General features: G+C 41.3%; 1 protein-coding gene and 1 long non-coding RNA gene across 3 annotated transcripts; one reads left to right on the top strand and one right to left on the bottom strand.

The window, feature by feature from the left end:
• Positions 1-1,905: 1,905 nt before the first annotated feature.
• On the bottom strand, positions 1,906-19,640 carry LOC136363175 (uncharacterized). Its single transcript, XR_010743917.1, has 3 exons — positions 19,458-19,640; positions 2,408-2,538; positions 1,906-2,135 (listed from the first exon to the last, which is right to left on the bottom strand). It is a non-coding gene; the product is annotated as an uncharacterized lncRNA (long non-coding RNA).
• Positions 19,641-45,208: 25,568 nt separating this feature from the next.
• On the top strand, positions 45,209-121,115 carry PTPN5 (protein tyrosine phosphatase non-receptor type 5). Of its 2 annotated transcripts, XM_066320872.1 has the most exons (14): positions 45,209-45,333; positions 67,237-67,339; positions 87,754-87,935; positions 88,865-88,984; positions 90,775-90,858; positions 94,485-94,723; positions 97,315-97,504; positions 100,340-100,424; positions 102,782-102,861; positions 103,368-103,505; positions 106,816-106,926; positions 112,428-112,588; positions 115,256-115,369; positions 119,020-121,115. In XM_066320872.1, exons 2-14 carry the CDS (start codon positions 67,240-67,242, stop codon positions 119,111-119,113), a joined length of 1,698 nt encoding a protein of 565 aa, XP_066176969.1. In that variant the 5' UTR covers positions 45,209-45,333; positions 67,237-67,239; the 3' UTR covers positions 119,114-121,115. The 2 variants fall into 2 exon arrangements, with proteins under 2 accessions (XP_066176969.1, XP_066176968.1); XM_066320871.1 differs by lacking the exons at positions 45,209-45,333; positions 67,237-67,339; positions 103,368-103,505 and having other exon boundaries at positions 87,721-87,935; positions 119,020-121,112.
• The last annotated feature ends 7,850 nt before the right edge of the window (positions 121,116-128,965 follow it).

The following is a 128,965-nucleotide window of genomic DNA, read 5'->3' as shown; positions in this document are numbered from 1 at the left end:
CTCATCCCGCTCCAGGCACGGGTTTGGACATGTTTTATCCGTGTCATCAAAAGGGACGTGACATCATCAAACGCAATCACTTTTATAACCTTAACTTACTTCCCAGGCTCGGTGAAGTGTTCCACATTTCATTCATCTTGGATAAGGGAAAGGGGGAGGCAGGGACAGTTTACAGAGCATATCTTTAATTACGGAAACACTGGCAGTCCTCATTTTCTCAGAAGTTTTGAGCTCATATGTTTGTCATTTCCCTGTCTTTGCTGAGCCCTCAAAACATATGCATAGCATTACGGAAGCAACTATTTCCATGGGAGTTCATGGGAAAATTCACAAGAATAAGGACATTGGGGTTGTTCTCTGGAAAAGAGAACCTGCCTGGGAAACCGTATTAGAGCTTCTCAGTACTTCAAGGGAGCTTGTAAGAAAGATGGGGACAGGGACAGACTTTTTAGCATGACCCGTTGATATAGGACAAGAGGGAATTGTTCTAAAAGACGGTCGATTCCGACTAGAAATAAAGTAAATCACTGGAACAGGTTGCCCAGGGCAGTTGTAGATGTACCATCCCTGGAGATGTTAAAGGGCATGTTGGGCAGGGCTCTGAGCAACCTGATGGAGTTGGAGATGTTCCTGCTTATCACAGGGCAGCTGGACTAGGTCACCTTTAAACGCCCCTTCAAACCCATACTATTCTATCTTTCTGTAAGGGCACACACAAACCTTGTTTGGGAGGCTGAAACCTACAGCTGGGCTTAGACAATGTATAGGCATCACTTCATCTCAGTAGATATGTAGGAAATAGATAACTACTTCAGAAAAGGTGGATTTTTATGTTAGGGAGCACTGAAATGAGGTTATTTCATTCAGTGCAGAGCACCTGAGAATTTTTTTCCAGGTGAAGACTCCTGGTAAACCACACACCTGACAGAAGTCTCACTGCCTGCTGCGAAGTTGTTATGCTGACACAACTTCTGCAGATCAAACCCTGCCATTTGGAAATTACAGCTCTGACTCATGAAATAAATTCCCTGTTGCTGCTCCCTATGCCTGGGCAGACCCCAGTGGGTTTAAGTTGCCAAACTGCAGCTTCTGGCCAGACCGGGTTCCATTGTCTGGGCTGCACCTAAAGTGCCACAGCTGCACTTGAGCAAGCACACTTGGTCATCCTTGGCTCCAGCCCAGTGGGAACAGTGTGGCTTTTTTTAATTGCATACTTTTCCAGTACAAAAACCTGGTAACTAATCCAGTTGTCCTTGAAATTCAGTGGGAATCTCTTCATTGATGTCAGCAGTAATGGCAGCCAGCTCCAAAAGAGAAAATTAAATTAAAAAAAAAAATTAAAAATGCACCAAGGAAGCAAGAAGTGGGATTCTCACCTGTTATCTCCAAGTTGATGTTGCCATCTCCAGACTCTAAACATCCTTGGACTTTTAAGTGCACTCATTCTTCTTCATTGAAGAGGCCACAGAACTCAATTTAGAAGCAAAAGGCATTATATTTTTTAGGCTATGTTAATTCTTTGCTCCAGAGAGCCACTGAGCAGCTACATCACTATTGCAGGAAACTGAGCTCTTTTCACCACACCACATCTGTCTGGATCTGGTATAACTGGTGAGGATTTTCAAATACAGGACACATGGAATCTGTAATTATTTACTTTCTCATTAGCACTTGTGGCTGAGTGTACGTCATGATTCCTATGTCACATACCTGAACCAGGAGGCCTATGAAGTTCTAGGACACATTCTCATTTCTGGAGCATCCAAAATAGTAGAGAACTGCATTAAATTTGCTTGTATAGATCTCTAAGCAGAATATATCTAGGACTGTAGTAAAAAATTGCCTTTATGGCATATCTTTAATTACAACTATAACTAATGCCATCAATAGCATCAATATGCACAGCAGATTAAACTGGCACACAGAGAGCATGGGTTTGTTACTGTTCCAGGGTATCTCTCTGCCTGACTCTTACCAGACCTCAAGGAAACAACTGACTCCTTTCCAGAGACATTTCTGGGATGTTGGAAGTACCCAGGTTCCAACTATCAGGGGCTCTTGTCTGTGGGACAGAAGAGTGAACTATGAAGATTCATAAACATTTGGAAAGACTCAGATAGATATGCTGAAGGTGGCTACAAGAAAAGGAGAAAAAAGTGTCAAGAAACATCAGGCACTAAAAAGTGTCATTATTTTGTAACATAAAACAAAAGTGCAATTTCTGTTTGAATCACTGGAGGAAAAATAAAAAAGAAAACCACTGATAGCAATCAAACTTTTTTTCTTATGTACAGATTCTAGAGGAATATTTGTGTCCTCTACACTGCTTAAATTCTGGGAGGAGAGTTCCAAAAAAGCTTTTCTGATTAGATTTTAAGAGCTCCATGGAGAAGAATCACACATGTACCTGACTGCTTCCTTCGATCAATGCTCCTGCCCTTTATACCACACTCTGGTTCACTGCTACCCATGCACACCTCAGGGAAGAGATGCATCTCAAAGAACCATGATTCATGCCAGAACTGGAGCCTTCACATGCTGAAAATGGAAAAGAGAAATTAAAAGCCAAATTTTTTAAAGCTCTTCCAGGCGCAAATTGTTCAGCAGCAGTCACCAACACAACAAAAACAATTTCCTAGGAATAAGAGGCTCAAGGTTGCATTTCAGGCCACAGGCTCTTCACAGCTTGTTACTAATCTGCTGGAAATTTCCTGAATTACAACTGCTACTGCCTAATTGTTTCTATAAGTGAGTTTTGTTTATTCTACAGGCTCTTATTAAAGCTATATGTGTGGCAGGTTTATGAAACTGAGTAGGTGTTGCTTCTGGGCCAAAGCTTCTACTTTTTAACTCACTGGAAGTTAATTTGTGCATCTGAGTCATAAAACCTCTTCAAATGGAAGTGTCAGAAAGAAGTTACTCCACATCCTTATGATTGAGTTTCAAAAGAGACAGTTTTGAGTTATGTTGGGCCCCTGCACACAAATCCAGGAAGAATGTGCATATTACTTATGGGTGCTCTAGTTTACACCACAAGGAATACTACTAATAACTATGCAGAATTGGAAGGCTGCAAAAATATAGTGATCCAAAGCTGATCCAATTTGGAGCAGTTACTCTGTCTGGTAATACTTGTCTTTTACTGAGACTGCCTGTAGAATATGATTTTTAAAAGGAAAAAAATACAAGAATGGCCATATTTAACTGCATACCACAGCCAGCTTTAATCACAATAGTGTGTTCTCATTAGTTATTCCCAGTTTCATTCATCAGCTCAATGGGCAGTGTCAGCCAGAAGTATCCAATTGTTGAGCATAGTCAGGGAAGGAGTTGAGAACAATGCAGAGAACATGGGTTTGCCAATATGTAAAACCCAGGTGCACCCATGTCCTGACTGAGGCTTGTCACTGCTCTCAGCATTGCAAGAGGGACAGAATGGTCTGAGGGAAGGTACCAAGAAGAGCAGGTAAAGAAATGTGGTTGATGGTGCAGCTGTATTATCAAGGGAGCCTTAAAAAGCTGAGAGTTTTCAATCAGGAGAGGAGAAAGCTCCCTGGAAAGAAGATGAATGAAATCTTGTTCACTAACTCAAATTTACCAGTCATAATAAAGTGCTTTTGTACATGGCAGGCAATGAGCTTGTGAAATATGTAGTCACAGCAGGTTTTAAAGGCAAACAGTATGAGCAATTGCAAAACTTCATGGACACATTCATGGACAATATGTCTGTAAACAGAGCAAAGGCGGAGATGAGTCTGTGATGTTTGGATGCCAGGAATGGTAGTCAGGGAGCAGTCAGGTTTGTTTGTTCTTCCTGAACAGAATCTCCTAAAGCCACTGCTGGAGACAGGATACTGCATGGATTCATCACTGACTGGCCAAGTAGCACATTCTTTGGCTATTTGTTTGCAGCCCAAACAGTGCAAAGCACAAGGATACAGCATATATAAGAAACAAGTGTTATTAGCATGTGGCTTGCTACCTCAGCAAGATAGGTAACATGTAACAGGGTATGTTACTACTGTCATTCTCAAAGGAGGAAGCGCTTTCTGCTGTGATTTCAGACTGAGGTCCAAAATCTGCTCTGGCTGTGCAAGTCCCTTGCAAGTCCTCAGATTCAGGCATTATGGGACCCACACAGAATTCCAAATTAACTGTCCATCATTATCTATCTAGCTCAGTGCCCTGGAGCTACGGGAGCCCAAAGTGCTCTTTGTGGTTGACATTGCTCTGTCTCTTACACCACTTCAGACCTTTAAAGGGTCCTCCAGGCTTCCGTGTACCACTGAACCCAAAGATGAATCTTTTGGAAACAACTCTCAAGCAGAATCGCAAGTCCCTTTTACACTGCAACAGAGGAACACAACACTAACCTCAGCAGGAGCTTTGGTGAAGAAACAGTGAGAGGCTAAATGCCTCACCTGGTATTTACCCAGGGACATGATGGTCCTAGCATCATGAGAGATGCAGGAGGGTTTCAAATGTTGGATGGGGCTCTAACCTGATTTCTGCTGGTACAAGCCCTCCACAGCCTGTAGCTGCAGGGAGTACTGGCTGGGGACTGCTGGGTAGTATTTTAACTCCTAAACAGTACCTTTTTATTTTTTCATTACGAGGCATTAAAGGTGCATTGAGCTGCTAGCAGGGCCATCTTTCAGGAGAGTGAAACAGACGGTATTCAAAGAAAACATGGCACTTCTTACAATGAGAGGGAAGTTAACTTGAGTTCTGGTCCCAGGTTTGGGATGGTTTTATTTTGATTGAGGGGGAGAGGACAATTTTTGCTGTTGGGGCCTAAAAAAAAAAAAACCAGACCAACAACAACAACACCAAAAAACCTGAAAGAACTGTTTTTCTTTACACAAATTTGAAAAAGACTTTAAAGTGCCATAGCTAAAAATTACTTTTTGAAAGTTGCTAATGCTTTCAATCTCTTAAGTTCACTCAGTGGCCAGCTTCCTTTGTGTGGGAAGGCAGGTGAGTGGGAGGATATCTTTCACATAGCAATTGAAAGGAAAATATGCATTAAAAGCCCACAGACTAGCACGTTCCAAAGCATTGAGTCAGCTGCCCTGGCAGCCACAAGGGCCAGCCGTGTCCTGGGATGCCTCAGGCTCAGCATGAGCAGCCTGTCAGGGGAGGTGAGGTCAAGTGAGGTGTTTGTCCTGCTCTGCTCTGCACTGCTGTGGCCTCACCTCGAGGCCTGTGTGCAGTTTTGGGTGCTACAATAAAAGAAAGATATAAAGGTATTAGAAAGCATCTAAAGAAGGGCTCTGAAGATGGCAAAGGGCCTGGAGGAGAAGCTGAAGAGCAGCTGTGGTCACTTGGTCCATTCAGCCAGGAGGAGACTGAGGGGAATCCTCACTGCTGTTACAACTTCCTCATGAGGGCAAGAGGAGTGTCAGGCACTGAGCTCTTCTCTGTGGTCACCTGTGACAGGACCTGAGGGAATGGCCTGAAGTTGAGTTAGGGAAGGTTTAGGTTGAATATCAGGAAAAGGTTCTTCACCCAGAGGGTGTTTGGGCCGTCCATCCAGGCTCCTGATGGAGGTGATCACAGCAGCAAGCCTGAAAAGTTTGGACAATGCACGTGGTGTGATTTTGGGTGTTCCATTCAGGGCAAAGACCTGGATTTCTTGGGATCCATGTGGGTCCCTTCCAGCTCAGCATATGCACAATTCTACCGCACCTGAGCTACTTCTAACCCAACAGAACATTTTTGTAAGTGATTTGTGTTCAGACAGACACTAGCCTTTTAAACAGCAATTTACACAGGAGTGAATGGACTCTGTCCCAGTAGGAAGGAAGCGGTGGTTCTATAGCTTGTCTCACCAATACAAGTTCTCATGTAATCACTTGGTTTCAGCCAGGAGTAATGTCATGGGTTGCAAAGGGCTCTAGCACAATAAATATACATCAGAGTTTTACTCAGACTTGCAGAGAGGGCAAGAGGAAAGCCCTGCTCAGTATAGGCAGTCTCTGTCATATTACCAAAGGCCACAGCCATAGCTCAGCTGCCCCACACAGGAGCTGGAGCTCTGAGGTGGCATAGAAAGCCATGAAGCAGTGACTGGCAGAATTCTGGGAAATACCAGAAACTGGCAGAAACATTTCCCCTTCTCCACCTGCCAATTTTTTTGTCCTTCTCTCCAAGCTTACAAAAGAAAGGCATAAATTTTTCTCAGCAAATAAAGTTCCAGCAGAATCCCTTTCAACTACTATTTACGTCCCATAAATGACACCATATAATCCAAATGAAATAACACCAAGCTAAACTTGGTGCTACAAAACATTACAACAGCTGAGTCTGCCCTGATAATGAGGGAAATCACCTGCCTCCTGGAAACCAGCAGGTGTGTGCATGACTGGCAACCTCTGTCAAGGGCATTAGGAAAGGGAGTGGCTGGATACATTATGTTGTCCAGAGGCCCCATCTGCCATGATCTCCCACAACACACCCTGCCACCTTTAAGCAATGAAACCTTAAGAAACCTGTTAGAAAAATCATGGTCGTGACACCGCTTGCAAAAATACCGATGCTTAAACAGCACCAAGATTTCCCACATCAGAGGATTGTCATTCCAGAGTCACAGATGACCACTGAAATCCCAAGGTGACAGATATCCATTAAAGAAGGAAAAAGTTAAAAGGTTAAAAATTAAATCTACCTAAATTCTTTGACAAAATGAGTCAGCCTCCTTTTCCCTTTCTTCTGACATTACAAATTGTGGTGGAAGGGTGGAGGACAGTTTGAATGCTGAGCTTTTATAATGTTTTGCTTATTAGCAAAACCCTACCCCTACCCCTGCTTCTCCCAGTAAGTAATAATATGGAGAAATGATGCAGAAGTGCAGGTGTCTTCTAAGTGTGATGCATGTCAAATATATCAGTAACAGACTGCTTGTGGACATCCTAGGAGAGCAATTAGCATCTTCAGAGTAATTTAACTTTTGGTTCATTGCAGAGATTTCTCCTAAAACATAGGCACATCATCCTGTGCTCGTTTAACAGATGGTACTGAAGCATGAACTATTTTCATGGCAATGTACATTTGGCAATACCATAAAAGTGGGAGAAGCAGCTTTCTGAGCAATAAAACTACTGGCTGGAATGCGACTGACCTGTTTTACACATGACCAGTCTTCTTCTGCACAAATGCCTGCTTTAAGGTAAACATCTCCTTTTTAGAAAGGCGTGCAAAAAAATGACAGGAAGCAGAGAAGCAAAAAGAAAGGGAAGAGACTGAATCTCTTAAGTGCTTGTATCCATCACTACATCAGAAAGATATCTTAAGCCTTCTCTTATTGGATGTCAGGTCCTATTTAGTGTGCTCAAACCACTGTAGTTGAATTGGGATGGTTTCAAGCAGCTTGGCAGCAACCCTTAGCTTAAACAGCAAGATGGCGTGCAGGCTAAGAAGAAGTTTTCCTGGGAAGAAAACAAAAGTTGACATCATAAATTATCAGTTCACATCCCAGCTATCATGGTTGAGCTCTCTGGCTCTGAATTTGCATCCCTGCACATGCAATCCTAATGCCTGGTGATGTGCTCTGATCTTCATTCGTTTACTTGTCCTGTCTGACTGGAAATGGTGTTTTGGCAACAGTCTTCTATTTACTGTGGCACCACATCCCTAAACATCCTTTAATACATGCTGAGGCTTAGCTGGTCAAATCCTTTTGCTGCCCTTTCAACTGCCACTGAGAGCCAAGTGCCTAGTTTGATGCATCCTTTTCAAAAATCCCAGGTTCTAGGTTTTGGTAACATTTTAACTCCTTTCCATCTACCACTTGAACCCAGTCACTGCTGTACAGCCTTCTGATGCTACTTTTAAACTTTTAAAAAGTTTTTAAACAAATGTTCACTAAACTCTAGTAAGTGAAATAATAAACTACTCATCAAATACTGAACAATATAATGCTATTTCCCTGTATTCTTCTTGCATGAGAACAATGATGCACCAGCACACTGCTTTTAGGATCATTAGTTCGTGTGTGCAATGCTCCCACCTGTCATTCCTCAGTTAAACAGGTTGTTCTGAACAGTACTTCTGCTCCCCAGGAAAACAAGAGTCCAAAGGGCAAGGAAGCCACATCCACAACTAACAATCTCCATGGAAGGTACAGATCCTTTTAAAAACTGATGGGTTAGATTCAATCTACTTCAACAGGCACTCACCAGCACGAATCCAAATTAATTTTACAGCTGACAGCTTAAAGGTCAGGTGAATAATCTGTCCTCTTAAAAGGGAAAACTTCCCTTTTCTGAAAGATCCTGAACTTTCCAGAGAACATTTATAAGAAGTAAGCTGTTACAACAGCTTTACAGGCTATGAAAACAAGGAATCATTTGTTAATTTCTATACTTGTCCTCTTTACTATATGCTGCAGAGCAGAGTAACTCCAAAGCACACCTTGCAGAGGGTCAGTGGCTCCATGGACTATGTTCTCTGCCAGAGGCAATGTGGCTTTGCAGCCTTTTAGTCCCCATGAGTGCCTGGCTAAGGAGCTGTACCTCTCACCTCTGTTTCTAGTTGAGAGATTAAGCACATAACTCCTTTCAGGTAAATACTATTTGTGGTTCTGCAGCAGTATACTTTCTCAAATTAAATGTGCCACTGCAAAACCACTCCTTTTTGGGAAGAAACAGCAGTGGCCAGGGAGAATAGAAACAGGAAGAGAACAGGGTGAGGGGGAAACAGATATCAAGGGCATGGCAAAAAAATTACTTATTTCTCCACGGAACCCATACCGCCAGGTGACATCAAAGCAAGGAAATAAAGATTTAAAGCAGCTGATCAGGAATAAAACAGTCCAGAACATGAAATCAGGAGGTCAAAAGCAAGGAAATATTGAAACTAGGGAGTTTTATTGTTGAAGGAGCATTCCTGCTACTGCACTAAGCAGAGGTAGGACTCAGTCTGTGGCTGCAAGCACTGCAGGAGAGGCCATAAGCACATTGTATGGGTTTTCTGTCAGACTATGCTGTCATCTTGGATAAAGCAGACAGTGCTGAGGCCTGTCAGGAGCAGAGCAGACAGGACTGAGCTCTTCCCTCTCAGCCACTCTCACTGGCTTTTTTGTGTTCATGTACTCTGAGAGTGACACTTAATGAGAGATACAGGGGAAAAAAATCATTGTCATGGGAATACTCACCAGGCCCATCAACTAGAACGATGTGACCAGCCTTGCCTGGGTCCCAGGCAGGTGGGTGTAGTGTAGTTTCAAAGCAGTGTGTCCTTTTGAATGATTTCTAATCCCTGTAGCTGAGGAAAGCAGGAGATAATGGAAGATGTGCTTATGCTTCTTAGTGGTTATCAGAGGGAATTATAATGGAGCATTTTCAAAATTAATTCATTTCCTATATCCAGCATACTTAATTAATCTGGGGAATAAAACTGATTAAGTTTCTCTTCTAGAACGCATATTTCTTCTTCACCAGAACTTGAGCTTGCTTTTACTATTAATACATGGTTTGGTGAGATAACTACGACCCAATTTAAATTATTTGTTGCAGCATCAATCTTACCTAGGCTATAAGCCAGTTCTGATTCTATAAGGGATGTATATCTCCATCATGCAGTAAGTCTTTGTCTGAAGGTAGATGATTTAAAATTGAAGTTAAAACCATGAATACATTGACCTGAGTAGCCAAGAGATTCTGATTAATTATCAAAATTTTATTTGCTGCTCTCCTCTCAAGCAGTCCTCATGTTTTAACTTGCCTAGGTCTTAAGATTAATGTTGATTCCTGTCTGCATGCTCATTAGAAGTTTTGATTTTCCAAACAAGCCTTATAGATACAAGAAATAATTTAGGTTTTTCTTTAGAGGATTAAAGATTTGATGGAGTAACTCCTTCCCTTTCTTGTATGAACTGACCTTTCTGATATATGTCACTGGAGCTTGGTCCTGTATAAAAGCATGGGCTGAGGAGGAAGTTAAGACAGGCATAGGTAAAAGAAAAATAAGAGCTTTAGCAGAGAAACAGAAGAGATGAGGAATTTATTTAGCAGTCAGTGGTGATGCTATTCCTTTCTAGAGGGTTGCTGCCAAGAAGATTCCCTCATTTGCTTCCCCTTGTTTCTCAGCCCTCCTTCTCTGGACACAGAAGACTGCCGTCCATGTCCTGTTACTTCTACAACTCATTTTTCCACAAATGTGAGCCATGTTCCCTTTGGTATCCCACTAGCTACAGCACTTGCTTTGGCCATGTCAGCTTTACTGCTTCACCTAAGTTCTGGCATAAGAAGCTGGAAGAAAACTGTTAGCCCAGATAATCTTGCTCTCAGGAGGTCCTGCCAGTCCCCCTGCCCTCCTCAGACATCAGTAGGTAGCCACAATGCATTCTCTAAGAGACACCCATCGACTAGTAAAGCTAGTAAGGAAGTAGCAGAGGCCAAAATGCAGTGCAAAGTCTGCTCGTGCTGCCAGCCAACTATAAATAATTGCAGTCATCTCAATTTCTCTGATTTAATTTCACTTTGACTACAGCAGCACCACCTTTAACAGTGTGACTGCCAACTTCATGGCAGTGGTTTTTTTCTTTGCAGAAGGTCTTGCATTTGCGTCACAAGCGGGAAAGACTCCAAGCTTTTATTTTAAATGAAATATGGTCGGATCCTGAAAAATGAACCAAAAGCTCCCTAAAGGATCAGAACCCAGAAGGTGGTAGGGGTGGGGCAAAGAACACATGATTTCTAAGTTCTTCTCATGATCTTTGAACACCTGGCAGAGCCAGAAGGAAAGTCTGGGCTTTGAGGAGCTTTTGACACTCTAGCGGTCACAGATTTTCATTCAGTCCTTTGATATCTTTAACTCGAGTTGCAAATAGACATTCAAGATGCATGAGGTGAAGAAGGAACATCTTGAATTCTTGAGTTTGTGCCACTGTTAAAGCTGTTCAGTGCCTGAAATGCTGACCCTAAAAGCCTGGCCTGGCCAGACAGTGCTGTTTGGACAAGGAAAGTCTGCCCAGGTGCTTTGAATTACCAGGAAAGTAGTTTTCCAGAAATAGCTTGCTGGCTGTTAGCCAGATTTATTTCTTCCGACAGGAAAAGCAAAATGTAAACATCCAGCACTTCATAACAGACCACAGAAACCCCTGTCCAACCAGAGCAGGACTCTGGAAAGACTGTGCTATCTTCTTGTCTCCTAACCCTGGGCTACCTCCCAAGCAGAATTATCCCACACACCTTAGCAGCTTGCCATGGGGACATTGTGGGAGCTCCCTCACACTGCAGGAGACATTGCAGGAGTGTCTCTGAGGATCCACTGGGTCTCGGTAGAAATGCTGCTTGGGAGAGCAGATCAAACTGGGAGCTGCTGCCACGCAAATGTTTATAAAGCCCTTGGGTACTGCCAAAAGAGACCAGTCCCACTCAGCTGTCTCCCAGTGGCAAAACTGGGCCCACAAGAAACTGATTGAGAAGGAGGGGACTACTTTTTAGTTATGTGGCACCTTGCTTACAGGTGATACAGGTAGAGAAGCACCTCATGGTATCTTGTGTGTCACAACATCTCCAAAGGCAGCTCTTTAGGGAGTATTTCACTTTCCTTTACCTTGATCAGTGCCTGGGAATGCCTTATAGGTGGCAGACCCCTGGGAAAAGTCCTGATATCACCTGATAACTCTAAGCATATGGAGAGGCAACAAAGTGTATTTTCTGGGTTCTGTCACCTATGCACAACACTCTGGCAGGAAGAAGATGAGACAGAGAATGTTACAATGAATAAATAGAGCTTCACTCTTTGCAGTAGCTGCCAGGCAGCTCATGGCTCCAATTCTCCCTTTGCATCCCTGTTCCCTGCCGGCACAGCATCTGTGCTGAGTCTTTCAGCATTGAAAGTTCCCTGTTTCTGAAGTCTTTAGCCAAACTACATGACAGGAGATACATTCATATTAGTGCTCTAATTTCTAGTTTGGCAATTTTTGGAAGGCACCCAGAGGACATGTTAAAGGATGAGGAAATGGTGTGGTTGATTACTCAGATATTACTCTTAATTTCAGTGATGCCTTGGGATTAGCAGGAGCAAAGTTTCTTTGCTGTTTAAGTGCTACACAAATATGTAGGATAACATTTGCAATAAGGAACCAATGGACAGGAGAGGAGACACAGATAAGGGAAGTTGTTTAGGGATGGCACAGTGATTAAGGAGCTTGCCCAAGGTTGTAGAAAGAGATCGTGTGAGAGCCAGAAACTGAGATGATGCCTGCTGAGTCATAAAACACGAGTTTACTCATCTGAATTTTTTCCCACTGCATAACTACCAAGGAACTCGTCTGCGATACAACACACACAACTTGCTTAAATGCAACTGAACTCAGTAAACAGAGGGTGGTTTCATGAGCTTAAAGAAAGGACGACCTTCATCTTACAGAGGGTGGAAAATAAATTACTTCTTTGCAGGGAAGGCATTGGCAGGGCAGTGTCACTATTGTGCTTGGTTCCAACAGGGAGATGACTCAGTAGTGCTGACACTGATGCTGCTGTTGGTCTCCCTCACACATCTGACTTCCTTGCTTTGGGCATTTTTTGCAACTGCACCCATCCTCCACTGGGTCTCCAGCCCATTTAAAGTCTCCACAACCATCCCCATTCAAAATCTCCATAGCCACAGTCAGGTCAGGAGGGAGCTGTGTAAAAACACCCCTGTCTGCTACGTGTACAGTGCCAGGGGAGGCTTCCAGCTCAATGAAATCCTTGCAATTTACAGTAAAGGGAGGCTGGAAGAGGGAGTCAGGAGGGAATTTTGTTGCAGAGCACTGCAGATTGAATTGAGAATTTCTCCTCTGGAGACCTGTTGTGAAAAAAAAACAAAGGATGAACTTGCTTCCTCTTCACAAGAGGTCAGGCAAGGCAGAGAGTTGGCATCAGCCTCAGCCAGATGAATTTAGCAAGAATTAGCAAAAAAAACAGTGTCCATAAGTAACCTTTACCAAACTTAAGACCCTTATATGGTACCAAATAATGTAAAGGAGAGCTTCCCTATAGGACTTTCAAAACATCAACACTGTGCCATGGGCACAAGCAGCTAATTCAGTCACTAAAGAGGTATGATGCTTTCTGGGAAGGCTCTGGGAATTGAAGAGGTGGTGTGACACAGGATGGTAAAGAATGAATCAAAGCTGGATCAGAGGTTTCCAGTGTATAGAAATAAATCTTCAGTTGGCCAGAGTCTGACTGTTTGCCCTGTCAGCCTCTGATCTGGCAGAGTTTTCTCAGCTTTTTCTTTAACTTTTGCATCATTTAACCAATTCATTGAAGACCATGTGGCTGCATCTGAGCTTGAATATAAAACACAGACTAAGTGCTCTGCTGCACTGCTGTCTTGAAGTGCTTCCCAAAAATGCAAGATTGAGCCTCTCTGGCATTGCCTCCACTAGAGTTTTGCTAAACATTTCTCACTTCTCATTTCTGTCATGGAGAGGCAGCAGCAGTGTGGACTCCTGAGCAAAGCAGACTTTGCATTTGTATATTAAAAGTCTGAGTCCATGACAAAAGATTTTTAGAAGGCTTAAATGTATTAGAAGCTTAGCTAGCATTGGTTTGCCCATTCTAGAAAGAAAATCTGTACCTCAGAATCCATCTATAAGTTTCTAGAAAAGTAATTTGACTTTCAAAGTAGCATCTGTTCTCATCTCCAGAGGGACTTGCACACATCCAGAACTTATGAAAAAGTAATACATTCCTCTGTAGAAGACCAAACCTAAACATTTATTAACATAACATTAAACATCCACTTTGCAAGGTGTCAACCTTCCTTTAAAATATTATTTTCTTACTGATTTTTCTCATCATCTAGAAGTTGTTCAGGCAATGCCATTTAATAGGTTGGGTGTGAAAAAGGTCACACCCAAATTGTGAAATTCGGTGAATTCAGAGTAAGTTGAGTGTGAAAATGAAGACTATGTCAAAACACACCTCAAAAAAGAAAAATTATTGAAAATTTTGGTCTCTTTGGGTGGTTCCTGCAATTTGTCTTTTTGTAAAATGGCTTGTTGCCTGAGAAAAAAAATCAAACGCTCTTAGTTTTTGAATATTGTCCAATGAAAATTTCTGAAGGTTATTTTTTTCCATTTGAGAACAGAAACATGTCCGCTCCATGGTCCCCTGCCCACAGCTGTTAAAAGATACGTAAAAGCACAGAAAGGAGCCCAACCCTAAACAGTAGTTATTAAACTTCCCTCTTCCTCTTATTTTGCAATAACAGTTCAGAAACATGCACAGTTAACTTTTCATCATGAAAACTATTCTCATCTAAGTTGCTAATACACCCATTGAACTGATAAGCTAAGAATATTTCCTGATTTTTTATTATTTCCACTATTTATTTCCATGCCAAGCAGAAGCGTGTTCTCTGCCCACTTTGAAATTCATACTCAAAGGTACATTACCTGTGGAAAGACAGACTTTAGGAGGTTCTTTTTCTTCTCTATTTTTGTTATATCTAATGCTTTTACAGAAAGATGTTCAAGAATCTGATCACTCAGAGTGCTCTGAAAGGACTTTTATTAGTAACAGCCACGACTTAAAGGCCAAGGCAGTACATAAACAAGAAATTTCTTCTTTTAGCATCAGGATCCCTGAACAAAGGGATCTACTGATCTTCTGAACTATAATGCAGAGCACTCAGTTTTCTGTATGTTGCCCACAAAAGCTGCTCCAACTTCCCAACAGGAAAACGATGCCAGACTGACTTCATGAGGCACCCAAAAAACGGTTTGATCTCTTGTGAAAATTGGAAATTACATGGCTATTCTTATACTCTTATACTCTTATAAATATTACTAATACTCTCTTTTAATGGGCTGCTAAGAAAATTCTCGATTAACTTCTTGGGGTGGCTTTTACTGAAGCAGCATTCTGCAGGTCCTTTCTACATAAGCACACTTTGGTAGTGGCAGGAGGAGGATTTTGAACACAGACACACACATCACTTGTCAGAGGACCCTCAGAGGACCTCTGTGAGTGGGAGCTCTATTTCTGCTCAACTCTGCTGCTCTTGAGTCCCCCAGCTGACTCTCTGCATTTGAGCATGAGGTCACCCAGCCTTGCCATCCCAGGGATCGTGGTGTGCCACTTCAGGACTGTGTTACTTGGGATTTGACAAGTTTGGTAGGACTGGCCACACTGGGTCTCAACCAGGGGACAGCTCTGCTACCGTGGCAGGTGTTTGTGTTCTGCAGGAAGTGAGGCCTGAGAGATGGCATCAGATCTCCTGTTAGCCTGATATCCTCTAAGTGACAATCGCCAGCAGCAGCACCCTTGGGAAGAAAATGAAAAGGGAGTAACACCATCCTCAAGACATAGTAATTGTTTCCCAGAGTCTTGCCAGCAGCTTTTCTGCAGCATCCAAGCTGCAGCTCAGGGTTCTAGGGTGCAAAAATATAGGAGTATGTAGTGCATCTACATGGTTATATCCTGCCACTGACACTTTTCTGTGTGAAAGAACACAATTTAACAAGAAGCAAAATACAGATGTTTCTTTCTTCAAAAGTTAAATTAGACTTTTAAATACCAGAATCATTTGATGTAAGCCTGAGGAATTTTATGGAAAAAGAAAGTAAAGAGCAAGAAAGAGGGAACTTAGCAGCCTGCCCTGATCTCATATTCCCTTGTCCATGACCCACCCATTTGACACTGTTGAGCTGAATTGGTACCAATAATATGATAAACTGCCAACTGGGTGAGGTTATGCCAGTACTACAAGCAGTCATCCTGTCTTAGCAAAACCATTTTCAGAGGCACAAGAGGAAGGCCTAGGAAGACCTTTGTAAAGTGCACAAGTATATCATTTTATGGCTTGGTTACTGGAAACCCTACACGTGTCTCAGTTGATAAGGCTTTCATTCTCATCAGAATGAAAGAATATTTAATCTTTCCAGCATAAAGTCCCATGTGCTAAATTAAATTTCCTGCCAGCTCAGCAAACAGTTTTGCTACTTTGAACTACATTGTGCATGATTTCCTTTCATCGCAGGATGCATTCTGTCTTGAGCATCAACAGCCAAGAGGGTTGAGCAGCTCAGTTTGCTCCGGCACAAGCATGAACATGCTGTGGTGTTCAGAACCATCATCCACCAGCAGGCAGCTGGGGTGGGATACCAGTGACAAAGCAGAAGTACCTGTAATGGGGACAAGTCTGTCTGAATGAGTCACTGCAGGCTACTTTTCCATGAAGAAAAAAGGCTACTTGGTGGCACAGTGCAGCCCATCTGATGGAAGTGCCTGGCTATCCTAAAAGTGCCTCTTTCTCTGCATTGGTTTTCAAGGATGTGTGGAAAATTAGCTCAGGTGTAGACAGCCACATTGCAGATCTCTGTGATCAGGAGGGAAGCATCTGACTTCCAGTTTCCCCCCAGTTCTAGCTAATAGAAACCTTTGCCACAGTAAGTTTAGGGAGGCTTCTCTAGGTCCCCTCCTGCACCTCACTCATCTATGAGTATGTTTCAAAATGCTTCATGCTTATAGGCTAAATTTGGCCATTTCATTCCAGAGTTCCCTAAAAGCATAAAGCAGAGAAAGCTGGTCGTATTTTTCTTCCAAGGGAAGAGAAGGAAGAGGGGGAGGAACTAATGGCATTATTGCAAAAGCAGAGGCCTTTTTTTCACATCGTATACCCTCAACAAGTTCAAAACATTGCATCTTGGTAAAGTTCACCAAATGTTTGTGTTGGTTTTGTAAAAAAGTTTTATCTGGTTTAATTCTTCATTAAACTTTCCTTATTTGCATTTTCAGTATGTGAGGGTGGGTGACCTCACATAGTACTTGTGATTACAAAGATTTTCAACAAACAGAATGGATGCTACAGCACAAAGCAAAAGGGAGACTGGGGTCCCCCGTTGTTAAGGAACAGAAAATTAGTTGCCTTTTGGTTAACTCCATTCACAGTTTTGCCTCCTCAGCTTTTCTTGCATCATTTGGAGTTCATAGCATTTTAGAGATTTGCTGACACAGGTTCAAAAGTACAGGGATCTTGGCTATTAAAATCAAACTCAGAAACACACTTTTTCTCTGTTTGATCAGTGAAATGTGACGGGAAGATGAGTTGGACCTACAAACTTCAATTTCTCAGTATCTCAAACTCTAGTCTTACTTCACCAGAATAACTGAACATATCTGAAGAAGAAAAGCTTCATGTGGTATAAGAAGGAATTAAATGTGTATAAACAGACATTAGGTTTTGGCAGGCTATTCTCTTTCCTAATCCTCAGTATTTCCCCAATTACCATACAGCCCAATCATTCTACATAAGTTGTTTTTATTAACACTATAAGAGGCCATCTGTCTGCAAATACCCAGTCAAATAATAGAAACCAACAGAAGAATAATCAAATTCAGCTACTGACAGATCGAAAAGATTTGTGTGCAGAATAAATATTTACTTTTTTAGGCACTTCAATATCATTCTGGGAGTTTTCCCAGCATTTGTCATTTCAGGGTGGCAGGGAACGGTAACAATTCTTTCTCCACCCACTTCAAGAATTTTTATTTTCGATCACCAAAGATGATGCAACATGAGGCCTTTCCAATCTGGATCATGTTATCACACCCCCAAAATAATGAGCATACTGTGATTGTTCCAAGATAATAGGAAAAAAAACCCAGCACATTTTGAACCCCAAAATTTTGGCTCTCTTAGAGAAGTCTCATCCAAAAGATCAGAGTTTCTCTACGAAACTATGACTGCAAAAGTGGGCAGGTCCTCTGAATGGATCCCTTGAATCAATGTAGATGGATTTGGTTTAGCAATCAAAACTAAACAACTTGGATTAATTGAACAGTTTCTGTTGAGAACTCTCCCACCAGGCAGCTTTTTTCAACCACTCTGCCCTCAGCCTGCAGGGGGTTGTGACCCATATGACACAAGTTGCTTTGTTTTCTAGCAATGGCCAACAGGTGGTTCTATGCAGCATCCCTGTCTGTCTTTTTCTTCCTTGTTTTTGATGGAAATATTGAATACGACAAACAATGTTGATTTTATACCAAAGATCTTAAAGGAAGCTTCTATGCAAATTAGTGTTTTTAAAAAAACATAAATCAAAATCATTTATTCTCCCAGGGCACAGAGCAGGACAAGAGAAAATAGCCTAAAATTTTTCCAGAGGAGATTTAGATTGGATATTAGGAAAAAATTATTCACCAAAAATTCATCAAGCAATGGAACAGGCTGCCTAGGGAAGTGGTTGAGCCACCATCCCTGAAAATGTGTGGGATGCAGTGACTCATAAAAGGTGTGGTTGTGGCACTTAGTGGCGAACCACAGCTAGTTTAATGGTTGGGTTTATGATCTTAGAGGTCTTTTCCAACCTTGACAACCCCAATATTGTGTGATTTCACTGACTGACCTCAGAACTGAATTTGCCTCAGTGGTCAGAATTATTCTAACCTGTAATTGTGGGTTTTAAATAAAGTGTCAAAATGGATCAAGAGCAGCTCAGAACAATGAACGCCAATTAAATACAATGATGAAAGATCTAAACAGTTTTATGAAAATAGACTAGATTACCTCTTGAATGATTATCTCTGCTTGAATACAGAGATGCTTTAAATAAAACTTGTCTTTCGTAGAAAACATTGCCTTCAAAATAAATTTCTGGTTCTTAAGAAAATGAAATTACAGGAGGGATATCTTCTCATAACTATCTTACACTGTAGAGTTATGATGTACTGAGAACAATACCACAGTAACTAGAAAGGTACACACGTAGCGGGTTTGTGTAAAATATTACATAAATGTTTCCAGTATGGTCTGAAGTACTATCATTACTGCTTAGGGATCAAAACCTTTTCACCAGGGATAACTACAGCTGCCTAAAATGAACTATTATGTAATAACTGAGGGGGGGAAAAAGAGTGAAAGAGGGAGAAGAAAAAAAAATAACCACTCTGCATCTCCTCATGATCCCTGGAGTATCTATCCAGACCAGATGTTAGGAGGGAAGGATGTGCTTGTGCTGCCTGCTGCACAATAAACGATTATGCTCTTTGCAGTAGGGTAAGTAGAGAGGCGTCAGAAATGCTGGGGTACTCATTCTCATGGAAAGCAATGGGCAGGATAGAACCTTTTGTTCTTAATTGTAGGTCTCACCTTCAGAGGATGAGGGGCCAGTTCCTGGCTGAGATGTCTGGTAAACTGACTCCTCTCTTTTTGTGCCTTCACCACCTCTATGATGGCTTAAGCCAAATTGTAATTTTGCACTATGTGGAGTCATGTTAAAAATTGACTCATTAATTTTAAAATCACAACAGTCATATTAATAGATATTCGTTATACATTGCTGTACAATAAAACAGTTGATATAAACTACATTTGTATCTGCTTTGCAGATTAAATAAAAAAAAAACCAAAACAGAGCATTTGGAAGACAAATGTCATTTTCTCCAATGAAAAAAAATCCACTAATAAAACATATTCCACTTCCTGCTTAAGCTATACTGTTCTAAGGCACTTACCACCCACATAGCTTAGTAGAGAGAAGGCACTGAACTTCAGAGCTCAGGGAGGGACCAGCAATAAAAAATGCTCTTCGGCTGTTAAAGCCACACACCATTTTGCTGGGCCTGAGAAAAGGATGGACAAGTAGCAGGAGAGTTAATGTCAGGAAACAATAATAACACTAATACTTCACTAATTACTCTTTTCCTTCGCACTCGATCGAAAGTGAGATTAGGACTGCAGCTAACCAAAAAATAAACCCCCCAAATTTATGTTAAGAATAAGAGGATGCATCTGTTTCCTGCCTTAGCCAGATCTGCTCACTCCTGCCATCAGAATAGCTGCACCGAGACGCGAAGTTCCAGAGATTAAAGCTGAGGGCCACTATTTTTACTCCGACGAGCTCCAGAATATGCGTAAGAGCAGTTTATTATGTCATCTCTGCCTGTGACAATGCAGAAGTGCTGCCAAACGGGGAAACTCGTAATTGTGAAAAGCTCATTTGAGTGAATGCAAGTAAGAAATTAAGGAAATATCTGTCCCCAAAGAGTTCTTTACGCCATTTCTGGAAGTCAAAAAGATGAGCTTACCATGGATTTAAGTGAGCACAGCACTGACATTTGGCTTTAGCAGGACTTTGCCAGTCTGTCCAATGTGTCTCAGCTCCTACAGTGGAAAGCCTTTTCAGTATTTTAGATCTGTAAAAGAGACATTTTGAAAATGGACTCCTTCATTTAATTTTTCTTTTACATACTTCCAGTTTTGGCCTGTTGGCAAGATTTCCTAAAAGATGAAATTTGCTAGCAAAAACTATCAGAGTGGGAATACCTAGTCACACTGACAACTTATAACCATCTGTTACTGGTTACTCATGAGTGGCTGGAGTCCCCTTTGTACTAAGCACTTTATATATGCATAGCAAATGAGAAAGTGCCTGCCCCAAATAGCTCAGAACAGACAGAGCTAAGATTTGCCCAAGACTGCAAGATGTATATGGCAGAACTGGGAAATGAGCCCAAGTTCTCTCATCTCAAATCCAATTCCAATTCATCTTTCTAGCTGAAATGGATTGGAAACTGTCCTATGTCTGAAAAAAAAAAAGTTCTGCACCACTGAAAAATTCACACAGGGTTTTGCTAGTCTGTGTCTAAACGTGGGAGGATGTCCTGATGCTGCAAAGGAAAAGGCTAAATTACTGTTAAGCTGAATAAAGGTGGAGGCTACTGCCCATACTGTTCAATGTGACAGCAGCAGAAATAATCACTTTGTTTCACACAGGCTTCTCTCCCTGTGAAGCCTCCTATCCTAAAAGAAATAACATTGTGTGTTTTGTCATCCTTATACTCCCTTCCCTAATATACGCCCCATAACTCTGTCATTCTAGCAAATTTCTATCTTCAAAAAGCCTGAACCAGGATTCTACAAATCAGAAAACCTTTGGAAACCTTTTTAGCTGTCTTGTTAGGGTTTTGGTGGGGTTTTTGTCCAATATCCGAGAATCTGATTGGGCAGAGATCTGAGTAGAGAGTAAGAAAGGGAGAAAATATCCCTGCTCAAATAAACAGCCTGTCCCTGCTCCTCCTTGACCAAAAGAGCTGCTAATATCACAGCATCTTTGCTGTAGAAGATCTCTATAACATCATGAACCATTAATAAACAGTGCCTGGTGCAGTTGCACTCCTAACTCACAGATTCAGTCAGATGGAACAAATAATAGCCCAAGGACATTCCTGGGTTACTGGTATATAACCCCATACCTGGCAGTGTTCACGGCCAGCTTAGATGGAGCTCTAAGAAACCTGGTCTAGCAGGAGGTGTCCCTGCCCATGGTAGGGGCGTTGGAACAAGATGCTCTTGAAGGTCCCTTCCAACCCAAACCATTCTAAGATTCCACTGGGGCTTAGAGCTTGGGAGGTGCAGGAGGTTCAGAGAAGACATGTGCAGGAATTGCACGTATTCCTGCAGTGATTATTTCTGTAGCAAGCAAACAGCTGTCATGTGCCCAGTAAGACAGATCTGTGTCCTACTGACCTGCAACCAGGTTTTTCTCACAGTCAGTCCATACAGGAGCAGAGGAGGTCACAGTTACTAAGTGCAGGCCTGGAGCTGTGGCAGTGATCATGCAACTGCTCTATGCTAAGTCTGCCTTGACACTGTATTACCACCAATTCTGGAGCCCAGGCAGTCCTTACACGGAGTTCTTTTGCCCCAGCTTTGCAAGGAATTAGTTTTTGGAACCAGAAGGCACTTAATTATAATGTAAATGAAGAACCATGGAAGGTAGTGATTGGGTTTTTGACAGCGTGATTCACAGTGGTTACTTTTGTCCTTTCAGTGGAAGCGATGTAATTAGGAAAAGCACAGTCAGATCGAGCTGGCCTTGCAGGAGGAGACAGAACTACTGTGATGAAGTACATAGCACAGAAGTGGAAAATCAGCCCTCCTCCACAGTTCATGCAGCACTCACAGTGTCAGCTTTGAACTGTTATGCAGTATTTTTTGAATAACACATTACACATATGCCTGGAAAAAAGCATAGGAACCCTAACACTACATTGATTGGATTTTGTAAGTAGTTAACTCATAAATCCTCTTAATGAAACAAATGCATCCAGGCTGAAGATTGAGGTTGGGTTTTTTAGTTGTTTTTTTTTTTTTAAGTCTACTACTGCCAAATTTTAACTGTAAGGGAAGGTGTTACATGTGCCGTTTCTAATGTTACTGCTCAGCCTGCAATGAGATTGTGGTATTGTTAAAATGAAGGAATTCCTGTTCCGTGGTGTTGGTTTTGGCTGATCCTGTATTGTGAGTTAACTTTGTGTGATGTATTTTCTTTAGAACAAATTTCCTTCAATTCATCAGCAGAGGTTCGAGCTGCTCTGCTAAGAGTTTGTGACATTTTTTTGGAAGTAGTTATGAACTCACCAAGGCAAAGTTAACAGATGGCTGAGAACACTCCCTTGAGAATGACGTTTTTAATTTTTCTTTATTCTTTATCTTTTGTTTATATTCTTTTCCTTTCAAGACTATATCTTTTCATCTCAGAAAAACTGTTGTATGGAGCTTTTGACACAATCCTAGAGAGCTGCAGAAGAACCCAAAGCAAAGAAGAGCATTCTAATTATCTGCTAGAATGGAGGCCTTGAGCAACAGAGATTCAAGAGCAAACCTTCAGTCTGTTCCTGGCTTTCTCTCAGACTCATTGGATAATGATAGTAATTGATTACAGTGGGGTAATCAGACCAAACCATAAAAACAACCAATAAATTATCAAAAGGGTGATTGGTGCAGAACCAACAGGTCACCTGGAGCATTACCTGTCAACAAAAATAGGTTTGTGCTCCTATGCTTCACAAAGGGCAGAAGCAATGAACACACAGAGCAAAACTGGAATGAGCTCCTTAACAGAGTGTTCTGGATCATGACAAGAGCATGCCATTAAGAACTGAGTCAGGGGAAAGAGGTTATGTGATTGTAGGTAACATAGCTGAGTCATCAGTCTTGGTAACTAGAGGTAAGAAACCAGTGTGCTCAGTGGAGAAAGGAGGATTAAAATAATAATTAAAATAATATGGTGTCAATAAGAAAAAGAAGTGACAAATTCTTTTGTTTTCAAACTAAAGACTGCTTGCTCTTTATTTTGCTTTAAAGATCTTTATATTTTTTACAAATGGACTGTTTTGAAAATCTCTAATTGGCTTACTTCATACCAACGCCTGCCTAAGTCTGTTCAAATCTTTTGAGAAAGGAAGAGGGGACTAGAAAAATGAAAAAAAAAAAAAAACTAATGAAAACAGTCAATGAATGACCTTGTCATATTTAAACTGCTTAAACATACACTTTCCTTAACAAGTGCAGTAAGCTGCAGCTTTGTATTGGATATGGAAAGAAATATCCCCCCTGAAAAGTAAGGTTTTGCTCAGCTGTGAAAGCTGCTCTCTTTAATGTAGCAACAACAGGAATACAAGAGTTTCACATTCCCCTTTTATATGTTTAACCTTTGACAAAAAGGTTAAACACTTTCCTCACAACTGACTCACATCAGGAAACGCAGGAGCTCCACTCTCCAGATGAAGCCTGGCTAGCTGAAAATGCGATGTCAGCATCTAAGTGCATTAAGACAAGGATTCCTTGTGCAATTCTTTGTACTGCTACAGGGGCAGGAAGTGGGTCAGCAAGAGGGTCTTTTACAGACAGGAGGGAGATGAAATAGTGCCGGGAACAATAAGGAAGTTCAGGGTGGAGAGAGAATTAGCTCCAATTACAAACATCTCACTGAGATCTATTTTAAACACATTGATGTATTAAAATCCCCCTAGCAACATAGCAGGAAAGTTTACAAAACATTAAATGGAATATCTATGAAAACTTTCCCTGCTTTCCATTCTTTGTCTTACGGATATTTTAGGGTCGGATTCTCATCTGGTGTCAATATGCCTAATTCCCTTCACTTGGCTGATGAATGTGAGCTCAAGTTTGGCCGGATGTGTTAGTTTGTTCATTGGAAGACTGGTGGCCAAACTCCTGAACCGTAGCAGCTCCAAAGTCAATCAATTCAGCAAGTACTTAATACATCAAAAATTCAGGGCTGGGGATCAGATAGGGCCACTGATTCTTAGTGCCCTAACTGGCTAGAGACATCCAACAGAATAAATACAGGCCCTGCCAGGTGGGACAGAGTTGCCATTGGAGTGCTGAAGAATGAATGCTGGAGGAAATACAGAAGTGCTGGGCATGGACATCTCCGCAGGATAAATAAAGCACAAAGAAATAATTGGAGGTGAGTCCAAGGGTGACTCCTCACCTTATCTTAATATTTGGAGGGGTCACCTACACAGGTGAGAGTGTACCTGCACACCCAGGAGTGCAGTTCCTCTACAGAGGGTATGCTGGGGAATGGGAAGAGAAGAGAAAATGGCAGGAACATGGCAGTCAGCAGCTGGAAGTAAGGTCTGCGTGCATTCATGGACAGATCACGGCTGGTATGCCAGGCCAGGCAACAGAGGTTCTGCAAGGATCTTGGTAGGGGCAGATTGTGCTACTCCCCTTCCTCATATTCTGTGACAGAAAGGGGAATGGAGCATGTGAAGAGCTGAGCACAGTTTTCAGGAACAAATCTTCTCTGAAATGAGCCCGGAGCTTGCCATCTGCCTCAACTTAATCTCTCCCCTCTAGCCCCCACTGCTCTGTTCAACCTTCTTCCTTCTGTATCTTGATTTGACCCATTCTTCCCTGGCAGAGAAAAACCCACTAGAAAAAGTCATAGCACTCCAGGACTTTCTGCTCTTCCAGGCTTCTTAGCTGCTGCACCTTTCCCTGCTGCTCACAACCAGCCCACCCCTCTGTCCCGCTCACCTTCCTCATGACATCATATGGCTTCATGCAACAGCACACAGGGGCATATTTCTCCTGCCTGAAGCCTGAATTTTAGGGTGGAAGGGTGAGCTGGCACCTCTGCTTGGCCTAGGGCACAAAAGCTCTTGCAAACCACAGCACAATATAAGGAGCTTAGGAAATGGTCATGGCCAAGTTCCCGGTTCCCTTCTGCACAGTGAGGCAATTGTGAAAATCTGTAGCTCAGCACAGCATGGGATGGTGTCCCAGTGTTGTCCAAAAGTTCTCTCTCCAAGACAATGTGCAGAGAGGATGTGAAGAAGAGGCTATTCCAGGACTCACTTGACTCAGAAGGAACAGAATTGCTTGTCACAGCAGCACAGAACCCTTCAGCCAAGTTGGTGTGGATGAAGGATTCACAGCATATTAGGGCAGAGAAATGGAATCTTCTGGACTGAACCTACAAGGAGGTGATCCTAAGTCATGATCTAAAATGATAGAATAAAATCAGATCTCTAGGTATCATCTGCCCATCATATCTAGAGATTACAATGCTGTGCTGAAGGTCCATCTCCTGCAGCTCTCACTACATGTGCAATATAGCAAAGGGTAAATCCTAGCTCTGGAATTCTTTGAGACTTCTCACTCCAAGTGAAGCAGAAACTGGCTCTTGATAGGTGATTCAATGTCCCTCTGACACCAAAGCCATAGAAATGAAAAGGAAGAGTATTCAAAAAAAGAGGAGTTTTCTTGGACATTGGGGTGAATATGTGAAAAGATATTGCCAGAGCACTGACCTGCAGCACCCGTGGTATTGCACGGTGCTCAGAGGGGACACAGCCACCACCTCAGTGTCCCCCAGTAGACATACCCTGCAGTAAACTATAGGGTTATACTGGCTTCACAAATGGCACTGTGGTGGCAACCACCACATTCAAAAATCATCACACACCCAGGGTCCAGCTGTGCTCATCCTGTTCACCTCACAAGAAGTGTTTTGAGCCAAATATTTTACATGAAGTCCACAGCATCTGCCACAGAAATTGTCATAGTAACGCTGCGTTTCCTGCAGCTTGATATACGATGCAGCAGGCACCAGGTGGCGATATCATTACAAGATTAGCTGCGACATTACAAAATCGTGTTGTAGTAGAAGTGTTAAAATTGTTACCTAGACACCGTCATAGACCATTATTGATCCAAAATGAAAATTTTATCGCTCTCTAGCAACTGCCTGATTTGTCATGCACTGACTTTCTGATCCTCTGCAACAGGATAGGTTTCACTTTTATAAGACCAAAAGGCAGCTCACGTTGGTGTGGGATAAATGACAGCTTTCAGCAGGAATTTCTGAGACATACTCTGAGTGAGTTTGCTCGTGGTTTTGTGTGCACAACCACATGTGTGTTTCAAAGAGTCAGAATAACTCGTGAATGGGCAGAATGAACTCCTGCCCTGCTGGTGGAAATGGGAGGCACTGTGTACCACTGCACTTTGCAAAAATTCCCCACTGGGGTAGAAAGGGGGGGAAAGGAGTGGGTAGGACAGTCATGTAAGGCCTGGCTAAGTGAACAAATGCTCACTTAGTGGAACAAGCAGAAGAAAGTAATAAGACAGTAAGGAACATCCCATTTGCTGGCTGGAATAGCTGGCACCAAGCACTCAGACCTGCAGCACTAAGGGGCTCTCCAAGTTAGGATCAGGAGCAAACAGACCTCAAGTCTGTTTCTCCTCTCATCAGGACTAGCAGATTAAAGTCAGCAGAGCTATTCTAACATACATTCCCATGTCTGGATGCCAGATGGGAAATAAGTAACACATTTTTAAGAGTGAGAGTGACTAACCATTGGAACAGACCAGCAGGGGAAGCAGCAAATTCTCTGTTTCTGAGCCCAAAGTGGATGCCTGCTTAGTGCAGGCTGTGTTTTAGTGAGACACACAAAGCTCATTGTGAGGACAGCAGTCTAAGGTCTGTGATTAGAGAACATACTATTCAATCTGGCTCTGAATTTTATTAATCTGTAGCAGTCCAGAGCATATAAGATGAGAACTGGGCCCTGCATTGTTTCCCAAGCGGGTGCATGGTCAAAGCTTCTGGTGTACTCACAATGCAGGATTCAGAGTTTCTTTTTTCATAACTCATCTACTGCTATAATCATATAATTTGATACTCACATAAGTTCATCTGAACTGGTTATAACAGAAGTAAATTATCCTCCTACTTTTTGGACTGAGTACCTTTTCTCTGTGTTGTGATTTTGGATAAGCAGGATATAGCCCAACTCTTCTGTTTTACTATTGCACTTCTGCTGGTTAGTCCCACTTAAGATTCCAGACAAATTTCAGGAGATGGGTAAAGGTTGTTGAGGTAGAATTTGCCTTTCTCTGCAATAAAGTACAATTTTGAAAGTTCAAAATAAATAATAACAATATCAAAGATCTTTTTGCAAATCAGTTCTCACAGAGGGCAAAGCCTGGGAGGTAGTTAAAAAACATTTCATATCAAAAAGACATATAATTCTCTCCAAACAACTAATAAAGTTTGAAAATGTTTGTCTATGTGACCTCACATATATTTCCCTTTAATGAAGTGTGGTACAAAAATATCCAACAAAGATGGGTCCATGCTTCTGTAACTGGCTGGAAAACTGATTCAGGAAACTTCATCAGCTGAGTTTTGTAAAAAGTTCTGGATGAATCAGCTTTTGATAAATGAGATAAATTGTGCTTACACTTTCATTTCCTTTTAGCAGCAATGAACATGCCACCAACCATAACATTTTGCACTGGTCCAATTAATCCTGGAGGTCTGGTGAATGGAAAAGGTAAGATATAATATCTCTAAACTGTGGCATTTTATTCTTGGTGTTTCATTATTATTCATTCAGTATTCAGTGCAAGGCATCTCATCTTGATCAATGCAGTGGATATTCATGTGGATTTCCCTTTTCTTCAATTAAAACTGTGTTATAATTCACAACTGGCATAACTTATTGAAATAATGCTTCCTTTTTCAACCCCATAATCTATTCATTCAAAAGTATGTAGCAGTCTTATTGTCTGCTCATTAGGAAGTTGCATGAAAAGAATAGACCAAAACTCTGGTTCTTGAAATAAAAGAGATTAAAAGCTTATTTTCTTCTGCCTTTTAAATATATAGACAGATGTGAATATTTCTGAATTTCCCATTCACACATGTGCCCATCTCCATCTCTGAGCGTCACTGCACATAAAAAAAAGAAGTTCAGAAAAGAGTGATCCAGAGCAGTCCCAAGACACCTTACTGAACTGTATGCAGGAGAACACAGCACTTTGTGTCTGTCCATCCACAAGCTCCATTTCCAGTCACCACGACATTCTGCCCCTCATGTAAAACAACTGAAGCCATTTGGGATCTCAGCTGCCTTCCACCTTCAGCATAAAAGACAACTTCTTTACTGCTCCCAGGCAGAGAAGCCTCAATCCTCAAAGGTCTGACTGCAGTAGAGCAGGCCAAAATGTTTCTCTCTGCCCTCACAGTACCCAGCCTGTCACTACTGGTGTTCAGAAAAAGCTGACTCCTTCCAAAACCTCAGCTTTGGGTCCCAAGTGGTTTTTTTTCAAATTTTGATATCAGAAAAAGATCCATATAATTGATGTCATTTGGGGATTAAATCATGTGCCATGGTTGATCTGGTGAATGAGTGTACTTTTGGTCCCTATTTCACATAGTGCTGCAGAAAGTGGACTCTTCTGTTCTCAGAATTTCTACTCCTGCCTGCACATTTGCAGTCTCTCAAGTCACTGCCTCTTTTCTTGAACAGTGTGTATTTTTCTGCTTCAAACAATAAACTAAGCTAAGCACTTCCTCATAGTACTCTTCTAGTTTTACCATCTCCTTTCTTTACATTGAACAGGATTAAAAAACTTGGCTCCACACCCATTTTTGACACGCTGTTGCACTGCACCAAAGTTAAAAGGTCCAGTTTCTGGGGCAGGCAGATACTTAATTCTCCTTTCAGCTACTGTGTGCTTTGTAAAGCACAAACAACAGACAGCTATTTCAGCAGAGCCCAGATTAAACTATGTTTTCCTGGAAAAATATATTACCAAGCAGTAACAAACACAGCTGTTTGTTTTTTGTTTTGGGTCAGGTGGTAGGAGATCTGAAATTAATTCAATCTCTGAGATTCAAATCCTGAATGAACATAAATAATATGAAAATCTACCGCTTGGGAAATTATGGTATATGTTCATTTTTCACTGCCTCTCTTTTAGGAACAAATTCTACTTGCTATTACACCAATGTAAGTTCACAGCAATAGCACTGGTGGTGGTCTTGCATTGAAGCATAGCCTTGTATATCAAATTAGGGGATGGTTCTCCATCCAAAGGTGAAAGGCGTTGTATGAAAAATGCTGATTACTTATTAACAGTGGAGTGTTGCAGGGTCATTACCAGCTGAGCTAATATGTATTTTCAAATTCTTTGGGATCACTTGCTAACAAAACTTTTAAATATATTTTAAGATGCAAGTTAAAAAATGGAAATCCTGAAGAAAACGTGTTGGTTTTTAGTATTTCTCCCCACTACCCTGAGAAATTTCTTCAAAATCCAAGAGAAAAGCATTGTCTTGCTCTGCATTCCCCCCAGGAACATGGCTATGAGCTAGCCAGCTGTGTGATCTCTTGGACATACCTCTGGCCCAGGGATCCGAGCAGCCAGACCCTCCTGCCCCCCTGCCATGACCTCACTCCGTGGTCTCTCCATCCTGCCTCCTGTGCCTGACTGAAACATCAAGCCGGGAAAGTACCACTCTTTGGGGCAGTCTTGAAAATAAATCTAGTGAGGGACTGAGTGAAGCCTGTGTACACTGGCCTGGGGCTGGTGACTGTACACTTTTGGGGCATGGTCTGTAAGCCAGGGCAGATCCCCAGGAGCCATGGCCAAATCCTAGCTATGCTGGCAGAGCCCCTTAGATACCCATCATACAAGGACTAAACAAGTTTCTCTTCTTCTTGAGCTTCCCTTGAACACAACAGTCATCACTTACAGCTTTTCCCCACTGGTGTAGTAGAGATAAGCTGGGCTCAGAGCCCTAAGTAGGGCTTTGACTACCAGCATCCATGGACACCAGGACCACCAAGCAAAGGTGTGTGTGGTGGGACAGTGGCACAGCTAATGCACAGCCAAGCTCTCTCCAGTGCAGCAGCAGCTGTTTCTCTTCGGACTCAAATCTGAAATCTCTGGGTGCTGCTCTTTAGCTAACAAATCAATCTCTCATACAGATCGAGTTGTTTGTTAAAGAGGTTGCTTTATGCTACAGAAAGCTCATTTCAATACATAAATCCTCCTACTTGTTCTCTGTTCCCCTTCTACCTTGTCCTATCTTCACACCTTTGGCTCTTTATCTGAAATTGGCGCCTACGTTATTCTCTGTGAGGATGTAAGGAGGCCTTTTTTCTTCTGTACTTTATTTTTTTCCTTTTTGCAACTGCCCTTGCCATTTTGTAGACAAGTTCCCAGGTCCAAAAGAACAGTGCATGACTGCTGTGGGTGTTATGTGAATGGAAATTATGTGGTTTGGATTTTTACGTGAAAATTCCAGAAGGAGGCAAAACGTGGCAAATAACCTTCACAAATCATTTGAAACAAAGCTCAGGAAATGCCATCATAATTTAGCTCTCAGTATCTAAAAAAGAAGTTCACACTGTTTTAAGACTCCTGTTAAGCAAGTATGTTTGCTTAAGATGTAATTGAAAAAGTACCGCGTTGCTGCTTACATTTTCCATTTTGTATCTCCTGTCCAGGCACAGCTCACTGCTGGCAGCTTTTAATTTGCACTCTGCAGTATTTCGTCATCCAAAAACAGTCCCTTTGGGGCTACAGAGTAAATGGCTGAAGGGAGATAGGTACAAACGAAAACGTGTGGGGAAGGCTGGAGCGAAAAGCTGGTGACATCTATGGAGCTGTGGAGTTATTGCAGTTTCCTTTGCCCTCCCCTTTCCTCAGTCAGTCGGGATAGGAAACAATCCTTTACCCAGCATGGGATTCCACACTCAAAACGCCAGTCTGCTTATCTGTTGTCCTGTCCTGCCTCACACATTTATTTAAGTCGCTACAAAATCCTGCATAAGGAGATTACTCTTTTTTAAGGGATGCTCTTTACAGATGGAGCCAGACAGCAAAGAACCTGGTTTGTTTAGTCCAAACAGTGATGAGTACTGGTTAGGGAGGAGATACATTCTCTACTGTAAAATACCAGTTTTAGTAACCAACTTTAAGGAAACAAAATAAATTTCACAAACCTGAGATATAGTTTCAGGACAGCAGTAGATGTCTTGTTACATCCACTTTTGACATCCAAAGACAGGCTGAAATGAGATTTGAAAACAAAACCAACAACATTTAGAGCTCAAGAGTAAGGTTTAGGCATTTCTGATAATTTCCTCTATTGTTCTGCCACTAGGCTTAAAGGTAGGATAGTGGATGAGCTGGTTTTGAGCAGTTCCATGAGCATATGCAGTTATAAAATTCTTGCATCATTGGTTTCATATAAGGAAAATAGCTGTCTACAGTCAAGACTTCTTACTTGCATTTCTCTCAAGTAAGTTTTATACTGTTCAATAAAAGCTCACCTGTCTTCATAAAAAGATAAATTTTACTTATTTAGTATATAAAAGCCAAAACAGCACAACCTATGTTAATGCCAAGGTATGGGAAATAATTTAGTTACCTACTTACACCTAATTTTACATCTGTATTTCTTGTTTAGCTGCCCCAAGAGGGCTTGGGTTCCATTACATTCATTTAGTGAGAAATTACTTCAGTCTGGTGCTCCGATACAAGGCAGAGAAAAAAAAATATTATCATCCTTTTTTCTTACCAGAAGGAACTGAGGGACATGGTAATTTGCTCATACACTCAAAGGTCTGTGTCAGAGACGGAATTTTAATTTGAATCTCCCAAGTCTCTTGCAGTGCCATTTCTGGTGTCTCAGTGAAAGCAGCCTTGAATTTCAGTCACATTTCTGAAGGCAGAGGGCCTCACACAGGCTTCCTTCAGCTCCCATACAGGACTGCAATGCCTCCGAGGGTTGCTCTGAGTGACAGGAGGCACTTTCTTCCCCTGCTGGCAAGATAAGTGTGTTTATTATTTTTTCAACCTGCATTTTTGGAAGGTTACTTATGCAGGCTTAGACGTTCACATGTGACTCTTCTGTGCCAGTACTCAAGAGTCATGGTCCCTGCTGCTGAATATTTGCACTGCTCTTTTGATCCACAGCTTTGAAGAGAGATCTATCAGAGAAGAGGGGGAACTGCCACAGCTGTCTTTTCTATAAGTATTTATTTATGCTTATAAAGCGAGATGGGAAAGGTGCCCATCCTGTGCTCTAGGCACTCCTGATGACTATTTAAAAGCACAGCATAACAGAAAGACAAAACCAGTAGACCCACACAGCAGTAACCCTTGCTTAGAGCCTACACCAAAACTGAGAGAGCAATATGAAAGAGAGAGAATATCCAGGCCTCTGGGATGAAAAAAAACCTGTGCATTAAGAAGGAGCCATGTTTCTAAACATCCTAGAATTTTCCAGCTCCTCCAATCACAAGAGACTGGGGAATTCTGCAAAAATATGAGGTAGAAGTACCCAGATCAAGCAGTCTGACCATAACAGAGCAGGTCCCAAGAACATCCAGGTTTATCTATGCAAGTTAAAACAAACCAAAACACTAATTTTTCTGAGGAGCTTCTCAAAATTTCTGACCCAGATGTAACTTGTCCATCGATGGTCACACATACCAGTAACTCCATGTAAAAATCACCCACTGGCTCTCTCTTGCTCGTGCTCCTAAACAAATCACAAATAAAATACAGCAAATTTACAGCCTCCTCTCTGATCCAGTACAACAGCATTCAAACACAGGATGCAATCATACACTTTAATGTCACTGGGGGAAAAAACCCAACAACAACCAAAAGCAAAACCAACAAAAAAATATTGACAAATGCCTTTCTCCCACCTCCCTCTCCTTCTGGGCCTTTTCTAATCAGTGCCATATTCACTGGAAGTTGTTGTTTTCTCCCAGGAGCTGACAGCTGCCTTGAGAGAGCATTCCTGAAGTACCCTAAGTAGCTTTCAGAGCCAGAGGTGACATTTAGATGCAAGCAGAACAAAACAAGTTTAGAACACCCCATTGGAGGGGCAGCTGAGAGCTCAGAGTGCCTCAGGACACAGAATTTCAGCCCACTCAGACAGGAGGTAGGAACTGAGAACCGATTTTCAGATATCCCAGTGAAATTTCAGACATTCCTGCTGCAATTCTTTGCCTTCCTGCAAAGAAGTTAAAGTGGCAGCCAAAAACTAACCTTGTACTGCAAGAAAATAGGTTATTACTTTTTTGAAAAAAATCATCTCCTGGTTCATATTTTCCTTAGATGTTAGTTTTCTAGAAGGTCCAGGCTGGTTTCTGTAGTTCTGGTATCTCTAAGGAAGCTTTTTGAAAAGTCTCTGCATTTGACATGTTGGAAAATATTTGGACAGCATGAAAGTTCACTGAATTTACCCTTATTAGACCAATTTAAACATCTCTAAACTGATGACCAAATGCCCCTTGAGATGGGGACAGTTTGCTAAAGTCATTGACTTTGCTTTTAAAAGGCATTTTCCAGATAAAAATATAGCCTATCTTCAGGCATCATGAACCACTTGGCCTGTGACAGAATCACAGGATTTTGAAATTTTATGTTAGCTATTTTTTCCCCTATGAGGTACAAACCATTTCACCCCACCTAGGTTTCTAAACTCATATTATCTTGTGTACCTTGTATTCTCCCTTTTGTCCTGCCACATGTTCTGTTGGATTTCTCCCTGACACCACTATCATGAATGTGGTAGATGAAGGGATTACTTCAGTCTCGTGATGCCAAGAGCCCTGATCTTTGATTCTTCTTACCACAAAACTTCATGTTTTTGAGTGAAACTGGAATGTTTCTGAGCCGCATCAATGCTAATTTGCACCTGTGAACTTCAGTACCACTGCCTTGTGGCTTTTTCAGTTCAATCTCAGCTCAGTTCTCCTGTTAATTCTGAATGCACACAAGGTAGGGCAACCAACAGTGTGCCCTGTTTAGGGCCCTAGACAATTTAGGGAGACTCAGTGGATTGGCATGACAATCACTAATTACTCGGGTGACACTGAGACAAGTCAAAACCAGAGACAAGTCAAACCAAATTCAAATAAAAAACCAAAGTATTAGGAAACATAATAGAGCAAATTCACTTTGGGACTACAGAAATATCTGAGACCTCCATTTCTTAATCAGCACGTATTGTAACTTCTCAACCCACAGAAAGGAAAGCATATCAATATTACCATGTGTGCTGGTTTTACATTAATTGATTTGTGGTGATGTGGGAAAAAAATTGGCCCAATTCCTGATAAACACAACTTTTCAAATACCAGATTTTCACATGGGAAAAATATTTACATTTCTTTTCTCTTGAACTGCAGAGTGGGAAAGAATCCTAGGCATAAACATATGAACCTCCAGATTACTTCTGCTTTTAGATGGAGGGATGGAGGCACAAAGTGACTGAGCTCTGACTGATCCAAGGACACAAAAACCTAGTAAATCACACAAATGACTCTCAGGAGCCAGGAATTCTGACTCTTAGTCCACTGCTGAAATGACTAAATAATGATGCCAGCAATGATAAAACTATATAAGAGGAGAAGGTGGGTGTTAGAACACCTGCAATTAGCAACAACTAGGCTAATCTTATGTAGTCTGTGTAATCCAAACATTTAGAAAAACACTTTTTCCAACCCACAGAGGAAAATTCTATCACTCTATACTCCTACAATGCATTGTACTACATTCCTTGTTAAAACAGTATCAACAGTTTGTGTAGCACTCTTTACTAACATATTTTTAAATTGAAAATAGGAAGTGAGTAATAACACAAGCAACAGCATCTCCTGTGTGTTTGCAATGGATTAGTCAGGTGTGCCACTGCCCTGAATGAACAAGAGAGACACCAGGTCACTTGAGTGCTGGTGACATTAAATTGAAACCAAAGGTTACCCTTTTGTTTCTCTCCTCCTCTCAGGGGCATTGCATCAATAAATACAGACGGGACTTCCACGCTGTCAAAGAATTAATGTCCACAGAATTGACATTTAAATGAAGGGATTAAAATACTGTAAATTTAACGAGCAAAATGGATCTCAGATAGAATTGACTTTGGGTCTAGTCATGCCTCAGTGCTGCTTTAGGCAAGACTCTCACCATCACATTGCAATGGAAACTGGAAGAGACCTTTCAGCTGATACTTTGGCAAATGAACAGGAACTTATTCTTAACTCTTTTGTTTCCTAATTGTTGAACTGTTCCAATAGCTATTTGCATTCCAACAGCTCTAGGCATTCACATGAAGAACACAGGAGTAGAAAAATCAAACCTGAGGCCTTTTAAGACTTAATCGATTTTGGATACACATAGACATAACTTGCATCAATTTCAAAAGGAATTGCCCTGGCTTATGCCATGGAGGAATGTGACCTTTGAGTGTGTTTGTTTTGTATACTAACTCAAATACATGCAGGTATGAGCTCAGAATAACCCCTTTGAAGTTAGGTCTGGAGCAAGAGGTTAAGGAGGCAGTAAAGCAGCTTTGTCCACAGCCATACCATTTAAATAAATTAGGAAGGCTCAAAGTAAAGTAATCTCTGGGGAAATTAAGGAACTTAAGTACTTAATAGTTTTGACCTATCGTTTCAGTTTAGAAGGAATTTTCCTGTTGCTTCAGTTAATATTCTGATATACTGTCTTGCTGATATATTGCTGATATATTTGAATCTTCAATGACACTAATTACACAAAATACTACTGCAGTCTCATCACACAATGTCCCACCTTGACCCTCCAGACCAGGAATGAGAGTGTATCCTCAGGCTGTGAGGCCTTTTTCCCCCTCATATCCCATCCACTCTAGTCTCAGTGAAGTCCCAGTGCCTGGGGCCCTCTCTGGTGAAGCCTGACAGCCCAGTGATTCACAGTGATTCACTCTTGGCCATTTATCTGAGTCTGCATAGGAATCAGGTGGCACTACAGGGAAGTCAAGCTACATCCCCAGAGACAGTCTGCAACTTGTCCCTTTGACAACTGCAGCCAGAGGGAGACTTCTAATCGTTAAAAGGTACAGTGCTGACATGAATCCCTCCCTTTTCTCCTACAGTTCCAAGCCATCAGGTGTGCATTAACAAGCCAGGTAAAACCATTCTCAACAGCCCACTTTCAATTAACCAAGCTTCATTTCCCTGACAAAGCAGCACTTTGCAATATGCCCTAATGACCACGTCTCACTATTCTGGGTTTGGCTATTACTTTGTTCTGGTGATGTTAATTTATATAGGAAATAGATGAAAAGATTAATTGTAACTCCCTCACTCCCTCCACAGTGGGACAGGGGAGAGAATCAGAATGGTAAAAGTGGGAAAACTCATGTCTTGAGATAAAGACAGTTTTATAGATAACGCAAAATGGATTCCCCCCTTCTCAAGGGCAGGCAAGAGTTCAACCATGCCCAGCACAGGCAGGCTCCATCACATGTAACAGTGACTGGGGAAGGCAAATGTCATCACTCCAAACATCCCCCCTTCCACCCTCTTGCCCAGCTTTATAACTGAGCCTGATCCCAGGTGGTGAGGAATGTCCCTCTGGGTCAGCTGTCCTGGCTGTGTCCCTCCCAGCTTCTGGTGCTCTCCCAGCCTCCCCACTGATGGAGGGGCAGAAAAGGCCGTGGCTCTGTGCAAGCCCTGCTCAGCAATAATGAAAACATCCCTGGATTACCAGCACTGTTTCCAGCACAAATCCGAAACACAGCCCCACACCAATTACTGTGAAGAAAATTAACTCCAGCCCAGTCAAAACCAGCACAACCAGTAATTCTCAGAGCTTGGAGCAAGTATACTAGCTTTCTTTAATAATACTCATTTGCTTCTTGCCTCCTCCTACTCAGGCCTGTGACAGTCCGCCCCTGCTCCATTTTAAGGAGATAAAGCTACAGAGTATGGATAAAGATGCAGGGTAGGGATTTGGATGTTATATCACTATATGCAGTGATACAACAGTTGGCCACAGGTAAGTAATATCTTTTTTATCTTAAGATGGAGCTCTCTCTCCAGCTGAAGTTTGGATGACCTTTCCATTTCTCTTGCTGAATTCCATGCTCCAGTGCCATATGGATCCCATGTCAGCTACTCCTACTGTGAGTGTCACATGCACCAACTGGTGTGCTTTCCCAAGCACTGGATAATGAGAATGGCTTATTTATTTCTCATGTGGTTAACACAAAAAATTAAAATTCTACGTTTCTTGCAGTATATAAACTTCAACAGTGTTCATATGATGCATGTAGAGAGGTAATAAACTGCATGGCAGACAGGGCTGTCAAACAATAGCAATAAGGCTCTTCTTACTTAGTTTTTTTCATTGTCATTCTTGATTATTGATACTTTTCCAGTTGGGAAAATCTGATTCATAAGCTCCCATATGTCACAGCTTGGAGTAACTTCTGAGCAGTGCCTGGTGAACTGGCTTTGTCACAACAGGCAGAAAGAAAGGGCTCTGCTGCTGGCAGTTCAGTCGAGCTAAGTGACAACGAGACTGGGAACGAATAGCAACTAGAAGAATTCAAAGAAAAAGCTTGACAACAGCTTCAGGTGCCAGACAAAGCCGTCTTGCAGAGCATATGCCAACTTCTGATGACTACACACAATATGTAGGTCCTTGGTTGCTTAATCAAGTTATTTTCAGCAAAAGGATATATATCTTGTCTTTATGTTACCTGCCATGATGCATAAATTAAAATTCTTAGCTGGTTTTATGCCCTGAAACCTTATTAAACCAACAGACAAATCTTGTCTTTTACCAATATACTGAAGGTGTTTTTTAAGACATGAAGATACTATTAAAACATAAAATGTTATTTTCTATGGTGGTGATCTCATAGAAATACAATACTGAAATTATCTCTGCTCAGAGTATTGATCATAAGGCCCTAATCAGTTTGATTTCTCTGGTTCAGTATTTTAGCCTGCCATCCCTCAAGGTCCTCATTTTTCATATAAATCCTTTACATCTCTCTATGTACAGCCATAATTGCTGCTATATACTGGCAATGAATGGACTTCAGTAGCAAAGGATGTTTATCATAGACACATGGAAAACTTAGGGAGCATCACAGAAATTAACACTTTAGGAACCAATTATCTGAATTCCCATATTTTGAAATATTTTTGACCTTGGTAGGACTATTTGAAGTCAGAAGAGACTTTCTATGGAACATTTTTCTATGGTACTCTTGGACCAAAAGTACTTGCTTGCGGTTTTGGATGAATTTGGACATAAAATTTCTCAATTCTGGATCAAGAGGGCTATTAAATCAGACAGATAAACAGGTAAAAATCTTAAGCCATACCCAGCTACAGAGACTCCAGCTATCTCAAGTGTCTGTCAGTGCTGCTTAGCAGCAAGGCATGCTGTGAAAGGCTTGTTTACTAATATTTGCAAGACTACAACAGATGTACAAAATGAGCTAGGCTACAGTGAACATTAAGAAAGGGCAGCTGATTGTTTAATCTAGAGAGAGGGAATTTGCTAGAAACACCACTAGCTGTTTGCTGGCAAAATGGAAATTTTCACAGTCAAGAAGAATATTCTCTATAGCATCATCCCTTCCTTTCAGATTTGTTCTTTTTTTCCCCTCCAAAATCGCTGAAGCTGAACTACGGATTTTTGTTCATGGGAAGGTATGAGTGCTGATTGCTGTTGGTTTACCAAAACTTTTATGATTTGACTATTTGTATGTAAAATATGCAACAGCAAGAAGGAAAAATGCACTCAGAGACAACGTTTTGAATGCTAGATATGGACAGGAGGCATCCTGCAGAGAGATGAAATCAATCCAGGGATAAGTGGGGTACTTTAATGCTTCAGGAAGCTCAACATGTATTAAAGGGAAACATTTTAGAATTGACTGTACACATCTCATTGGTTTCTTCATGGTTAAGTTTACAGAGCAGCCATTAGTTCTTTTTCTTACTGGCTAATACAATAAATTTTCATAGCTATGAGTATATACACATATAAAAATATATATATGAGATACTTCTCAATTCAGATTGCATTTAAAATCCAGCTCCTGTAGTTTCACTTCTATAAGAAACTCACCTGTTATGTTATGACCCTGTTCAGTTGGTATAGAAAACTACAACCCTGGCCTCAAAAATTTACTTTCCAATTTGGAAAAAGATACTTTAATCAGTGATAACAGGTATCAGGGGAAAGAGGAAGAACAATACAGGTGATAAGATCAGGCAATTACAGAAGTTAACAAAATTATTTTCCCATATGATGAATTTCCCCATCAAATCTTAATACCTAATATTTTGTTAATAGTTTTTAATAACCATTTCAAAAATCAGCCTTGCCCAAATGAGCAGTCCTGAACTCTCAAGAGTGCCAGAAAGTGATTTTGAAATTTTAAATACACTGCGTTTGTGTCTCAGGACCTGTATCCCTGTATCTCTCAGGACCTGACACCAACAATGCATAGAACACCCAGTGAGTTCTGTAAACAGTCTTAAGTTGAGCAGCCACCTAATACCAGAAGTCCCACAGACACCAGCTGCTTTTGGAAGTATGTTCATTGTCTATTTTAGTTCCTTTTTTTAGATCACACATACAGTGATCTAAAGCTCTTTCACGTCTCATTATCAGATCATTTTCAAAACCATACATTCTCACAGCTCTTGTTCTCTCCTGCAAGAAAGGTTTCTCATGCTGTAGTTATAGAGGTCTGCAGGCCTGATCCCCTGAAAACATCCTGCCATCAGTATACTTTTTGTCCTCAAACAAGGAATAGCAAGCTGCCATTCTGCTTTCCTCTGAGCCATATGCTTCAGCATCTTGAAAGCATCCAAGCCAAGACTTCCTTTGCTTAACTTGAACCTCTGAAATGAGATAACCTCACAGTCCCAATCTTATGCTTCTGGATTTTTTATTTCTGACTTTTGTGCAAATTGAGGTTTATAACTCAAGCACAAATTATGCTCCCAAAGTTTTGAATCTGACCAGGTTAATCTGCAGTGTGCATTTATCAAAATAGCTGCTGGTGACAAAGCTGAGAGGGGAAACCCCAGGACATGCACCATATGGTGACAGGGACAGCAACAGAAACAGTAAGAAATAGTAATTACTAAATAAAACAATTCTTCATGGTTTCAAAATGGCTTTTCCAGGAAGTATTAATATCTCCTGGTTAATTCTTCCTTGTGACTACTTGGTTCTCAATAAACATCTCTTTCTCAACTTTGGGGAAAGTTTTTTTTTTTTTTTTCCTCCTTCTGCCTTTTTTTAACATTTGAAATGTAAGTAGTATTATAGTAACCATGGTATCCTGATGACATAATGGTTACCATGAGAACAAAGCTGAAATAGTGTCATTAGAGCCCCTTCTCTCTGCTGTGTGTTGAGTTTTATATTTAATAGAGATGGCCAAACTGCTGCCACCCAGCCTGGCCAATTCTATCTGGCTTCATGGTTTGAAAGCTCATAAAGGCAGAGCTGCCCTGTGCTGCTGCCTTCTGCCTTGGTACAGTTAGTTTTGCTTCAGGGCAGCTGAGCCACCAGCTTATAAGCTCGGTCTGCATAGCAGCAGGTAAGAGGATAACTGCTGTAACAGATTCCCTCAGGACAGTGGTATTTGTCATGTCCCTTGTGCATCCTCCAGTGTAGTCCTTGGCCATGAGTAAAATGGTGGTTCTTGGTCTCCACTTGCCAGATCAACCAGATATTAAATATTTTTTTTTTTACTTAACTGTGCTGGAATATTTCTCTGCTAGCCTGCACAGGGTCTCTCAGTGCATGATTGCCTGTGGTCCAGCCCTGCAATTACCTCTGCCCAGAGAGGAGGGGCTCTGCACCCACAAAGGAATTCACTGGCCACTGCCAAAATGCTGTACCCAGAACGCAGCTACAGCTTCACACAAGGAAAAGTTATTCCCAGCTAGTTTCCCAGAGAGGATCCTCTCTTTTACTGCAAGAACCGCTGGACACGACTCACTGCATATTGTTTGTTCATTTTGCTATATATATTTCCCAAATGCTATTTTAAGTTGCATTTCTCCCTTATGGTCCTACCAAGTTTACTGCATGAAAACAACCCTCTAGTTTTAATTTCATATTTAACCAAAACAAATGTGGCATGGCTCTGTTCACTTCAGTAAAGCTATCTGGATTTGTATTCTGCATACAGATATAAGTTGGTCAGAGGCAAAGACATGGAAGGTACTAAAAAACAAGGGGACCAATGAAGCAGGCAGCATTTCATACAAATCTCCCTGCATTCTGCCTGTGCTCCCACACCAACCCAATTCACTTCCTGCAGATGGTTCACATGCATTTTCTTCCTCCTCTAACCAGAATCCACTGCACAGACTCTTCCCAAAGATTTTGGCCATAACCTGTTCTGGCTGAACAGGCCCAGCTCCCTCATCCATTCCTCACAGGAGCGATGCTCCAGAGCCTTAACCATCTTTGTAACCCTCCACTGGACCCACTCCAGGAGCTCCGTGTCTCTCTTGTGTTGAGGAGCCCAGAGCTCAGCACAGTACTCCAGGTGAGCCTTCACCAGGGCTGAGCAGAGGGGCAGAACCACCTTCCTGACCTGCTGGCAATGCTCTTCCTAATTCCCCCCAGGACACAACTGGCCTTCTTGGCCACCAGGACACACTGCTGGGTCATGGAGAGCTTGTTGTCCACCAGTGCCCCCAGATATTTCTCCAGAAGGCTGCTTCCCAGCAGATCAGCCAAGGTCAAATTGGTCTCAGGTCCAGCAGGTCAAACAGGAAATAAACCCCAAAGTAATTCAGAAACCAGATGGATTAGATTTCTCAATGACTTTCTGGACCATGAAATCAAATGGACATAGACTATTAACAAGGACATGAATACAGGAGTGCAACAACTTCAAATGTTACAGAATCCCAGCCATTCCCACCTTAACCCTTACCAGGATCCTTAACAGCTGCCTCAGACACAGTATAGTGCAGATACTTCACTCTAAGCAAGGTAAAACTTTTATACAAAATTCACCAATAGCTTCTGTTCTATAGCTGTATCAGTGGGTCCCCCACAATTATTTCCATCTTCTGAACACTACTTCAAACCTCCCTCATCAGTTGTGCTTTACTCAAAGTTCAACCCTGACCTCAGCAGTAATCCTGAGTCAGCAACCTCTGCCTGCCCAGCAGGGAGCTGCTGCCAGGGTCAACTCTGAAGTCCCTGGCATGGCTGGCAATACAACCAGCTGGTCACTCAGTCTCCACTCTCTGCCCTGTGTTTGATGTTGGCCTCACCACAATCTCAATCCTCAAACCCTTCTTAATTGTGTCACAAAGCAAACACCAGAGCAAACCCAGGTTACCACCAGCCTAACTCAAATTCCTCATGCACTCATAGCTCATCCATGTACCCAATCCCAAATTATGGTCCCTTTTTTTCTGACACAATTTTAACAGCAAGTGGGTGGTTGACCGATTCCACCATGTTCTTTGCAGAGTACAGGGTACCCAAATTTTGTTATTCAAAATTAGTTCAGGCAGATTTTCAGTGAAAAAAATTGCAGAGAACCACATGTGGGTTTGATGTTGTTCGTCCTGCACTTTGGTACGCACAAGAAGCAAAATGATTTCTTAGAATAAAGCAGAGAAACCCTGCTGCCAGCCCTCAAACCCTGCAGAGCTACTGTGCACCCCACAGCAGTGAGCAACAGATGGCTGGTACAGTAGCTTGGAGCATTTGGGAATAAGGAGAACTGATTCCATGGTCCACTGCAGTCTTCCTGAACTCTCAGAGGAAGTCCCATCACAAGATGATTCCAGGTTTTCATAACACTGACTTTCGGAAGGGAAGAGGATACTGACCTAGCGCAGTAGTAACTGATGAGTTTAGTTTTGCCTTACATCAAACTGACTCACCCTGCTCTGATAGCAACTCACAATTCTCTCTTAATTGGGAGAATCACTAGGATAGTACTCACTCCCAGAATTCTGGGTCATAAAGTCATTCTCTGACTCAGAAGAAGGTTTACAACAGCTGTGGCAGTGATATGTACTGTAGGTGAGTCATGTTGAACTATTACCAAAACATAACAATCTTATAAAACAAATATATAAAGGATTGTACTGCTTTACCTAAATTATAATGATACATTCATTGTCTTATAGCAAAAGATTTGACAATGCTATATTGTCCACTCAGTTTTCAGGAACACAAAATTTAAAACATGAAGTTCCTAAGACACTTCTCCCCACAGAAATCAAAAGCAGCTTTTTTTAAATTCAGAGGCTAAAATTTTAGCTGATACAAATTTTCTGGCAGGCATTAAATTTGTGGAGGCATACTGGTTTAAAACCACTCAGAATGTGATTCTAGATTCATGGGACAAAACCCCATGTTTATTGATTATGTAACTGCAAATGCAGATCTGTCTTAACTGCAGCATGCAATGTATGTACCAGTGTATAACAAAATTTTCCATGCATATTCAGAAGTAGAAAATGTTCTTTTTGATTTAAGTTATATGAAATTTAAATAAATAAATATTTCTGGGTGTTCAAATCAAGAATTCCAATGAATAAAATCAAGAAAATACATAAAATATTAATTAAAGAAACTACTGATTTTCAGTGAATGAGTGGTGAGGTAACCACTTACTTTGTAGGCCCCCACTACCTGAACATTTAGTCCTATGACTGTGCAGTAAGGCTACTAAAACTAACACCATAAACCAAACTCAAGAATAGTCATGACACTGGGACAACCTCTGGTCTCCAGCCAGAGATTGTGAAGTGTGTGTTTAACAAGCCACAAACGTTTTTGGGACAACTGATCTGAGGGAAAAAAGTATTACAAGGCTACCCCCACAGTGCCAACCAATCACTGGGAAAACCAAGTGGGCTTTAAATGAATTTTGAGATTGTTTCCTCCCTCCTATTACTTCTGCACAAGAGTCCTAGTTTGGGTTTTAGGTGCTAGGTTTTTATGAGTATAAAAGGAAATGCCTTTGGTGGAGTGAAGTGAGTTTATGGATGAGGACCTAACCAGTTGCTGTGGCATCTCTAAGGCCACAGTCGTGTCTCCGGCTTGAGCAGGCATCAACCTCCCACCTTCTGCCCTGTGGGAACAAACCCACCAAAGGCATCGCAGTGTCTTCAAGCGGCCTCTCAGACGCCTCCGAGCACAGACGCCGGGGAGTCAGCGGCCGCCGGCTCCGCTCCTTCAGGAGCCCACGGCGGGGCCCGGGGACTCCCCACGGCGGGGCCCGGGGGCTCCTCACCCCCCTGTCCCGGCCGGCCAAGCCCGCAGCCCCCGGGCATCCCTGCGGCAGCGGCCCCGGCGCTCCCGGGGGCCGGGCCGGCCGCTCCCGCCCGCTGCCTGCCTGTTTCATTCATGCTTTCTCCTTCGCCATCTCCCTCTCCGACTGAGGGGAAACGGGAGCGCGCGTGGGCGGCCGCTGGAAGGCTCCCTGTCAGTCAAGCGGCCGAGCTGAAAAGAAGGCGAGCGAGGGAGAAGGAGGCAGAACAGCTTTCCCGGGGGAGGGGGCGGCTGTTGTCGGCTGCCAGCCTCGCAGCCCTTCCCGGGGGCATCTGCAGAGACGGGGCGGGGGGAAGGCGGGAGCGGTGTTGCACCGCAGACCTTCCCGCCGCGGGGGAAGCGGCTCTTTCCCGCCGCTCCTCACCTGTCCCCCCTCACACACACGCACCCAGCGGACACCGGGCGGGGGCCGGCGGCCGCCCTGTCCGGCCAGCAGCGGGCACAGGGTCCGTACCGCCGGCGCTGTGGGGGCTGCCCGTACGTGTCTGCCGGGGCAGCGGAGGGGGCGAGCCCGGGGGGTGTCAGTGGTGGGGGGGTACGTGGGGCGGCGTGTCCCCCTCAGCTCTCCGCAGGACCGGGGAACTTCCTCAGGCTGGGGGCGCTCCGCAGAGCCGGCACCGAGGGCAGCACGGCGGGCTGGCGAGGGGGCTTTCGAGGGGAGGCTCGGGGCAAGTCGCACGGACTCGGCCGGGGGGCGGCCCCGCAGCTGAGGTGGGCTGGCGCTCGGTACCGGCAGGGGAGGGGAACCGGCGGCGGGAGCGGGGCCGGGGGCTCGGCGGGGGAGAGCCCGCTGCCCCCGCCCGCCGCAGCGCTGCCTTTGTGCTCCCTCCGCACCTGAGCGCCGGGCTGGCAGGGACGGCGCAGGTGGGGGCGGGCACGGCAGCAGCTGCGGCGCATCCCCGGAGCCGGGGCGGAGAGGTAAGGCGAGGCTGTGCCGTGCTGCGGCGGCCGCTCCAGGGCTGCGGGGGGCGGCTGCAACGCCGGGGGCTGCGCCTCCGGCCGGCGGCGGGGGCGGCGGGCAGGGCACGTCCCTCGCTCGGCTTTTCCTGCAGCCGCTTTCCCGTTTCGTCCTGCTGCACGCAGAGAGATGCAACGGCGGCAGCCCGGTCCCCCGGGGAAGGACGGGGTTCGGAGGTGAGCGAGTGGCATCAGCCCGGCCGGTGCGCGGTGGGGCGGCCGGGCGAGGGGCTGGGGCCGGGGGGAGCGGCCGGCGGTGCCGTGCCGCTCCCGCGGTGTCCGCGCAGCCGCCCGCCAAGCTGCGCTGGGGGCGGCCGCAGCCCGGCTCCTCCGGCGCCGCTCGCACCCCCGGGAGCCCGCTCCCCGCCCGCAGGGCCCGGGCACGGCGGCGGTGCGCACCGGGCTGGGCTTTTCCCCCGATTGCTCCCGCCATAGAACGCCGAGATACGCGGAGCAGATGCAGGTGTATGCGCGCCTAGCGGACCTCGCTTGGGAAAGGCTGGGGTATTTGCGGGGAGGCTGCTTTCGAACCGCCACAGCCGGTAGTTAAACTACAGGCTGCAGTTAAAATTTTAGCAGCAGTAACAGCTTTGCGATGCTTTCCGGGAATGCTGCTGCCTGGGAGCTGATGTTCCAGGCGGCCCGCGGTACGCCGGCGCTCTCTCCTAGATGGCAGTGCTGAGAGCAGGATAGCTGCCGGTGTAGGCGATGAAGTGCTGCGAGCCCGGAGACCTGTGCAGCTGGATTTTGGTAGAGTTCAGCATTCACATGTGCCCTGTGAACGCTTATTTGCAATTAAGACGATTTTTTTTTCTTCAAACTTTACATATGGTTATCTTGTTATGCAATTACGTTTTAGTGAGACCGTGATCGTTACGTTATGTGAGAAGGAAAACTAAATTTAGTAGGTTGAGCCCTTTTTTAATTGCAGCGCTATTTACAAAGTTGCCGAGATTCGGATCCAGCTGCACTGGCTGCCACCTGATTGGCAACGATTTACAGCTGGTGGTCATGTTCTGTGTTTGTGTTAGAGCAAATTACCCTCTTCTTTACTTTAATGCAGATGCTGCCTTACCCTCTTCTTTACTTCTGAAATGGTGCATATACTGAGGAAGCGTTTTATTTTGTATTTGATCACAATGTTTTGTTAGTCAGTTTGAGATGGTAACTTTCTTGTTGTATAAATTGTGCAGTTAACGGATCAAGTTCAAATCTCAGACAGAACCAGAGCTCATGTTGATTTCAGCCCAAGTTGTGTGGTACATGACAAGAGCATCGAATTTTACTGTGTGGGATAGCTGAAGCAAATTTTCTCACTGCTTGCTCTGCTTCCAGTTTGTTCATTTGGAGTAGCAGAATGTAGTAATTTTGCCCATTTCTCATTGATATGTTTGAGTTAGCATTGTACATCTGAAGCTGAGGATAGTTCAGGGGGCTCAATATGTGCCCATTGAGAGAGAAAATTTTGCCACTTGACTTGAATGTGGATAAAATGGACATGAGAACTCTTACTCTACATTTGCATATAATGAATCCAAACGTTCTCAGTAGGTATGTGCAGAAAGGTAAGCGCATAACATTCGGTTGTTTTATTTTTTTTGTTACAATTGAATGGGCATTTTTCTTTGTAGGAGTGTGTGGTTGGTTTGTTAAGTTTTTTACTTCTTATTTAGCAGTATTATGGTTTAAGGGCTTTAAAATGTTTGTCGCTCTACTGCAGAAAGAGCTGCCAACTGGATGTCATGCATGTAAAACTAGAACAAGAGCCTTTAAATAGCAAAACCATCAATTTAGTAACGATTTAGTGTGATAAGTGGCAGAATGCACAAAAAGAATGCAAATCTGAACAATTATAGCATGCATCTTTTGGTATTAGTATTGGTTAAGTACAAAGCACAAAAGGCAAAGAAACACATACAGCTTTTAAGTGCCTAAACTGGTTTGAAATGGAAGAATTGTTTTCTGTTATGTGGGTTTTTTCTGTTACATAGTTTATGCTTGAAAGAAAAGCATGGCATGAGGGAAAGATGAGAGAAGTTTTTACAAGCATTTCTTCTGTTGCTTGGATCTCAGAATTCCATTATGTAGCAGGATGCTCTCCAGTATCTGCTTTCTGAGTATCTGGAAAGGCAGATGTTGCTGCAGCAGGAACAATTACACTGATTTGCAAAGCAGAAAAAAAAAAATCTGTTCCTTCTGCCTCTGTCTAAAAAGGTCAGCCATGCAGCTCTGGTTTGGGCTTGTCAACAGAAGAGATGAGACAGGGAAGTTAAGTTTGTTGAACAAAGGGAGTGAAGCAATGTACAGTTTCTGTTTCAGGAATAAAATGAGTAAATTTGCCTAACCAACTGCACTGAAGAATTTCACTTGCTTGGCTTTGCCTCACAATTGTCCACAAGCCAACCCCTTCTGAAAAGGAGGGAGTTTTGCTATGTTTGGTTGGTTGTTAGTTGCTTAACCAGATCACTCTCTTCTGTGGACTGTTGTTGAGTCCAAAGGCAGAAGAGGCAGTGGGGACTAGAGGCATGTATCTTTTGTAGAAGTGCCTTGCTGACTTGTAGCTTTTCAAAAGGTGCATGACAGAATCTCATAACTGAGAATTTTGCTCTCACAGTTGTTTTTCAGTTCCCTGCTTACCTGTGTAGGCCACAGCAACGTGTGACTGATGTGACCTAAGATTCAACCTACGATAGGGTCTGCCTTCTTGGTTTAAACTGATGCTTACAGGGTTTATCTTGAGATTTCAGAGGTAATGTGTTTCTACTTCAGAGAATATTTGAGACTTCTTGCAAAGAGGACATGCAAATGAAATTTAAGGACTGAAGGACTGTTTTCTACTAAAGCATCTTTAGCTGAATAAGGCCAGAAGATATGCAGAGTATATGTGTGCTGTATGTATCCATCCTACCACACAGAGAGCAAGCTATGATAGTCAAGAAAGGCAAGGGTTTTGACCATCTCTGGAAGGTCACAGTATTTTTTATCTCATGATGGAACTCACAATGCTTTTCGTGACCAGACTATCCTGTGATTTTGAGCAACATTTTAAAGAGCTAGTATGGTAACAATTCACATCTTAGAAATCAGATTCAAGCTCCTGTGTTGTAAGAGTCCTGATCTGTGACCAGCTAGAATGACAGGAAATCATTTGTTATTGGTTTGTGTCTTTTTTTTTTTTTTTTTTTTTTTTTTTTTTTTTTGCTTAGTCCTTCCTTGTTTGGTGACCTGTCGCATGTAACCTGACTCCTAACCTCTTTGGGGCAGCAGCACCCTTTTCTAACTTGTTTCAGTAGGGCTCAGATCCTTGTTTGCAGCTCTAGGAGATGGATGTAATAGAAAGTATCAGTCTGGTAACCCTGGTTTAAGGTCATGAGTAGCTGCCAAAAATATTTAGTATTTTTAGAAGCTGGAACTCTAGCATAAAAATTTTATTTCTTGTTTGCTTTGCAATTCAGTATCATATTTAGTTTCATTCTGTGTTTTACTTCTGTGTGTATGGGTATAACAGCTAGATAGTGCAACTTCCTGTATCTTTATAGCAATTCTGTCCTGTGGGCACAACTGCATGTGCTAATAGGAGCTCATTTTTGACACAAATTCACTCTTCAGGTATAAGCAACTTGCTTAAGTTACAGGGAGGTTGTGACCTCCCATAACTATCATCAGATAAATCCCTTTTGTTATTGCAGTATATAATAAAGCCATTTAGACCATCTTTTAGAAAATAATTAAATATGTGAGGCCAGGCTCGAATAGCAGTGAGTGCCAGCAAGAGTGAATGCTACATGTAATATATTTTATGTACATGCATTTGTTTAGGATGATGACTGTCTTTGTGATCCTTTGTGTGCAAACTTGTTACCTCCAGATGGGCCAGAGTTTCAGGCAGGTTTTCAGAGCTTCAGTGAGAAGTTACCAACCATTGCAGTGTGCAGAGCCTGCTCCTTGCGGGTTTTGCCCACTGCCACACCCACAGCTAACATGTCACCATCTAAACTGATGTCTGTGTGGATACACTCCTTCATCAAACTGCAAAAGCTCTGACACAGCAAGTCTTAATTACACTGCTTTTGAAAAATCATTAGAATGTTGTAGTCTGTGTATCGCTAGAATTGTCCTGCCCCTTGATTATCTACAGATCAGGTTTCATTAAGTGCTGATGAGCACCCAGGACTCTGAAGGCAGCAGTTTCGTGCAAGATAAGAGTGTTCCTTAAAGAGGCTGATGGAGGATAGAGTTCCTAGCAGGCACTGACAGCATAAGATGTCACTGTAGTCTAGTCTGAAATTGTGTGTCTGAAGGACAGTTGGATGTCCTTGAGTTTATGAGAAGTTTTTGCAATGAAGAAACTTAATAGTGGGTTAGAAGCTGCTTTCAGGAGCTGTGTAGATATGTTTATTTCTATTCAGTTGCATTGTTATGACTATGGAGAATTAGTTTTTTTCTACAAGTGAGTGTGTATTGAAGCACTCTACTTTAGAGGAAGACTTTTAATTTATCTTGGTGAACCTGTGATCTGCATTTATCCATTCTGAATGACTTTGTTTCCAGAACTGCTTGGAAATCAAGGAAATTGATGGTGTAAGCTGTAGAAGATAACTGGTTCCCAAGGAGTCTCTGTTTGTAAGCTGTGTGTTCCAAAGCTGTTGGTTAACTTGCAGAAGGATCTTTGAAACCTGCAGTTGACAAAGGTCAGGAAGTCCTTGATGTAATTAAATAGGCAAAATATCTCATATGAATGATTTCCATACCCTTACAGAATTTTTTTAGTCACTGAGGCCTTTTGCAACAGGGAACAGGTTGGAAGCTGGGAGGCCAGGACACTGACACTGCATGTGATGCCCTTAAATACAATCTGCAGTTGTAACCACAGTATTAAATACAAACCCAACACAATTCTTGTCAGATAAATGATTGACCACTGCTTGGGGGGAAAAAAAATCACTGGATATTTTAGCGGACAAGTCCAGTGGACTTAGATTTTTCCATTTAAAAAAGGGAAAGAATTTTATCTCTGCCTAGTATTTCCTTTCACCATCATTATACAGTTCTTGTGTAAAACAACAAATAGAGAAAGAACCTTGCAAAATACGGTTCTATTTGTATTTATAAGTAAGCAGTTATCAAATGCTGTCTCTCATTCCCATGTGACCCTGAGAGATGTGGGAGATGGATTTATTTAGCTGGGAAATTGAGGGCTAATCTGCATATGAAAATTCATGAACATTGGCATACCAGGCTTATTTTGCACACATGCGTGGCCCTTATGCAATCAGACTGTGAACTGGAAATGGATATGCCTGAATATTCGGAATGGCTACTCTAGTGTGTAGCCCTGTGTAGATAGACTTAGATTTGGATTAGTATTGCAGCAGTTGTCGAAATCAAATCTAAACCTAAAGCAGGATAAGCAATGAAAGGAGCTCTTTAACAGTGCAAGTAGAGGTGTAGCAAGAACACAAAGATCTTTGACGTACGTGTGCTTTGTCAAAGATATACATTTTCATCCATGAACCCAATATGAGATGTTAAGGTTAAAAATCCTCTTAGATATCCACTCGTTTGTTCTGTATATGTTGAGTGAACAGAGTATTTTCAATTTAGAAGAATACTTTGTATTTACAGCTGCAAGTGTTTCTTCAGGTCATGATGTATCTTGTGCTGCTAGTGCAGCAAAGCCACTCTGTGACACCAGACTCCATTCTTGTGGGTCGCTTCCAACTCAGAATATTCTATGATAAACATTTGCTACCTAACATTTGTTACTTCTTGAAATACCCATTTACTGAAATCAACATTATCCCTAGAAGTCCCAAGGTCCCTAGATCCCATCAGTTCTGTGTGTCTGGAAGTGTCTTTATTCAAATGTGAGGGGTACAGATAAAGATAACTCACATTAAGTGCTATTAAGAATTAGATGTTGAAAATTGGTATATGAATAGCACTAGTCTGTAAAATTAAGTCAATTAAATATAAAATTGAACTTATTTAATTTTAAATAAATGGCAAAGAAGAGTTAGACATGGGACAGTGGGGGCTATTGATGCAAAGGAACAAACAAAATACTTGAAGGAAGTTGTTCTTTCAAAAAAAAAGTCAATTATTTGTTAAGAATAAGTAAGCAGCTTAGATTTTCTTTATAGTGCCCAAGGTTTAAGTTATGTTTGTCATATCAGACTCTGAAGTAATTGACAGTGGTGTGTTTGCACAGTGGGATCACATGAGCCTGTGAACTCGCTGTAAAAGATGGTTAAAAGACATATTACAACAAATTAAGTCTGGCTTGTGAGAAAATATGGCTTAAAACTGTGACTGAATTTAAATTGAAAAACTTTTCTAAATGAGTGTTTCATTGAGGAGCTATAGTTTAGGATATTTTGTTTACCTTCAGTTATTTAGTTTTTAATTTTTTAATCAATCAGCTTGTATTGTTTCTGACTTTCTTAGAAGCAGAAACTTGAAACTTTGACATTCTTAAAAACCAAACAGAGCCATTTGTATTTACTAAAATGAGATTTATACATAGCTCCCTTCATTATTGAAACTATAGCATACTACTTGGGTTACTGTTTTTTATATAGCTTAGTTCCGTTCTGATTTCACCTCTTAGTGAGGGTGACTTAGATAATTTTAGGTGATGACTTCATTTGGACCAGTGTACACATCCCTTTCAAGATGAGGTTGTACCATTTCTCCTCCCTGTAATTCCACACTCCGGAAAATAGCAATCCTTGTGGTTTCTACCCTAAGACAAACGTTTCCTTTTTCCCTCTAGATAGTTGCTACTCCCCTTCACTGGGAAACCATATTCTGTTCATAACACCACTGATATCAGCCTCTAATGGTATCTTAGAGCATGTTAAAAGACACAAATGCTGGCATTTGGTAAAGTACTCTTCTCTCTTATTGATGAATAACCAAAACCGTTGGGGGGAAAAATGCTCAGTGAGGGTATTTGTTCTGAATTTTCTCTCTCAGTTGCTATAAATAATAACCATTTTCATAATAGATGACTTGCAGTCTGTAAAAGCAGGTCATTCCAATGATTACCTTCTTTCTCTTCCTGCTGTTTCAATGGCAGGAGATTTTTAGCAGCCAACAGCATTGCAGGCATTTTTAGGTGGATGTGACACTTCATGGATACAAAGATAAGGAGAAGGCTCCACTGAGGTATATGAGGCTTTATGTCCTTTGGCAAGGCAGGATTTAAAAGGCCAAACCAACAGTTACCTTGGGTTTTGTAGCCCCATTCCTGCCTCCCACCAGCTTGCCTGGAGCACAGCTTTACTTCACTTGTGTGTAATGAGTGTTGTCAAGTGAACATTAAAGAGGTAGGGAGAACAGCACTTGAGTAGTTCCTTCTTTGGTTGAGAGAAGTCCAGGAGAGCAGAACAGCCTGTTGGACCTGCTCACTGACCCCAGCTGGTCTCCGAAATTTGGGTTGTCACAAGCAGTCCATGGGTTGTAGGTTGGCAGTTGTCACGTGCAGCTGTGGTGACAACACAAACAGCAGCAGCTTTCCCACACAGGCACTCTGGAGACCCGTTCTTACAATTAGCTGTTGATTAGCTACCTGCCTACTCAAAAGGCAGGCTGCTGGATCTCCCTGGATGCATTCCATATGTCTCATTTTGCGGCTCATACTGGTGTCTTGGAATTGACCAGAATTTTGAGATAATTAAAATACAGGCATAGACTCCCATAAATGGTAAGGAAAGCAGACCATTGCAGGGCCTGCTAATGGCAATGAGAATCCATATGGGCTTGAGGTTTCGTTTTTCTCCACTCTTGCAAGATTTAGGTCGTAATGTTTAGGTCGGGACACTTAGAAGCAAGCTAGGCATCTTGATCCAGCCTTCCTAAGAGAGTACTTGCTTTATCAGAGATCTTATTTGAAGCATTCTTGGCTATGTGATACCACTTTTGAATTTACTGTCAGTTCACTGAATTGCACTTGCTTGTTTGGGGTTTTTTTCATTGGTTTGTTTGTTTGGTTTTGTGTTTTAATGCAGGTAAATAAAGTGTGCTTAGTTTGTTTTTTCCTAGCAACATCCAGAGAATCTGGGGAAGGGAATTCATTTTGTTCATCAGGCAGTGCATTTTTTTTTCTGGTGGTTCTGCAGAGTCCTTTTTACGTTTAGGAACAGAGACTTGCTGCTTCCTTCCTGTACCTTGGCTGGTTGAGTATGGCTAGGTTTGTTTATTTTCTTTTGCAGAATGCCTTCCATTTGATACTCCAACAGCATCTGTTCCCTCATTTTCAGTCTCAGTAACAGTGTACATAACCAGACTGGGGCTTGGCTGAAGCTGTCTGCTTCAGGAGCGGAGCCTCCCTTGCCAGTGGAGATCACTGCCACCATTCCATTACCCTGACTGAATACTCTGCTCCTTAAGTCTTAGAATAGCAAGCCAGAGAGGTGGAATAATTTAAGTAGTTGCCTTGTTTCATTCCTCTTCTAAACATGGAAATTGGAGCCTGCAAACATTCGTAAGATGAAACGTTGGCACAGACGTGGTAATTTCTGTGAAACTGCAGATGTGACTACTTTGTTATGAAACTGCTGGGAGCTTCAAGAATTATTGTAACACATCCTGTGACTAAAAAGCATGGAATGGCTATTTTATTGTGCTTGTGATTGCTTTTGCACTTCAGAGCCTGTTTGGAATGGTCACGTAATTAAAATAGTTATTATTTTCTTTTAAATTAGAAGAAGGACTTCTCTCATACTTGCATGATACCTGACTTGCACCAACAAACACAAGGAGCTGAGTGCCCAAATAATGTCCTTATTTCATCCTCTTAGTTACCTCTTTAAACCATGCTTTCAGATGGTGCTCTGTTCTTTGTGGTAAATTACTGCAAGCACATATAACATTCTCCATGCTATGTACATTTTCTAGCATCCCAAATTTCTGAATTGTGTATATTGTCCCCAAAGCAGGCACTGACATTTGCTCTTTTATCCCTTTAGAGCTTTTTGGCATCATGTACAACAGTGTTGGAAAAACGATCATCCCTTTGAATTTCCTAGGAGCCCTGTAGCACTGTAACCCCTCAGACTCCTGATTGGAAACACTGTAGATCTTGGATGTAGTTTTGGCCATTGTCACAGGTCTGTGTGTCGTCAGTGGGCAGCAGATCACAAATGGGGATTCAGTGCTCTAAAGTTATGTAGTGATGCTAAATAATGAACCAGCAATTAAGCAACAATGTTTTATCTGCAGTGTAGTCTGTGCAACTCAGAGCATCAATTTTCAGTCTGTTATCCATGAGTAGATTAGATTACATTATATTAGTTTAAATTGAGGACTGTTGCTTTGTGTTAGCCCTGGGCATGACTTTAATGTTAAACTTACTAATTTTAATAGAGAGGGTTTTTAAACCCAAAAGAAATGGTGCCAGAGGTAAGATACTGGTGTAGGCATGATGTTAATTCCAGTGTTTAGACAGAAGAACTTATTGTCTATTTATCCAGGATTTAGAAACAGATTCTCTTCTGCTTGGCAAGCTTGCTTCAAAGTCCTGCTAATGCTAACTCTAGCTTCACTGTGTTCTGTCACAGCCTAGTGGCCTGGGATTTGTAAAGCTGTGCCTATGAGATTGCTGATTACACTGGGAAGAGAAGGCAGTCCAAAGCTAGCTGGAATAGTGTCTGCTGTCATTTGGGAATTTGCTTTATTATGGCATCCGGCTTACTCCCTTGATTGTTGATGCTGAACAGAAATTGAGAGTAGGTCTCTAAGCTAATTTATTGTCTGTCCTTGGAACCGGATGTTTATTCCAGTTTGCAATATAGAGTTTCCTATCTGTCTCTATAAGCTTTTCTTCCTTCTTTTTTCCCAGTTGATAGCAATCTCTGCTGCTCTGTGCATGGCTTCCACCCTGTCCATCTGTGTCTGTCACCTCTCCAGCCCAAGTGTCAGCTCCTGTAGCTCTGTGTTTCTCTTCTTCTCAGAAAGAACTGAGTAACCTTCTGCCACAAAGGTTTCAGATCGGGGTGAAGTACAAACTTCCCTCTTTGTCCACTACATCCTGTCAGATTAGCAGCTGCTGATTGATAGTGATATTTCTGAGTATAAAAGAAGCAGCTTTTCCCCAGGAGCTGTGAAATCCCATGGTTGTAAGGGACTTCACTGTGGGCTGAAATGAGCTGATGGCCATAGTGATATCCACCACAGGATACATGAAAGTAATTTGCTTCTGGTTTTTTTGTTCCTCTTCTGCAACTGATTGCTATGGACATCATTCTGATTCTGAGAACACAGCAGGTATTCAGAAACATCATCCTGATGTCCTAGAAAATGCCTCATTAATCCAGCCAGCCATGTTTAGGCCTTTTCCTGCAATACTGAACTTAAGCATTGCACTTACCTGGTTGTAATTGCTGATTTTCTTCCTTGGTTGCTGCGTGATTTTTAGGAGCTGATGCTTCATAAATTACCTGAGGTAAAGATGAGAAGACATCTGAGATCCTGCTAACATGTCAGGTTAGACAAAGCCTTGCTTGTTTGTCATAGTGATTTGCATGGTACTGGTTTTTTGCCTTGGAGAAGCTTTTTTTTTTGTTGTTTGGTTGGGGTTTTTTTGTGGGGTTTTTTTTGGTTTTTTTTTGGTTGTTGTTGTGGGTTTTTTTTTTTGTTTTTTTTTTTTGTTTTGTTTTTTTTTTTTTTTTTTTGTTGTTGTTGTTTTTTGTTTTTTTTTTGGTTTTTTTTTTGTTTTGTTTTTTGGGTTTTTTTGGTTTTTTTTGGGTTTTTTTTTCCCTGTTGTTTGAGAACAGGTCTCAGACCTTAGATCTATGTAAATTTCAGAGCTCCTCTGCTCTGCTGATCTCTCATTGCATTGTTTCGGAGCTGTTAGTTGATCACAATTCTGGATGCTTAACTCATTTTGTTTGAGGATTTCAAAACCTTTTCCTGGCAGACTCAGAGACACTGGTTGATGCAGGGAGTGGTTTGGGGGAAGCAAAGGGATTGGAAGGCAGAAGAAGTTGTTTCTTTTTGTATACAGTGATGCCATGAAAAGCAAGAGCTGGAAAAGGTAAGAGGGTGATTGTTCCAATCCCTCCTCTGCACCTGCCAGGCTTTCACATTGAAGAGAGTGATGTAGAAGCAGAGCTCCATCTGCTGATGTTCCTTTTTATGTGAGACAGCCCCTCAAAGAAGGGGGTCTTCCATAAATGACTTTGCTGACCTGTGTTTCTGTGTATATGTGATACCATATCTGTGGGCATGTAAACTACTGCATAGAAAAGGAAAAGTGAGAAGTCAAGTCAGTTCCAGGGCTGGAGAAAGTAAGCACTTCTTTTAGTTGTATGCAGGTCATAATTTCTAAGCAAGGTTTAGCATCTTCACAAAACTTGGGCCAAGATCACTTCAGACATTACCCCCAAATGAAGCTTGGTTTTCCTTCATGTTGAACTTGAATGGCAGAGGGAACAAGGCCAGATTATGTGGTGTTGGCTGGTAAGAAGAGAAATTTCAAGGTCTGTCCACACAGGCATAGGTATTTTTTCCTGTCTGAGAGGATTCTGATACTCAGCTGAGGGGCAAAAGCTATCCTTCTGTTTTGGTTTGAAGTGGTGTCTAGGGAAGAGGAAAACAGTGTTGGCAGCAGCTTCATTTGCTTTGAGCATTAAGTCTGTCTATTCCCTGAGGAACTCATTAATTTTTAAGGCTGTGGCAGCAATAGGCTAAATGGATGCAGTAGTGATACCCTGATGGTTTGAGATAGTGCATTCATCCTTTTGGGATAAGCAGCTCTACTTCCTTCAGAGGTTGTGTGGCACCCCAAAATCACTGGGTCAGCCTAACCTGAGAGGGCAGCTGTTTAGCAATCAAGAAGATGCCATTTGGTATAATAATGGAAACTGTTCTTTTAAGAGCATTGTCTGCTCTCTGAAGATTCCTCTTAAGATTCATTTACCCTGCTGCTAAACTCTACCTGTTTGTAGAAAAGGGGTTTATGCAAGAAGGTTAGGCCCTTGCCTGATGGTTTATGCCTGGGAAACAATAGTGTGTGAAAGACAAGGTTCTGAGTGACACTGATTTCTCCTCAATAATTGCTAGTTGGGATGAGTGTTGACTGTTGACTTACAGGGTCTTAATGTTGTGAATGGATAAGCTTTTCAAACCTGGATATGTTAAAGGTGGTCATGTTTCAGGCACAAGGATACATGGCCCTTTTGTAACTTGTAATGTCCAAATAGTTAACAAAATCAAGTAAAATTAAGACAATAGTGGCCTACTGTGGGAAGTCTTATATCAGACAGGATGGGGAGCTCCTGAGTCCTGACCTAGGAACTGAGTGTTGTACCCAACTTCCTTACTAAGAAAAGGCATAGCAGATTGCCACTGCCTTCTGAGGCACAGCCTGGAAGAAACACGTGGTTTCTCCGAGAAATGTGGTTTTTTTTTTAAATGGGTAGATGCTTCAAAGGGGCAGTAATCAGTGCTGAGCTGCCAATAAACAAGCAAGGGAGGTGTGGTATGGCCTTGGAGCCCTGATAACTGTTTGTCATGTGTTACACAGCCACATGGGGCAGGGTAAAATGGGGATCCTTGCATGACCCACTGTTGGGGCTGGGGTTCACTAGTGGGACAGATCTGGCTGCAGCTGAGGCCTGAGGCACTCTGCAGGCAGTTCTTGGCTACACGTGCACAACTGTGAAGGTACCAGGTGTATTGAAGGATACAGGACATTTGGAGGCACTTAGGACAGTGAAGGATGAAGGCAGTCAACTGATGAGGCTCATTTGGTACTGAAAGCACTTACTGGCTTTACCTTGAGCTTACCGTCCTTACTTTTAGCGCTCCTGGCCTTACTTGAGTGCTGAGACAATTTAATGCAGATTTGGATGGTCATGAAGTGTCTCTGTCTGCTCTGTCCATTCTCTTAACAGTGTCTAATGCTGCATCCTCTCTGCACTATTGCAATCCATTTCCAAGAACTGGAAGTCAGAAGTGTGTAGTCTGTTCCAGCTGATGGGGTTGGAAACTGTAGGGGCTCCAAATTAGATGCTATATAGCTTCTAGTTAAAAAAAACAGTGCCAAGATACCATGAAATACTCCACATATAAACATCAAGGGGAGAGTAATGCTCCATCTAATGCAAATTATATTCAATGTGTAAAGATCTTATATATACTGTGTATTTCATCCTGTTTGCAAGTTTATAGTGCTGATCTTCTGAGCCCTGGACCGTAAACATCTTTGGCCCTGTGATGGAAGAAAAATCAAGCTCTTTAATGCAAGAATAACAGAGGAAGTATAGATGGACAGTGATCCAGACCACAGAAACAGCTTTGTGCTTTGACACCCGTGGTGTAAATGTGTACTCAGACACTGAGGATCCCTCTTTCTTTGGGGGAATGCTAGCAATTCATGTCCCACTGAGATTAGACTCAAGGGCGCTTACTACCTGAAGGATTCAGCCTTAAATGGCTGCCAAAATGTTTTCTGCCTTTGGAGCATGTAATGGTTCAAAGCTGCTTCTTTATTTATTTAATTTTTTATCCTCCGCCCCCCCCCCCCTTCTCCAATTTTAATTTCTTTTTTATTTTTGAAATTAAAGCATGAAATTCAATCTACTATGGCACTAACACTTTCTCCCCACCTCTCTCCCAGAGTCCCTCTTCCTGGACTGTAACACTGTATATGATTTTTCAGTAAGTTTCAAGGTTTGTTTTGCTAACATGAGGGATTTAAAACCTAAATGCTGGCAAAACCTTAACTAGCTTATTGCAAATGTGTCACTATTCATTAAGGACTCTCTAGGGTGCAGTATGTTCCTTGGTGGATTGGCTTCCTGGAAATTTAATGGCAGTTTGTGAATCGGCATCCAATTTTGTTTTTAGTCTATCTCCTGCTACTATAGAAAGCAATTTCGGTTCTGATAATTTGAGATTTTCTGTTTTGCTTTGCTTTACTTTACTTTCATGTTGTACTTTAGGCAGGAGGATGAGTCAGCTGGTACGATCTTTGAGAAACAGTACAAAGAAAGATTTCTTTGAGTCCACTTACTCTTCTAGAAATTAGGCAGGATATTTATGCTCAGCCATCAGTAACCAGTTGAGTTCCTATCTCACCTGTTGGTGAAGTTAAGCTCAGAAAAGGCACCTGAGACTTGGGTGTCATTCCAGCTTCATTTTTTTCCAGCAGTTTTATGGGAGTTGAGATACAAACTATAGGGTGCTGTGGGATTTACTTAGTTCCTGGTACATCTGGAGGGGAGATTATTTTGCTTCACCACATTGAAGTGTTGAATTGTTTTTATTGTGGCATGCTACAAAATTCTCCGGTACTTATACCCTGTCCATACAGCATTTTTGTGCAATAACTTTCTAAATAACTTCAAGTGTGGGCATAGTCATTCTGGAATAGTTATTGTTTAAATACTCATCCTTTTATACTGTGACATAACTTGTATCTGTAGACCAAGTCGTAAATGCTACATAGTTTTGGGGAACTCCAGCTGTAAGACCCAAAGTGGCCTGTGTAGAAGAAATTTTGTGTTGAACCACTTAGAGAAAATACCATGTTTGATAAGATCAACCTCCCTTAAAAATTACCATTATCGTTTTGCTTTCAGCTTCTTTCTTGTAAAATATTTTCCAGTCACTCTGTTCTTTGTTACTTTTGTGACCTGTACTCTGGCTTATGAGGAAGCACACAGGCAGGCATACACCTTCTCTGAATCAGCTTAGAATTTCATGACCAGGGCTGCACCACTAGGATTGAGATTCATGTGGGTGGGAAGGGGCATTATATCAGTGGTTAACTAACAGATAAAGAAAGGGGGAAATTGTAGCTGTGCAGAGAAGTGAATGCAGAACTGAGTTAAAGGGTGAAAGGCCATGTGGCTGGACAATATCTCCTGTTTTCATATCAAATTTCTCTGATGCCACTGCAGTCTGCACCACGAGTGTCAGTGCTAATGGCCAGAAGGTGTTTGCTCTCTCTGTAGCCTCTTAGAAAGATGACCTTGAACGATTGTGTACATTTTGCTGGGGTTGTAAGACTGGACTCAAAACTGACTCTGTGGAGCTGGCATTCTTAATACTCTTAGTAGTAATTTCGATGCTTGCTGCTGTGCTTTGTGAAATCCAGTGAAAGGGAATTATCCTTGCTGTGTGAAGACTGAGAACTGAGGAAGCTATTGTGACCACTTGTAGTGGCAGGCTCTGTAGCAGCATTTTCGTCTGTTATGTGGGAGGCTTAGGTTTCATCAGTGGAGAATTTAATTTCCCCATTTCACCAAGGTTGGATTTTTACAGAACTGTAACTCTGTGTATCTTGCAGAATCTGCATGAGAGCAGAGCTGATTTGTGTTGAGACAGATCACCCACACGGCTGTGAAAACAAGTGCACAAATTCAGAGTAGCTGGGTGTAAATCTGAAGTAACTGTCATGGAGATTGATGTTCTCTCTAGGAGTTAATCTAGATTTACATCAGAGAAACTGTGACCAGAATCTCCCAGGATTCATCTTCACTAGACTTTAGTAGCTCCCTAAATTAATTGCTAATTAACTTGAGATGGTTGATTATTGTGGATGCTTCCCACATACTTCTTCTTACTGTCATCAAATTTAAACATAGAGCTCCACTTGATCAGACCAGATCTTACCTGTTCTGAATTCCTGCTTGTCAAAAGCTGTTCCCTTCAGCTAGATATGAACACTGAGTGCAGTCAGCAGACATTACACCAATGAAATAATTGCAGTACACTGCAGTCCTCAGGATCTAAACTTGTGCACATTTGGGTCAAAACCAGTGGGGACATGGCTGCTTATATTGCTGAAGGCAATTAGAATAAGCAAGGGGTTTAGAGAGGTCCTGCAAGGTAGTCCCAGATTACCTTGAAGGCTGGCATTGCCATTTTTTACAGTGGAGTTGGAGCAGTGTGAGACTCCTCCTTGATGTAGTGTAGTAGTCAGTGTGGTTTCACCACTGAGGTATCCAAGCAATGGCATGAGCTACCTCCACTCAAAACACTTCTTCCCTTGTGTGCCAGAAAGCAGTTGCTTTGGTGCTTTGTTAATTCTATCCAAAGGAGGCTGTAACATGAAGTATGTCATGGTAAAATACCAGTTTGCATTATTCAAGGACATTGGGAGGGAAATGGCCAAAGTTATTCCATCAAATTCTGACAACATTCAGGCACCCTTACTCTTCAGATTTCACCATTAACATTACACTAAAAAAGCACACCTTTCTTATATGTGTTTTGTATGGCTCAAATGAAATTTGGATCCCAAATACGGGATGTGTGTACGGGGTGTCTAGTCTTGGTGTAGTCTAGGCAAAGAAGTTTTATGACAGCCTTACTTGAAAACTAAACTTAGGTTTTGTTCCAGGCCCCTCCAGAACAGAGGCAGAGCAGGACAGTTAAAGCAAATCAACTTGAGAACTTCTCATGCCCTTGAAAATAGTGAAAGGATCTGTGCCAGGGTGGAAAGCAAAACTAAATTAAGCCTCTATTCAATAAAAAGTCCTTATTGTTAAATAAACGTGTTGTGAAGTCCCAACAGAGAATGTGTCTAAACAGCATGATTTTAAAAGTTGCCCTTTCCTTGTTAACAACCTCCCAGTCCTTGGGCTTCACTTTGAACTGGTCTGCCTCCCAACAGGCTGCCCTTTGAACTGGGAGGTGCCTGGTTATGCAGCCAGATGAGCACGCAGTGAAGATGTAAGGCTACAATAAATGGGTGATCATCTTTCCTGCCTGCATGCGAAAGTAAAGGCATGGTGCCAAGCAAATATGCGCATTAGATGACTAACAGCTCCCACACTGCCAGTGTAGGCAGGGAATATGCAATGCAGCCACATATGTGTCTCAGAACCATACCGGGTGCTTTTTTATTCTTAATGTTTGGTTTTGTTTTTAAATAGGAGTTCAGATCTTTGAGCAGGATGTTTATCTCTGTGCACAGAAAACAATATTGGTCATAGCTTTTAATATAAAATCAAGTTTTTAGAGCTACCAGCTGATATATCTGTTATGAGTGACATCAGAATTTCAAGTAACTGCTATAAATGCTCTCTGGGATGGCTCTGCTTATCATGTGTAATTTTCTGAGTTTACCTTTATTTAGTAGCTAGAAAATAGCTTTTTAAAGAAAGTGAGAATTTTTTTCCAATAGGAATATTGTTTTAAAGTTTTGTATTTAATGTTTGGGTTCATATTTAAATTTTCTATTAATATTTTTGCCCTGATTGAATTTTGATCACTCTTTTTTTGGTAAAATTGGTGGGAGGTGTTCACAAAAATCATTATGCTGTAACAAAGGAGTTGAATTTAATCTGATGCTTGCTTAGCCTTAGTTTTACAATGTAGATGGGGATGTACAATGAGCTGAACCCCCAGGGAAGTCCTGTAAATCCCTGTAAGAGGATTCTTGCAGGGTGCAGTTCACCTTAGCATTTAATCTAGCAGTCAGCTTCCTCTGAAGAGGGTTCCCTTTTCTTTTCCCCAATGATAGTTAATCCATAACCTCCCAGTTAGTTCATTTTCTGTCAGTTCTGCAAGCTGAAGCAGTCTTGTTGCTGCATAGATAGATAAGACAGGGAGATAGGGTGCAGAAGAAGACACTGAACAGGATGAAAAAAAAACCCTCTTTTTCTGCAGTAGTAAAAGGTTAGATCATCCTAAATGCAACACAAAATGAAGCCCAAAGTGTTCATGGTTTGGATGGTGAACTCATACAAATTCCTCAAGAAATATTAAGGACCATTTGAGCTAAGAACCCTACAACCTCAGAATGGTAGGCAGATTCTTGAGCTGAATCTGAAAAAGAATGGAGAAACAGGAAACCAAAGAGACTCTCAAATCACTGAGGTACAGAGCTGTGGCCTCGCAACCAGATGATCCAGTGTTCAGTGAGTTTTCTTGTTCCCAGAGCTAAAATTTCTTCAAGTTTATCGTGGTTTTTGCTGACATCTCATAAGCATACAGTATTGTGGAAAGCAGACTTCCAGAGTATAGGTAGATAAGGGCTGAAGTCCTTAGATGTTTTCCAGGACACTCTCTCATTGACAGTGGCAGAATCTGTCAGTATCTATCACTGAGCAAGTATCTGATGACAAATTTTTGAGTTTAAGAGAGAACAAAGCCTTATTTCCCTTACAGACCTATTCAGTAGTCAGTGTAATATGGATTGGTCTCTATTTACTCTATTTTAAAAACCCGTTCCTTTTTTCTTGATCTCTTAGTTAGGATCCAGATCACTCCTCCCTGTTATGTTGGGTTTGCCAGTAAGAGTTGCTCTTATGTGGACTAGCATTTAGAAGGGGTTGTGTGGAATGAATGGAATGGCAGTCCTCAGGCAGTCTGCATTATATAAGCTGTGCTTTCCACCCAGGTGGTGAATTAAACTTGGTCTTCAGATCCCAACAGAGAAACTACCTATGTGCACATTTCATTTTAAAAAATTATTTCTGTTCATCTGCCCCAAGAGTCTTGGCCCTATCTCCTGGTTTGTCCACTGTCAAGAGGGAAAAAAGGGAATATAAGGACAAAAGGAGAATGTGGCTCCATGTAGTCCTGTCTTGGGCAAACAGTCCTTTCTGGGGGTTGTAGATTGAGTGAGGGAACATCTTACAGCATGGCTACGGATTGTCTGAATGATGTGTCCTTTGGAATAGATGCTATATCCTTCCCAGAAGAGGGAAAAAATGAACAGTAGCAACAAACCATTTAATCATTTTGTGTTCCATCCTCTGCAGTTGCATGATTGTTCTGTGATGATGGTCCTGCAATTTAACCTGCTCTGTTACCCTGTCAGTGCCAGGGTATATATACAGATAATTGTGTGTACAATTTTTGTTGCATTTGGGCAGACCATGTCATTGTTTTCAGCAAAAATTAACTTGGTAGCTTAAAACCTTGGGATTTTTCCTCATACAGAGCACAAGATAAAGAAACAAGATTCTTGTTTCCATGTAGTCTGACTGTGCTTCTGGGTATTTGCTACCAGAATTTTGGTAATTGCTTCTCAGTCCTCTGTGACATATCCTCTAGGGGTTTTACACAGCTCAAAATTAGGTGCCAAAATCTTCTCTTAACTTGGAGCATGATTTTGCTGCCACTTTTACACGTGAGTGAGTGCTCCTGTGACTGGTTTTGGCTGCTTGTGTCAGAATAGCAGAAGAACACCAGAGTTTCAAAAGGAAGGTCATGCAGTTGTATTGCCTTTATTGTTTAACGTGAGTTGCTTTCTGTAAAACTACTTGGCCTTGAGGGTTTTCCTTGTAGTTAAGGGCAGATGGAATTATGTCTCCTACATCAGTGTATAGTAGGTGTAAAATGCTGCCAAATCTCAGCACTGTTTTCACCTCAGCTCTGCACTGATAATAATTGCAAGGTGTAAGGTGATTGAGAATAAGCCTTTATTCATTTTCAGAGGCTGGAGTGATTCCTGCCTTGATTTAGTGTTTTTTTTTTTTTTTTCCTTTGATTGTTCCCGTGCTGTTGGAGAGACAAAGATTGGGCATAATAGGCAATAGATGGGTATTTCTTTCACCAGGGCAAAACTATACCCCTAAATTACATGATGGGGGAAGAGGAAGCAGAGGAGGAATGCTTGCGTTTGGACCAAATGTGAAGAATGGAATTAAGAGTGGAGTCTCGTGAGACAACTGTACGGAATGCAGAATACAACAGTAGAATGTCGTTTAAGAGGCAACTCTTTATAGACGATTATAGAGCTTCAACATTAATCCTTATTCATTAGGCTTCTCTGCAAATGTTGTGATACCAAGTTCCTTGTATGCAGTGTGTAAAGAAAACAGTTTTATACCAGTATTTGAATATTGTGATGAACTGCAGGCACTAATGGAGGTCATAGAAAGCATTTAGGGCTAATGTCATGGTAAACAGCTCTATACTAAAAACTAGGTGTGATCAGGTCACCTTGTGTCAGCTGAACCACAGTAACTAAATGTAAACCTTCTTATTCTACTTTTTTCAAAAGCACAAACCATTTCTGTCTTGAATTTTAGCTCTTGTCTTCTGCTTGCATTGGACTGAGGGCATGCAGAGTTAATTACATTTCCGCTTAGCAGAAGTAATAACCTTTGCTTACTGGGGCAACCTGTTCAGATACCAGAGCCCTTTGTGTCAAGACAAGAAATGCTGTATAGAGAGGTATAACATCTTTTATTAAATGACTTGTTGCAGTTTAGGGATGTAATTTGGCTTTCAGTAGCAAGCCGAAAGACACAAAGTCCTTTACAAAATCTGGTCACTCCTTGATTCTGCTCCTCATGCCAGATCTGCTGGAGAGAGATGAGAACACTGCAAAGCCTGTTTCACAGGAGCTGGTGCACACAACTGGCAATAATGTCATTGGCAAGTTTGAGAGGTAGTGGGGGTGCTGATGGTAGACTCAGAGCTATCCACACCATCTTTTCATGGTGCTTTAACATGGTTTTGAGTAGTGCCTGCTGTGTAAAAAGGAGGTTGACTTCCTTTGGGACTTGCCTGCAAGACATCTTTTCTGAGTTTGAGCCTGGATGGAAGAAATCACATCAGAAAACCAATTTAATAAAAACATCTAGCAGAAAATAATCAGTTGTCATATTTTCCTGGGAAGGAGGGAGAGGTGTTTCTAAGTGGCTATAAAAGTATAAATACCAGCTGCATGACTTATTCTTTTTTTTTCTGGTTTTAGGAATAACTTTTGGAATATGTTTTGAGACACACTGTGTAGACAGACAGTAATTCTTATTCTTGGACTTACATGCTATGTTTGTCTTACTACAAGTGAAAGAGACAGCATGTACCCAGGCCTTTACAGCCAGTATCATCCCTTGGTGTGATCCCTTGTCCTGGGTAGCAGAGGACTGTCTAGTGCTAAGATGTGCTATATTGCATCAAGTCATTTTTGAGGAGTGCCTCACACATTATTCTGCTGTTTTGCTTTTACCTAGATGCTGTTTTCTTGTATGCTGGTGTCTTCTAAGAATGTGACTTACTTTTAAATACTGCTTTTCAAGTAAGTGATATGTTCTTCCTTAACATACAAATGTGCTGTTCTATATGCAGTGGTCACCTCCTGTCTAAGTGTCAGAGGTAAAGTCTGCATATCTAAATAATGTTGGATTTATTAGCCTGTTCAGAACGAGAAAAATAATTTTCTAGTCAAAGGATTTTAACAGTACGTCTGTAGGAGAAGACACTTTCAGAGTTTAACCCTTTAAGCTCATGTTCTTAGGAGAGTTCTTGACTGGGCTTGTGAGGCACAGTGCATTGGCATCAATATTAAGAGTTCTGTTTGTCTCTGTGGGCTTTGGAAGAGACTGTGAATGAACTGACCTGATGCTCACAGTGAAAGATCCTTTAGAAGTAGATGACAAATCACATAAGCCTTGAAGGCAGAGCACTTTATAATCTGGACAAAAAAAGCGTCTCTGGCCTCTTCCTTAGCTGAATGTGTGAAGGAGGAAAAGGTCCTTGCAGTTTGTTAGAAGTGAATTTCTTTCCCCCTGTCTGCATGACCCTCTTTGCCCATGTTTTTGCCATGCTTTTAGGGGCATGTTGGGCTCATGGTCTCTAAGCTTATGATGGACTGTTCCCAAATTATGTGTTCAGTTAGCCCCACTGTGAGATAGGTATAACACATCCAACAGTCCTTCAGGAATAAGAACTTTTCTCTTATATTCAGACCTTTGAGCCCTCTTGGAGATTTTAGTGAAATGGGAAGTTAAGATTTTAGCTGAGAGCTTTTTCCATATGGTGCAGATGGCTCCTAAGGGAGCTTAGTTATGGATTGCCTCCTTTTCCTTAAATATTAGAACATTTTATGATACATACCCCTTGGTTCTGGTAGATTTCAGTTTCTTTGTGCAGGCAATAAGCAAAAGCATCGATGATAATAATATGGCAATATACTTCATCTCTTTTCCATGTTTCACCTCACCCCACACATCAGTAGGTTGACTCTTTCTTTATGGATGAACTCAGCTTGTCACGGTCTTTTAGAATTTATTATCAAGAAGAATTCTTTGTAAAAGCCCTGAATGGTTCTTAGAGATCTGATAGTGTTAAAACTTAGGTTTTTCCCCTTATTTTTTGAGATTCTAGTGCATGAAGGACATAAATGATAATCCCAGAGGACCATCTGTCCTGGAGCAGGCACTGGAACCAAGTTTTTATGTGACTGAGAGGACTGAGTGCAAGTCAGATGGTAAGACAAGGAATATGAGAGATATCATACTGTCACTTCAGTACAGATGAAAAACACCACCATACACTCTTTCAGAACTTAGCCTAATTTTTAGGTTTTAAGTGTTTTGCAAAGTCCGGTTAGCATGGAAGGTAGTTTTTGTGAGATCTTGTCATGGTGAAGTATATATTTTAACTTAGCTGTGGTTCTCACATCATTCAGAGTCCATTTTACCTCCATTACCTACTTGTCTATACAATTATTTCTAGCTTGGATTTCTAAAGAAGCCTAAAGGATAGAGCCTTTGTCTCTTAGAAGCTCCTTAGGAAGTCCTTTTAAATCAAGTCCACAGCTGTCTCAAGCGGCTTTTTTTAAATTGATTTGTGGTAAACAGTAAGCAAATTAGTTTTGTTTAATCATCAAGGAAGTGGGTGTTTTCAAGCCATTCTGGACTTGTTTCTAAACATATTGTGTCTCTTACAGTAAAGCATCTCCTGTGTGCAGAGGGAGGGCTCTTAGAGCAACTAGAGATTTTTTTTAATTTATTATTATTACTTTTTCCCCTCCTGGTTTCTAAGGGACTTCACTTCTTCCCCTTGTCTTTGCATAGACTTTGACACTGAGCTTCTCTCATCTCAAGGCCAAAATACCCAGTGTTTGTGCACAGAGCCTGCAGTTTGTTCATAGAAAAGGTCTTTAATCCAGCAGTGATTACTGGCTTACACTTTATATGTGGGCAATACAAAGGGAAGTTTTTCAAGCAGTTTTGTTTTTATTGCAGAATAAGGCGTGGGTAGTTCTGCCTTGCAGAAAAGCTTAGCCTGGAAAAACCTGGTGTGGGAGGGGAGAAAGAAAAGATTGACAATCATTTATCATGTGACATCAAAGTGGAATAGTTCCAACAAAGAAACTGTGCTAAAACTTTCCAACTGAATGTGAGCTGAAGGTCATGCACTTGTATTCATGTTAACTTGGTAGAGTCAGCATGGAAGCACTACTAAAGTACCATGGAAGGAATTCTGTGTCTGTGGGCTACCCCTGGCAAGTGTGCTTGCTGAAAAGTACCCTGGAAAGGCCTTAGCCTGAGGGGGCTGAGCTGACTGCTTTTGGCACAAGAAGCAAAGGTACTTAGAAAGTATCAGTGATGCTAATTTCAGGAAAGGCTCAGGTGTATAAAATTCAGATCCATGTCTTTAATCTGATGGAAGATGCTCCAATGAATGTTAGAAGTCAAAGTCATTCTCCAGTTACTGTCATAGGACTGTAGATTGGCCCTTGTTTCAAATTTGGCAAAGAAAAGGATACCATTCTGTCAACAACACAACAATAAACTTCAGTATTGCATAAAATATCATGTAGAATGTGGCCAAAGGTCTTCAGTGTTGTAGTGCTTAAGTTGAGCAGTCAATTACATTCATACAAAGAAAATACTGCTTTCATTGCAGGGCATAGGAGCTAATGAAAAACTTCTAAGGCGTGGCTTGATTAGGCTAGGTTGGAGGGCAAATTAAAATTCTGAAAGATTCCTTTGGGAACTGTTAGGATATGTTTATGCCAGGCAGTTAATACCCATGGTGAAACCATAAAATTATGGACGGGATTGAAAAATGGTTATTTTAAGTTACCAGAAGTCTATTTATTTTACAGAACTGCCTCATGTTCCCATGCTTATATCCAGCATAGTGCATGAAGCAAAAAACTGAGAGTGAAATCAAAGTGGATGGTGTTTCTGGAGGCTTGAAAAGTTTTGCTGTAGCTGCACGACAGAGCCACGAGCGGCTCTTGTGCGGGTGGGAAACACGATACAGATAAAAGAAGTCACATGGGTCTTTGGGGATGAGCAAAATTAAAAAGCTATTTTTGAAGGAGTGTGCACTTGGGTTGACAGCTTGAATTGAAGCCTTTCAGTCAAATCTTTATTGAAGCAAGTTTATTCTGCAGTGCGTACACAAAACACTAGAAAATTAAACCGATTAAAATCTCAGTTCATCTCTTAATGGCATTTAAGAATCAGAGAGTTGATGAGAATGAGGCAGTTTGCAGTGCCAAGGTACACTATCTACAGGTATCTATCAGGGACCCTGATTTCAACAAAGAATAAATTAAAAATCAGTTCATTCTTTTTGGCAAGCATCTATTTGGTAAATTATCATGTGCCAGTTTAAGTTCTATGGTCCTTATTGATTTAGAACAGTTTTAATACAGTTTCTTTCAGTATTATCATATCTTTATTGAGGGCTGCATAAGTTCTTAGGTTTTTTGAGGTTTTTTCTGTTAATTCTTCTTACACTTGATCCTTTCTCAAGCTAGACAAGTGGCGAGTTGACTTAATGCTCTTCATTCTCCTTTTGTTATGTGCATAAAATTGTTATCTTGATTCACACTAAGTAAAGGTAATTGGTAAATTGGCATTTGTAATTTAAAGGCTTGACCCTGTTGATGGTGTGTCCCCTGATGTATGTCTACTCCTCTAGCAGCTCCATTAGCCCAGCACAGCAGTCACAATATCAAGGATATCTCACTGTTGAATATCCAGGGTATTACTTTGTTATTCACAGTGAGATTTCATATGGCATTTAAAGGAACTGATTATTTGCTTTCTGAAGAAGTTCCAGTGAAAATTGGAATTTTTTTATACCTTTCAGGCATACTCTGTGAAAAGACAACAGAATCATTTGCTGGTATGTTCCTGGGTTTCAGTCTTCAAACCTTAATGCAAGACTATCACTTGCAAAGTTTAAGGGTGTATGGAGAACGATGGGGATATACTGGGCCATGCTTAATATGATAAGATTCAGGACCTGTAGCAGGCAAGCAGCTGTATTTCAAAGGTAAATCACAGAGTTTGGGGTTTTTAAAACAGTTTCTGCCAGTTCCTATGGAGATTGGCATCCTAAGTCCAAAGGAAAAGTACATTCTACTGTGTCTCCACTGCTTCACAGGGAGCAAAATAGTATCTCTGGGCTGTCACTCCCTTCCAAGAATTATTCAGGGCTGTTCTGTCAATCCTCCTTTCATTATTCATGTTAGGACAGTTCTCCCCCTCGTTGCTCATGCCTCTCTGTGTGTAGGTCCTACCTTTTAAGCAGCTTCTTCTTCAGCAATAGAGGCTGTCACAGAATATAAATTTGACCAGGCGCTCTTTGTTAGAGTGAGGTCTGGGTCGCATCAACTTTTCATCTTTGTTTTCCTGTGTTCTGATGGAGGAAATATGGGCATACGGACCTGAGGAGAGCAACAGCAAACTCCAGTTACAGCCCTGGTCCAGATGGTCATGGGGTGAAGGACTGTAGTTGTAGTTTGTTCCTGCTGTGCAGTCAGATGTAGATGTGGCAGCCTGTGCATCATGACAGAAAAGAGGTGGAGCATGGGGGAATATTCCCTGAAGTTGCACTGCTTGCCTTGGCATGTCTACCTCTAAGGCCATGTTCCACCCCTGTGAGAGCTGACAGAACTGAAGTTCTAATAGTCCGTGGCCAGCACTGTAACTCTTCCCAAAGTGGGACTTTCTCAGGTTTTTTGGAGGTGCAGATATCATACACATCACTTGCAGTGTAAGATTGAGAATGCTGGGCTGTCTTCACATTGCCCAGTTTGTAGTATTTGATGTTCTCACAACTGTACCTGTATTTTCTTAATTGAGTGACAACAGACACATTTGTGTGCTGCATTCACAGACACAATTAAAGGAAGCAAAGGCATGTGGTAGGCAGCAGTTTGAAAACCATGTCAGTCTCAGTTTCAAAAACAACTGTGTGGTATTGTCTCACTGTCAGTGTGAAATGTAATCCATATTTTTAAGCTGCTTTTGAAAATGAAACTTAGGCCTGTCTTTTGATGAACAATTAGAGTTATTTCAGCAGAATTAGGGCTCTACCTAGTGAGATTGAGGCTTTTGAAAATTTTCCTAGACCTTTTGAAAAAGGCCTCTTGATGCCCTATTAGGCATGACATACCCACTATCATGTTTCTCTCTAGAAAATGGACTCAAAATCAATGCCTGATTTCTGAAGCTTTATGTTGGAAAATTTTCAGCAAGAGTGCACAGTTGTAATTGGGAAATGGCAATCACCAAAAAAGTTTAATTAGATTTTTTTTTTTTGTTTCAGAGTTTAGAGCAAGATATTTCAGATGAGAGGGAGAGAAGACTCTCTATCTAAATTTTGAGGTTATTTAATACCCAAGAGGAAGGAAGTTTTCAGTGTGCTGTACTTCTTGCATATGCTACCTTGTTTGATTTGAGCTACTGCCAGATGCTGTTTTTAGTCTCTGCTCAGTCCTTCTGTCAGGCTTTTCACACTCCTCCTCCTCCTGTGGGCTTCTCTTCTATGGCCTTGTATTTATTTTCCTTCTTTCCTCTTATCAGATATTCTCTTTTCCATTATTCCCAAACATACACCTTCTTTTGCTATCTGTATTTTATTTTCTCCTTTCTCTGCTTGTTGCTACTAGTCCATTGTCTAGCTTAACTGATGACAGTGGTTTTGTAGGACACATTTTAATGCCATAGAACACACATTTTGTCGGTCAAAAATACTGAAGAGCCTGTTTCAGGTATGTGAGATGCAAATCAGTGCAGAATTGCACACATTGTTACATACTAAATTATATGCTTGCCTCATGGACACTGGTTTGGTGGACTAACTGATTAATTAATGGACAAACTAATATCATTGCTCAAATGAGCAGAAAATCAGCCAGGTAAAACAAAAAACAAGTTGTTTTAGAGAACAGAAGTTAACTGACGCGTCACATGGTCCATACGCAACAGTTTTATAAACTTACTTTTTAAGCTTGTGCTTCAGCAATAGGGACTGTCACAGAAGACAAATTTGACATCCTTTGGAAATCTAATGTTGTCACCATGTCTCAAACCTCTACTGTTTCTGGAAATCATGGTTTCTTGACCTCTGCCTTACTAGTTTGCTGACTGAGGTTTCATGCTTTCCTTATGCCTGCTGGTGTTGTCACCACGGGGAAATGCAAGAAACCTCAACAAACAAAGCACTTCCATAAGGATAGCATTAAGAGGTGAGTAGTTGTGGAGTACCAACCTGAAGAATTAGGGGGTTTAGTGGTGGAACGCTTTCTTCATTTTATCACTGTTTTGTCTTGGGAACTGTGGTGGTCTAGCAAACCACAATGGGAACCTAAGACTTGCTTTGTTTGTGAATCTTCTTGTCTCTTTCTACCTACACATGGTCTCTGATCTTTGTTGAGATCTGAGCCTGCTCTTCATCCACACAAGTAAAACTCTAATAAAACGAGAGAGGAGGGACTGCAAGGATTGAGAAGTTTAAACAACTGATTGAGAACAGGCATTGGCTTGTGCTTGGCTGAAGCAGTCTCCTGACCCTGCTATCTGAGAAGAGTTGTCAAAGAAGAGGTGATCATGGTATGGTGTCTCCCATTAGATTTGTTAGATTTCCAGCTGCAGTGTGTTGCAACAGGAGATTTGGTTGAATGCAACTTGGGAGTTCCCCTTGGCTCTTTCACCACAAGAGAATCTGATTCCAACTGAGATCTGGCTGTGTTGCCAAAAGAGATTCATAGTCAAACATGTTATCGAAAAAATAGAACTGGAAGGGGAATCTGCCTCTGTGAACCTTCCTTCAGAGCATTCAGAGTGGAACTGAGGAGCTTAAACTCTCAGTTTAAGTGGAGAAAGGAGAGATTCAGGCACTCCATGAGAGGAAAATGTAGTTCTTCAACAGAAAAGTTGAGTAAATACTGACAGGTTTGACTCTTTTGCAGTACATTTTCACAACATCTGTCAAGCTTCCTTTAAAAATACCCAGCCAGCTCTGGCTTGACTTTTTCATACTTCCCAGTGAATGGAATTGGCATTTTAATTTCACAAACAAATCTACCAGCTTATTAGATTTATCCACCTGCTCATGCAAATGGCAGTGCAGTAGGTAGAGTTTGTTCTCATGTGTTTTTCATCACAAGTTTTTTGGTTGTCATTCAAGCTTTACAGAGTCTATTCTGCTCAGGCTCCGTGTTCTGCTGTATCCTATATAATTTCATCCTTGGGGTTGCGCCCACTGCTGCAATATGCAGTAGCTCTGGGTTGTTAGGCTGTTGTCCCCATGGGATCTGAATACCCCTTTCCTGTGGGCTGCTGGCTTTCTGTGTGCTGCACCCCTTGCTGTGGCAGCAAGCTGCCGGGATGTGGAACCTACATTGTGGTTCTTTGCACCTACCAAAGAGCTTATCAGGTGTCCTTAATGACATGGATCTGCTGTTGCTTTATTTTCAATTCAGCTGTTTAGCTGAAAGAAAGTGTTATTTAAAAGAGCAATTTCACCTGCAAGTAAATGGCCAAATGAATTATTTTTTACTCCCAACAATAGATGCCATTTGCTATTGATGATTGCCATCATGGCAGGCTTTAAGTGAGAACAAACATACTCCCCCCCTCCAATACACACAAAGCTTTTTTCCTAACAAATTTATTCATTAAGCATATGTTCAAAGACTACAGCTATTACCAGATTTAAATAGAACTATTTTTTCATTGCTTTTCATAGAAAAAAATGCTACAGTGTTGTGAAAAACCTATTAATATTCCAGATTCAATTAACTAACATATTCTATTAAAAGTCCTTTTTACTCAGGTTGTTTAACAATAGGAAAATAAACACTGTGTGTTGGAAGCTGACCTTCAAATGACAGTCCAAAGCTGCTGCTTTTCAGAGTCTTTAGCAGTTTGAATGCCTTTACCTTCCTCTGTGTATGTCAAAATGGTCTGTTACAGAAGTTGATGGAAAGCTGGTTAGACAGTAAGACTTGGCCCCAGCTTCCTTATACAGGCAACATTCCTGCTGAAACAGGTAAAAGTTTCATCTGACCAATTTTGCAACCTTTTGATAAGAGGGAGGGCACTCCTGAAAGACACTAAATGCCTTCCATTTTGTATGCCTTCTGTGGGAGACAAAGATAAATACAGACCTGTTTTTTAGAATGGGTCATTTTTCTTTCTGTCAGGTTTGTGCAGGTGTTCTTAAAATGGCCCTTTGAGCATCCTCTGTGCTCACTAGTACTGATAGGTTCTGAATGTCCTTTGCCAGCACATTGAAGAGCCTGTATTATTTTTCTGTATGGAAAAATGATTTTGCAACTGCTCTAAGGTGAAGCTTCCTTTGTTATTGAGGTTCTTTTCACACACTACTAAAGTGCTACCTCCTATTGGATGCGCATATGGATTTAGGGATGCTATTGTCTGTTCAGCTGATAAGATCATTTCAAGATCTGTGGAGATGAAAGGATGAACTATGATGTTACAGTTATCCCTCAAAAATAGGACTTGATACTGCCCTGCTTACTCTTTTGTCTTTTGTGCCTCTGCTCAGCCTATCTGAAATAGATCACAGGGCTTCTACCTGGGTCATGGATAAAATGTAGCTCTTGCCCATTCTTTTTATGATCTTTCCAACATAATTAATGCTACTGCAGTGATTTGACCTTTGCTGGAGGCCAGGCACCCACCAAAGCCAATCTGTCACCCCCCCAACTCTGAACTGGATAAGGGAGAGAAAATATAACAAGTGGCTGATGAGTTGAGATAAGAACCAGGAGAGAGATCACTCACCATTTACTGTCACAGGCAAGACTCGAGGAAATTAGTTGAATTTATTGCCAATCAAAATCAGAGCAGGATAGTGAGAAGTAAAACAAGTTTTAAAAACACCTTCCTCTTACCCCTCCCTCCTTGGTCTTAACTTCACTCCTGCTCCTCTCTCCTTGAGTCTGCAGGTCCCCTTGCCAGGATCCTGCTCCAACATGGGCTTACCATGGAGTCACAACCTTCTTTTGGGCATCTACCTGCTATGCCATGGGCTCCTCCAGAGGCTGCAGGGGAATCCCAGCTCTGGCACCTCCTGCACTTCCTGCACTGACCCAGGGATCTGCAGGGCTGTCCCTCTCACATACTCTCACTGCCTTTCTTCAACAGCCATGTTGAAGCCATAAGTGGGCCATAAGTTTATTCTCCTTCTTAACCAGATTATCCCAGCAGCATTCCTACCATCTGATGTGTTTGGCCTCAGCATGACTGGCATTAGAACTGTTAGACACTGGGGAAGCTTCTCAAAGAAGCCATCCTTGCAGCCCCCCACACTCTGCTACCAAAACCTTGTTACACAAACCCTTCAGGAAAGGACCAAGCAGTTTTGTTGTACATAATTGGCATTGGGAGATGAGAGGTGCAAACAAAAAAAAATTCTTTTAGTAGAATCTTGAAGTAATGTGGAGGAAGACAGAGGTGGGATGGTTTGGAAGTGCTGCACCGGTCCTTAGAAGCTAAGAATGAGATTTACAAGATTACTCAGTACTTTATTCTTCATATTGAAGTCAAGTGTGGGAGGAGACTTGGTATGAGGTGTTTGGCATCTCCTGTTAATGCAGATGAAGTGTTCTGGATAGCAGGTATTTCTATACAGCTCTGTGGCTGAAATCTTGTTTCCCTTTGGCACATACTGTCACCCACACTTCAGAAAGAGCATCCTAAGGGAAGCAATTGACTACTCATATTCCATAATATGTAATATACACAGCGTGTTTCAACATGGAGACACAACTGTGGAGCAACTAGGAGTCCATAAGAATATGTTTGGTGCCTTTGTGGTGACCTGAATTACAATTGTTATGAAATCAGGAGCTTCTGAAAAGAAAGAAATGCTCCAATCAAGACCTGACGAAACAATGTTTTTTAATAGTCCCAATCTGTGTTGCATAGTTGAGGAGGTAAATTTCTGTCATTTCATCCTCATAGGACAAAATTTTCACCTCATCATGCCTATGATGGTATGCCTTTCATACCTGAAGCAATTGGAGGTTTTAAGTGTGCCTCCTTGGTAGGTGTGCTTCCCCCAGATGCAGCACACCTGCCACCTGCTTCCATGCAACCTCAGATCGTCATCATTTCTGCTATTTGCAAAAAAATCATTTTCTGAATTTGCTGGAGTACAGAATGAAAATCCCTAGGCTATCTGTGATCCCAGTCTGGAGCCAGAAGTAGAAATGCTCTGTTAATGCATGATCCAAAATGGTGCTTGCTTACCACCTTGGTGACCTGTTGATTAATGTCAGCTCCTGCTAGAGTAACTCAGCATGAGGCTGTGTAATGCAAGGTGGAATGGAGCCTTGGAATACGTGAGTCCATGAGAGGTTTGTTTCTTTGGGCTGTTTTGTAGAGTGAATCTTGTGATTGCAGACAAGTGGTGCAAAAATCCGCCCAGAAAAATTGCAAAGCTCATCACCAGCATGTGCTTTTTTGTGTCACCTTTTCCAACAGAGAGATGTAACAACTTGTGCGTGTCTGCTTATCTATCTAGACAAAACATTGCTCAGTGCATGTATCCTCCCTGGGAAGAGGATGAGAAGGCAAGCTGTTGCATCTTTTTAGTTTACTATTTAAGGTTGTGTATCCATGTTGATGAGCACAGTATAGGAACCCAGACAGACTAGAGTCGGGACTATTACCACTTTCTACTTCCCTTGTTCTCTTTTTGTGCTCCTCTGTGTGCTAGGGAGAAGGAGAGCTTGAGACTGTTATTTCTGTGACATTTTAGTAATCTAAGGATGCCTCTAACATGAAGGGACGGCAGTTACAGAGGTAGCAGAGTACTGAACTGGGAACAGTGATGTTTAATTGCACTGAGTTTCCATTAGGGCTTATAATGGTGTAGCCTGGGATGGAAATAGGGCTCTAATAAAGAGATAAAATTGATTTGTTTGTGGATGTCCACATCCTTATCTCTACAAGTGTTTACTTCAAAGCCCAAATTAGAGGATCTGAGTGATACCGTTGTTTTCTGAGGAAGCCAAGCAGTGCAAGCATAGCCTTTTTAAATCCATAAAAGAAAGCAAAATGCTTATACTTGGCATAATACCCTTGGGGCATGTATCAGGTTTGTGGCTGAAGATGATTGTTGAGACTGGTCTTGATATAATTTACTTTGCTCAGGAAAGAGAATGTCTTTGAAATGAACGTGATAGTGGCTTTCCTAAATGGTGGTGGGTTTTTTTTTTGTGAAGCTCTAGGGCATAAGATTTGAGTCACTTAGTAAAGTAGGCTATCCCCAAATGAATGACATCAAAATGTTCAGTTTGAACCTGGCAGGAAGCCAGCAAATCACCCCTCTGTTTCAAGGTGCAAACCCTCATTCACCAGAGCAGAAGGCAGATCTAATACCCATACAATGCCAGGCCAGTCGCTGAGAAGACATTAAAACACACACTGGTATAAGCATTATGACCATAGAAGTTATTAATTTAAAAAAGGAAACATGCCTTTTTTTTTTTTTTTTTTTCAACAATAGCAGTGTGGCAGCACCAATTCAGATTACAGAAGTATGACTAGTAAATGCCTTCAAAAGTGTCCGATATATGAATGTGCTTGTTTCTTTTAGTTGTCAGAGTCACTCTTGTATTGAAGAGGCTGTTTGTCTGGTTCTTAATTATTGTTATTCTTTGATTATACATTCAGGCGTATTTAAGTATATCCTGTAGTTAAAGTGTAAGGGCACAAAAATTGTAATTATGGTTTGGAAGGGGAGAGTTGGTTATCCCATATCAGAGAGTTCAAGCCTGTACATTTCAATCTGCATCTCTGCACTGCTGACAGTTCTCCCTGCCTGTGTTGCCTGTACAAGGCTGATTCATGAGCAGTCTAAGCCTTTATCTTGTTAACTGTGGAATTACAGAGCTGCTTTGTGGGTTTCCATTTTCAGTGTTAAAGGGAGCTTGCAACCTGGGATTAATTTGGGACAACCAATTCCACTGAAAGTCAACTTGTAGTCTGTTTACAAAAGCTCAAGGCAGCTCTCCAACAACCAGGCACTTGAAAATGTTCAGTGAAGAAAACAGCATAGCAAAGAAATCTATTCTTTATTTAAAAAAATTTAAAATTGCATCCAATATTCAATGGTAATCAGATGGACCTTTTGTAAGAGGGTTAAGAAGAAAGGAGAAAAGACAAAATCAAACAAAAGAAGCTTTGAATTGAGCCCTGATTGAGAGATGGCAATTGCTGATTATGTGTGGGTGCAATACAAGTTAATATTCAGTGTCTCTGCCCTCTGAGGGTGTGCATTCAGTTAAGAGCTGTAAATTGACACCACATTTAATATTTTGTTTTGAAGCAAATGCTGCTCTAAGGGCCCTGGCTGCCCTGAGAAATGGCATATCCTTTAACTGTGTGTTTCACAGGACAAAAGGAAAAAGGACAGTGCCTAACAACACATCTTGTGGTTAAGACCGGTAAGCATTAGGAGAGCCCTTAAGAATAACCACTTATATATTTGACTTAGCAGTGGGAGTATGATTGAGATGTGGACAAGGGCATAGCTAGTCTTGCATTGGGAATTAACAATTTCCCCATTATTAGTAGAGAGACACAGCAGTTTGTAATGCATGTAGGACCCTGGCAGTCAGACCCTACAGATGGTGCAGTAGCTCCCATGTACTTCCCATATGGTTGCTTTATCTAACAGTCCCTTACTGCTTCTTATGGCTCCTAGCAGTTCCTCTTTGCTGTCTTTCCAGAGCAGAGAGCCCAAGGATTTTTTTCTTCTTGTTCCCATCCAAGTGAGGCTCACACCTAATTCAGAGCGATGTCAGCTGCAGTATCCTGAGCTGCTTTTCCTAGCAGCTCTGTTCCATGTGAGTTGTTATGGGCTAGAGGCTTCTTGAGAGGATCGGGTAAATTACTTTCTCCCTTACTAGGTGGGTTAGGAATATTATAGAAGTAAATTACCTTCTCTCTTACTAGGTGGGTTGAGGTATATTATAGAGCAGTCAGGACCAGTGTGTATGACCCTAGGTATGAGAGGAGTGCTGTCTGGAACATTTGGTTTCTTACAGAAAGGAAGGGTTTGGTGACAGATCAAGATCAAATGAAGCCCCACAGACTCACTCCCCCAGACTTTAGTAAAACAAAATCTCTAGTGTCAGGTTGCATCTTTCTCCCTCCAGGGATGACTTCGTAAGCCAGCATACTGTCTTTTAAAATTGTTTTGCAAATTTTTTTAATTATTTGGAACAAAAACGATTGTATGGAAGCAGGAGGCTTTGAGAAGATTGTGAGTTTTGCTTTTCTCTTTCCTGTATTTCTTTTACTCTGCCGTTACCATTTTTTCATGAACATTCATATTTCTTGAGCAATACACTCGTGGGGTGGGCAGTGGAAGTTGATCTAGAAAGGCATTTTAGTGCTATGTCACTTCACCCTCTGAGATTGGATTTTGTCTTTGCATTTCAGGTCTGTGGAGCACAAGCAAATTTGCAGAGATTTGCACTAGAATTACTAAAAAGTAAGACTGAACATTAACTAAGAAGAGGTTCTTTATCACAGTGAAAACAGGCTTACTTTTTGAATCATTAATTCTGTTTAATAAAACAAAATCTTTATTTAGCTCCTAACAAGCCCTCTGTTTCTCTGCTAACAGTAGCAGTGGGTTAAACATTACTCTGAAAATTAATCACAGTTGTCCTTGTATAGTCTGAAAGTTAGTTTCAGAAGTGGTTTTTCAGAAATGGATCTCATACGTTAGGAAACTTCAGGGCATTTTGTTTTTTCATTACTTAGACTATGTACTGTCCAAAATTCTAATCACAGAAAAAATACTACCTTGGTAATTTAATAAAAGGTTTATTTCCGTGTGTACAGCCCAAGCAAAGGGTAACCTGGACACACTATAACCATGATAAACGTGTTTCCCACCATTGATAGTAAAGTCCCTTTTCTGTACAAGAATTTACCAGGTAGAAGATGTTAGTTCCTGTTGTGCTTGAGTTTTATGGAACCTGCTATAAAATGGCTAGAATTTTCTCTTCATCTTATTTAATGATGAAAGTTGGAGCTGGTGGACATTTCCAGTGCAGCAACTCCAGCTGAAGATGCCCTTAGGAGCTGGAATCTATCCAGATGATATTTTCACTTATCATTGTGGCACTTCCCTGTGGCAGCCAGACAATTACGACACAGTAGCTGTTGGACTGTTGAAAAAATCACAGCAACTTGAGAGCTCTTCTAAATCACAGCAAAGAGCTGTGTCTGTACCCTGACATTCATAGAACATATCAGCAAGCACATAACATCGGTGACTGATTGGGAATCAGATGAGGTTTGCAGTTTGTTTGATGGCCAGTCTCCTCCTGTTGGAGAAGAGGGGGAGGCAGTTTTTCTTGCAGTCTGGTATTTCTCTTCTCCATCCCTCTCTGGCAGCTTGCAGGCTTGCTTTTATATGTGACCCCATGGCATCATAATAATGGTCCTGGGTGAACACGAACATTTTTTCTGCCTTCACCTCTCTTTCTCTCCTCCCACCCATCCCAGATGAAGTGGCAGGTGGACTGAGTGGGAGCAGTGTGAACTCAATGCAGAGAAAACGTGTGACTCAGCAGTTCAGCAGGGAGCTGCTGAGCGGAAAGGCAGCTATTCTCCTTACACACTCTGGCATCAGGTTGCTGTTCCCCCAGAGATGGGAAAAGGCTCTTTACAGATGGAGATGTGCAGCCCCCCAGCACTGCAAAGGGGCTGCGTGTTCTTTTCAGTAGAACTTATTTCAAGTAGAGAGGAAAGTTTCTTCTTCAAGTTTGTTAGAAATGTTGCCAGTGAAAGAGGAGAAGCATTGGGCTGGAAATACTTTGGTAGACTTCAGTTATCTGCATGACTCGCTCACAGATTTTCTGCATGACTTTCCCTCTTCCTTTCTTTCTCTCTTGATGTGTCTTTCCCTTTTGGTAAACAGAGTTCGGTATAAGCAGCAGCCAGACTCCACCAGCTGAACTTGAGAAGTGCAAGTCTAGAGTACTTTTCCTGGCAAGTGGGTGACACCCTTTTTCCTCTACATTGTCAAAGAACTCCACAGAGAGCCTTGCCTTCCTCAGAGGGAGGCTTCTGGCTTTCCCCATCCTATCAGCCCCTCATGGACAAGTAAGCACAAAGGAAAGTTGAGGACTGTGGGTTATCTGCCACACAAGGGTAAATTAGCCTCACTCACTATTAGGGAGGGGCTATTGCAGTGTCTATCTAAGCAGTTTTGTTATGATAAGAAAGTAGTGGTATTTTATTACCAATTCTGTGTTTGTCTGTCAGAACAGAGGACTGAAGTAGATTTTTCTGTATAGACTAATCAACAGCAAGCAGACAGTGGTTGTACTTACTAAAAGCTCAGTTTTAAAGCTGTAATGTGCATCATTATCACTGAATTTCCCCAACACATGCACACAAAAAAAGTAAGCTGTGGGGTAGTGTCCTCTTGAATCTTCAGAGAGCCTGAAACACTGTCACTGGAGAGCTGTTGAGCAGCTGAGTTCCCCTTGATGGGCATATCAAACCCATGAATGGGTGTGAATGAAATACAAATATTTCCAGTGTGATCTTTTTAGCAAAAATACTCAGCTTTCCCAAATAGAACCCTTGGTTGTTAGAAGTTTCAGTTGTTCCCACAAAGCTATGAATACCTGTAGCCTCAGCTTGTTCTTACAGTCCAGGGTAGATACCCTTAGTGCAAACTAAAAGCGTTATAAATTGTAAGTTGAAATTCATCTCAGATTAAGTAACATAGGAGACTGACACCTGTGTTGCTGGTATGTAGGCTCAGTCTTGGTGAAGTCTTCCATTCCTCTGTAATGTTTCAGAGATGGTAGTTCCAGTTTCTCGGACCTCTTACTTAATTTGATGCTATGTCAGGCTTATTTCTTCATAAGATCTGTTACAGAGAAGAGTTTTAAGTCTGCAGTCCTACACAGGACCACAGCATGGATCTAACTGGCTTCCCATTAGATACCAAAGGGATTTCAGTGTTGATTTGGAGCCTTGCATTATTTAGTGGTAAGTGCAGTGGGATCCATGGGTCTGCCTGGCTTGTTGCTTGTGTTTGAATTAAGCTGTCTGATGCTTTCTGAAGTAGCTCTCAATGTGGTTTTGCATTACAAATGCAAGATCTACCAACCACAAGCTCTTGGCAGCTAAAACTTGGGCTTTATCCAGAATGGAATTGGAGGTACTGAGGAGATTACATGGTTGTAAATCCCCTCTATCTCCAGTCAGTCAGTAGTAGATAGCTGTGGGGTGCATCTGGGGATGGTTTTCTGTAACGGAATTCCTTAGAGATCAAGGACATGATTTATACCTGGAATGAAGCTTGAGCAATTCCAGACTGGGCCCTTTGGCCTGCAGGCTACAGTGATGCAGTTAGAAATTCACAGTTGTGGCGCAACAGAAAATTCACAGTTTATATTAAGGTGCCCTGGGAGGTAATGGGTTTCTAAATGTAGGAGTGTAGTTCTGACACTTTAGCCACCTTAAGACTTAGATAAATAAGTTTTGTTTGCATTCTTTGTATGCCTGTATTTATAAATATGTATGGCCTGTAATTATAAACTATGTGGTAAACCTGTATAATTGGCTGTGAGAAAATAATAAACTGGAGTTCAACATGGTAGCCAGATCGGTTGAGATGTGTCGTTTGCTCTGTCCGACCTCCTATTAATTAGAGTCCCTTGCAACAGTTTTCTTTGCAGCTTTTAATCTGGATACTTTTGAGGCCTAGATGCTTTACTCCTGAGCAGTGTTTTACTCAGCCATTTGGAAAACAGAAATGCATTGAACTCTTGTAAACAGAGCAGGTCAGGGATCAAGCAGAGTAGCAGTTGTCATGATCAGAAAGGTAAAAGAAAAGAATAAGGGGGAAGCTATCATCCCCAGTTTTCAATACAGATCATTATATCTTTAGTGTAAATTTTCAACATAACTTATCAGAGGAGTCAGGAGTGCAGACAGAATCAGAAGAAACAGGCTTTCCTTGGCAGTGAATTTTACCTGTGTGTAAACAGTCATGATGCAGCTTCTGTCATGTTTACTATTTAATAAATGAGGTTGCTGTTCATAAAGAAGTTTAGTAGAGGTTTCAGAGTAAAGTGACTCACTAGTTGGTTTCCCACAGAGTGAAGAACATAAATACACAGGTTGTGTTTTCCATTCAAGTATGAGAGGTCCCCCTCTACATACCCACCTCTTCCCATACCACTGCAGTGCAACAGAAAGCTAATTATTCAGTTTCCATCTTTATCGTGCTGCAGTGGCAACCAAAATAGAGATAGGTACTGGCTAAGAAAACATTCTCCTAAAGCTCCATTCTTTGGATAGACAGGCTTTTACCCTCCAGCACAAGCTGCCTCTTGTTCATGTGCACTCTGAGGCAGCTCATTCAGCTTTGATGTGTCTTTCCACCACCTGGACTTGCCGGCAATCAGCATGTCTTATGATGTGTGTATTTAACAAGGTCTTGACCACATCTGTGAACTATGATGCAATGGCTATGTCCTGTGTGCAGTTGAGGTGCATGCTAAAATTCTTCTCAGGCGTGAACTGAGACCCATCTTAATAGTGTACTTTCATCTACTGTTCTTTCATCAGTAGCAGTTCTTCCTAGCAGTTAGATGAAAAGTAGAGGCAGAGATCTCAGTAGGCAGTTGCATTTGGACATCTGAAGATGCAGATGCCATAAATCGACATATGACTCTGGTCTGCAGTGTTGGTAGTCTTTATGGATGTGAAGTATTGCTGGCATGTTCATATTTTGTCATGCTCCACACTCTGTGGTCCATTCCTACAAATTCTCACCACACATGGCCATCATAAGGATGTGGACAGGTTCAGAGGGGCATGTACCTCGGTACAGCTAAAACAATTAGAGGCAATGCAGCCAAGATGCTGTGGTGTGTTGGCTGCTGCAGCTGAGACTTGGCAGAACATGTGAGACCCCTTTTGCCATCCTGTCATGTGTGTCTGGAAGGTAGAATCCACCACTAACAAAATTTGTATTTCCCAGTGAAGAGGCAGTACCATCCAACCCAGAAGCGTAATTCCCACAGGGACAGTGTGATGGATGTACATAAATGTCTAATAACTGTATGAGCACTGTCTTTTCATTGCTTGGGTGCATTTTCTTTCCAATATGATAACAGTTTTGTTGAGAAACAAGTCTTTCTCTCAAAAATACATTGTTAAATTAAGTCTGCCAATGGAGCTGTGCCAATTCCTTGAGCATTAGCACCCATGCACAAGAGAGGACACAAGTTCCTTTTAAAATGTTAACTTCATTAGGAAATACAGCCAGGATGTAAAGTTCTGAGGGGTTGTTTTTTGTTTTGTTTTTCTCTGAAGGCTTCAAGTATGAATCAGTTAAGTTACAGAGCTGCTAATGTCTCACCCACAGCAGGATTTGATGGGATCGTGGCATGTTTGTTACTGTAAGGCTTTGTTGGCTTGCTTATTACTGCTACAATGCCTTTTAGTGTTTCAGCTAAGACTAATACTCTAAGCACTTGTTTTTCTGAGAGTTATATAGGTGTTTTTTCATTCTTCTGCCTGTTATGTACCCACGTATGAAGTCAGTAAAAAAAAAAAAAAAAAAAAAAAGGGAGATACAGGGAGGTTAAAATGGGCATTGCCAGAGTTACAGAAGCCATCTTTTACATCCTGAGTGAAGAAAGATGTTTCCCTATATATATTATTCCATAATACGATAATATGCAGTGCTGTGCTGTGTATTTTTGGCAGCTTGTTTTGGTGGCAGTGCTTCAGGGAAGAACACAGGATGAATGGATCCCTGGCATGATCCAGAAAGTGCTTTTCCCTCAACAGCAAGGATGACTTTAAGTTTATGGTGCTGTTTTGAAATTTCAACTCACTTTCACAAGCCATATATCTGCTACAGATGTCAGAGACCTTTTAATTCTTCTGCCAAAGGTGCTTTTTTTTTTTTCCCCCTAACAAATGTAGTCTTGTGCCAAAGCAGAGGTACTCGTGGAACTTGAATCCCCATCTCCATGATGCAGGAAATGAGAGAGCTTTCACATGGGCGCTACATTTCACCGTCAGTCAAATCACTAGCAGGGGAGAGGCATCATTCCTGGATGCAGTCTTGCTTGCCAGCTCTCTCTAGACCTTCACATTCACCTTGACACAAGAAAGCTTCACTGGTGTTTCACTCATGACCTCATCTGCAACTGAAGGGATCCTCAGCCCATTAGGGCAAACAGTACAGGAATATAGGATTGGAAGATGACGTGTGAGTGCTAATTGAAGTGTTGTTTAAACCTGGCATAGTTAAATCAATAGAGAACCCGAGGTGGGCATCATTATATTTGTTAGAATCTAATCTTTTGGGATTTGTAGGAGAAAATTTTTGAGACACTAGACCTTCTCTTTGTATATCCAAGACATCTGTCTGCTTATTTATATGTATGGATTCAGCCAGTTCTCCATTATTTTAGTTCTTACACCTTTTGCTTTCTGTTGTGCGAGTGAAAATGCCTCTTGATAACTGTCAATTCAATACAGTTGGAATCCTGGGCTCCCAGGTACACAGTCCAGGTCTCTACCTTATGCAGTGAAAATAATTGAAAGTGAGAGTGGTCTATTGTCCTTCATATGAGGCAGTTCTAAGAAGGAGAATGTGATCCCTGCTATTGTACAGGTGTTACTAGACAACACTGGAATTCCAGGAGTTGGACTTCTGGGCTGTGGAGAGGCACAGATTCCCATGGTTACAGACACAGAAGAGTGCCCTAACTTTGACATCTTTGTTCCAGAAGATGCAGTTAAGTGGCCTTCACATCGTTGTGAAGGGGTTACATTACAGTCAGGGGTTTGTTTCCAATCAGCAATGACCTTGTAAAATCTCAGGCTGGTACAAGTATGAAACAAAGGAATGCTGTTTACCTGCTACATAAGGCAGCACCTTTGGTCAGTTAAAAAAGCAAAGTTCTGAAACATGAAATATTATGACTTATAAAAACCAGCTGAAAGCTGAGCGTGAAATCTGCATTCCTTGGCTTCTTGCATTCCTTGGTCTGGTTGTCTTCACAATGTTATTTTAGTTTTGTACCGTGTATATTTTATCTTGAGATTTGGGGAGGAGTATGTAAGACAGGAAATCATTGGAACCTGGAAAAACAGTAAATACGTTCATTAATCATTCTTAGGGACAGAGGTGCATTGTTTAATGCAGATAAAGGAAAAGTAGAACTTAAACTATGCTTAGTGAAAATGCAAGGTTAGAGACTTAAGGAGCAAACAATAATAAACTAGGAAAATAGATATTTTTGAAGCTTGAGATCTCAGCCACAGGTGCATGTCTCTCTGTGAGGATGACAAAAATAGTTCCTGACACGAAGATTCTGTCCCTGCTAAATTTCAAAATCCTGTTCCAAAACACAAAACATAAACATCCCACAAAAATAGCAGGAAAATTGGCAATCATTAACAAGTATTTTCCTCTCAATTGTTGGTCAAATCTAGTGAGACAATCAGCAGTTTAGAAGCTTGTAAATTTTCAACTTTAAGGACTGAGAGGTAGATTTCCCATAATAGCTGCCATTTAAAAAATGGCTTCAAAAGATTAATTCTTACTATGGCCAATCCTCAGCTGATACAGAGATATATTTCATTTGCCTGATTAGAGCTGTGGCTAGTTAATGGGTGCTTATCTGACTTAGTTATTATTGTGCGACTCTTAGAGAAATGTTTGCTGAGAGGAACGTTTTATAGAAACCAGACCTCAACAAACCACGTAAGGACCAATGGTGTGGCCTTTCCCTGAGACACAGGAGACTGGTTTAGGCTAAAGCCTACAGTGTTGTACACAAGGGCAGCCTTGGGGCAGTCCTCAAGGTTGTAAGTCAGTAATACTTACACCCAATTATTCTGATCTTTCACTCCTTCTCACTTGTAAAGGAATTTATCTCTACACAGCCTCCGTTCAAAATACTGTTACTGAGGGAATAGCCACACCAGTGGTTATTTCCACTGAGCAGAAGAGCATTGCAACATTATTAAATAGCTCTTGAGTATGAATTCATCCAAGAAGTAGGTTATTGGAATAAAGTCTCTTTTATTAGTGCCTTAGGACACTCAGTCAAAATCCAGAGTCCTCGAGCACTATTCAGACACGTAGCATGAAACAGTCTCTACCTCAGAAATTTATAATCAGATTAGACAAAGCAGACAAATAAAAGAAATAGAGAAATTGAGATAGAAGAGGCAAATTGGGCTCTCTGCCATCATGTAGCTGGGAAGTGTGTAGCTAGGCAATAGCTCAGGTAGCTTCTTTTAAAAAGTAAAAATGAAAAAAGTGCAGCAATGTAAATGAGAATTTGTTAACAACAAAGCTCAGAATCTGCACCTCCGGAAAGAAAGGGAAAATAATTTATCCGCCCACACTCACTTTTTTTTCTGATGAAGGCAGGTGAATAAAGCTGCACTAATAGAGTGTGACTCTCACAATCCTGAGCTGCGCTTGCTGAGGCGGAACTGAGAGGTAACCATTGTCTCCAGGAAAACAATAGCCCTGCAGCCCCCGCGGTGCCTGCAGGGTCACATCCCATTCATCCCCTGCACGTGTCGTTTTCACGTGAAGGTTGTTCCCGTCCAGCTGCTATGGAGTCAGTGGATGAAGCTGAAGGACGGCAAGGAGAGCTGAACAGGAAGGAGCAGCCCCTGAAAGCCTCCCAGAAAACAGCAGTGCTCGGTTGGCCTCCCCGGTGGAATGGATTAATACCTGGAGACAACATGTATCTGTTTGTCCTCTCACAGATACTGGTAAGGCAGCTTGCCATGGCTTTGGAATGCTGGGACCCTTCTTTTAGGCTGTGCTGGCTTGGGAGGTTTCCCCATTCACTGTAGATGTAGCAGTGGGAATAGGTGCAGTCCTCATTTCTGCAGCCACTCTCACGGCTTTGCCTTGAGAACAGCCCCTGCCTTTTGATGTCCCTGACTCCCATCCTGTTTCCTGCTGCTCTGCAAATGCTTCCTTTGCCAAATGACCAATATCCCACCAAAAATACATTTTCTGTAGCTGATATGGATGGGGGTAGAGATACATGTTGTCAACAAGTGGAGCAGGAGGTGTATTCTTTAAAGCTATGGTGTGCCCTTCACAGCTGGGGATGAGGTTGTACCTCTCTGTGAGAGTGCTGAATATAAAGTGATTGCTTTTGTAATTTGTTAACTGTGGCATGTGCAACACCCTTAAAGGGTTCAAATGAAAAGTTTCCATATGTGTATGTTTGTGTGTATGTATTTATAGTGATGCGTATATGAAACATGGCCATTTGTGAGAGCTTTGAGAGAGGCCTTTTAAGAGTCTTTTGTTACCATCCTAAGTTCATGGAATTACTAGTTTTGATCTAAAAGTAGTAATCTTGAAAGTTCAGAAGCCAGAAGAACCTGTTGCTCTTCCAGTGTCGCTCCCCTTGCTGTTTCTGGGCAGCCCTTTCTCTAGTGAGAGTTGAAGGGAGCCTGTGTAACTCAGTGATGCACATCTAATTAATAGTGGCTGAGCTTGGAGCCTTCAGTCTTTTTATTCCTGTTAAGCTACAGCCTAGAAAATACCTGACTTCTTAAAGCAAAAGCGATAATCAACATGAAATCAATGCTAACTAAATTAGTTAATTATGCAGTCTTGAAATGAAAATGAATGTGTGCATAATGAGAGATGGTAATTACATCTTTTCTGATTGATTGCACAGCTTCTCTGCATGATGCTGTGGTACAGCACTTACGGGACCATCCCAGCAGCTCAGAATGCCTTCGACCTGCTCTCTTACTTGCTTACCCCATTTAAACAGGTTTTTTCAGATCAAGGGGAGGTAAGTCCCTGTGCTCCTCTCTGGTTGTATAGTTGAAGTCAATAGCCTTGGGTGGCTTCTAATATCTCTTCTGATAAGTATAATATGCATGTATTTTATGTGTACTTCCTGAAATGGTAGAAGAGCTTTCTGAAAGCAGATGAATATTTTATCTTTGAGATATTAGGCTGAGTTTTTGGCTATGATGTTAAGCCAGCACAGCAGATTTTTTTGTTATGTGCAAATTATTGCAAATGAAACAAAGCAATAAGAAGTCATCTCATTAAGGTTTAGCCTACAGTCAAGGGAGAGCTGGAACTTCATTTTTTTAGGATGAATAGAAGCTTAAATTCTGGAAGAATGGATCCCATATAAAAGGCACAAATCACACCATAGTCTCAAAATTTTTTTTTTTTGTTGGGTGTTTAGAACACATCTGTGTGCAGGAAATGTATTTCAAGTGTACTAGGTGCACAGATTCAATTATATCTACAGAGCTACCCCGGTAAAATTGCTTAGCTTCTCACCATGACATGATGACATGTATACCAGAATGATTCATCTGATAAATTACTGGTAATTATACCCAGTGCAGATTTTTCTAGTGTGGACAGAACCTTAATTAAGTGGTGAACAGCTACTTTCCAAAAATCTGATGAAATATATTTGCTATCAGAATGCTTAGATCCATGGTACATAATCTTTGAGGCAGAGGCTTTGCAGTGCTAATAGAAAATCTGATTCAGTGCCTCTTGTGATTGAAGTACAGTGGAGACTGTTTTCTCAGTGTTTGTGAGCTGCATGTCACCTGCCCTTTTGGGGTTTTTTGAAAGTAGCACATTTTCTTTGCCTTTTTGCAGTTGTCTTTATTATGCATAGAGCTCTTCACAGACTGTTGCCTGTGTCTTATTTGCAGTGGCTCAATCATTAACAATTTGTTGTTCCTTACACAAAATCACTGATTTGTATAATTTTGACTTACAAAAATTGTCTTTCACGGAGGAAACTGATTCCTAGAATGCACCACAAGAACACCCCAAGTATGACTCTGTGCAGATGTTCATGCGTATGTTTGAGGACTGTTTATTATAGCACTATTTATTGTGCAGATTTACACTTGAAAACAGTATAGGCAGAGAAATCTTGTGATGTTAAAATAAGCAAATGGAAGCTCTTAACTCCAAACTTCTCATTAGCTGTACTGGTAGGAGAAAAACAGTAAAATTCCTTGCTCACTGAAGCCCATTAGAACTGAATTTGCTACCGACTACAGAGAATAGGCTGAACTATAGACTACTATAAAATAACATCAAAATTAATCCCACTGCCAATGGTGTGAATTAACCTGATGATATTTCACTGAATGTGTAGGAAACACAGAAAACTCCTCTGTGGCTGGGTTCTACCTAAGGATCCCCAAATGCAGGGATAGTCCTGAACTTTGTTTGAAGCTCTTTGCCGCAGTATAAAATCACACTGACTGTAGCAATGAAGAGTTGGTCCAGTCTGGAAAATTGGATTGCGGATTCAGATCTAGACTTTGGCAAAGCATGAGGGTAGGAAGTAGAACTCCTTTTTGCCTTCACAGTGAAATCCAGGGTTTAGACCTTAGATTTAGAGATGGTTTCAGTTTCAGTCTTCTATAAAGCCTGGCATTTTTTTGGTGGCAATGGCAGGTTTTCCACAGGTGAGTATGATACCAGTAAATCTTCATGGGAAATAGTATACACTTGGCCAAGAACATGCATGCAGACACTGTAGTGTGCCCCTAAAATACTTCATGAATCATTGTCTCTTCTGTTGTTCCACAGAGTCTGACTACAGTTGGGAGTGTTGTGGTATCGTACATCCTGCTGTCTTTGGCTTCTCTAGGACTGCTATTTGTAGGATCTCTGGTAAGTTATGATACAGCACAAACAATATTCATGCCCTTATCCAGTGAGTGTTTACAAGAGATCTTATTTAATGAAAGTGGTTGGTGTTATGCTCAAGTTGATTGTAAAGCTTCTGGAGCTGTTTCTGTATAATTATCTGCTTGCTTTATGTAGAGGAATTAGCCTTACTCAGTTTCTTGATGAATTGGTGATTGCACTGAAGTAGAACGGTATATATATATAAAAATGGTTTTCATTTTTTCCATCCACAGATGGGCAAACTATTTGCACTGAAGTAGAAGGGATGTGGTCCATTAACAGGACCATCATCCATTGATTTCAATGGCAGAAGGAGCTGTTCCAGAGTGCCACTGTTCTTCTGAATGTGAAGTCCTGTTAGATGTAGGCCAAGACCCCAGCTGCAGAACCAGCTTAAGTGGCATGACTACAATTAATCTAGTTATCTATCAGCTGGTGGGGAGCAGCAGTGTGTTGTGTTTCTCCATGGATTCTGGCTCAAAGTTGTGTGGTATCTGGGAGAGCTATGGAGAACGCTGTCTTGTCAGGGAGCTCTAACTGGACGTAGCTTTTCAAACCTCTCTATGATGTTCTCTTAGGGTGGAATACTGAACATGCAGGCAGAGCATCACCTCCTGTCCTTCCAAAAGTGCACCCCAGGTAGCTCAGGAATTTGAAGATGTGCTATGCACATGCTGTTTGAATGACCGACAGCACAATGAAATGCATCCCAGAATCATGGGATTGTAGGTGGGCAGAGAGTGCTAGTCTAACATCCTGCTTGGTGCAGGGCTGCTGCCAGCACTTGATCAAGTCAGCCTTGAATTTTTCCACACAGGTTTTGAAAACCTTCAGGGAAGGAAGGCTTTTATCATTTCATCAAGATTTTTATCACAACTGCATGGCATTTTTAGGGAAGAGTTTTTTCCTAGTTTCTCATCTGAATTTAACAAATGTAAATGTCTGAGCTGACTTTCTGCAGGCTTGTGGCCATTGTCCCTTGTGGTATCAGCTGACACTACCAAGAAGTGTCTGGCTGCATCTCTGGAGCACTCCTTCAAGTAGTTGCAGGCCACTGTTAGACCACTGCAGCCTCCTCTTTGCAAGGCTGAACAAGCCCAATTCCCTCTGCATTTCTCCTGTACTCTAGACCCTTGACCTCCTTTGGAACCCTCTATTGAGACCACTCCAGTTTTTCCATATCTGTCTTAGACTGGGGGGACTAAATTATAGACAGTATTAAAGGTGCAGCTCTGTCAGTGTCTAGAAGAGGGGAATACCTCCTTTGATTTGCTGGCCACACTCCCTGCCAGGAAGTAATGTTATATTATATGCCATGGTTAAGTTCACTCAGAGGCAGCACAGTGGAAAAATCTTCTGCTTAATGTGTCAGGAAAATGGACTTTTAAAAACCATTCACAAGGCAAAGTAATTATAGTTAATGCCTCCATTATTGTGATCATTGATGTAGACAAGGAAGTTAGTGAGGTTTATGCAATTTTCTGGGTTTTTTGATGCTTCTGTACCTTATCCAGATTATTTTTGAGGACAAAATTAAACTTTTGGTAATTCTGTAATTGCAAATATTAAAGAAAAAGACACCGAAGAATTGTGAAGAACTATATGAATTCCAGATAAATTTGCAGCAAAACATTCTAGGCTGAAAATCTGAATAGTAGGAGTGTGATTTTTTGCATATTCAGCTATTTCAATGGATGAAAGCATTTATTGCTGACCTGTTCTTAGCACAGAAGGTGAAGTGAAAGCTCTCCATGGGCAAAAATTCTGATCTCTCTTTGGACAGCTTTGCATGTCAACTCCTTGCAAGTGAACATGAATACCACTATAGACTAACATAGACTTGGCCCATTTTTGTGTTGGTTAAAATTTGTGTATATAAAAACATTTTCTAACAGTTTCCATGTTGGCAAGTTTGCACTGGTTTGTATTCCTGTGGTCTGTGCTAAGAATTTTGTAGCTAGAGTAAAGGCACAAATGTCACTTTGTGTCACCCTGCTCTCTGGATAAATCACTGGGCCACAGAGTATAAGAAGTGTTCTGTGAGTTCTGACCAATGGTCCATCTTGCCCAGTATGTTCTCTCTAATATGGACATCAGGAAGGAGAGACAGTTTAGAGAGAATACATGAGCCTTGTCCCTTCCTGCCTACCTGTCGCCTTCTTCTCAGATATCTGAGGTCATGCTGCTTTGCAATTTGCAAATTTGAAAATATCTGCTTTTATCAGTATTTGAGGAATAAGGTATAACATAGTCATTGGCAGAACATTGAAAATGGTGATTGAACCAGACAGGGTTTCTACAATCCCAGCCTGGTGGACAGATTGTTGCATGAAAACAGTTTTCTTTTTTTTCCCCTTTGTCTCAACTGAGTGATCTTTCTCCCTCTCTACTTAAAACTGATTTTAAGCAATGTGCTAGAAGATGACCTTGAAGGGATCTTTTCCTTTGAGGGGTGCCTTTATGACCAAGCCTTTCTTTCCCAGTGTTCAAATTGACACTGTCCTGCATGACAGCTTAATGTGCTTTAGTAGCCTAGGAAGAGAAATTTGACCTTTTTTAGTGGCACTTTTTAAAATTCAACTGCTAACTTAAAAGCCATGTAAGAAAAGGACAGAAGAGGATTTTACTCTAAAAAATAAGATCTGTTCTTAGTCTCAAAAGGATGCATGACAAAGCAGTATAGTTTGTATGGTATTAGCCTGAGTGATTCTACTCCTAGTTCTGTGCTAGATGGATGAAGTTGGTCTAGGATTTCAGATCCTGGAATTCAGAGGTGGACTTGAAATTTTTAACTGAAATCTCTGTGGAGGATTTGAAGTGTATTGATCTGATTTGCAAATCATCTAGTCTATCACAGCATCTGTTCAAACTGATATGATGTGCAAATTTTTTAGGTTCATGTAATTTCAAATCTTGTTAATTTGTAATATAAACTTTCCTATTGCACTTGTGTCTCAGAACTTTGCAGGATTCATTAATTAATGTTTATACCATATTCAAATCAATAATTAGATTATAACACAGTCTCTTTGCTCCTGGCCAAAAACTGATATGGGCATTCTGAGCCTCAGGATCAGGTACGTCAAAATAGAGGTCTCATCAAAAAAATGATGGGTTTGTGCATAAATCCGGGGTACAGTGCCTGGTTATTAAAGGTATTCAGATCAATTATATTAACTTAAGACAGCTATATGTAAATTTCAAATGGAAAGCCATTAAATCAGGAGAGGTATGATTTGTAGCATACTATAGTGGATTTTTGTTTTGTAAACAAGCCTGGGAAGGATAAGAAAGTGAACAAAAGGACAGTAGTATCACGTTGGCTTGCATATGATGGTCACAAGCACATTCCACTTCCACTGTATCCCTGAGTTAAGCCTGGCCAGCTCTGTGGAAACCTCTGTGGCTGAAAGCAGGTTTGAATGGGTAGATGTGAATCCTTGTAACACGCAACACAAAGCTGCTCCTGCATGGAACATTCCTGTTCTCTTCAGTACTCTCCAATTCTAATACAGATAGCTGGGATGCTACCCTAAAGACCCATGCCCTGGGCTGTATGGAAGGGCTGGCTACAAGCAGAAGCTTTTTAAAATGTTTGTTTCCTCCAGTTTTGGCACCTCCTCAGAGCCCAACCAGACCCCCCGTTTCCGCTGCAAGAGGACAGACGCCAGTCTGTGAGCCGGCAGCCTTCCTTCACCTACTCAGAGTGGACAGAGGATAAAAATGAGGATGACTTCCTAGATTTGGATCCTGTCCCAGAGACTCCAGTCTTCGACTGTGTAATGGACATTAAAGCGGAGACAGACCCAGCTACTCTAACGGTTAAATCCGTGGGCTTGCAAGAAAGGTAGGGTAGATGTGACCAACAGATCTGCTCTCAGTTTTGTGGGTTTAGGAGTTCTGTGCCTAGTAGGAAGTTTTATTGTCCTTGTGAATGTCACTTTCAAATGTGGTTCTGAAGTCAAGCACCTGTTTTATTTCCTGTTTTCAGTCCAGTCATAAATGCAAGCATGTTAGGTGAACAGCACACAGTTTCTGGACAATTGTCAACAAGTGCTGTTCTAAAGCATCATTTCTTTCCATTAAATACATCTATTTGTGTTTGATCAGTCTCTCACCATTCATCAAGACAGCAACTGCATTGCATGAAATCCCCTATAGAGCAGTGAAAACTTTTCCCTCTGAAAGAGGTGGGTCTTGATTTTTTTTTTTTTTCCCCTGTCACTTCTACTTGAGGACTATCTTTTCTCCAAAAGCAAACCACAGAAAGAGTGTCAAGTCTTTGGTATTCCTCATATTAATGAGTTAATCCAGAAGTAAATTAATTTGATTCAAATGAACTTTGGGGTGAGCTGGTGTTCATTGCTTGAGCCATAAAGGCAGCCTCAAAAGGAGTTTCTCAGGCAAGTCATGAGCTTTTCAGAGAGGCTGACAGCTCAGAAAGGACAGTTTCAAGACTAAAGGAAAATCTTTTTCTGTTTTGTGTCCTTTCAGTTGTCTTAATGAAATAGAACAAATATATCTTGATGATAGAATTCCTGTGAAGAAATTCTGCTAAAGTGACGATGTTATGAATAAGAATGAAGTTACTGAAGGGCCCAGCATAGCAAAGTGTCACCTTTCTTTATTTCTCAGTTTTCAAGCTTAATTGGAGTGCTAACCATAGTTAATTCTCATCTCTAAAGCTCAAAACAAAGGATAGAACTTAGATTTTTAGGAACACAATGCTGATTTCCCAAAGCTCCTCAGGAAATAGTAAAAGGGAGTGTTAGAGAAGAGCCTTTCAATTTGCACTCTTATGGGTTTAGAATGTTTTTTCTCGCTTTATGGTTTGTTATAACATTGTTCTAAAATCTTATACCTTTATATGAGATCATAGTAACTGCTGGGGCTTGTCCCTGAAGCTGCTGCTTTGTTGGTTTTTCATTATACAAGACAAGATAGGGCTTGAAATATGTGAGTCATTTGTGTTCTTCACTATCCCTGATTTCATTCAATTTCTGTCACTTTAAGATGCAACATTTCTCCTCAGGTGACTGCTAGCCTACACGAAAGGTACTCACTGTATCAAGAGAATTGGGGAGTATCACTTGGGGAATAATCAGTTGGTTAAAGCAATGAATTAGGAAGGAAAACCTGTCAAATAACTAGAAGTGGAAGAACGAAAGCAATTGCTTGAAGTTCTCAAACTAGGTACAATGTGAACAGTTAAGCCAGAGGCTTGTTTTGAACATACACATATCCTGGAGAAGACAGACATCGGTGCAGGTTTGAGCTGTGCCCTGGCAAACTTCTTTTGCATTACACATTGGTCACTTTTCCTTTGTTTGGTGTTGTGTTAAATTACCTACCTGTGCCTCTTTGGCATCCGTTTTTTAACCACCTATGCAATTAAGAGTGCACAGCAGCTAAATTCAAACATCACTGAAGAAGAAATAATCTCATTCCCCCATGCTGAAGAACTTATTAATGTAGGTAGCCTCTTCTACCTTGAAAGAACCAAAAGCAATCCTTGTCAAATGCATCTGTTTTGGGGAAGAAACATGGCAGCTGTTTAATAGCACACAGGAGGGTAAGGTGAAATCCTTTGCAAGGTGTCACTAAAGATTCCATGTCTGCTGCTAGTGGCATTTTCTCATGGCTGTGAATCATAGTAGGAAGCTGGCTGTAAATTATTTTGGACAAGCTCCTGAGTCCAGGAAAGGGCTGTGATCCAAGTGATGACTTCTGTCCTCTCTGTGAGTTGGTCGTGCCTGTGTGCTTACATGGTCTTTAATAGCTCTTGCACACACGTTCTAGCTAAATTTTTCTGGTTGCAATCCATCAAAAATAGATTTACTGTGTGGATGTACAGAATCTTTACCTAGTAATCATTGTATTGTGTGGCTTTATTATTATGTTAAAGATATTTAAATATAGATTTGCTGATGGCGTTTGAATCTTACTTTTATCTGTCGTATGTGAGACTAACAGATGGTCAGAAGTGCTTTAAAACTTTATTCATAGTAGACATTTTGACTTCTTTGGTTTGTTGTGTGGCTAAATAATACTAAAAATTCTACACTCAACAGTATCTCTGTTTATAATGTAACTGTTTACTAAAGTGTTGGGAGCTTCATTTTACCCTTCTTATGATGTACAGTTGTGGAAAGAACATTTTTCAGATAGAAAAGTTATTCTGCAGTGGCTGGCTTTTTGTGTCTTTATTAAATAAAGTTGAGCTGGTAGTTTACCCCAAGATCTTACCTCAGAGATGTTTCAGTGTACAAAAGTCATCTTCTGGTCCTGTCCACACAAGAAGCATCACCCATATTCTTACAGGTAATGACCATGGTGTCCCCATCAGAACCAGCTGAGTGGTTTCCTAAAGCTGTTTATCTGTCATTGCTGGCAGTGGTGGGTCTGTTGTAAGCGAACTTTGACTGCTCTGTTTTGCAGGCGAGGTTCAAATGTTTCGCTCACACTGGATATGTGCACCCCAGGCTGCTCTGAGCAAGGCTTTGGCTATGTCATGTCCCCAAGGGAGCAGTCAGCCCGAGAATACCTCCAGACAGCATCGAACATCCTGACTGAAGAGGAGCTGCACAAGAAAGCACTGGATCCTTTCATACTGCAGGCAGAGTTCTTTGTGAGTGTCTGACCCCTCTTTTATAGGAGCATCAATAAGAATGGGATGCTGTCCCTCCATAGAAGACCTTGGTGTTATTTTCTGCCAGTCTAAAAGTAGTACATGCAAACTCCACTTCTGTCAGTGAAGCATGTAATGCAATTCCCAAATTTATCATTCCTTTAAATTACAATGTCTGAAAGCTTTCAATGATATTGTCACTTAAAAACTAGAGAATTGGTTCTGGCAAAAACAACAAGTCTGTTTCACAAGATTTTGGTTTTTTGGGGGGTTTTTTTGCTGATTTATATTACCTTTTTAACAACAACAACAAAATAATCACTGGTGTTCAGAAGAAAAGTCACATTTGCTATATGCATAACTTTGTGAAATGTGCCTGGAGTTGCCCTAGGGATGAAATTAGTCCTAATCTATCCTCTTTGCTGTTGAATGCTTAATGTGGAGCTGCTTTTCAAATCTAAATCTTCACTGGTTAACCTGAAACACAGTGTGGTTCTGTCATTCAGCAGGATATGTAGAAAATATGTATTTCTGGGGGTGTTTTTCTGCATAAAAATAATTTACTAGTTGTAAAATACTCAAGTTAATACTGCCACATCAAATATTCTCTTAAGCATGAAATCTCAGCAGAGCAGGAGGAAGATTGTTTTGCAACGTTACAGCCCTTTCAGCCTGTCCTCTTGATGACCTCTAAGTGTCTGAAAGGGAAAGACCACTCTGATTGTCGCTTGCTGTCCTCCCTCCTTGTGCAGTTTCAGGGTTTTTTTTCCCCTTTACAAGAACAGGGGGATAGTCTGGGCTTCTGTTTTAAAATAGAACACAAGATATCTGTGGTCCTTAATTCCTTTAGTGCTGCACAAGTTGAAGGAAAGCAGCTTTTGTGTAGGCAAAGCCCTGGTTCTTTTAAAGTAAAGCATCTATTGCTCTTTCAGGGAGGGAACATTCACTCAGTGTCTGAACTGACTACTAGACTAGTCCACATACAGTTTCTTCAGGCTTAGAGCTACTCTGGAGCTTCCAAGCAAAGAAAATAATGTTAGAAGTAGGAAAAAATACACTTCATTTGTCTGAGATATTTTGAATTAGATTTCCTGGTGTTCGTAGAATCATTCAGCAGCCAAGGCCTCCCAAGCGATTTTCATTCTTTAATGAAAACTGAAAGAGCACAAAATTCTGTGCAATCAAAATGTCATTTCTGTAATTAAAAATTGTAAACTAGGTTTTCTTTAATGAAACAGTTACCACCAACTAGCTCTTCATCATGTGTTTTCACTTTGTCTAACCTACTTGGTTTTCAAAGTCCAGATCCCAGATGAAACAAGCAGGTGTTTCATTTTGGAAGAAGAGTCAGGGAGGACCTTAACAGGGCTAAATCCTGCAATTTGTACAAGAGTTAGAGTTTTTACTCAGGCAGTAGTCCTGTTGATTTCACCAGTTGGCTAGCATGGTGAATGACTTAAGACCCAAAAACAACCCATAGAGCTTGGCTCAGGAAGAGTTTGGATTGACTAAATACCAAGGAACAATTGAGAAAAATATGAAGATTTTGTTCCTATGCAGTTCTCAAAATTGATAGGAAATTTCTTCAACAAAACACTTTTGTCCTTATTTGCCCCTGGTTAAAGCCAACAGTGTGCTCAGTGCTTTGTAAGAGATGGAGTGCAGATAGTCTTCTAAGGTTCCAGAATTGACCTCAAGTTGTTCCAGGGCAGGTTGAGATTGGATATTGGGAAAAAATTATTCACTGAAAGGGTGAAGCACTTTACCAGGCTGCCTGAGGAAGTGGTGGAATCACCATCCCTGAAAGTGTTTGTAAACGTGTGGATGTGGCACATAGGGACATGGCTTAGCAGTAAACATGGAGGTGCTAGGTGAAAGGTTGGGCTCCTTGATCTTAGAGGCTATTTTCAGCCTTAATAATTCTATGTTTCTACAGTCTGTAGCTCTGCTCATTGTAATTTTTTTCCCAGAGTGAGGCTTGCCTTACTCAACCCTGATTCCTGTTGTGTCTGTCCTGTAGTGGTCTCTCAAATCCAGTGTACAGTTGCTGGGATGACCAGCTCTGCCTCCCAGTTCCCGTGAGCTGTGTCTCTGCTGAGCCTGGTTAACACATCCCTTCTCTTCACCTGCCTACTGACTCCAGCTGGTGGAAGGTTGCTCTTTGTTCTTGGCATTGGCCACTTATTGCAGGGGATGAGCAGTGGGAAATAGGAGGCCCCTCCATCTTGGTGAGAGCACAGAGAGCACAGGCAATCCCCAGATACCCCTTTGCTCCTTTTCCATGGAGCTTGACGGCAGGACAAGCAAAGCAGTGACGCTCCCCCAGCTCCATGGAGTCAGGTCAGCACACCAGCCTGTCATAATGTGTGTCATACTTTGTTGCTGGTGAAAGTCCCCAGTGAATTATTAACTTCCACCCTCAGAGAGGAAGCGATGTGAGTCAGAAAGGATGGTGCTGAGGTCCATCCTCTTGGAGCAGCGTCTTGCATTCCACCTCTTGCATCGCTCCGTGCCTACACTCGCAATTCAGTTCTAATAATATTAGGAGTGAACGTGTCATGCGTGTTACTCAATGAATTAGTCACTAGGAGCGTTTTCACATGAAGGATTTCAGAAAAGAAAGCCAGTGACAGTAAAAGGAAACATCAATCATACTTTGGTGTTAAGTTGCTAGAGGTACTGTACAATATGTCCCAGCTGACTTCATCACTTTGCCTCCCTCGCAAGGAGGACATAATGGGCTTGGGATTTTCATATCTCCTGTGAATCTAATAATACTACTGACTGTCTCTTATGTTTTCGTGGGTTTTTTGTTTTTCTTTTTTTTTTTAACAGGAAATTCCAATGAACTTTGTTGATCCAAAAGAATATGATATTCCAGGCTTAGTGCGTAAGAATCGCTACAAAACAATTCTCCCAAGTAAGTTTCTGCTTTTTAAGTCACTGAGGCGGGGTGATTTATTCCACATGCTGGAGGGCTTTGCATTTTCCTTTTCAGAGTGCATGAAGTGTACTCTCACCACAATGTATTGTCCAAAAGCCATGTTTATGGAGCAGCAGCATGTTTTCAAAGCATAAATCAAATTTCCAAAGAGATACAGAGCATAAAGAACCAAAATGCTGCTGATCCTCAGGGAAACGTAGGTTTTTTTAGTCATTAGAATTGCATCATTTGGTGCTGCTTAAAAGTTGTACCCAAGAACTTGGTTTATTAAGATGTTGCTTCGTGATTTCTTTGTTTAATTTTCTTTTGAAAGACCAAATTCTAGCAACATTATTTTCCTGACTGATGTTTTTTCAAAGGCAGACTGAGAATATTAGGAACTGGCCTGATGGCATCAAGATGACACAGAAAAGTATTTTTTCTTTTCTATTACACTGATTTTATTTGTAGGCAGAAGTAGGAGTTTCGAGAAACATTTTGGTACAAATTTTTAATAAGTGTCATCATTTTCCTCTCTCTCATACTTTGAGATACTTTGGAAAGTTATATGATTGGATGTCTTTTCTTGTTTGGGGTTTTGGTTTTTTTTTTCTCTAAGCTATTGTTGGAAGATGGTACCACCATCCACAGTAGTCTTTTGCAAAATCCAAAAGGTTCAGGTTGGCAAATATTAGTGCAGTGAAGTCGAAAATGTCCTTGGCTATACCTAACAGTCAATGAATCTGGATTTGAAATGGTTTCAAAAAAGATTTTTCAATGTCTTCAAACTCCAGGAACTGCAGCCTGATGTATGCAATTCTTTTGATGACTTAGTACGCTATATCAGATCTGAAGTGTAAAAGCATTTAACACCTTTCATTATTGCTGTGCTAAAGGCTGAGGTGATTTGTTCAAGTATTAATTCCCTAGTTTTGCTGGAATGGGAAGATTGCAAAAATGCATATTGATTTCAGATGCCCAAGGAGCCAGATCTCTTAGTAATCTGTGTACTGAATTTGGTATCTCTTAATCTCAGCCATATGGGTGTCTGCCAGCAGCCACTGTTGTAACTTTGACCTCTTCATCTCAGATAACTTCTTTCTACTCGACCATCTCTCTAAAGGTTAACAGCTTTGTTCTGGCCCTATTATGGTGTAAGGGTTTTTTTTCTAAATAAACTTTTAGCAACTTTGTCCCTGACTGTGGCCACAGGATGGCTTGATATTGCTGAGGAAAGGGGAGGGCTGAATGCTCACTCTTATCCCACTGCCTCCATTTCACAGGGCTTGTTGCTGGCAGTAAAGACGGGTAGCAAGCAGACCTAAACATTCTCTTTATGCTTCAAAACCAAAGATCCCAGTAAACGTGAATCTGGTCTGTCTGAGGACAGCATTTCATGCTGAGTCTGTGTTTGTAGTACTGTAAAAATTCTGTGTGTCTTGTCCTTTATATGATATTGGCTAAAGCACAATTTTTGCATAAATTCTATTTTATTCTGCTTTCTCAGCCAGCTAAAGTTTTTTTATGAAAAAGGCACCCATGGTTTGTTTTTGTTATTATCTTGTCATATACACCGTTGCTGTTTGCTGAGGCCTCTGTCAGGAGGATGTTTCTTGTCAATGGTAACAAACTGGGTAGCGCTGGTCAAAGTGGGCCTGTGTCAGTTGCCATTAAAATCAGTGAAACAGCCATTGACTTCAGTGGGAATTGGACTGAACTTCATAAATGGAATAATGTTTTCTTTTGTCATCTTATTAGAACAAGAATAATGCTTCATAAACAGCCTCAGTGAAGGAGACTTAAGTACTGAAGAGACTTAAAATGCAAGAGACTGTTAATATTCTTTAATTTGTCTATAACCATTACATTTGTTAATAGCACACCTTGGAGTTCAGTTCATTGCAAGATGAAACAGGGAAAGAATTATTGTCATCTGGTTTGTCTGGGTGCAAGAAATGCATGTTTATGTTTTGGTTGAAAAGCTCTTTGCTGTCATTTCACAAACAATATTCTAATGTCTTTGAAACCAGAATGAGTCTGTTGACCTAACAGATTGAGAAATAATTTCCTGGAGCAGAAAACTGCTTTTGCAGAGTAATGCTGAGATGCTGACTCTGCAACAGGACCAATTAAGACAGGCTTCAGAGAGTGGGTGAAACTGTCAGAAGGCTGCAAATTACCCCAACCATCCTCTCCCTTTTTTAATGGTCTTAACATGGGGGTTTTCCAAGGCCACTCATATCTGCTGTGATGGCCATGAATGCATGTAAATGTCTTGCTGTACTAAATAATCTTGTGGGTCTGTTTCCTCTGAGCAACTGATAAACTATTCCTTATCTCTGTACACCTTTCAGATCCTCACAGCAGAGTGTGCCTTACCTCAGCTGATCAGGACGACCCCCTCAGCTCTTACATCAATGCTAACTACATCAGGGTAAGAGCTCTGTAGCTTAGTGTGTCTGCCCAGCCTCTATCAGGCCACTGCTAATGTAAACAAAATTGCAACCTACACTGGCTTTTAAAGGCATCCTAGCTAATCTGATTGCTCTTGTCTCCTGCTTACATTAGCTGAAACCCAAATCTCAAAGTGCACCTGTACAGATTCAGACCAGACAGAAACATACTTCTGCAGTTCTTGATGCAAAATTCCTTGTCAGCTGGCCTAACCAAGGCACTGGATAATCAGCCTGAGTAAGGCTCATGGCCTAGCCAGAGTCACCTCAAGGCTGTTGGACACTCTTTGCTGGAATTATGTGAGTCCATACTGTGCCTTTGCTCCATGTGCACATGTGCAGGAGAGAGAGAGAGAGAGAGAGAGGAGAGCTGGTGCCACGGAGTCAGCATTTCAACCAGGACAGCTCCCTGGTTTTTTAAGAATGAACCTTCAAGGTTTTGGTGGACATCCCTGTTAAAACTGATCTCTTGTTCTTTTGTTGGCAGGGCTATGGAGGAGAGGAAAAGGTATATATTGCTACTCAGGGACCGATAGTTAATACTGTCACTGACTTCTGGAGAATGGTGTGGCAGGAGCGTTCTCCCATCATTGTCATGATTACCAATATAGAAGAGATGAATGAGGTAAAGCTGTTACATCCAGTCTATATTTTTATCTGTACTCCAGCAGATATTTTCAGCATAGACACTAAACAGAAGTTAGTTCAGTGGCCTGTGCAATCAGAGGCAGCAATCAATTCTTCAGGCTCAGAGAAGATGTGCGCTTCTCTTTCAGTTCAGTTTACTGTAAGCCCTGTTCTGCTGTCTGACTTTGCCTACTGTTGGTTTTGCCATTTTCCTCTCCCACCTGACCTGGAACCCCCTCCTTACCCAGCTCTGTTTGCAGGCAGCCTTTGAAGTTCTTTCCAAAGGAATCAAAAGCAATAGTACCCCATAACTGCTAAGGTTGAATATCTTTAATCAATAGAGTTGTTGCTGCTTTATCTTGTGTTTAATGTGATTTGATGTCTATATGCACATTTCATCGAGGAAGTACCTGATTCCTGTATGATAATCAACAACTAGAACTGACTTGGATATTGAGGACTTTCCCCTGAATGTATCTAGGGAATGCTTATGAAATACTGAAATTAAGATGCTGAAATTTTCTATTTGCCACCTACTTCCATAAATTAAACTGTAGTGATGTTTGTGCTAATCCACTTAAATTGATTTTTTTTCCTTCAGTTTATAATACTGCATCCCTCCAGTTGTTTATTACTTACCTGCTGAAATCTTTCTCCCATAGCAGAACTTTGCAAGAACTTTGTGCCTGGGCTTCAGCTCACAGACAGGTAGCTGAGCTCACATCTGCCTTTACTGGCAGGGTAAGATGTGAGAAAGTGGTCTGGGCTCTGCATCACTACTAAGTAGCAAGGTTGGGGGGAGATACCCAAATGTTGTTTCTTAAGCTGCAGCAGCAGTGTATGTCAGGCTTGTCCTCAAGAATACATTAGTAATTTAGGTCAGAGATTTTTGTTTGGAGAAGAAGCTTTAGATGCTTAGAAGCCAAAGAATATAGGCATACATCCAGCTTACAAACAGAGTTGTAATGGTTTATCTGCTAGCGGGAAGTTTAGTGCCCATAATCATGCACGTGCCCAAACCTGTAGCTTTTTATAGTTATAAGGTACATAAATTTAACCTTCAACTTCCTTGAAAAAAAGACATGAAGAAGACTGACACAGAATTATCACACTTTGCAAGTTAAAAATGATCAGTTATTACAGCTGGCTCATTGGACACGTCCTGTCAAGGCATTGCTGATGCACAACAGCAGAGTATGTTGCTGATCTGAATGCTTTGTTTTCACTCATGTTTCAAGCTTGCCCCCCCTGCCTGTATCTGAGCAGCAGCACTGAAGCAGTATCTTGCTCATTAATCAAAGTTGCCAGTTTCTGGTCCATACGATATTGAAATGTCATGACACAGTCAGTGCACCGGAATCTTTTGAGGACTTTGAGGTTTAAAGAAGATGCAGAGGAAATGTTGGTCCTGAATGACACATCTGATGATATGTTCTTCCACTCTAGTTTTCATAACAAGATTGTATAACTGGAAGGCAAAATAACCTTGATGTCTGGATTGCCTCTTACCTGCACTGACCAAGTGTTTCATCCCTCTTATCAGTCAGCGGAAGCTGTGGACTGCAGTGCTGATGTGCTGTAGAACTGGAACTTGCTACAGCCTGTATATCACTACAGAGCTGCTGAGCCTTTCCTGATAAATTTTCTGTCAAAAATGTAATGGTGTCAGCAATCTCAGCCATTAAATACAGTGTTCTTTCATGTAAATGTCTTCTCTACTCACTCCATTTATCTGCAACACTTACGTTGATAGTCGAGTAACAGGTCTCAAAGTTCATAGATTCAAACCCAAAAGTTTTGTTCAGCAATGATGCTAGTAAGAGAGGCTTTGTGTTCCTCCTCAGTGCAATGACTTCACCAATGTGAGTATTAAAAGCTCTGCACCTCAGCCCTCTGTCACTTGTAATCTGAACTGACAGACAGCCCACAGAAATGAGTGGGCAATCTTACTCCACTCCTTTAAGCAGAGCACTGTCTGTGCTATTGATAGCTGGTAGTGTTCTCGACAATTTTTGCAGTGGATTCTGCAGTTTATGATAGAGGAAGAAGAAACACAATCTGCATAAATAACTTCACAGAGACACAGTGGGCCACAATCCCAGTGGGTTATTAACTGATGTACTGTGCAGATGGAACAACACTGATTCTCCCACACAAAATTTTGACTCAGTAACTTTGCAAGGTACTTTCCTGTTGTTAGTCTTTCTCCTCAAGTGGAATTATGTTTGGTGGGGGAGAGCAAAATGATTCAACTTGTTTCCTTCAAGATTGTGTACATCTGTGTAAAAGAAGAATCTTACAAGCATCATCTTTACTGAGATTTGTTGAATAGCAGTTGCCTACTCCCCTGTGATAATGAAATATCTTCTTGCATTATCACAAGGGAGCCTTTTTCTCAGACTCTGCCTCATTCACGTCATTCCTCATCCATGAACTAATTTGTGCACCATCTTGAAATGCCTGTCTCTGCCTTTGCATATTGATTAATTTTGAGAAACTGAATACAAAACCAGTCTTTTTTAGCCTTCCTTCCAGGATCAGAGTGCTTACAAATTTTCACTGGCTTGTCTCTAGTGTATCAGTAACAAAAAGTAGATCTGCAAATGCACTATAGTTTGTGTTTCTAAGTGTCAGGTTGTGCTGGCTGCATCTCTTACTGTTTTTTGGCAAAATCAAATGTAGTAGACCCATCTCTCTCACAGCTACTGCTGCCTATTAGTTCCTTAGCTTTGAGAGATTCTCACTGACAATTTAAGTGGATTTTGGTACATAATCTATTTCCCCAAACATCCTCAGTCATGTTATTTTGTGCAAAAACATATGCAAATGATCGTTTTATATTCAGAGAGCATTGAGCCTTTACAAAAAATAGAAAGGCTGTATTTTGTGTTTCTACATCAGTATATATGCAGCACAGATATATTGGTAACTAGTGTATATTATACTAATCATTATTATCTTAAGAAAAGGATTAATTTAAAAACACAAGCACATTGCCACCAGCCTCTCTAATGAACCTTCAAAATGCACATCAGTTGCATAAAGATAAATAAGGATGTGTGTATTTAAAAGCATTGGATAGTAATTACTTGATTTGTGCATTTCTAATCAAGCAATCAGGCTATTATGGATGCAGCAAAAATCAGCTGAATCGTGGTCCCTGTTTAGTAAGTGAAAGCTTGTACTTATTATAGAAACAAAATTTATTCATATTCATCTATGCATGTGCTATATTCACTTTCAGGGGAGAAAAAAACCCAGCCTCCCTTGATACCTGCTTAACTGGATTTGTTTTATATTGCATACAGAAATGCACAGAATATTGGCCAGAGGAACAGGTCACCTATGAAGGAATAGAAATCACAGTTAACAGAGTCATACAAGCAGACGATTACCGTTTAAGGCTCATCACCCTAAAGGTAAATCGTTCCAATGTACTTACAGTAGCTTAGCTGTCTAAATCTATAAATGCAGATGTTGAGGGGGAGTCGTGTAGAAAGCTTCTGCACAGTGTACTGCTGTACAAATACTACTTTTCATTACTGAAGTTGTTGTAGCTTTGCCCAGTTCACCAGCATGACAGTTACAGAAAGATAAGCAGAGAGGTTTAGGCTGCACGTGTACAGTCTGAAAGCCACCAGGCCAGTGGTAGTAGAAAGGGGTTCACTGGGTAAGAAACCAGTGACTCTTTCTGTGCCTTTGTCCTCTGGGTTCATTGGTCATTTAGAATGAAATGTCAGCTGACAGAGATCTTCTTACTTCACAAGTGTAGTTTTATGTACCAGTAACCATTCTATAATCTTGTGGATAGAAAGTTTTAGCACTTTGGTTTTAATTTTTTTAGATACTTAGATAGTACTTAATTTGAAGTACTAGAGTCCTATTTTACATCTCTTTTCATGGCCATGTTCTAGAATATCAAGCTACATTTTTTAGTAATGCTCTGTTTGCATAAACTTCATACATCTTTCATCTGCCAGATCTACCCTGACCTCAGTGTTACATGACAATTTCTTTCCAAGCTGGAAAAACTCTCCTTTTATCCAACCAGTTTCAAGTCTCTTCAGCCATATGCTAATGGGCAGAAAGCCAGCATATGACATCCCATGTCTGGATTCAGAGTGTAGAAAGTCTGTCACTCATGCTTTTGGCAAAGGCAGCAAGGAGAAAATCACACTCCCTGAGAAGTGGGAAGTGAAGAATATTTACATGTTGCAGACTTGCAGCTCATCTGGTTTTGCTTTTCAGTTAGACAATGGTTTTGTTTTCAGTACTAGTGGGTCAATGTCTCGTTCCTCCACCCCCAAATGTCAGGATGTGAACTGCTGAGTTCTAGAGCTGAACTAAAGATTCCATTTAAGGTACCATTCCCTAGAGCTGTACATTTGTCTTTAATGGCAATAGTGAAGCAGCAACTCTAAACCATGCATGCATTAAGTGACTTGGTCATGAAAACTGGAAATGCCATGAATTGACTTCAGTTTGCCCTTAAACAGGAGTGTGCAAAAATACATGGTTACTGAATGTTTCACAGAGTGGACTGTCATTTTTCTCTCAGTATAGTGACAAGATTTTTTAGGTTTTTGGGAATTTAGAAAAAGCTCAGGCTATAGGCAAGGCTTGTTTTCCCTTTTCAGAGAAAGCTGCCCGTGTCTAGCCACTGAGTCATGATCTCAGCTACAGCATACATGATGGTACACTTCAAACTGTCAATTAAATCTTGTTTCCTCCTAGCTGTTCTCAAGTCTTCTTAGTCTCAAGGAACAATCAATAGAGAATATTTTGTTCAAGTCAAAGCAGAAGAGTACAGAACTACAGAAGTCAGGGTTCTCCAAGCAGAAGCATAAAACTTTTAACACAGTAGACAAAACTAAAGGCATCCAGAGTTCATCTTTAGAACTTTGCCTGTTTTCTGTTGCTGTCAACCAAATGACTTGTGTAGTGATTCATGTTTTTCTTCAGATGACTTTTACTTTTCTCTGTGTTATTGACAACATTTTCATTATAATTTTTCACAACTCGGTTAAGAATTGGATGTTCATAACTTTTGTGACTCACACATAGTCACACATTCAGAAGCAACTGTGTTTCAGAGCAGTCTTGATCAGATTTACTGTAGTGAGCTGGAGTGCTATTCACGATAACTAGTTATGCTCTCTTAAACAGAGTATTTTCTCCCTAGCATAAACACCCTAAGGCCAGACTCTGTGCTATGATAGTAAGGCTCTCTTTTCCTGAAGTGAGCTAGACACAGCCTAAAGGATCCTGTGGCTATGCTTCAGTGAGCACTTTAAACCCAGTGTAAGATGGAACAGCATCTCAATGAAGCCGAGCTTCCCTTTGTCCACCTCTCTTGTTTTGACCCTTGTGCCGTCTCCCATGTACTCTCACAAGTGTTTGTGAATATGTGCCAAGCCAAAGGGAGAAAAGGATTGATCATCTAAAAATTAATCCATCTCAAGAAAGGAATAAGGTTTAATGTGATTTCTTTCACAGTCTAGTTTACTGTGGAGCTGTGCAAAAGCTTTGTCACCCAAAGAGAAGGATGGAAAATGCACAACCACAGAGCACTCTTAGCACCTAGTGATTGACAAGCATAGGGAGGAACTTGGGAGCATACATGACAGAAACTATTTTCAGGTTTTTATGCCTTGTTCTTTAGAAGGAGTTTTATATATATATATATTTTTTTTTTTCCCCCTACTCAGCCAGCCATGTGTTGAAGGGAGGGTTGTGGAAGCTAACACTTCTGTTCTTGGACCTTTTGCAAACATTTACTTTGCCCTGAGCCAGCTGGCTTGTGTAATGGCTGCAAGGGTAAGACCAGTTCCCTGGGCACCCTGTTACTATTTTGCACCTTTAGAAATCAGATGGAAGGATATCACTTTGAACACACAAAATCAGAAGCTCACAGTGCTACTTGGCACTCTGAAAAGGAAGCAGCACATTTGCTATATTCGTAACCATGCTGAGACAGAGAATCAGAATTTGTGTCTCTCAAAAAGACCTGGACTGCAGCTAGATACAATTCCCACCTTCCATACTGCCTCTGAATTTCTTGCCATGTCTAAGAGAAGAGTAGAATTGACAGGAGACCGATATAAGTCTGTCTGTCAGAAGAGATAGAAAAATAAGCTCCCATCTCTTTCCCTCATCTATTTATCTAGCTATCACAGACAGAGATATGGCTCCTGGCTCTCTGTCTGTCAAATACATTATGAAAGCAATTATGTCACAAGCACAGCTCTGGCTTTGCTGAATGAATCTGTCAAGAGGGAACAGACTGCCTGGAGTGTTTTGCACACAGCTCTTGGCACTGAAAGAGCAGAATACTTTGAGGGGGGAGGAATTTTTTTGTGTGTTTTTTTTGTTGTTGTTGTGTTTTTGTATGGTTTTTTTGTTTTGGTTTGGTTTATTTTGGTAAAGCAGTTTACTGAAGTGCAGGCGTGATATTTGAAGTCCATATTTCTGTGTTGTGGGGCTTCCCATTTGGATTTCTGTTCCATTTAGCATTCACATAATGGTTGGGGTTGGAAGGGACCACTGGAGATAATCTGGTCCAACCCACCTGCTAAAGCAAGTTCCCCTAAAGCAGGTTGCTTGTGTCCAGGTGAGTTTTGAATATCCCAGAGAAAGAGACTCCACAAACTCTCTGGGCAGCCTGTTCCAGTGCTCTGTCACCCTCAGAAATTTTTCCTCATATTCAGATGAAACTTTCTGTGTTTCAGTTCATGCCTGTTTCCCTTGTACTGGAGCCAAGCACTACTGAAAAGAGCCTTGACCCATCTTCTTGACGCCCTTCCTTCAGATCCTTACAGGATTTGATGAGGTCCCCTCTCAGTTTTCTCTCCTCCAAGGTAAACAGGCCCAGCTCCCTCTAAGTGACGTGCTCCAGTGCCCTAATTGTGTTCATGGCCCTCCACTGGACCCTCCCCAGTAGTGCCTTGTCTCTCTTGAGTTGGATAGTCCAGAATTGGACACAGCACTCTAGGTGAGGCCTCTCTAGGGCTGAGTAGAGAGGCAGGATCACTGCTTGCAACCTGACAACTCTGTTTTTCTTAATGCACCATGGGACACCATTGGCCTCCTTGGCCACAAGGGCACTGCTGGCTCATAGGCAGCTTGTTGTCCATCAGGTCCTTCTCCACAAGGCTTTGCAGCTGGTCAGCCCACAGACTGTACTGGCACCTGGGGTTATTCTTGTCCACATGCTGTACCCTGCACTTGTCTGTGTTGAATTTCATCAGTTCCTCTCCAACTCTCGAGCCAGCCCACGTCTCATGGAATGGCAGCACAGCTTTCTGGTGTGTCAGCCACTCCTTCTAGTTTTGTATCCTCATCAAAAAATGTGCTGAGGGTACTTACTGCCCCTTCATCCAGCTCATTGATGAGTAAATTAAACAGTGTTAAACCCAGTACTGATCCCAGGGGAAGGCCACTGGCCATGGGCCTTCTGATCAGCTGCTGCTGATCACAGCCCTCTAAACCCACTCAGCCACCTCACTGTCCACTCATCTAACCTATGTTTCCTGAGTTTGTTTCATGGGGAGGTTATGGGAGACAGGGTCAAAAGCCCTGCCAAAGTCAAGACAGACAATATTCCTCCTCTCCCATTATCTACCCAGCCAGTTATATCATCATAGAAATTTTTCACATTGGTTAACCATGATCTCCCCCTGGTAAATCCATGCTGAATATGCCAGACAACCTTCTTCTCCTTCACATATTTAGAAGTGATATGCAGGGTGAACTATTTAATTGCCTTTCCAGGAATGGAACTGAGGCCATATGGTGTTGTAGCCCCCTGGGTCCTTCCTCTTGCTGTCTTTTTGAAGTCTGGAATGGCACTGGCTTTTCTTTAGTCTTCAGGTACCTCTCTTGTTCTCCATGATCTTTCCAAGATGATGGAGAGTGACTTAGCAGTAACATCTGCCTGCTCCCTCAGCACTCATGGGTAGATTCCATTGAGGCCCATGGATTTGTGGGTGTCAGGCTTACCTAAATGCTTTCTAACCCAGTGCTCATCAACCAAAGGGAAGTTGTCTTTTTCTCCAGAATTTCTTGCCTTCAAGGTCTGGGATTCCTGAGGGCCAGATTGGCAATGACAACTGAAACCAAGTAGGCATTCAGTTACTCTGCCTTCTCTGTATCCTCCACCTCCAGGGCTCCCACCTCATTCAGCAGCAGTCCTGCATTTTTCCTGGTCTTCCTTTTGCTACTGATGCTACTGAAGAAACCCTTCTTGTTGTCCTTGATATCCCTTGCCAGATTTAATTCCAAATAGGCCTTAACCTTTCTTGTCACATCTCTGCATACTTTGACAACATTCCTATATTACTTCCAAGTGCCCTGTCCCTTTTTCCATATTCCATCAATTTCCTTCTTGAGTTTTTTTTTGCCAGAAGCTTCTTGCTCATCCATGCGTGGCTCCTGCCCTCCGTGCATGATTTCTTACCCAGAGGGATGCACTGAAATTGAGCTTGGAGGAAATGATGCTTGAATATTAATGAGCTGTCTTGGGTCCCATGTCATCTAGGGCCCTAACTCAAGGGATTCCTACAACTGAGTCTGTGAAGGAATCAAAGTTATGTCTTTCAAAGTTCACACTTGTAATCCTACTAAGTGCCCTTGCTCCTTCCATGTAGGATCCTCCACCATCTCTTGGTCACTGCAGCCAAGGTTCAAGCACCCAATTATGTACTTAATACAAGGCCACCTCCTCGTTAGCTCTTCCACCACCTGTCAAAAAGATCTCAGTTCTGTGCAGCAAACTCCTGGACTGTGTGTGCCCAGCCTTGTTGTCTTTCCAGCAGACTGATTTAATCCCCTCAGTCTTAAAGGGAAGGCCATGTTTCAGTATCAATTTACAATGAGAAGTTCTTGTAAAACTTGTGTGGTGTTTGTCTTAACTGGATTGCAGAAAGGAGAAGAAGTCAGAAACCTGAAACATTATTGGTACACGTCTTGGCCGGACCAGAAGACACCAGACCAGGCCCCTCCTCTGTTACAGCTAGTACTGGAAGTGGAAGAGGCCATGCAGAGTGCAGAGGAGAAGAATGCCCCAGTGATTGTTCACTGCAGGTAAATAGATGTTGTGTCTGAATTCCGTGGGCTCCTTCACACACAGTGACACAGTGCAGACACTGCCATGTAGGTCATCAGTCACATGTGTGAAATCTTGCCCAGCTGCTTCTCAAATATGGTTGGGATTTCAAAGCTTTAATGACAATGATTTTCTATTATCAAGTGTTACATTCAGATATAGACTGAGTTGAACATAGGTGCTGACAGTGGCTCAGTTACTTGTAAGAATAATTTCATTTCATTTGCCTTACCAGTAATATAAGCCTTTAATTATCTTTTAAGGGTCTTTTTAGCAAAGATTAACATGCTTTAGGTGAAATTGAGTAGAAAGACACATGCAAGCAGAGAAATAATAACATTCAACTTTAAGCATTAAGCTTCCCTGTTTTGTAGATTCCTTCTTTGCTATTTTTTTAATCATTATTAGGCCAAAGATAATAATTTAAATACAACACATAAATGAAAGAGTGGTAAAGCTGGTTACAGCAAGTAATAATCAATAGTCAGGAAGCATATGCATAACTGATAGTAAAACTGAATTATCAGTACAAATCCCTGGCAAAGATGAAAGCTTTTATGGAAAAAGCAGTCTTTACCATGGTTTGACGCCTGATGAGAAAATTGTAATTATCAATCAGAGCAGAATAAAAATAGATGAGGATAGATACTTCTCTTCTGTCCTCAGAAAGAAGTGGGATGATGTACTTATCATTTGTAGACATAATGAAGTATGTTCTTTTGCAAAGCTAACTAGGGAGTGTGTGAAGCTTCAGCAACCACTATTAAATCAGATATGCTAGTTGATTTTCATCCAAGAGTGTTTTAAAAAAGTTGGTTCACACACTCTAAAGCATTAAAGTTTAGTATAGATGAATTACAGTTCTTGGAAAATTGGAGAAGTTTCAGAGGTCTAAAATGAAGCCCTGTTTTGCCAGTGTTTAGAAAGGTTAAATATGATTACTTGGAAACTACAGTGTGTCCTCAAAACAGTTGTTCCAGGTAAATAGCAGAAAGCCTGATAAGAGCTGCAGTTTATCTTGCCAGGGTAATCTTCCATAATTTCAATAACATATGTTTTGCCAAATTTATTTTTGTACAGATTTTTGCTTAATTTTGCATAATGTTTTCTAGGAAACAGCAGATGGTTGCTCTCCAAAAGCCATAGTAAATGGATGTTATACAATGATAATGTTTTTAAAGAGCCTCTTGGCAGAAATGGCTGGTAGCCTGGTGTCATGAAAGATCCAACTATAAGCTCATATGGAGCAATCGCTATTAAAATGCTCGTGTGATACCATGTGTCCAGTTTTTCTGCCTTTGTTTTAAAACAGATGTGGAAAAATTTGGGACAGTTCAGATAAAAAAAAAAAAAGAAATGGTTTGTAAAGGAGGTCCTCACTGATCATGGAAATTTGTGACTCTCTAGGAGCTCCTTGAAGAACAATGGTATCTGCTGCGGCTTACCACGTCACTCTTGCTTTGCTTATTTGTTCTGTACTCTTGAATGGTGTAATCCCCGTGACACAGTAATAATCTGGGGAGAAATGGGGCATTTTTTGGGGAAAAAAATACTAAGAGAGATGGTGATAGGACTATGAAGCCTTTTATGTGGATAATGTGCCACCCAACACTGTCTCAGCCACTGAGAGACCTACACCTTGTCCTGGGACAAGTGCTGTTTCTTTAATCTAAAAATGTTGTTCCCTCCCTTTGCAAAACACTGAGGTGTCTGGACAGTAAACACTATCAGGAGCTGTGAGCTGTGGTCTGTTTGGTTATGGTCAGGTGAAAGATGAGGGACTTGTGGGCAGCTGTGAACAGTGAAACCAGTGCTGCTTGAACATTTGTTGCCAGTGATTTTGCATTACAATTTTCTCACAGTGTAAATGAAAGCAGGATTTCCTGTAGTTGTGTCAAGTAATTATTCCTGAGTATGCTCAGTTAATTATTTCATGCATAAGAAGGGCTTCCAGCATTTGCTGGTAGTTTGTTAGGTGATGAGGAGAATTCACAGCTTCCATAGCACTGTGCCTTTGAAAATAAACTCAGTTCTGGTCGTTAACTAAGGAATGTATCAGGTACAAAAGAATTCAGGAAAATTTAAAGACTTTTTTTTTTTATAGTGAATTTGTTGTATTCTGCTCTAATTCAAACTATTAGATTGTAGATCTGATCAGAAAATGGCATCACACTTACTATACTGCTGTTAGCTCTGATTATTTAACCAAGGGTTGGGGTGTCTTTTACTCTACCTGTGAATGAAAATAGCTTTCAAAGAAGATGTTAGAATTGAGAATTTCAAAGCAAAGTTTCCTTCAAAGCAAGGGTTGCTGTCAAACCAAATCTTGCTAAGAAGCACAGAAGCTTTTTTTCTATGGTTCAGTGAGAGCTTCAACAACATATTCAGTCAATGAGTCTCCAATAGTCCATTTTTAGCACTGTCCACACTTTTGCTGTGACTGGCTCACACTTAATCATGTCATCCAGCAAAGCTGGTTTCTTTTCCTAGTTATGGCTTGCCATCTGGAAGCACCCAGCTTCCAAAGGTCAGAGGGACAAAAAGGATGATGGGATCTGTGCTGGTTTAGTGGCAGGTGTTTGACAAGAAAATTCCAAAATCCTTTTGACATCTCCACTGCCTCTCTCTGCTCTTGCCTTCCTTAGTGCAGGCATTGGGAGGACTGGCTGCTTCATTGCCACGAGTGTCTGCTGTAAACAGCTGAAGAACGAGGGCATAGTTGACATTTTGCGAACAGCCTGCCAGTTACGGTTAGACAGGTAAGAAAGCTTGTTTCCTTCCCAGAAAAATGAAAAGAAAAAATGGTAGTGTTTCCCTTTATTTAAGGAGAAGCAAATAAGGAGAGGGGAAGAACAAACCCAAGTGGAGGCCAAGAGAGAACATTCCTCTGACTTATAGTCTTTGCCTGAACAGTAGACCTTAATGAACAGACCTAGAGCTGATTTCGGTTCACAGCTGGCATCAAAGTCTGCACAGCTGCCCATCTTCATGCAGCAAGGGGCAGCTTTTTACCAGCAGAGGAGATGGCCCCGTGTTCATACCAAGGCTCAAAGATCTGCTGTACTCAAGTTCAGAAAGAGTAATGAAAATTCATCTCATATACTGGAGCTGTGAGCCATGGTGGGAGAGACATTGCTTGGGGAAGGAGAGTGCACAACCTGGAGTGTTTACAGACATATGAAAGGAGCTGTGAAAATCTCCACAAATTCAATGGTTTCCAGTTAAGCATTTCTTAACACACCACCTTGAGTTTGATTATGAAGTAAACAGACTTGAATTTTGTACCAGAGATGTTATTTTTCCTCTCCCACTGGTTTCAAATGCCATCAAAACATGTCTCAGTGCTCTCTCTAATGATAATGATAAATGTAGTCGGGGGAAGAGATGTCACGAAAAACATACCAAAGATTTTTCTGAGGGAAAAAAAAGAACTTCAACCCCACGCTGAACTTTATTTCAGAGAAGAAATTATGCTCAGTGGGAGGCAAAAAATGAAATGCTTGCTGCCCTGCTGAGGCTCTGATAGACAGGGACCTGCAGGGGCTTAGAGATTTGGCTGTTTCAGTGGATTTTAGCCCAGACAAGGGAAGGTTTATTGAGAAAAAGAACCAGAATAGGAATAGTGAGTGCTGATTATCCATGGTCCAGTTAAATATCTGTCTGGATGTGAGATATCTTGTCTCTGTGACTGATGCTACACAGGAAAATTGCCACACACAAAGGAAGGCTGAAGGTGCCTACTTAAATGTGTGTGATACAGCAAGCCAATTGCAAATACTAGCCTGGAAGAGAGAGGGGAACTGGCAGTCACTTGAAGATTCTGAAGAAGGAAAATCATAGGGGAAAGGAAGACTGCAGGAGCCTCTGTAGCTGCCATGTAGCTCTCAGGAGTGGGATGGAATAGATAAAAGCTATTTAAATGTCATGGGGTAAAATACTCAAGATGGAAAGCAGATCACCATCCTTCCTACAGAAAAGCATGATTTCTTCCAGGACTGAAAAACAGGGTTTGTAGTCTCTTGGAAGTCATGTTGCCACCCACTCTCATTTTCACTAACTCCCCCCAGAATCTCCAGGAGACTTCAAAAGTAGCATGAGAGGTTGAGACAGTGTCCAAGCAGCTATTAAGAGGGAAGACTCTGTCTCCTGCTCTTGCCTGATCATTACTGTCTAGAATGGTAAGAAGTCACCAGGGGCTTAGGGAAAGAAGGCTGAATGCAGAGCAGAGTAGATGTGTGAAGGAATGCACCTCCCTGCTTTACACAGAAGTAGAAAGGTTGACATTAGCCCTGAGAACCATCTTTGAAGTTGGCATGGATATGGAGAGAACAAAGGGTTTTTTCCTCTTCATTCCCTCACAAATCCCTTGGTGAAGTTCTGTGCACTGGGCTTTGCATCAGTGGCCAACAGATGGTCCTAAAATAACCTAGTATGACTAAGGAGAGGAAGTAATCATTCCTGCATCCTTCCCACAGTGCTGAGAGACATTTGCTGTCATTGCCCACAATGCAACTCGGATTTCAAAGTTTTTTGTGGCAAATTATGGTGAAAACACAATTGTGTGCCAAAGCCTGGACAGCAAGCACATGTCATGGTGTGCATATGTGTGGCAAGGGAGGAAGCCACCACATAGCAGGAAAATGGATAAAAAGGAAAATAATTTCCTGTAGTCTGAATCTCAATGACCACCCTGGTGCTTCTGTTGCTACAACTTCAGGGTGCTACCTCACTGTTAATGGAATTTCTTGAGGAGAAATTGTCAGCTATGACTAAAGTTCTTGTGTGTCACTGTCTGACATAGACATATTTCAGTGTTGTGTGGAGCACAGAGGGACTCAGAAACAAATCAACTGTGAGCTTGTATTAAGTAAAACGGATGGGGAGAAGATGCTCAGCTAGGAAATTATTTTTTTTTAGAAACACTATGTGTGTTTCTCACCTTTGCTAGACGATGAGAGGTTGGAGAATAGGTCCCTGCTCTTCCCTGCTCATTGTTAAGTGTTATTTCAACAGCTGCTTAACAACATAAGTACAAGGGGCTGAAGGACAAGGTTGTATTTCCCTCTCATCTCCCCCTTACTAGTATAGCTACTGTGTGACCCATAATGGTTTAGCTGGACCCCACAGAAAAGGGCTATCCCCAAGGAGGGTGCTAGCAGTCTGCTACACATTTGGCTCAGAGGAAGCAACTTTTCATTCATATCCTCTGGTGAGCTTTCTGAGGGAATGCACCACATATGCTCTTCCTCAGACTGACACAGTCTGGTTGGCTCCATTTACCCATGGGTTCCCATGTTCCTCAACTCCACTTGTCATTTCAGCCTCCTTTTGGCACCATTCTGCCAGGATCTGTGGTGGACCAGCACCAGTGCTGGCACAATTCTGCATACACTTTCTAAGAGCTTCAGACACAAGTTTTAATTGTCTTCATAATGAATTGTCAAGCGATCGTATCACTTTCAGTGGGGCATCTCAGCAAAATTTCAAATGTTAGTAGAATCTGCTTTAAATGAACAACTTAGTCCTGATTGGTTTTGTTTGTTTCTGTTTCCCCCTGTAGTGCTTATATGTTGGTTAATATGCTCCTTGCTGAAATACAGAGGCTGATGACACATAGAAAATCAAACTACTTTTGCTCCTGCTTGCATTACCTTTCAGGTTTTCAGTTTTAAAGAGAACTGTAAAAGCTGAAAAATAAGCTAAAACAAAACAGGTTACTATGCCAAGAGATTTTTTTGTTATCAAGGTGTGCGCAACAGTCAACTCGGGTACAAATCTGAGTTTTCCTTTCTAAAGTAACATTGTGTGCTCCAAAATCCTGCTGGCCATCCCTAGTTCTCTGGTTAACTTGCCAAAAGCTTGATGTGGAGTGGCACAGAAGAAAAAATCCTTATTACAGAATGGGAAAATTGCATCAGTTGTCTGGGCTGGTGTGGCTTGGCATGACCTGGCCCTCTTTGGTCTCAAATTCAGTCCCTAGTGCAGCTGTGAAGTCATGGATAAGCTACTTCTCCTCTTTATTCCCCTGCTCCCATCTATCTCTCCAGGGCTTTGGGGTGGGTATTACTTTTCACAGAAGAGTTCTTGGAGTACAGGTGCTCAGGTAATACAAGAGTAAATGATAATGGTGATGCTTTCCTAGATGCTTGCCTCTGCCAAGGAAAATGAATGTAAAGCCCATTCCTATCCTCAGTGCCTTCTGTTCCTTGCTTAACAGAGCCTTTCAAAATGGAGCTCAAGATCAGACTTGAAGCTGGTTACAATCAAAGGGCACTTCTCAGTCATTTCAGACAGCTTTGGAACACACCTTTGGTGTGGAGCACAAGCTTCATGTTAGCTGTGCTGTTTCCTTATGTGTTTGCAAGTAATAAGACTGCTGTTTCCCTTCCTTTTTCTTCTTGCTTTTCAGGGGAGGAATGATCCAGACTTGTGAACAGTATCAGTTTGTGCATCATGTCATGAGCTTGTACGGAAAGCAGCTTTCTAGAGCAGCAGAGGAATAAGTGTTCATGATATTCCTAAAGGCTAAAGCCAGGAGAACTTTTGACTGCGCTCAGATATATTTCAGATCTGATAAGAGACACATGGTAACCTGGCTGTCTTAGCTGGAAAGATATTCTTTTACTTTGATATTGCTTTTATGCTCTTGTTTGCATTGACATTTAAGAGCTGAGGTACGCCTTGTCTTAAACATATGTGACAGGACATAATCTTCACCAAAAAACGCTTATTTATACTGTAAATAATAATTGTAGCTTCATTTGTTACAAAAGCAAGGAGAAAAAAAAAACGGAAAAAAATCCACAGTCTTCAGTTTGCTATTTTTTAAAAGGTCATTGCTAATATATCCAAATACAGTGTGAAACTTTTTGAATTGTCATGCTGAAATGTGCCGTATGTTGACTAAGCTTGAAAGTAAATTTTTGCCTCTTTCTGATTGTTTTTACATATAAAATTACCGAATACTGTGTGTATCGTAAACCTTCTGAGCCTCTGCATTGAAAGACTCAAGTAGATTCGCATTGAAATGATGTTTCACACATCATGTTTGCTTGTTTATTTTTTCTAAAGCAGTCCACTACCAGTGTTATCAAAACTAAGGCAGGAACAATATTTCAATGACATGAGTCAAATTCTTGCCTTGAATTCTTACCAGCAGTGTACCCCAGCATCATGACAGCGGGGTAAATCTAAGTAGACATTAACCTGAACATAAATGCTTCGTGCTTTACCTTTTCTTTGTCAATATTTGGGCATTTTAGTCATCTGGCAAACCGATTGTATTTCTGCAAATAGTTTCTATTTTTACATAGAATATAATTTCTCCTGAAATCTGAGATTCAAAATCAGGTGAGGAATTTTTTTAGTTTCTCTTTATTAAAAATCTAATAATGAAATCACTTTTATTCTATGAATTTATAATTGTTTCAAAGCTTTGAGGGTAACCATGTGTCCAGTGCCTATTAAAATTAATGCAAATCCTAAAGGCAGCTTAAAAAAAAAAAATCAATGTGAACTTGTTAGCTGCTTTGTGAAAAATTTGCCCTCGAACCAAATTTAGACAATAATTAGCCCATTCTAACCACTGTTCCAGGCAACAGTGTTTCCTTTCCAGTAATACAGATTGCTGCCTGTGCTTTTTGGTTTAGACTTCAATCAGGCTGGGAAGACTGTAGTTTGTGTTTAATGCTTAGAGGTGAGCACACATTTTAGTGCTTCAGTGAGCAGAGAAAAAAATGGAGGTACACAGGATCCTTAACATGAAAGATGAGTGTTTTGTGAATAGAAGCTCTGATGACCTACTAAAAATATATTTGCTTCTCTCTATTTGTAACAAAAACCAAAACCCACTGCTTCTATTAGTGCAGAAGATTCTGCGAATTAACTGCACTTCCTAATCAGGAGAAGGTAAAGCAGCTCTCAGAATACAAGGGCTGATCCTGCTCCCACTGATGTTTTGCCATTGACGTCAGCAGGTGCAGGGTAAGGCCTGAAATGTTACGCCTACAACTTCATCACTGTGGGGAAAAAGTTTCCCGATATTTCAGTACACATCTTTGTGTTTATTCTGTATCCATGAACCTGTAAAAATCCTGTCTGCAGGGTTTGCATGAATGTGTGGCAAAATGTGTTATCTTTAAACCACTTGATTTTATTGCTGTATTTAAAATATTTCATTCAGTGAGAAGCTAGCAGAAAGAACTGGCATTCTTTTTTAAAATACTGGTGATAGTCATTAAAGAGAGCAATAAACTTAAGCTTTTGAGCATAACATGAGTGTTAGTTTTATGTAAATCCTGGTAGCTATATTCTCCTCTGTGCTACCAACTTTTTCAAAGGGGTAACACTATTCCATCTAAGCACTCCTCTAAAAATAACAAAATAACTACTGATATTCTGAATAACATTGAAAGTGGAACTCCCATAAATATTTTTCAGCTTTTCGGTGCCCTTCCGTGTCAAAACTGACTCAGTGAATAAAACTACTTGCTCTGTCACCAGCTTCCCATTCATCAGCTAAAGAATTCTTGTTTGGAGGGCAGTGTGCATATAGGAGGTAAGTTCAACATATAAGTTGCCTTCTGTACAAGGAGATTTTCTAGAAAAGAATAACTTTATGGTAAACAAGGTATAAAGAGCTCTAAGATACTGACCTTGAGGTTCTTGCAAAGATCATCAGCAGGTATTAGTTGGCAGTATTTCATGGACTTGAGTAGAAGTGCATGATTTACACAAATGAAGGAAATCTGGTCTGCTGTCCACTCCCATTCTACATGTGTGAAATGTCCTGAGAGTGTGGTTGTTGATAAAACCAGGTTGTTAGGCAACAATTCACTGTTACAAAGCACATGTCAGCCTCCTTGCATGCTCTGGTGATGAGGGCTTCACTGCTGCCACCTCCTACCAGGCAAGAGCAATACTACTAGGTCAGGATCAAAATATTCAAATGCCTCTTAAAGTGTTATTTTGTCTAACAGATTTGGAGCTAATCCTCCTATTTACTCTCTGGCTTATTATAATTAACATATTTCTGTCTCTTTTTTTCTTTACTTCTTTTTTAATAGAATTTGAGATCTGAAGGACCTTTTATCAGCTGTTCTGATCTCTTCTGGCAGCAGAGGTAGTCTTAAGAAGTGCTTAAGATTAGCAGAAAGGAGCTCTGGCTGTGTGCAAGCACTTGAGATGAGTGGGGCTGCTGCTTCTGTAATCAGTGTGTTTGTAACTGAGCTGACAATAGGAACTAAGCTAAGCTATGTCTCTGGTTAGACTTGTCTTTTTACTCTTTCTCTATTAAATGAAAATTCCAAGCATACCTCATCCACTCTCTCCTGCTCAGTGCCCAGGACTCTTTGTACCAGAGACCACAGCATTAGTACCTACAACATAGTTGTTCCCAAAGGACTGAATTCCTCTCTCCAGGTGGGTAAGCATATGATGAACATGAGATAGTTTTATTTAGAACCGACTGTGATGTGTTTTGTTTGATAAGCTTTTTCACACTTTGAACAGGGCAGAGCCTAGCTCAGTGCCTTGGTTGTTTGCTGGTCATTTGGTCACCACACTTAAGCAGCTTTATCCTGTTTCTGTTTCTGTCATGGAAATAGACTAATGGCACATTCTGTCCTCATGCAGGTAGTCTGAGATCAGCAGATACCAAAGTTATGTAAAGACAAAAACTAAGAGTTCACTTGAGTGTAAGGCCTGTCCCCAGATAAAGCACAACTCACACTCTGAAGGATCAAGATAAAGATGAGTGGGTCAAATTATTATTAATGTCAACTACCTAGTAGTCATGTAGAGAAGAGAGCTGCATTTCTTCCAAGACTTTCAAAAGTATCTATTTATTCTGGAATTTTCCTCTATAATTAGTCTACAATGGAAAAATCTTAACATGTGAATTTGCAGTTGCAAAATGGACTTGAGCATGAAGACATGACAAAACAGGACCTTGGTTCCTGTCATTTCCGTGCTGTCTCCTCAGTGGAGGAATCATGCAGCTTGCACATAGATGGTTGTGCTTTATAGAATTGCTATGGAGAAAAAGCAAAACACTTTTTCTGAAGTCCCTGGAGATAACATTGTTTCTTATGCCAAGTCTGTAGATGAGTATTTCCTAGTATCTGCAAGAGTGACTGTCACCTTAGGATAAAGTAGGGCAGCTCAAGGAAGCCTTTTTTGGTGCAAGCTAAAAAAAATTCTCCATTCAGAAGCACAGAAGAAATACGTGAATGAAAGCTGCATTTGCAGCTTTATGCATAAGGTACAGGCAGTCAAAGATCTGCACGCTCTAGGCAAAACAAGCATTGATTTCTTTTGTCTCAATGTGAACTTCAGATATTCACAAGGAAGTTAATTTCTTTGATTACATGCAAGGAAAGAGAAGAATCCACTCTCATCTGAGCACTGACAGAGATCAGGCTCCTGAACACAACAGATGCTACATTCTCATGGTGCAGTGTGAAAGTCACACAAGATGTTATGATTAGACCTGCCCAAGCTTTTGGGCCATGTAATACCCAGCAGGGCAGCAGTGTCAGATTTACTCAGATGATAGCAAAGCTGAATGAAGAGAGAGAGACTGAATCAGTTACTCAGAATTAAAAGCCATACTGGCACCAGAGCTGGCAATATGGCTCTGAACATGAAGTCTAAACAATCTGGCAAAGGACTCGGGTATTGCAATTCCTGGCCTTTTCTCTCTGCTGGACCATGCCACTCAACTTATGTTCCCTCTTGGTTCTTTATCTCTTATCTGGCTGCTTATGCCTAAAATAGAATTAAATAAGTCACTGTATTGCACTACTTTTAACTCAATATTTTGATAGCCAGTGTTTTCCAGAAATTATCTTTTTCCTTGGACAGAGCCTGTCTTGCCAAACACCCTTCAGAGGGCTCAGCCTCTTCTGCATACATTTTCAGCCCATAATTCTGGGAGTAGAAATCTGCAGTTATGTGCATCTTATTAATGGCATTTCTCCATTGAGAAATAGTTGTGTTTGCCTGACTTAAAGCTTTTTATTAGTCTTCTAACCTTAACTCCCCTAGTCCCGATATCAGGTGCAACTTTCCTCAGGAAAGGCAAAGGCAACATTTCCACGGATCAGAGGAGGGGAAATCCTTCATAGATCTCCTTTGTATATTTAGCTTGTTTGCCTCTGAAGTGGACACAAAGAAATATGTCAGGAGTTGAGTAAAAACTGATAATGCACCATGAAAACCTCCTCTTGTAAATCAGCTTTGACTCCTACTATCTCAAAAGAAGGAAAGCCAAGTGTGATTGGTGTTATTATATCCACTGTTGTCTCCTCAGTATTCAAGATGTTGTGGGGCATACAGAAAGCAACCACACAGGCAACAAAAAGGTCAAGGTGTCAGTTTGAATAGGTGGGAGGAATTGGCTTGTGTTGACAGTGTTTTGGTTTTTGTTGGGGAAAACAACTTTCAATCCAGAAAGTGGGTTTCTTTGTAGCTAAGTTGGGCTCTTGTTCCTGAAGCAGAATACTGAAGACATAAGTGAAGGTTAGTTCCTTCATGCATTTATTAAGCAAGCAATAAATAACACCTTATCCACTTCATGATGTGACCAGTTGCATTTCCACACACTTCTGATTTGATCTGTGTTAATAGAACACAAGCTTCCAGACAAGGGAGAGAGAGTGTCTGTCTTACTGGATTCCTTCTTTAGCCTGTGAAACAGCATATGTTTATTTTGGCTGTCTATATGCGGTATTTTTTGCTCACTGGAAAAGCTGACAATGTTTCAGCCTCTGCACTGTTTTTTCTTGGTTTTTTGTTAAACTTTTCACCTTCCTCTTTCTTTCCTAGGCTAGCAGAAATCACCTAATAATCATTAGGAAAAGGTGGTCTATTCCTGGAGGGGAATGGGGAGCTGGGGTGTCCACTGCTTTTTCCAGAGTTTACCCACAGAATTATTCCCATCGGCCTGTGGAAGCTGGCCAGATTTTTATATTCTTTGCTTTTCTCAGTTCCTGTGTTTTGCAGAGCATAACCCAAATGCCTCCTGCACTAGACTCCCTTTTCAACTGAATTTGACATAAATATGGAGCAGATAACAACATTTTGTTCCGCACAGAAATCAAGTGTGGTCAGTTCAGCAGTTTATTGCCACTATATCTTGTTAAGCTTTTGTTGCAAAGCAAGACAGGTAGTTTGTGTCGTGCAGAATGGCTTGATCTTATCCACCTCAAACAATCTCCTGCACTACATCAGCAATGCTGTGGTTAACACAATTAAAGTTAAAAAAGCTAAATACACAAGCTGAGATCTGTAATTCATGCCCTCGTTGAGAAGTATCCTTCCCACTGGGAATGAAGTCCTCCATATGAAGAACTGTGGCAGAATCTCAGACTTATTAATGAATAGAGGAGAGCTGATGAAAGAATGACCTCCAATCTAAAGTTGTGAACTGATCTTCTGAGGCACCAGGTCCCTGCTTGAGTAACTGAATGAACTGGCTGGACTTGGAAATGAGAGAAAATGCTGCACATATAATTTTAAAATAAACAAAACCAAAACCTGGAAGTGTGAAAGCAGCACTGGGGAACAACTTGGACATCAAAGTAGGATTTTTTTTAATACTTAACTGTTTGAAACCTGGACCCACATATTTGGATTTTAGCATTAAAAAACCCTAGTAGATTATTTTATAGTCTGACTTTGATCAAAGTCTTGAAATGGTGTCAAAATCATAAGAAAACTTGAGACTAGGGAGATAATGTTTATTTTTAAATAAAAAAAATGTTTTGACCTACAGAAGGTAGATCCTTTTATTCCTTTTAGCATCATACTTGAAGTTTTATCATCTTGTTACTCTAAGAATGAGAAAGTGCTGAAGGCAGTGTAAAGGATGTAACAACACAGTCCACAAGAGGCCAGTATGTATTTAAATTTTGAACTACTGAAAGCCATGTTTGTCCAGTGTGAAGTGACCCAGGCATCTTCCTAGGAAGGCAACAAGCTACACAACTTCATGTGAACTGAGGGACACAGAAGGCCAGTAATGTTTGTGAAAGCTCCTGTGGTAGGAATGACCAGGACCTTATTAGCTGGGATAAAAAGGTGACATTCTACCTGATCAACATATATTCTCAAGAATGTCATAATACTTTGTGTTCTGTGGCTGTGGTCATTCAGGGTAGAAATTGGCTGTGTGAGTCCAACACCTTCAGATTCATATCTGCCTTGCTTTTCCTTTCTTTCCCTTTCCAAGAAAGCAACGTGTTACTAATTTTCATGTTCAAAGAAATCTGTGGCCGAGGATGAAAATTTTGATCAGGCAAAAGAAATCTGATACAAGGGAATTCCGTTTTCGAGGTGAAAGGATGAACTGTAAAGGTGGTTGGCTGACTTTTAAACCAAGTCACAGTAGCTTTTGTAGGATTTGAAAATCCAAATCTGAAGGCATGCAGTGGAGCAGTGAGCCAAGCAGCATCCTACATACCTTCTCATTTTAGCACTGGGTGCTGCTGCTGTGGATTTGCCCCACGATGACTGAGGGGCAAACCCAGAGCACTCTTTTCAAGGGCCTCTGGCATCATAGGGTAACATCTCGTGTCCTCCTAAGGAGGCCACATCAGTGCTGTCACCAACACCCATGACCATTGGTACACAGGAGTGAAGGGGTGAGAACAGAAGAGTGGGAGAGGGTGGCAAAGGGGGTGGGAACACCTTTGGGCAGACCAGGCATAAGGAGACAGAGCATTTGTGTTATCATACAGGCAGCCTAGAGGCAAAAGCCAGCTCAGCATGGAGATCAGAGTGTATATATTCCATTAAGGAAAAGGATCTCCTTGGGAGGATGCCCAAAGCAGAGCACTTCTGGCAGATCTGTAATTCCTGCTGGCAACAAAGCAAACTCTCAAGGTCATGTCATCTTAACACTGTCTTTCCTGTGGGCTGCATCTTCTAGGTTGCCATGCATAATCCTAACTTTATAATTTATGCCCCCCAAATCTTGGAAAGGCTTTTGGGTTTATCTTTCAGCAGCATAAACAATCATGTCAGAGGCTACAATTCCTGACTGCATCTGTCTTGTCATAGAACAGTTTTTAAAACTAGAGAGCTGCAGTTTCTAGATGACTAATACTCATCCCTCAAGGACTACAATCAAATAGTCCAGTTTCCCCAAACTGCCCTTCACACATGGACCAGTCTTGGATTATCTAGACTTAATGCAGCCTTCTTATTGTCCTGTCACTGCAGTGAGGACAATGACAGAGTTCCCAGTCACATCCACTGGGAGCAGGTAGTGCACAGGCCCTTGTGGAATTCACAAATCCCTCTGTATATGATTTACTTAGGAGTGCTGGGTCCTTAACTGGAATGAAATTCAGTGAAATAGTCTAAATAAATAAGCTGGAATAACTCAAGCTGGTAGACAAGTTTCTCTTGATTTTCCTGGTGTAAAATGGAGACATTTTGCTATTAACCACAAGAAAATAACTTGGCTTCAGAGTGATGTTCTCATGGAGCTTTAGAAATTAGTATTCAGGGCCAGCTCCTTGCTGGTCAGTTTTTGGGGGAAAAAACCAAACCAGTTTTACTTAAACTTAACAACTAGTTAATACTAAAATAAACTCAGTATCTTCATTCTGGTAGAAAAATGTAGCTCTGAAGCTGTCTGCAATTAAGCAGTTTAAAGCAGAAAGATTTGTCCTAAATTATGGGCATTTACTTAAACATAGGGCATGAGCAGCACTGAAGAGTTTAATGCAGCTTGTGCAGAATAGAGTAAGTTCTAATGGGCTCTTTATACATCCAGCTGTGAAGGCTTTTTGAATGACATCTGACATCAGAGCACCTTACAGCACTCCTGCCCAGCAAGGCAGCCCCATTTTCTCATTGTCTGGATGACAAGATATATACAGAGAGCAAATTACTAGCCCAGAATCCTGCAGAAATTCAGGAAAGAAGTGAGGAGCTGATCAGCAGCCTCCTACAGACACCTAGAGCTCTTCCTGCTGCACAAACCTTTCTCTCTCAGGAGTTTTAGGTGATGAGCAGTTCTCTGTGTAGCTTTGTGTTTTGGGGTTTCTTGTATCCACTCTTTCCCATTCCTGGTAAATAAATCCTGCAAACAGTACATTGCTGTTCACTTAACTAACATACTTTTTCCCCAACGAAAAAAGTGTTCTCCAGGAAGCCTTCTCCCTTGTTGGAGCCTTGTAGCATGCTGATGTGCTTCTTTGAGGTTCTTGCTGGAGAAAGCCTTCCTGAATTTGTGGGAAAACCTTGTCCACTGAAAAAAACCGAGGGTGAGTAAAAAATATTTTTTCTAGAAGACCTTTAGCTAGTACCTACCAATAACGGACTCTATTTCCAGATGCTCTCAGGCATATTCACTCACTCAATGCAAGGAAATACAGTCTGTCATTCTTCCATAAGTAGAAGAGGGGTAAACAAAAAGAGGTGCAAACTGCCATTACTTATATTCATCCTCACTGTTTTTAGAGATTTTTCATGGATCAGTCAGATCAGTGGGAAAGCTGCTGTTCATTTAAGCTGCTGGAAACTTGTCCTTATTGATTTAAATGCAGCAGTTCTTGTTCTGCCGAGCTCATGATTGAGTGATTTGGCTAGGGCTGGAAGAATGTGACCTTTAATGCATTAGTAAATAAGCCTTTCTATCATGTATAATCTCTCCCATATGACAATCTGTGACTGTCGAAAGTGACAGAAAGATCATATGAGCCTTTATTTTTTGAGATATATTATCACAAAAAGTCACAAATCATTCCTGTCAGTGTGCAAAGAGCTGCTAATGAAAGAATTTCATTCCAGAGGGGTATCTGTGATGGATGTAAAGTTGTAAGAAGTACAGTAAGTAAAATAAAGCAAGGTTAATCCAATCTCTTCTATAAAGCAGACAGGAAAAGAAACTGTGATGTAAAATAAACAGAGAAAGTAACAGGCCACTGTTCCATTTCACTCATTCATTCATTAATTCCAATGTTTCTTCTCGAATTTTAGCAGACAAAGCAATATTCTGAGCTAAACTTAAAAGCAAACCAAGCCCTAGTGTAACATGGAAAAGAGAGAGTGGGTTATTTTTGTTATTTAGTTTTGTGTTTGGAACAGGGAGGCCCTGATGCCTCTTGTGTGTCATAGAATCATAGAATGGCCTGAGTTAGAAGGGAAATTAAAGATCATCCAGTTCCAACACCCTGCCATGAACAGGGACACCTTCCACTAGACCCAGGCTGCTCAGAGCCCCATCCAACCTGGCTTGGAACACTGCCAGGGATGGGGCATCCACAGTTTCTCTGGGTAACCTGTGCCAGTGTGTACAGTGAAGATTACAACTTTACAATAAAGATTTTTTTTCCCTAATATCT

The sequence above is a fragment of the Sylvia atricapilla genome, chromosome 6 (genome assembly GCF_009819655.1).
Source record: "Sylvia atricapilla isolate bSylAtr1 chromosome 6, bSylAtr1.pri, whole genome shotgun sequence".
Taxonomy (NCBI): domain Eukaryota; kingdom Metazoa; phylum Chordata; class Aves; order Passeriformes; family Sylviidae; genus Sylvia; species Sylvia atricapilla.
This window is presented reverse-complemented; position numbering and strand designations above follow the sequence as displayed.

Bases quoted from the DNA above. Each gene is read 5' to 3' on its own strand.
- PTPN5 (XM_066320872.1), top strand. From the start codon at position 67,240: ATGAAGGACATAAATGATAATCCCAGAGGACCATCTGTCCTGGAGCAG. The intron at 67,340-87,753 runs GTAAGACAAGGA...TTTCACGTGAAG, and splicing joins GACTGAGTGCAAGTCAGATG to GTTGTTCCCGTCCAGCTGCT. The intron at 112,589-115,255 runs GTAAATAGATGT...TGCCTTCCTTAG, and splicing joins CCAGTGATTGTTCACTGCAG to TGCAGGCATTGGGAGGACTG.